General features: G+C 41.6%; 2 protein-coding genes across 3 annotated transcripts; both read right to left on the minus strand.

Moving 5' to 3' along the window:
* Nucleotides 1–3,031: 3,031 nt before the first annotated feature.
* Nucleotides 3,032–97,183, minus strand: LOC125129319 (uncharacterized). 2 transcript variants are annotated; one of them, XM_047783913.1, is made up of 18 exons: nt 97,142–97,183; nt 87,968–88,588; nt 87,032–87,203; nt 63,478–63,641; nt 59,559–59,645; nt 56,002–56,134; nt 43,139–43,290; nt 35,308–35,386; nt 32,672–32,747; nt 31,529–31,605; nt 31,402–31,433; nt 31,118–31,247; nt 23,001–23,107; nt 21,799–21,975; nt 18,945–19,157; nt 11,450–11,627; nt 5,002–5,130; nt 3,032–4,283 (listed from the first exon to the last, which is right to left on the minus strand). In XM_047783913.1, the coding sequence occupies exons 1-18, from the start codon at nt 97,142–97,144 to the stop codon at nt 4,267–4,269; spliced, it is 2,547 nt and encodes an 848-aa protein (XP_047639869.1). In that variant the 5' UTR covers nt 97,145–97,183; the 3' UTR covers nt 3,032–4,266. The 2 variants fall into 2 exon arrangements, with proteins under 2 accessions (XP_047639869.1, XP_047639868.1); XM_047783912.1 differs by having other exon boundaries at nt 35,308–35,404.
* Nucleotides 78,178–85,529, minus strand: LOC125130025 (oxygen-regulated protein 1-like). The gene is made up of 2 exons (XM_047785384.1): nt 85,526–85,529; nt 78,178–84,217 (listed from the first exon to the last, which is right to left on the minus strand). Exons 1-2 carry the CDS (start codon nt 85,527–85,529, stop codon nt 78,603–78,605), a joined length of 5,619 nt encoding a protein of 1,872 aa, XP_047641340.1. The 3' UTR covers nt 78,178–78,602.
* Nucleotides 97,184–144,179: the final 46,996 nt, after the last annotated feature.

Genomic DNA, 144,179 nt, shown 5'->3' on the forward strand with positions numbered 1-144,179 from the left:
AGCTGCATAAATCTTTGTGCACTTTTTCAAGACAGGGCTTGAGAAAGCTGATCTATCCTAAAATGTAAAGCAGAAATTGAAAACAAATGCGCCGTAATATTTGATAGCACAACATCAGGAAAATGGTTATTAGCCCCTAATATTTAAAAATATAAAATCACTGGAAAAAAAATAAGTTAAAGTTTTTTCTCTATAGGTATCTTTCCATGTAAAAATATCTACGTCTATAAAATTAACATGAATAATCTTGTTTTAGTCACAAATTTACATGTTTCTTGATTTAAGGGATAGTAGGCTTTTATACAAAACACATGAAGCACAAAGCTGGCAGGGTAGGTAACAACCAGAAAAGAAGATCAAGCAACCAAAGCTACCACAACACTCGAAAATGTTAGACTGACACTAAGAAGAGAGAAAACTCACTGGTGTCAAGGTGAAGTCTGCATTTTGGTTCAAAAAATAAGCTATGTATTTTTCAGTGAAAGGATATTATTAGCTCAGTATCCCAATGGTCCCCAAATAGATGGAGAATATAATAAAGATGCTTAAAACATGTCTTCCAAGCTGAGACTATGGTAACAGCTGTATGGGAACCACATTAAAGGAATGCCATTATTCTAATTGTCCCAATTATGTAAGAAGACAGACACCTATTTGGAGAATCACCATTTAAAAGAAATAGTCACAAAGGTAAAGAACTTAAAAAATAAACATTCAGAGGAACCATAAAAATATATATGAAATAGAAGAAAATATTTTTTAAAAAGACACTAATTATCCACTTTTTAGTATATTTATATACAAGAAGGATGTATTAAGAAATGAGGGTAGGAGTTCCCGTCGTGGCGCAGTGGTTAACGAATCCGACTAGGAACCATGAGGTTGCGGGTTCCGTCCCTGCCCTTGCTCAGTGGGTTAAGGATCCAGCGTTGCCGTGAGCTGTGGTGTAGGTTGCAGACACGGCTCGGATCCCACGTTGCTGTGGCTCTGGCGTAGGCCGGTGGCTACAGCTCCGATTCAACCCCTGGCCTGGGAACCTCCATATGCCGCGGGAGCAGCCCAAGAAATAGCAACAACAACAACAACAACAACAAAAAAGACAAAAGACAAAAAAAAAAAGAAATGAGGGTAAACTAAGAAAAACCAAAAAGTTTATTTTATAGGAAAGGATATTGACTTTTTACAGGCTGAAAGATTTTATAAGGAGTAAGTTTTCTACTCAACATAGAGCAGTACTTTAAGTGACGAGGATTGCTTGAAATGGAATGGCTTAGGTTTGCACTCTTCATGGAACGTCTATGTTGCTTTTGCAACACAGGTCAAAGGTCCCCTCAAGTCCCAGAGTTCCCATTGTGGCTCAGCCAAAATGAACCTGACTAGCATCCATGAGGATTCAGGTTCAATTCCTGGCCTCACTCAGTGAGTTAAGGATCTGGCGTTGCCATGAGCTGTGGTGTAGATCGCAGACACGGCTCGGATCTGGCGTTGCTGTGGCTGTGGTGTAGACTAGCAACTCTATCTCCGATTTGCCCCCTAGCCTGGGAACTTCCATATGCCATGGGTGCAGCCCTAAAAAAAAAGCAAAAAAATTTTAAAAACGATTTTTAAAAAGGTCCCCTCAAGTCCCTGATCTATGATAAGGAAAACTTATACCACCTTCACACTGAAACTTACTGCAACAGCTTTGAACACACACACACACACACACACACACAATAAACCTGCACTTCATTCTAGATGCTGAGTGCTATTTTTTAAATATTAATGGGTAACAAACACCAAGATCACAACAAGAAGAACAATTAATAGAACTCATTACCTGGTAACTCCGTTTGTCTCCCTTTGATGTAGATGAGGAAAGTTCCACGTTCCATTTTTGATAAATGAGTATTTGGAGGACAGGTTTGTTTCCTCATTAACACCCAACGCCCTGAGGATGAACATCATGCCTCAACCTGAATGACAATCTTATTCTTCGGAAACTGACAGTTGTTCTGATGTCTTTGAAAGCATAAGTAAGTTTTCTGAAGTATTTTTCAATGAACATTATTTTAACATGAATGGCTGATATAACCCAAATCTATCTAGCATGACAGCTAAATTACAAAACCAAGAAGAAGGTACTTCTTGTGAGAAACACCTTTTAACTACTGTTTGATAGAGGTGGAAAGAAGACAACGAGAGTCATGACCTAATTCCTCAGTAACAAGTGAGAGTCTTTCAGGTCTTGGTCACAGGTAAAGGCACTTTCCCCACTTAAGTCATGAGTGCTGATAAAGCATTTCTACCACAACCAGAGAAGGCAGAGTTGCAGCAAGTCAAGGGCGTTTCGAGGACGGCATTTGTATAGGAGAACTCTATCATCTGAACTTCCAGGATTTTATGTCCAAATCCAAAGCCTGCACCATGTCAATGCTTTGAATGGCTTCGTAGACTAAGCTCAGCCTCTTTTTTCAATTTCTGGCACACGCTCCACTTCTACTGCACTGTCATTAACTAGAATAAAGACCTTATGAGGCTTTGTGCAATGAATTAATGATTTAAATTGTATTTTGTGTCTAGCCTGCCCTAGATAGTTTCTTCATCTCAATTGTCCATTTTTAACCTTATATTTTTGTGTACATGTTTAATGCTTATCTGGCTCACCAGACTAAACTTCTAGAGGTCAGAGATCAAGTCTGCTGTGCCCATCACTGTGTTTCCTCACAGCTGACATTTAGTAGACATAAAACACATATTTGATGATTTATTAAATGAAAGGATTATTTGAAAGATGTATATTTATCATGATGCCTAATTTTATTATTTTTGAAAATTACTTGGTCTTCCCTGCTTCAATATAAAACTTATACTTTCCAATCCTAAAAAAATTAACAATCATATCAGACAAGGGATTAATATCCAAAACATATAAAGAACAACTCAATAACAAAAAAATCAATTTTAAAAAGGATAAAAGAACTAAATAGACATTTTCCAAAGAATACATCCAAATAGCCAAAGGTCACATGCAAAGATGTTCCACATCACTAATCAGCAGGAAACTGCAAGATAAAACCACAATGAGATATCACCTCACACCGGTTAGAATGACTATTATCCAAAAGACAAGAAACAGCACGTGTTGGTGAGGCTATAGAGAAAAGGGGACCCTGTGTGCTGCTGGTGGGAATGTAAGCTGGTGCAGCTACTATAGAAAACAGTATGGAGGGTCCTCCAAAGGTTAAAAACAGAGCTACCATTTGATCCAGCAATTCCTCTTCTGAGGATGAGATGAAAAACAGGATGTCAAGGAGCTATCTGTGCTCCTGTATTTCCTGCAGCATTATTCACAGTAACCAACATGCAGAAAAAACCTAAGTGCCTCTAAACAGATGAATGGAGAAAGAAAATGATATATAGATATAGATAACATTATTCACCCATGAGAAAAAAGGCAATCCTGCTACTTGCAACAACATGGATGGAACTCAAGGACATTATGCTGAGAAAGATAGCTCAGACAGAGACAAATATGATATCACTTGTTGTGTAGAACCTAACAAAAGCTGAATTTGTGAAAACAGAAAGTAAAATGGTGGTTACTAAGGACAAAGGTAGGTGTGTAAGGGGGAGAAATAGGAGAGATGTTTATGGTGCCAACTTGCAAATAAGACCTGATGTAATGCATAGTGATTATAGACAATGATATTATATTATAATCAAACTTACTAAGGGACTAGCTCTTAATTATTCCCATCATGAAGAAGAAATAAATATATGATGTGATAGAGCTGCTAGCTAGCGCTACAACAGCAATCATCCTGCAATACATAAATGCATCAATATGTTGTGCACTTTAACCTTAAAAAATATTTTTAGTAATGGTAACATTTTTTAATGTTTTTGCTAGGACAAAATTTAACCAAATTAGAAATTTTCTTAAAATATGTGGAAGATTTTTCTCTTTAAGCATTTTGCTACTCCTACAAAAATATTCCTAGAAGTTTCAGCTGGCATGCTATTTTCAACCAAGGAAAATGTTACTTGAGGTGGCCACCCCAGATTTAGATGCCATTACTTCCTGACATGAGATTAACTTCTCCTCTGTGAAAAAATCTAGTTTAGCACATGTTTCTCCGGCAGTATGATGTGTCACGTTGCTCCGTGGATTCATGATGTGGCGTGGAAACGAAAAGCTGGGCCTGGACCAGTGCAACAGGACTCAGAGGGCTAAGCTCTCCCCAAGGCTGATGTGACAGCATCAGAGGGTTGTCAGCAAGACATCTATTTGCTGCTATTCTCTGAAAGAAAAAGGAGCACACCCAATAAGTCATCTTCAAAAAGGACTTTCTCAAAAGATAACAGTACATCTGTCTCTCAAGATGGGTTTTTTTAAACAAATGGTTCAGAGACAGTGGTCACTATTTCACTTTGCCCAAAGATGACGAGATTCTGATGCAGAGAATTTGACAGATAGCATTCATTTTACCTCTCAGTCAGACGGAAGGTAATACTTTTTTTTTTTTTTTTTGGAAGGTAATACATTTAAAAGCAAGAAAAATAATCAAACATAGTGAGAGAGAGAAACGAATAAAACTTCTGAGGCCTAGAGTGCTTTATTCATGCTTCGGTTACTGTGTCAGGGACATAGAGATTATTTTTGTTGTTGCTTAGACATTGGTGAGAATTTGCTGTTATTCATAAAATATATCCATAAAGTATCTCATAGGTGATAGGCCAAGACGATGTCATAATTTAATACTACCTTCCTGTCAAGTCTTGTTCTGGAGTGAACAGTGAATTCAAGAGAAAGAAATAAACACATTTTAAAATACACATATTCTTTGCAATATAAAAACCAAAGCATCAAAAAGCAAGACAACATCTTAAAAGCACATTCATGTGGTATAATGTAACCTATATTATAAAAATAATTTGCTTTTCTTCCTGAGGAAGCCACACAAAAAAACAGCAGTGCAGACAAACAAACCAAAAGAAGAAGAACCAGCTGTGCCTTACTTGCAGCTGAAGAAAGCAAGGCAAGGCCAGACTCAGGTCCCGGTGGCGTTTCTTGCTGGCTTTCTGACTCAAGGATCTTCTCCTCTTGGCTGGGTGTTGCAGACATTCCCATCGGGTTTTCTCTGCCAACTGAAATTAAGATTTTAAAAGATGCTATCCTCTCAAAAATCACTTGTTTCTTCTCAGAAAACTCACCCTATGTTCAGCTCTGCAAGTTTAAGTTTTGATGTTGTTTCCACTTCAATGCCAGGCAAATCATTTTACTCTGCATTACGGAGTTATCAGAAAATGCTTTTTATTCTTAGCAGCGAGTCACACATGAATGGCATTCCTATTGCAACTATTCACTGCTTTGTAAATCAAGCAATAATTTAACGCCAGCGTATGAATCAAAGGACTTATGCAAGATGTTTTTCTTACAGATTCTAAATGGGAATTCCTTTGATAATCTGGTACATTGCCTTCACTGAAAGGGAAAACTGACTAAAATGTCATTCAAATAATACTTTATGTGACTTTACTGAAATCTGTGAATCAAAGAAGTATACATATATCTATAAATGAAGAAAAATTAGCTATTTTCCTGTCTTGTATTTCGAAGCAAATTGTTTTAGTGTTGTCTTATTCAGAAATAGATATTCCCACCCTAGCTGAATAATGATGCCAGTTCTACAGTATATGTTCACAAGTGCTATTTGTATTTAGGATTTCAAAGCTGAAGTTGTCTGTGTTTCACTTTTCAGGATCAGGCAGAGTATAGCCATTTTTTTCTGGCTGCACCCATGGCATGCTGTGGCCAGGGATCAAACCCCCGCCACAGTAGCAACAGGAACACAGCAGTGACCATGCCGTATCCTTAACCTGCTAGGCCACCAGGGAACTCCAATGGAGCCATTTTTAAATGGTAGTAATTCACACTATGTCAGATTTTAGAGACCTCCTAAATAACAAAAAATTCTATAGATGTCTTATTCTACATAATAATAAATAATAGCAGCTACTTCTTAATGCCACGATTTCAGTCAATAATTTAAGATGACCCATGAAATATGCCTTAGCATGAGAAGGCATAGCAACCTCACAGGCATGGCTCAGGGGAATCAGTGACACTGGGTCATGCGGAATGCTGGCACAGACTGTACAATACCACTGTCTGAAGAACCGCCTGTGACCACACTGTCATTGATATCCTTTAGTACTATATCACCACAGACAATAATAAGCTTTTCAACATCAAACCTATAAAACTTAAGTTTTTACATATGGTTTATTTACAATGCAACACATAGACAGTGGACCTTGAGGCTAATAAAGGAACTATAAAAATGATCAGAAATAACTAGAAATATGTCCACAGAGGGAAAAGAACACTTGGAGAGGAAAACAATCAAAAAGATTCCTAAATATAATATAGGATTCCTTTTATTATTGTCCAGTGAAGGAATTCATAATTGTCTACATTATTAATGTGACATAATTGTCATATTTATAAATAATGTAGAAGCCCAGGATTTACAAAGGTAAGATAAATCCTTCCAGTCTCTGCCATAAGCATAAGAATAAACTAATGCACAAGACGTGGCTTTGACACTGGCAGGGTTGCCACTGAGGAGAAGACATGAACAATGACCTCTAGGATATTCTGATGAGCTACAACAGGCACATGCAGAGTGCCAAGGGACCACAGGGGAGAAAACAGCCAACCTGCCCATCTAGAAGTGAGAACCAGGTGCACAAAGGGCTGTACCGCAGAGTCCACCTCAGCAGACTATGAAATGGAATGAGCATCTCTCATTTCTCTATACCGGCCCCTGCACTGGCTTCTCAAGATCCTACCTCATCCTCAAAAGCAGTGTCAATATTTTATTATAAACACAACAGCAGCCTTAATGGAGGGAAATTCAGGGCCTGGAAGAGATTTTCTGGGAAGGTCATTTGGGGTGCCCCTGCCCCTCTGTATGTGTACCCTGACGCTGGGCCAGGTGGGTCACGGATAGAGGTCCAAACCCAAGGACCAAGTGGCCCTCCAGTGGATTCAGAGCTGACTCTGAACCGGAGCAACTCTTTTCAGTGTGCTTTGTTTCACTTTTACAATTTAAAAAGCAATGTGAAAATACATCAACCACAGCTTAAAAGAAAACCTGTGATGAAGGTCAAAAAAACCAGAACTGTCTAGCTGAAAATATATCAAAAGGTATGTATTACACAGATAGCTGGAAATAAATGATCAATCTATTCACTTCAGCTCATGTCTCAGTATATCCAAAAGTTTAGGATCCACCAGACAGAAGGGTTGCAACCCTATAATGTGAACTAGTTAAAAAAGAAACAAAAACACTTTTATTTTATTGAATACCAGCTATTTAAAAATCAAAACAGCTAAAGCTTACAAAATAGCAATGTGTCATGTTATTACAGCATGTACGTTTTAAATCCATAAAGTCTATTTTATTATCCGAAACATATTTTTCTAAATAAGAACATAATATACATACTCAAGATCCGATTAACTGAATATATGACAGAATTTCATTTAGATTTTAAAACTTGAATGATCTTAGGAGACTAGCATGAAGTAAAAACGAATCTTCCAAACATTATTTTAATAAAAGTTTCCTTAAGTCTTGAACCTAAAAGAAATCCTTCTTAGTGTAATAAAAAATGTAACATCTGAATGTTATCTTTGTGCTGCATTTTTTCAGATTATTAATACTCAGAGCTTCACAGTTTGTATACAGAGGGTAGCTAATACCATAAGACTGAGCTGGAATTAGAGCAAGAAGATTATTGTGCGTAATTATTGTGCACAATTTGTCTCTGTTATGATGATTATAAAACTTGGATATGTTCACTATTGCCTAGATGGTCTAAAAAATGTCAGAGAACATTAGAGTTAACGAAGTCACAAGTTACACTGATTTCTTTAAATAATACCTGTCATAGTGTGGTCTTACTATAAGGAAGTAAAAGGATGGACTTATTATCTGGAACAATAAGAATGAACAGAACTTTCAAATCTTCCGTCCATGCAGGAAACCCTTTGAGAACCTTCTCCTTGTGGGCAGTGTAATTACTGATCATGTAAGCACTGACGTCAGACCTCGTCACATCTTCTCCTGTATCTCAGGTTCCTGGTATTACAAGTGCAAATTCATGAAAGATCAAATGAAGACAGTCTGCTGCACAAGCTAGCCAGCTCAGCTGAAGAGTAGTGGGAAAGTACCTTTCATTATAAATTCTCAATACACGATTAATTAATTACATCAAATCCTAACCATATTGTAGATGATGAAACTAGGTCAGAGAGAAGGTGAGTGGTATGTCAAGAAGAGATTAAAAGAAGGAATGAGAGGTATCTCTTGTCTTGAAGAACCTATCAATTCTATTTAAGCTGTAAAAGGTACACCACAATGAAGGAGAGCAGAAACCAATGCAAACTGAAAACAGAAAGTCAACAGAGCCAATCAATGGGGCCAAAAGCAGGCTCTTGCAAAAGATGAATAAGATCAATAAACCTCTGGTCAGGCTAACTAAGAAAAAAGTGAAAAAACACAAATTCCTAACATCAGAAATGAAAGAGGGAGCATCACTACATATCCAATAAGGATATGAAAGGATAATAAAGGAAGATCATGAACAACTCCATGCCCACAAATTTGATAACCTAGATGAAACGGGCTGGTGCCTTGAAAAACACAATTTGCTAAAATTCCACAATGTGAATAGGCCTCTATCTAGTAAAGCAATTGAACCAATACTTAATAATCTTCCAAAACAGAAAGCACCAAGGCCCCGATGGTTCACTGGAGAATTCTGTCAAACATTTAAGGAAGAAATGACACCAATTCCAATTATCCAAAATTTCTTTCAGAGGATAAAGGCATAACTCGTTCTATGAAGGCAAGATTACCCCAACACCAAAACCAGACAAAGACTTCACAAGGAAATAAAACTACAGACCAATACTTCCGATGAACACAGATGTAAAAGTCCTCAACAAAATATTAGGAAGTTGAATCCAACAATCTATAAAAATATTAATACATCAAGTGGGATTTATCCCAGGTATGCAAGACTGATTTAACATTCAAAAATCAATTAATATAAGGATTCCTAGATCAGTGAAAACATTCTGTAATATCACAATGACTGAGGCAGGGAATTATACATTTGTCCAAATCCATAGGATGTTCAACCCCAAGAGTGAACCAGAGTGTTAACTATGGGCTCTGAGTGATGATAATGTGTGCTGTCCACTGGTGGAGGCTGACGGAAAGGCTGTGCACACGAGGGGCTGGAAGTGCACCAGAAATCTCTGTACCCTCCCTAAATATTTCTGTGAATCCTAAACTGTTCTAAAAAAATCCAGGCATACCTCACTTTGTTGCACTTCGCTTTATCGCACTTCAAAGATACTGCATTTTTAAATTTTATTTATTTTTATTTTTTTATTTTTATTTTTTTGTCTTTTTGTCTTTTGAGGACCGCATCCGCAGCATATGGAGGTTCCCAGGCTAGGAGTCCAATCAGAACTACAGCTACCAGCCTACACCACAGCCACAGCAACGCCAGATCTGAGCCACGTCTGTGACCTACACCACAGCTCATGGCAAGGCCAGATCCTTAACCCACTGATCGAAGCCAGAGATTGAACCCACAACCTCATGGTTCCTAGTTGGATTCGTTTCCACTGCGCCACAACGGGAACTCCACCGCATTTTTTAAAAAAGCTGCGGCCCCTGCATTGAGAAGCTCTGTTGGTGCCATTTTCCCAAGAGTATCTGCTCACTTCCTATCTCTGTGGAACGTTTTGGTCGTTCTCACAAACATTTCAAACTTTTTCGTTATTATGATGTTAGTTATGGTGATCTGAGATCAGTGATCTTTTGATGTTCCTATGTAATTGTCTGGGGCATCACAAACTATGCCCGTAAAAGACCTAATAACTTAAATGATAAATGGTGTACATGTTCCAGCTGCTCCACGGACCCGTTCCCCAGTCTCTCTCTGTTCTCCTTATTCCTCAAGACACAGCAATATTGACATTACAACAATAACCCTACATTGGCCTCTACTTGTTCAAGTGAAAAGAAGAGTTGTAGGCCTCTCACTTTAAATTAAAAGCGAGGCAGGACTGTGCTTAGGGAGGAAGCTACTTCCCTCCACTGTCCTTTTCCAAAGTGCTGCTATCATCTCTTCTTTCTCACCTCTCCCCACTCCCCGCCTCTGTGCCGGTTCTCCTTCCCCCATGCTCTTCCCACATGGTTGCTGTTCCCTGCTGGCTATTTCTCGCTGCTTTTCCCTCTCCTCCACCCTGTGTCTTTCTGTTTTCTCTCAAGTCATCTATTTCCTTTCGGAGCTCCAGAGGCAGATGGCCAGCCCATTTTGTTGAGTAGGCGTGCCACTTGGAGTGCCAGCCTGGGGAGAACAGAGCAGGGAGGAGTGGGGGGACGGACAGCGGTAAGTGAAGATGCACTAGCCCAGCAACCTGCAAAGCTTTCAATACGCACCTCAAGCTGAGAAGGAAGCGGTGTAGACAGCAAAATCAGGGCCAGATACAGCATCATGTCAAAGCAAGCTCATTATGTTCTTATTCCAAACTGTCTTCTATATTACAGAGATAAAGCTGTATTACGCTAAAGATATATCATATTTATATGTGTCACAATCCTATAGGATATATATTTTAAAACCTGCAGAATTGTATATATATCTCCATATAAAGCATAAGTAGACCTCGTTAAGAAAGGAGAAGTTAAATAAGAGTCAGACTGACTAAGAAAATCATCCAGAGTTTGATTAAACCAAAAATCCATAAGACTAAAAGAGGTGAAAATTAGACCGCAAACTAAATTTTGAGATAGTTTCAGGACACAGTAGAATTCCCTCACTAACCTTTGTTCAAACAAATATATTCTAAGCTTACATTATTTAAATAAAGTCCTCAGATTCTAATGTCAATTTGCTAGAGAACCTCAACCTAAATATGAGAGAAACTAGTTTCAAAATATTCACATTTCTGTCCTATCCTTAGCCTTTTTTCCCCCAAATTCTATTTTTAATTCAAACCTCATTGGTGTTGGTCTTTTTAATTTCCTTTTATATTGTGAACATTAAAAATTAATAGCAATGAAGCTGAGCATGTTTCTAACAGCCCATCCCCTCCATGCATGTGGAGACAGCCTTAACAAAATACAAGTGCATGTGCGCACATGCACACACGCACACACACGTGCACATGCATACTCAATTTTAAACGCTGTAAAGGAGCTTAATGTAGCAAAAACTCCACAGCTAACATTAAATATCTGAGCAGTTGAGGTAAGTGTCTTCATTATGGTTTCTTTCACTGCTTCTGGAATCACAAATAGGAAAACACGAGATTATGAGACACTGTACACAAACCATCCAAAGCAAAACCAAAATGGAACATCCAGGGTAAACGTACATTTGATGACTTGCGGATAGAAGAAAACGTTGCCATTTTTGGTATAAACAACTGGTTCTGCCTGTCCATCTGGCTGAAGTCCAACAAACAACCCTGGGCTCTTCACAGATTCCAGGCTTATACATGCATTTTCCAAATTCTTCTTAATTTTGAAATGACAGTCAGTATCTCCTGTACCCTACAATCAACAAAATATTATTTCATAAATATGAGCAAACACCGACAGACTTTAAAACCAGTCATTTCACAAGAATACAATTTTGTTTCATTTCCAAGTCCTCCTGACAAATCTAGAAGCTTTTTGCGTTAATTGCACCATGCGCTTCCCCCTTTATTCCCTAAGATCCAAAAACAGAGACCATGTGACCGGCTGAGCAAGTGGACCAAGGGCCCTGAGCCACAAAGCCAAGTGCGTGTGTGCTGAGTGCTCTCTGAGCCGCCCTCCTCTGTAAGTGAAAAGGGACTAGGCTGAAGCAGGAAAACACACTGAAAGAGTAATGGAGAAGAGGGCGATTCTTACGAGTCCCTTTACATTCAAACAGAAACCAATTTTCGGTAGTAAACAGAGTCTACATAAATTACTCAAAGATAATGAAACAAAACATTCAAGAACTAGATGCCCAGGAGAAACCTACTACACCTTTCAGATCAGCAAAATCACCTTTTTTTTATGGCATTTATAATCTCAGAGAACATTTCACTATTCTCACCTTTTGTTTGCTTTAAAAAGTGTTCTTATAAGATTTAGGAGTTTCAGAAAATAAGTTTAATGAGAATGAATTAAAATTTCCAATAGCATCCACTACTTGATTTGTAAAAGATAATTTATCTCTGCCCTCTACTATGAGCTTCTTGTAGATAAGGACCAATTGTCTGTTGCCTATCTCTCTTTGGTAATATAAATATGAATTAAGTAACTTCTACCTTTTTTTCTTGTTATGGATGCACTAAAGCTCTGGTTTTGGTTTGTTCATGGCCCAGTAGAGAACACAACCACATACAAATAATCATACAGTTTTAAGGCCAGCAGGATAGAGCTAATTTCCTTGGGTTGGGAGAGAGAGAAGGCCCTAAACTCAGGAGAATCAGGAAGGGCTTCCTGGAGGAGGTGAAGCTGAGTTAAGTGTCAAATGACCATTAAGCTAAGCAGAGGGAAGTGGGGGTGGGAGGTAGGGAGTTGTGGGCAGAGGGCAGCATGAAGAAAGGCAGAGAAGCAAAGGCAGCCTGGTGTGTGGACCAACATGCGTCTTGATGTGGTTGAACAGCAGAGAGAAGAAGGTCAGACGGAAAGAGAGGGTCAGCCCGTTTGCCACCTGGGGGCCTGGCCTGATCTCAGACCATGGGAGCCACTGAAGGATCTGAATCAGAAGTGTGATGTGGACAGACCTCAAATTGTCTTCATGAAGTTTCCTCAATGCCCCCAGTACCTACAGGAAACAAACAGCTCACTATCCAGCCCGTTATGCATCTCTTTACGGTTTTCTAATAACAGTCCAGAGAGTCTCAGTTCTCTCTTGCTCTTCAGGTATGTAGCACTGGAGTGCCCTCTTATTTTTTTTCAAATAGGCTTAATTTTTGAACAGTTTTAGATCTACAGAAAACCTGAGAATAGAGTACAGCGTTCCATACACCCACACCACTTCCTCCTGTTATTCACACATCATGTTAGTGTAACGTGTCACCATTAACAGACCAGTGCTGACATGTTGGGATCAACTAGCACTTTATTGAGATGTCCTGACCTTGCATCCCACATCCTTGGTATACTGGTCACTCTTCAGCTGTCTTTCTACAAATCCTACACCTTTTTCTCCTTCATACCTATGTTCAGTGACGAGTTCCACCCACGTTGTTGGGAGGCTCATTTTCCTTCTTTAAACCTTACCGTTGTCCCTAGAGAGCTGCATGCGGTTTGCATCCATGCTACCTGGAATCGCTACTGCATCCAAACCTATTAAAGGGAGTTACTCCAGGGCATAACAATTTTATAGTAATAGAAATAGAAACATTTGTGACAGGATCAGCATCATTTGGTTTAAACATAAGCATGTTTGCCTATAAAAGGGTTTTCAAATACGCCATGGCAGACACACCACAAACACTAATCACAACGGGCATTGGCTGAGTACTGCCAGGACAAAGGCAGGTAGGCATGTAAGGGACAGCGACAAGGGAGGCGTCTGCAATCCCTCTGCAGATCACCAACACGCCTCATCACAGCCTCTGCTCAAACAAGGGTAACTAAGATCCTTGTGACCGTTCCGTTTTCAAATGTAAAGCCATTCTAGCCCATTGATTTCTGGCCAGATACCATGAAAGTGAAAAATGACATGCCTCATTGTTAGGCATCAACACTATCTCTTAAGGGCCGAAAAGGACATTTTGACTAAAAAGACCCACTACCAAAATTTCAGATGGAGAATTTTCATCAGACAATCATGTCAGTGAGTCACTAAACAAGTTATAAACATAAAAAATCACTGCAGTGGAAGCAGCAGAAGTAAAATGAAAACAATGAGGACTCTGTGGAGGCTCTTCTCTAGAAGGAAGACCAACAGAAAACCAACTGAGTACATCATAAAGATCTAACTGGCTTTATTGAATGATTCAAGAATCAGGCCACATCCCGTGTGGCAAGCAGAGGGGAGCCCCAAAGGGCTGCAGCGGCAGTGGGGGCAGGGGGGTGTTTCAAAGGCAAGACAAAGGAGTCATCAACAAACAAACAGATTCTTTCAGATTAAGTCGGCTCCCTTAGGGGACAAAAAGGTCTTCTTAGGTGGGTTACCTCATCTTCCTCCGGGTTGGGGTGGAGCCCAGGCAACAGATTAGTCACTAGTTCTGAGACAGACCAGAGAAGCCTACATTTCTGTGGGAGGGTAAAACTTCGTTCCATTAGGCAGGGTTTGGTGACATGGCCCAGCACACGTGACTATTTTGGGCCCATGGTCTTTTTTTCAATAACATCAAAATAAAGGTTAAACACTAATGCTGTTTAAATGGTTGACACCATCATGAGGAGCCACAGAGCCCTCCAGGCCTACGCTGATTACACAGGTCTGTGTGTACAAAACAAGAGACCTCACGGGCTCCACAGGATGTGCCCTCACCAGCCTCACTGTCCCATGGCAGCACCTGGGAGCCACAACCAGGGGCCAACCCCAGTGAGAAGCTAGGGACTCATCCAGACTGTGCCTGGAGAGTACAGCATTAAATTTGGAACAGAAGCTCTGCAACCCTGGCTAGCCTTTTCATAGCCATTAGGTTATTTACATGTGGCAGTTTTAGGTAAAGACATTTTGGAGAACGTAAATTGGTACAACCATTATGGAAAAAAGTATGGAGGTTCCTCAAAAAACTAAAAGACTTTGAAAACTTAAGGTTACCAAAGGGGACAGGTAGGGGGAAGGACGGAATGGGGGGGGTGGGATTGGCAATATGCACACTGAGGTATATGGCATAACTGGCCAATGGGGACCTGCTGTAGAGCACGGAGAACTCTACCCCATATTCTGTGATCATCTATGTGGGAAAAGAACCTGAAAGAGAATGGATGTGTGTACATGTGTAACTGAATCACTCTGTTGTACAGCAGAAATGATGACGACCTTGTAAAACAACTCGACTTCAATAAAACTTTTTTTTTTGTCTTTTGTCTTTTGTCTTTTCAGGGCCCCACCCGTGGTATATGGAGGTTCCCAGGCTAGGGGGTCTAATCAGAGCTACAGCTACCAGCCTACACCAGAGCCACAGCAACACCAGATCAATAAAACTTGTTTAAAAAGACACGCTACTATTGCTTGCTTGCCTGACTGTTCTTCTGTGGGAGCTCCAGGGTTAGGGGATGTCCAATTACAAACACAAGGAAGCTAGTTCGGCCTCTTCCACACTCTAGACGCCCAAACATATTAGCCCGCCTCCTCTCCTAGCTTTCCTCGCCGATCTTGTTACAAAATCAGGAAATTCACCTTTGGCCAAAATAACATCACATTTTCCTATGATTTACAAAGTATTTATGGCTTCCTGGAAACGCTCTTTAAAATTTCAAATCTTTTAGCAATAACTTCCCAATGCAGTAATTTTTCCAAGACTAGACTTTGAATTTTTAACAGAAACACCAAAAAGCTAGAGATGTCTATAAAATGTTTGAGCCTCTGATCTTAGGAGGCAGGCGGACAAAAGTAACTGACCTTTAAGTATGCCATAAGCCAGGAAGCCCTCTAAAACCGTACTTCAGGAGTTCCCATCATGGCGCAGAGGAAACAAATCTGACTAGGACCATAAGGTTGCGGGTTCGATCCCTGGCCTCGCTCAGTGGGTTAAGGATCCGGCGTTGTTGGGAGCTGTGGTGTAGGTCGCAGATGCGGCTCGGATCCTGCATTGCTGTGGTTCTGGTGTAGGCCGGCGGCTACAGCTCCGATTAGACCTCTAGCCTGGGAACCTCCATATGCCGCAGATGAGGCCCTAAAAAGAAAAAAAAGACAAACAAACAAAAACCATACTTTAAACTGAAGATTTCTTTTTTTTTGTTTTTTTGTTTTTTTTTTTTGCTATTTCGTGGGCCGCTCTCGCGGCATATGGAGGTTCCCATATGGACAGCTTGTTAGGTTTGTGACTGCGCCACGACAGGAACTCCTAAACTGAAGATTTCTACCGATGTTTAAAGATTTTCTGTGCGGTCCTCCAGTAGTGCAGCTGCTTGACCTTGGGTAGGGGGCTGATGTTGAACAGCAATGCTTCCATTTTAAAGGGTACGTAGCTGAAGTCTGCCCCCCTACACCTAGCACGCTGGCTGCTCCAGCCTGGGACAGCCTCTGGAGGTCACAGCCCATGGCTGGTGGGAGGTGGGGACTGAAATCCAGCAGGAAAAATCAGAACCCTGATAACAGGGGGCCAGTGTTTCCTCCCATATCAGACCCCAGCCTCCTGTGCTCCTTGCTCGGCCCCTCAGCTGTATTGGTAGGAGGTGCTGTGGACTGAACTTATGTTCAATGCGGGAGTCTGCTTACAAGGGTCACAGCACCATTTACTGTCCAAAGAAAGGACCCACATCTGAGGGTGGCTCCCCACTTGGGAAAGACAATGACAGGCAAGACTCTGCCTGACTTATTTCTGCTTTGCCCTTTGAGTCTCTATACCACCCCTCCACACATACACCTGTCCCTCACAGGCCTCAAAAGAAAGGCCTCAGCCCTCAGGACAAACCACAGGCAGTGGTCAGGTGGCAGGTCCATTTCCAAAAGGCCCACGGAACCCTGCATGGGCCCTGGGATGGCCGGATGCCTATTTTAATGCTCTAAATATCATATGCCATGCAGTCAAAGCTGTATCATTAGATCTCACTGGATTCTCCACTTCGGCTCTCTCTGTCCAAAAGCAAACTGAACAGATGCCTCTGTTTTTTCCAACATATTAAAAATCTTGATACTTGAGAAGTGATACCTGAATATGAAACTCCAATACATGTCTGCAGGCCTCCGTGCCAGCCTGTGGAGGAAATCCTCAACCTGGCTTCTCACTCTGAGAGGTCCATCCAGAAGGGAAGGAAGAAGGAGGTGGGGGCAGGGCAGGGTTCCTAGTGTTGGGTGAAGCACGGCACAGGCCCAGGAAACGTGATTTCAGACCCAGTCACACACCTAACAAGCTGTCCACATGACTGGTTCTAGGAAACTGTGGAAGTGGAAACTGTTTTGGAATCACCTCCCTGCTGGGAGTCCTGCCCTGGCCACTGAAGTCGGCCCAGCCGCCCCATCCTGTTTTCAGGTGCCCTCCACAACAGTGCTTGGGGTGGCCTGGTGACCCTGCCTCTGGGCCGTGATGCCACACAGGCTCTGGGCAATCCCTCGGCCAGGTTCACACTTGGCTTCCTCCACCACAGAGCCAGCGGGACAGCACTGGCATGTACCCAGTGGGGTGTTTCTACTCATCTTCCCGTGCTCAGCACTCCTGGGTGAACGCCAAGGACTTCCTTCCACTTCTCAGCCAGTCCCCATAGAGCCAAGGAAGGAGGCGAGCACGAAAGTTCAATATGGCCCCAACACCCAAGAGTCTGCCACACGCTCACAGAGGACACACATGTCCTCGCTCAGGGGGGACAAAGTGAACATCACACTGAGAAAGAAATGGAAGTGACAGAGAGACCCCATGCACTAGAAGGAGAACGTGGGACAGAAGGACCATGAAAATTCCCCACTGGACCTGAGGATGCAGCAGCCCAGTGGACAGTGGGTGACTGAGCACTGAGCGGCCTGTGGCTGCTGTCAACGGCAGGTGCAGCTTCCAGTGTCGTCCCACCCCCGAGCTGAAGCGACACATCCAGGCCGCACAAGCTCTCCCCAAAACAGGTGTCATGTAGCAACACCCCCTGGTTTGGAGCAGGCCTGCGAGCCCCAGAAGGAAAGCTGGGCAGGCTTTGGGCCGCTGGGGAAGGGAGGCAGATTCCGGGGGCTCCTCCTGACACTGGGCCTCGTGCCGTCACTCTCTCAGCCTGGCAGCAACATCACCTGTTCTCATCTCAATTAGCCCACTTAACCAGTTTCCAGGCCATAAATGTGGCGCTCTGTCCCAAAACACGGCTTCCTCTTCTGTGAAGTGGGATGTTACTGCCTTCACAAGGCTCCTTCCAGTGGGTCAAGAATGGCCCTTCTCCTCTGCACAGCGCACAAGTGCAGCCCACCACACAGACCAGCCGTTTGCAGCCCCGTCAGGGGCACAGGGACCCCAGGACGAGGCCTTCCCTCCTCCCACCCCAGCATCTCCCCAAAGGGCCGATACCACCGTGGTAAGGAGAAAGGGGAGGGGAGTGCCTCCGAGTTTATCCCAAAGGGATGGTTCAAACCAAAGTCTTCCAAGCACGAAGAGCTGAGCAGAGCACTCAGAGGCAAGCCAATGTGGCCTCGCCCACCCCCCACCCCCACCCAGGAGAATCAGGAACACACACACACAAGGTTATGCTGTCCCTTCCGTGCCCCTCCCAAGTCTCAGACGTTAAAGAAGAGCTCCCAGTACTTAGAATCTGAAAGCACTTCCTTACTCAAGGAACAGGGTTTCCATCAGTGGAAATTCAGGCACCAAAGGAAGCAGTTAAGGAAATACTGTTGACCTGGGACTTTCCAGAGCCTTGGTTTTCAGAGTGTAGTTTGCGGACCAACTCAGCACAACAGCTGGGTGCTTCCTAGAAACACAGACACAGGGTCCCACCGCAGTCTCCCTGGGTCAGAATCTGATTTCTAACACAGTGGCCAGGTGGTGTGTACGCACGTCACATTTCAGAAGCAGTGTTTGAAGGGTCAGGATCCTCCTCTGACCTTACCAAGCCTTCAGCTGCCCTCCCCACTTACTAAAAACCAGTCAAGGGGGCCACCATATACAACATCCAATTTCCAGAATGGTCATAGGTTAAAACGAAAAAACAGAACACTGAGCGAGTATCATGCTCATATCTATTAATGGCAAATGTCTTAAACATTTGCTGAGAAAAAGACGAGCAGATGCTTACTATTCCGTCACAGCGGCCATCCTTAATCCTCAGAAACATCCGTGCGTTTCTCATGCTTTCAAACATGCAAATCCCAGAAGTGATTTTATGCACTCTCCAGTAGGATTTTTCAGACAGTTTGCCCACGCCAGTGCAGCTCCCATCCGGCTGGAGACACAGGGCCTGGCACAGGCTGGTAGCCAGTAGTACCACAGCACTGTGGAGGAACACACCCTTCGGAGCAACAAATAGGACAGAAAGGCAGTGAATGACAAGCTCATGTTTTGCTACAAAAAGAAGGCAATAGGGCCCATTCTCCTAGAGAAGCTACGGTGATCGTGATCTTACCAGAAGCTTGGTGGGAAAAAAGTGAGCAAAGAAAGGAAATAATTGAACTGCTATGCAAATTAAACAAAACTAAAGAAGGTTGTCTGGTTGACTCATGAGAATTTACATTAATCAATATTCATTGAGAGTGTAAGAGTCTGCATCAGATGCTACAGAGATTTTTAAAAGATATAAAAACACAAACACTTCTTTTAAGAAATTTACAATCACTCCAAGCAAATAGTTTTAACACAAACACGAAACAGAATAAAGATAGTGTACTATAAGAGGCCTGAATTTTGAAATGTAATCTATGGATATTAGTTAAATGTATACACATAAGAATAAATGATTCAATGAAAAAAAGAATGTACCAAACACAACTAAGGCATATTTAAGAAAATCCTTTATAATCAATAGCTTAAGAAAGATGATATAAAAAGTTCTTGAAGGTTAATTTCTTAAGGAAATATACTAACACTGTAGGGAAATGAATAAAAGACACAGATACACAAGTCACAAAAGACAAATGATGAATACACATAAGGAAAAGTAATCTATACTAGTAATAAAAAATAATAATAAAGCTAAAATTAGATATTTACTTCTCCAGAAAATTGTCAAAAGTTTCTTTTAAGGACCATACTTAATACCAAGATCAATGAAATAAATATCCTCTTAGGCTGTCTGCCAAAGGGACCTTATAGTAAGGAATGTGATTTTTGTGTTTTGTTTTAGGGCCACACCTATAGCATATGGAAGTTCTCAGGCTAGGGGTCAAATCAGATCTGTAGCTGCCGGCCTACACCACAGCCACAGACACAGCCAGAGCAATAGCAGATCCTTAGCCCACTGAGTGGGGCCAGGGATCAAACTCAAATCCTCATGGATACTAGTCAAGTTCATTACCGCTGAGCCACGATGGGAACTCCAAGAATGTGATTTTACCCAGAGAGGTACAGCCTTTGCCCAGCCTAGGGCAAACGTAACCCAGCCTTTGAGGTAACCTCTAAACCCTTGGAATGCCATGTCTAATAGGAGTATCATTGTTTCCTGGGGACCTTGGGCCAGCCAGATAGTGAAACTGTGATTTAGGCTGGGAACTTGGCCTAGTAAGCTGCCAGCTGGCCTCTGAGAGGCTGGAGACAAGGTTGGCCCAGGGACCCCCTACATGAGGGAATCCCAGTAAAGGCTCTGTCCCCAAAGCCCGGGTGGGCTTCCCTGGTAGGCGAGACCCCACGCATATTGTCACACATTAATGCTGAGAAAGCAGCACTGTCCTGGCGCCTGGGGAGAGGACAGCCACAGTTTCCACACTGGGTGCTACTCCTAGACTCTGCCCTTTGTGTCCCTCCCCTGAGCTAAATTTCATCTGTATCCTTTCTCAATAATAAACCATGACCGTTAGTGTAAGAGCACTAAGTGAGTTCTGAGTCATTCTAGTGCATTATCAAAACTTGATGGTGACCCCAAGGACCCTTGACCCTGAAGATTGTGTCAGAAGTGAGGGTGGTCAGGTCAACCATTCCTCTAACCGCACAGCTGGTTTAACTGTCCCAGGATTAAATACTGGGACATTCTGGAAAGAACTCTGTCAGTATGTTCTAAGTCTTAAAGTTTTCATATTCCGACCTTTCAATTCAATTTTGAATTATCTAAGCTAAGAAAATAATAAAATATGTTGTCAAAGATATAAATCAAAGTATATTTTTTGCAGTAACTTCTGTAGAGGCGGTAAAATAAAGATTTTAAGATTAAATATCCAATAATAAATATACATATTTGTAAATATATATACACATACATATTTATTCCTAATGTTTCGATATTATGCAACCCATTAAAAACCACATTTGGAATAAAATAATGTGATGAAGTATTTATTACATAGTAGATATAAAAGTTTTGAAGACAAATTGACCTTGATTTGCTCCCTAATTTATCATTTACTAGCTATGCTATACTAGTCAAGAGGCAACTTCTCTGAAAATCTTTTCTTCACATTTAAAATATAGATAACAATATCTGTCAGAATTTTCATGATGATTAATTTCATCTTAGAGGGGGTAACACTCTCAGTAAAGTGTGTGGCACAAAACAGGCAATCTCATAAAAGATAGCTCTTATATTAATACAATAATATTATTTTTAAGATACACTCACAAACACATACTATAAAGAAAGAAGCATAAAGCATTATGAAATGACAACACACACACAACACTCAAAGGGCATAAATACACCAATTGTTAAGAAAGTTATATATATATTTGTTTGGCTCCCTAATGTAAGATTCTCTAAGTTTTTATTTAAAATCCCCATTGTCATAGTTTGAACCTGAAGCTTCAGCTGGGCCAGCTTAGTGCTGCTGAGGCTGGGCCCCTGTGGCTTTCAAAGTTGGGTAAACAGAACAGCAACCGGCCTCAACAACACCTCGTGGGAAGAGAGCCCATTACTTGTCATGACCCAATTCAAGAGTTTTCCTCAACATGGGAAAGGAAATATAATTTAGCAACATAAACTTTTTAACTACTTTCCTCCACTTTACCTTAACAAAAACCACAAACTCTTTTGAAAGGTCTGCGTAGCCTGCTGACGATTCACTAGTTACTTTGCCATGACGATCAAAAATAACTGCATGTCCGGGAACCAGAGCTGACTCCAGAAGTGCACAGCGGTTGGGCTGATAAAGCACCCTCATCTCAGTGGAGGTTCCACCACCAGCCTAAAGGAAAGAGGGAAAACAGAACAAAGCCAAGCCTCTGAATGGGCAAGACAAAATAATTAAACTGAACATGTGTGGGCGTTTACGCGTGCACAGGTCCACACTCTGCAGAACCACCGTGTCAGGCAGGCTTCTGTGACTCAGTGCCTATGATTCCCAGGCCTGATTGATACCCCAGTGTCCGGCTCCGAGGTGATTTCCCAGAAGCCGTGTGGAGGGTGGTAACAGTAAAAATAACCCTAAGGGCAGGGCAGTTTAATGAGGTGGTAATGTATTTATCAGTTTTTTTTTCATTTCTTCATTTGTGTCTTTCTAACTCAAGACTATTTGGGACCAAAAGCTGAAATTAACAGATGTGCATTTTACTAGGTTTTGCTTTCAAAACACTAAACAAACCTTTACTAACCAATACAAAACATAATTATGTAAAATTCTTGTTTTTTTCCTAACAATATGGTCCCTGAAGGGGCCTTTGAGAAGTCAAGAGTATCCCCTTTCAGAGGCTCATTAGAATTTTGGATGTTATCAGATAAGTGGTCTACTTCTCCTTATCTAAATTCTATTTTTATTTTATTTATTTATTTATGCTTTTTAGGGTTGAATCCGCAGCACATGAAGTTTCTGGGCTAGGGGTCGAATCAGAGCTGCAGCTGCCAGCCTACACCACAGCTACAACAACACCAGATCCAAGCCACATCCGTGACCTACACCACAGCTCACGGCAACACCAGATCCTTAATCCACTGAGTGAGGCCAGGGATCAAACCCAAGTCCTCATGGCTCCTTGTCGGAATTGTTTCAGCTGAGCTGTGACGAGAACTCCTCGTCTAAATTTTAATTGCTTAAATTTAGGACCATTTACTCATCAGAATCTCAAAAATTAGTGAGAAAAACAGAACAGTGAAAAAGTGAAAGTAAAAGCCAGAGGAAAATATGATTTGGTAATCTTATAAAAGTCCCTTACGTAAAAACATATTACATATGGATACGACTGACATATGGCAAAAAGAAAAATTACCACATACCATTCCCATGACAGAGCCATCGTCATCAAGAGCCAGAGAAAGATGCCGTAGTTCCTGACTTTGGAAAATGCATATATTTCCTTTATTGAAAATAACATCAAATAGACCTATAAAACATTTTAAGTATTAGCAAGTAATTCATGCTTTTAAAGCTTTTTTCTTATTCAATTATACATTGAAACCTTCTACTAATATACTTTATGATATCTCTTAGTTAAATGTTTTTCATCAGTCAAAAGGTAGAATGCCAGTAACCTTTGATAACCAGTAACCAGTAACCAAAACTACACGTTGCTTGGCAATTTGGTGGAATTTCCATGGAAAACCTCTAATGCCTTCCCATGCTAATCAGTAAGCCCCTGAGACAACACCCCTCCCCCCAAATAACACTCAATAGAATTAATTCCAGGAAGATAAATTATCCTAGTGTGAAAGCCCATTTCCATTCTATAAATCTCAGATACTTTGGTAAAATAAAGTGATGCATTATAAAATTAAATATATACCATTTGGGTATGAGTGACTAGTTTGTGTGATTATGATGATAAAGATTTTGTCATCATGTACTTGTTTTCAGTTTTCAGTGTACTTTTACAGGTCACTTTATCTTAGAATTCACGCTTCTGGAGGGCAGGAATTTTTGTCTACTTTATGCATAGCCATATAATAGCAACTTAGAATAGGGCCTAGAGCATAGCAGATGATCGGGAAACAGTCTAGATGAGATCACTAATTAGATCCTCAAATACGAATACAAATACTTCATGATCTCAATTCTAAGGGAAATCTAAAAAGACAAACAAAACAAAATAGAAAAAAACTCATAGATACAGAAAATAAAATGGGTGGCTTCCAGGAGGGAGGGAGTGGAAAAATAGGTGAAGGGAATTAAGAGGTACAGACCTCCAGGTACATGATGATTAAGTTAGAGGGATATCATATACAGCATAAGGAATATGGTCAATAACTACTGTAATAACTGTGTGTGGTGACAGATGATGACCAGACTTCTCACGTTATCACTACATAATGTTTGCAAATGTCAGCTAACGTAATACTGAATGTCAACTTGATTTCAATATAAAAAATTTTAAAATAGACATGTTTAAAACTTGTTGAAAACCAAAAAAAAAAAAAATCAGAAATCTCATTTAAATTACAGAGTTAGGATTTCCCGTCGTGGCGCAGTGGTTAACGAATCCAACTAGGAACCATGAGGTTGCGGATTCGGTCTCTGCCCTTGCTCAGTGGGTTCAATCCGGCGTTGCCGTGAGCTGTGGTGTAGGTCGCAGACGCGGCTCAGATCCTGCATTGCTGTGGCTCTGGCGTAGGCCGGTGGCTGCAGCTCTGATTCAATCCCTAGCCTGGGAACCGCCATATGCCGCGGGAGCAGCCCAAAGAAATAGCAAAAAGACAAAATAAATAAATAAATAAGTAAATAAATAAAGTACAGAGTTAATGAGTTATCCACCATAAGAAGGCAGTTCAAAACAAGAAAAAGATTATTTCATTTTAAGAAAATATATGTATTCAAATAATATAACTCTAAGTTCAACATGAAAATACACTATTATGAATCCAATAGATGCCAAAGAGGAATGTCTTAACATTTAACAGTCATTTTCCATTTTTAAATCATTTTAATAGGGTTCTTAGTAAAATTAGAAAGAGATTACTTTCTTCTCACCCTACAGGGCAAGTATTTAAAAATCAACAAGTACATCATATATAACACAAGGGGAAACCTCCTTTCCCCACGCCACCCACAGCCCCTCCCACAGCAACCAGGACAGGGTGCAGCCCCGAGACTGGTGACTCTGCAAGGAGCCAGGTGTTCCCACCTGGGCCCTGCTTATCCCCAGAGGAGCCACCTTCACAGAGGTCCTCTCTCTTGTGTCCTCTGTCCCTGGGAAGGGCAGCCTCCACGGGAAGCCTGTGATTGCCAACAATGCCTCTGCTCTGGCAGGTCATCTCGTCTCATTCTGGGAGAGTCAGCAGGTCCTGTGAGCTCATAGATAGAGCCAGGACCCAACTTGACCCCATCAGTAATAAAGCTGAGATTTTGATTTCCATTTGTCTGTGTTCTGTACCTTATTTCTTAATTGATTCTGTACTCAGAAGCAGAAGAACATGGTATTATTTATCGACACCTTTTCAAAGACCCACCTCTTAAAAAACAATAAAGACATCCCATTAAAATTAATTACAAAATGAGAATGCCAATATCATCAACATTATTTCACTTTCTGAAGGATGTTCTTGCCAATGGAAAAGTGCTTGAAACCAAATCAATAGGTAGAACTACTGGGAAGTAGTAAATTTATTATGTTTGTAAAACCTGAAAAAACTCTTTAAATTAATTAGAAGAAAAGAGTGGTACAGTTCAAGATAATATGTATCTAGAACAGTGCCTGTCATATAATAGGCATTTAATAAATACTGAATAAATAAAACATAAAACTACAGATTTCCATATATTTATACATATGTTAAAATGGGAAAAGACTTTATTCGCAATAGGAACAAAAAGCCTTGGAATAACACTAACAAGATAATGTACTACCTATATGGGGAGAGAAGAAAAATGCACACACACACACACACACCCACGCAGCCCTGAGTTAACAGAGAACAAAATCCTCAAATAAAAGACTGATTACTGTGAAAACAATTCCTCCCAACTTAATATATAGATTTAACGCAATTTTAGCAAAATTTCCTTCAGGATTTCTTTGGAACAGTGAAATAATTTAAAGTCGGTTGGAAAGAAAAACCATAAACTCTCTGATAAAGGCTCTGTGCTGTAATTGAGGATTAAACCCGCCTCCGTGTCTGAAATGTCAAAGCACCTTCCACCCTCAGTTTAGGCGCAGCTGTGAGAAGCAGATAGGAGGGGACAGCGCGCCCTGCCTGCCTTCCCTTTTCCCTGCCCCTCACCTTCATCACCTTCCTCTACCAGGTGAGCTTGGCAAGTGATTCACTGCTCCTGGGAGAGACCACGGAGGCAGCACTGCAGCCCCTCAGGGGTCACTGCCACTCCTCATCAACTCTTCTAAGCCATCAGCAGTCTCCCGATACCGTGGATCCCATCAAGGCAGGTTGCTTTTGCCCTGGCCGCCGTTTGGCGTGGCCAGATTCACCTGCTTACCAGCTCTGTCTGTGCTTGGTCTACACTCACGGGAAACCCAGGAAGCCAAGCCTCAGGTTCAGGAGAATTAGGAGCTCAAGTCAATCTCCAACCCCCACACGCTTACTTGCTCTGCCTTCCCGCCATCCTTCCTGGAGCCCTAGCAGTCCTAGGTCCACACTTCTCTTGCCATCCAGCAACAGCTGGCTCGAGAGAAGACGCCTGGGTACCACAAAGACAAGCAGTCCCTAAGTAGCGCTCAGCTAGCCACACTTTCCTAAACTGCGTCAGGAAGGACACAGCAAGCCCAGCTGGAGTTAGAATCCATTAGAGCCAGGGGGGGAAGGCAGCAGGCGCTGCCAGTTGTATCAGGCCCTGACCCCGAGCCCCATGTGGCAATGCAGCTGGGTCACAGCTGAGGACATTCAGTTTTAGAAACTCCCCATCTTATTGGGGGCTGCTAGCAAACCTGCCCAGTCTTTGCACACAGGGAGATATTATCTTTGTCACCTTAATTAGACAACAAATGTTCTCTGGGGAGAAGACAGACTTCACTCTCCTTGCAGGTCTTTAGGGAGGAAGAAGTGCTTTACCTTGCGATGTCTCCTTATTTGGCCATTTAAAAGTAGCTGTAGATATAGCTCTGCGCAGGAGACCCAAATCATGGAGAAATTCGAGAGCTACAGAAAGAACTGTGTCCTGGCAACCACTCTCTCCAAGTGCACAGCCCAGACTCCCTGGGAACGCCGCGCCTGCCTTCCACTCCGCAGGGAAACGGGAAAGGACCGAGTGGCAGTCCTATTCCCCAGTCCTCAGTCCCTTCATATAGAACCAGTTCAAGTCGGGATGAAAACAGTGGATTCAGGGCAGGAAGGGCTCAGCTTACTACTTTATTTACATATTCCTGTTATACGCATTTATCTGTTTGTCTGTTTGTATCAAGTACTACGCAACCAAGTAAAATAATGAGAACTGGAAAGACCTGTACCTTCCTCAAAACCTGTCACTGCCTTTTTGTTAAAAAATGTTCACATATAAAATCCATAACAATTACAAATGTGAGCTGCACCCCTGCTGCAGTACATACTCAATGGCTTATGATGCTATTTTTTAAAATCATGGTAAATTAACATAACAGAAAATTCACCATTTTAACCACTGTAAATTGTAAAATTCTGTGCCATGTGATACATTCAAAATGCTGTACAATATCACCTCTATCTAGTTCCACAGCATTTCAATCACCCCCAAAGAAATACTGTGCCTATTAAGCACTCAATCCCTATTCCCTCCTCCCTTCTCTGCCAGCAACCAGGAATCTACTTCCCGTCTCCATGAGTCTGCTGCTTCTCAATATTTCCATAAAAATGGAACCATACAATATCATCTGATATTTCATGAGAATGGAATCATCTAATATGCGGCTTTTTGTGTTGGCTTTTTTCACTCAGCATAATGTTTCCATGGTTCACTTATGTCATAGCCTGTGTCAGTACTTCACTCCGTTTTGTGCTGAGTAGTATTCCATTGTGTAGACAGCTATCACATCTGTTTATCCATTCACCAGCTGATGGACATTTGGGTTGTTTTCATTTTTGGCTGTTGTGAAGAGTGATACAGACATTCATATACAAGTTTTTATTTTCATTTCTCTTGGGTATATACCTCAGAGTAAAACTGCTAGGTCACATGATAATTCTGTGTTTAACTTCTTCATGAATTCCAAATTGCTTTCCAAAGCAGGTGAACCACTTTAAATTCCCACTAGCAATGTATGAAGGTTCTAATTTCTCCACATCCTCACCAACACTTGTTATTTCCTATTTTTTTTACTATAGCCATCCTAATGGGTGTGAAGTGGTATCTCACTGTGGTTCTGATTTGCATTTTCTTAATACTAATGACACTGAACAACTTCTCGTGTACTTATTTGTTGATGATTTGTATATCTTCTCTGGATAAATGTCTATTCAAGTTATTTGCCCATTTTAAACTGGGTTGTTTATCTTTTGTTGTTGAATTTTAAGGGCTTTTTATACATTCTAGATACTAGATCCTTATCAGATATTCGATTTTCAAATATTTTCTTCCATTTTGTGGGTTACCTTGTCACATATTGATAGTGTCCTTTGATGCACAAAAGTTTCTAATTGGATAATGTCCAATTTATCTACTTCTTTGTTGCTGTGCTTTTGATACCATATCTAAGAAATCTTTGACTATTCTAAGGATGCACAGAATTACACCTCTGTTTTCCTCTAAGAGTTTGATAGCTTTAGCTCTTATACCTAGGTCTTTGGTCCATCTGGAGTTAAATTTTATATACAATGTGTACATTCTTTTGCATCTGGATATCCAGTTGCCTTAGCACCATTTATTAAAGAGACTATTCTTTCCCCAACTGACTGGTCCTCACATCATTAATTATTAGAAAAATGCAAATCAAAACTACAATGAGGTATCATCTCACATCAGTTAGAATGGCCATCGTCAGAAAGTCAGATACAGCACTTCTCTAATAATTAGTGATGTTAAGCATCTTTCCATGTGCTTTTTGGCATCTGGAGAAGACTTGTTTTTGACTGTCATTGTCAATGTTGGCACATTGTTGTTTTTAATACCTAAGAGCTTATGATCATAAAATGAAGCTCCCTGTGGTATTTCAAAGATCATCTCATGCTGTGTATCTGCTTTTAGGTCCATTTTTGGCAAGAAATGGTTCGGCAGCTCTCAGAGAAATGAGCATTCGAATTCTCTGAGTATGGAAATAGATAAATTCACAACCAGCTTGATAACGAAATAGAAGGATTGGTGCATGGTGATAAAACATTTTTTTGTGTGTGTGTGTGTGTGGAGTGAAAATTGTAAGCCAATATATCTGAGACATATTCTTAAAATATTTTCTTGGAAAGATGTTCATGGGTCAGCAGTGTACATCATAACACTTTCCAGGCATGTGAATACGGATTCTCAAGTGTGAATTTATGGGACACTGTGCATAACATCAGGAAATAATCTGCAAGTAATTATCACACATAAAAGACCTCTTATTGCAAAAGTGCCAGTTACACAGAGGAGAATTACTCATACTATCCTGCAACTGCCCACTCCACTCTCTATGTTAGAGAACTGGCACTCAGATGCTGGGAACATTTAAGAGCAAAAGTTTCTCTACTTTCTTCATCTACCAGTTATTGTGGTCTGTACAGGCTCAGATGCCTGACAGTCGGTGCTGGCTGATGTCAGAACAACACTTCGTTCCTGCGAAGCCTCTATGCTCAATTCCTGGGGTGTGTGCGCATCATGAAGCTGGCTTCCAAGGATTAATTCAAGAAGTGGAGGCTGGGATGCAGACAGTTCCAGTGTGGCCCCCTCTGCATTCTGTTAGTCTAAACATGTGGAAAGGGCTGACCCAGCAAGGTGTAAGGAAGTCACTGCCTTTCTTGGTGGGGGTGTGGCCAGTTCTCTTATAAACCAGCTTGTTGGAATGGGTGTTAGAAGGTAATTCTCCCTGCATTTGCCATTGTCTGCATGGTCCAGTCCTTCTGAATCAAGGCATTTACAAAATGTTTGTATAAGGAAATGGGCCAGCACAGTCAGGCCTAGCTAGTCATCTATTTCTCTCTCTGTGTCCCAGGAAGTAAAGATAAAGACCTTTCCTCCCCTTCCCTGGAGAAGACCTGCTTACATTCCAGAATAATGATGGCTTCTCTCTGTCTGTCTCTCGCTGTTTTTCTTCCTCTGGAAGGAAGAATGGGCAACCCTATACAAGTCCAGAGTTTCCTAACTTGGGGGTTTCTTTCCCTTAGCACCCCCACCCACATGTGTAGGTGCTGGGCCTTGGGGAACCAAGGCAGGATGCTGCTCTGGCTGCTGCGTCTGCTCTGAGCAGTAACAGGCTTGGTCCTGGACTGTGCTCTCATGTTCCTGCAGGTGGAGTAAAATGAGGTCCTTCAGTGTCTCACTTAACAGTGGGATGCCTTTGAGGCCACACTTGGAAACACAACCTGCTATATTCACTAAGGGAACAGAGCTCCAGCCTTGGCAGCAGGGGCCCCAGAGAGCAGGATATGAGGTAACTTTTGGCTGATCTAAGTAGAAAGTGATCCCAAACGGGAACCAATAGGTAAGAGCAATGTCTATGGAACAGACTAATTTTGGAAAAAGAAGCTTCTAGAACTTATTCTTAGACTCCCACATATTTTCCCAGATGAGAAAGGTGGATTATCCTGTGACCTCACATTCTTAGGAAATGCGATGGGTTAGTATCTCCAGTAAAGTTAAATTCATAGATGAAACGGGCAAATTTTGTTTAAATAGCAAAGGTCAAAATTTCAAGACGAGCTGGATGTTTGGGTTTATAGTCAAAAGTCTACCATTATCAGTTTATTCCTTCTTCACTAATTCTTATGGTCATGGCTTCATGACACACTGATGTTAAATATCAAAGCCAGTTTTTCTTTGCCTTGTTTTTCCTTTGTGCTTTTATTACGACACTAGTTGCAAAAAAACATTATTAGAATTGCTATATGCGTTTGTCTTCGTTATCAGATTATGAATCTCTGGAATTCAGAATAAGGTCTCAGTTATTTCTATGGCCCTCACATTATTTAACGTGGTGTTTTGACATAACAGGCACCTGGTGTTTAGTAGAACCAACCTAATTCCTTAAATAGTGATACCATTCAAAGCTATAGTTCTTTGAAACAGTTTATGTTAATTGCCTATATTTTACTCTTTAAGTAAGTAATACCAAATAGAAGGTTTTTTTGTGGTGTACTGTCTGCGTAATTGCATTGTCTGCCCAAATTTAAAGCCTGTCATTTATTGATCATTTGTATTAATGTGGATCATGAATTATTTAAATGGTCAAATACTGATATAAAGCCATCTGAAAAATAAGAAGCAAAACTTAAACTGGGTCTAAAAGTCTGCTTTCCTCTAGCTCCCAAAAGTGCCACAGAACCACATTTTGCCCAATGATTTTTACCGTATTTGTCTGTCTTCTTTCCAACTGCATCAACTGTGCCATCTGGATGCAGACGGACAAATCCACCAGTCAGCCTGTTGTAGAACTGAAGCGTGTTTCCTTTCACAAACTTCCAGCTTTCTGCAGCCCACTAAATATAAATACACAAAGAAAAATGAGAAAAATACACCAGCAATATGAGAAGATAAAGAGAAGAAATTACTAAACATCATTTTTAACATATCAAACAGATATTTGAAAGCTGTTTTGTATCAAGTAATTTAAAGCCACAAGTAAAGTCTTACTGTTTCATTTCTCTTAACTTCCAGCTTCTGCCCTGAGGATATAAATGAAAGAAGACGGTTACTTTCAGCAGTGTCATGCCTTCCTCAATCATAAAACGGAATTTTCCAGGAAATGCGGAGCACTCACTTGCAGAGGTGATACTGTTAGCCCTGCCATACAGCTCTCTGACAATGCTGCCATCGTCTTCCCCTTGATCCAGCCATCTGTGGGAAGAAAAGTGCACCAAGGAGTTCCCGCTGTGGTGCAGTGGAAATGAACCCGACTCGTATCCATGAGGACACAAATTCGATCCCTTGTCTTGCTTAGTGGGTCAAGGATCCAGCATTGCTGTGGCTGTGGTGTAGGCCGGAGCTGTTACTCTGATTCGACCCCTAGCCTGGAAACTTCCATATGATGCAGATGCGGCCCTACAAAGAAAAAAAAGAAAAAGAAAAGTGTATCAAGTATGTTCTGAATTTATACTTACACTAACCACTGGCAATTATCTAGCCAAGTCAGAAATAATGAATAATGGGAATTAGAAAGAGCCATAGATACTTAATTGGTAAAAGTAGACTAGAAATTAGAAAAGGAAATGAAAAAGATGATCATGAGCGTGCAAGGGAGGTGGGAGAAGCTGTTATCAAGTAAGGATGAAATGTGTTTTTCCTTATTCTCAAGTGAATCACTCAATCAGCCTGCCAAGGTCAGAGATTTTATATCCACTGAATTAATCATTTTATCCACCAACTACAGTTCAACCTATAGTCAATTGTTTCACAAATGACAATTATTGGTTCCATGGGAAAAGAGGCAGGAGAGTGTTGAAAGAAAGAGAAAATCTATCACTAGCATTGGGAAGAGAACCCAAAAATCAAGTCCTAGTGACAGTGGGTCAGCAATGTCGCAATCATATAAAAAGGCACATACAACATTTATTTTGTACAATTACTATTTTTGAAGCTATTTGGGACTCAGTCCAAAGGGAATAAGTTTTCTTGCCAGAGGCTTTCAATCTCCTTATTGATGTATAAGGAGAAGTTATACTTTTTAAATCTACATTAGTTTATGAAAAAAAATTTTAATTTGTATCATCAGGAATGATGATGAACATAATGGATATCTTTCTAAATAGAAGAAGCAATCCCTAAAATTAATGTTTAAAAAGTTACCCAATAAAGTATTAATGACCAGGAATAATGGAATAAGCCATCTATTTCTCCAAAATATATGAACTTAGAACTGACTAATATGAAACCAATTTGTTCAATGCAAAGCACATCTACAAACCTGTGGCAGAAAAAGGTGTATTCGTGGCTCACTATGGGATCCTTGATTACAACTTCATCAAGAAACCATCCATTTCCTAAACACAAATCACAAAAAGAAAAGCATGATGTGTATATGCATAGGCCAGGTATTACTGGAAGTTTTGGAAAAAGAGTCTCTGGATTCCAAATCTTTAAAGGCCTCATGCACCTTTAGGCTTTAAAACTTCAAATAAAGCAAAATACAAGAAAAGTAAACTGTAAGAGGCATTTAAAAATATTTCTTATACATGGAACAAAAGTATAGCATATTCAAGGCTTTGTGTATTATATCATACACTTGAACATGATTATCCAAACAGTGAAAAGAGAAAAATTTTGCAATTGCTCCATTTTATAAACTGCATTTATAATCCTAGATCTGAGGTCTTCTGAAGAATATATATCTGATGAGTTAGTATCACTGTTGGTTTCCAAAACACATCCACATAGAACATTATTAATGCCAAATTTGGACCAAGTCTATATTAATATATAGATGGATCGATAGATACACACACACACACACACACACACACACACACTTATACAAGCTAGAAGAACAGTCATTCAGAAACTCTGTCCAAGCACACAGAAAATGAGCTGGTTGACATGAAGCTAATAATCTCTTTTAAGTATTTAATTTTATTAAGTTGCAAACTGGAGTTAGTTAAAATACAATTTAATTTTATTTATAGATAAAGTGGAATCTTTTAACTAGTCATCATAGTTTTATCTACATAAAGAGCCAGATCGAAATATATCCTCCTTTAATTAAAGGTGCCAACTTGATGGTTAATACTTACCAGTTACAAGCTCTAACAGACCCCACAAGCGCCGTTACTGCCAGGTCTCTGCTTGCTCTTGGACTTGGTCCCTCACCACACTCCCATCATGAGCCAAGCCAACCTCCTCGCACCTGCCCTGGACCCTCAGCTCTCCAGCCTTAGCACCCATCAGAACTGGGCCCTATACCAAGTTCCTGACTCAGGAGGCCTGGCCTAGGCACCCAAGGTGACCAGCTGGTGCCAGCTTGCCCCAGAGAGAGGAGCTTCCCAGAGTGCAGGGTTTCCAGCACTAAAACCAGGACAGCCTCGGGCAAACCAGAGTGCCTGGTCATCCTAGAAGAGCCCCCAGGAATTACCTGTTTAACCAGATCCCAGGCAATGCCGGGATACCTTTGAGTACCTGCACGCACATTTATCAGTTCTCCTGGAGAAGTCAGACTCCATGGAATATGCATTGTGCCAGCAACTGCAAGAATTCTCAGAAGTAATGCAAATTCTTTTTTATTTGAACATTTAGGGTAGGGCAAAATGAGAAACGTTAACTGTCAAATTTAAATATTGTCTTAGTCCACTTGGGCTGCTCTAACAAAATACCACACACTGAGTAGCTGATAAACAATAGAAAACTATTTCCATATTTACCACAGAAAATACCCAGTACAGCACTTTATACACAGTAGGTCCACCAAAAATATTTACAAAATTGAACAAGTTGGCATGTGCGTGTTAGCTGGGCACATTAACACGTGCTTTCAGTGTTGTACCAGAGCATTCGCTATCTAGCAAGCCTGCCTGAGAGCCATCTGACTCCCTGCAGAAGCAGACAATACCTGACTTAGCATTTACCGTAGATCATAAGCTGACTCTCAAAAGTAGTTGTCAACTGACAGACAACGAAGATGCAAAAGATTTGGGTCTGATCAAAATAGAAATGAATTTTGTCCAAGAGAGAAAATAACCTCAAAGGTACATTTTTATTATCTTAGGATATTAGCTGTATTTTTTAATTTAACTCTTCAATCTTATTTATCATTCTTTTTGTTTTCACTGATTATAAGTATATATTTTTCACTTGTGTGTAACCTCCTTTGAAGTAGCTTTGTCACTCAGCTAATTCCTCACTAATTATTTAAACACAAATCCGCTTTCTCTTGGTTTGAGAACTTTGTTCTTAACACTGTGAAAGTTACATGTTGACACTTTTACATAAAAGAGTTTGTCATGTCTGATGCTTTTTAAAAATGTTTCGTGGTATGTGCACTTTACTTCTCCTGTCTTGTATTAAAGGATTTTATCTTTTGGCGATTAATCTTATGGTGATCTTACACAGTGGCAGAAAATGAAGATCTCACAAAAATGATGGGAAAACTGAGGAAGAAGCAGCAACAAGATGGCAGCAGAAAACTCAGCTGAGCCAGGACACGGCAGAAAACATAGCAAGGCTGCCAGAAGAGTTCCTAAGGTGCCACTATTGGCATCATTAACACTTCATGGATGGTCACTACCACTGGGCACTGCCACCGTGTCCACCAGCAGGATGCTGGAACACTGCCACATGCCACCGAATATAAATTCCAAATCTCTCCAATTTTTATGCCTACATAATTTTGAAGAAAAAATACATCTAGTTAAAATTTAAAGGTTATTTGGGACAATATTTTAATTTTGTTAAATTATTAGATATTTATCTAATACGTAAATTAATTAGACAGTTAATACTCAGAGATCAGTTTATCACAAGTTTTCCACAATGATTTTCTAGATTTGTACAGGGTTTTACATGAACAGAGTGGAATGAGCCCTTGCATGTCTCCCTACAGAAGACTCTTACCTGGTCCAAGCCCATCATGTCCTATGACAATCTTGTATAAGCCCCCAAGGTACACGGCTTCAAGAGAGAAGGTGTCGGTCTGTAACAGATCAAAGAACTATTACCAGTTCCAGACTATGCGTCTGATTTCTAATAAGGTATAAACAAAGATAAGCTAAAAATGACTGTGAAAGGAATTATGTTCATTCAATAAATACACAATCTGTATATAAAAATTAATTTATAGAACATAATAACAAGTTCTCTAACTCTTCTTGCTTTTGAATTTTTCATTATGAAAGCTTTTAAGTTTGACTCTCCAAAAATGTTTTCAAATAATGATATTATAAATGTAATCAGTATAAAATACACTAGAAGTTTCTATTCATTTGAATACAACAAATTCTTATCTGTCCTGAATGGAATTTTTTAGCAATTTTTGCCGGCCATTCACAAAAATGTTTCTAAGTTAACTGTAGAATACTGATGCAAAAACTAGTGAAAATTTATATCATTTATCTGAGATCTGATGCACTGCTATAATCAAAATTCTGCATGTTTGTGCTCTAATAGTTTGTGTATTCAGAATATGGGTAAAAGTGAGGAGCCCAGAATTCTTTGATAAAATTTATGAAAATGATACAAGTTAAAGTTCAAGAAAAATATACACTGTAGCATAGCAGTTGAAAAAATAATTTAAAAACAAAAAATAACTTTTGCATTTATGCAGAATCATAATTCTGAAATATTTTCATATATTTTATCCTTAAAAGTCACTCACTGAGAAAAAAACATATCCACTCCACAGATAAGAACAGTGAGGCACAGAACCAATATTTGAGCTCAGTCCCTCTGATATGTAATAGCAGTACCTTCTTTTGCAATCACTCTGCCTCTGCACAAGTGGACTATAAAATTATAAACAACATAAAAAGCCATTAGCATTTATTTACAAAAATTAAAAATACTGTCAATGTCTGGTAAAGGTTAATGAATAACACTGCTGTCCCTTTATTCTTGGAAGAGATCGAGAAAAGGTGAACTTTCTACACAGTAGCAGAAACTACTAGCAAAGAAAATTATGAGTTGTAATATTAATGATGATTGATGTAGAGAATGCTAAGAAAAAGAGAGGAAACATATAATGAAAATATGCTGACATAGTCACTTAAAGACTATTTGGGTCATCAAAAAAAGCTGAGGTAACTAAAATATAACAAGTCCTATATGATTTATTAGGTTTTTAAAGTTAAGTATTACATATTAATGTCTGCAATAGTAAAAATGATGTAATACAGTCAGTTTCTACATTCAACAACGAAAGCTGTTATACAGCCAAGCCTTGAACAATACAGGTTTGAACTTCAGGGTCCATTACACACGGATTTTTTTTCCAATAAACACATACTATAGGGCTACACAATCCGTGTAGTTGGATGAATCCTCAGATGCAGAACCATGGAGATGGGGGACCAACTGTAAAGCTAAATTCAGATTTTCAACTGTATGGGGTCAATGCCCTTAACCTGTTAGTTGTTCCTGGTTAACTGTTCTCATTTAACAATATAAAGGTAGGTGTAAAAGTCAGACAACTGGGAACAACTTCAGTAAGAGGGTGGATAGGGAGAACTGAGCCCTGGCTTCCTCATGGAGATTATCATTTTAACTACAGCACATGGACTGTGAAAACTCTACACACCAGATAAGAAGCTTCAACACCCAGTCCAGTGCCTAATGAAAATGGAACTCCACCAAAAGAGGTAAGAGAGTGTGATTTTTTTCCATGCCCGTGCCTCTCCCCCTACTTGGCTACTGCAGCACAGTGGGGAGGAAACATACCACACCTTGATCATCTCTTGGGACACAAACAAAAAGGAGACCAGGCATACACAGTTCTGAGTCCTCTGGTGACCACCCAGGGGACTGATTTCTCCCTCACATAACTCAGAGTACTGATAGTCATGGCAGCATAGTTGGAAACCAACAAAAACAGAAGACAGTTCTGTGCATGTTACAGCTACAGTGATTCTGCAGTACAGCAGGCAGACATGATGGGGCGGCAGGGGAGCAACGTGCAAGAGATTATGGGAACTGCAGAAGGAACAGGAATGAGCAATTTATGGAAATTGAAACACTTAAAAGCACATATAAAAGCTCAGAGAAGACACATAGCCAGAAACAGTTTGAGAGACCCCAGAAACTCTAACCAGGCTCACTGAGTCAGTCCTTTAAGACTGGGTGAGACAGTCATTTTTTCAAATGCCCAAATCTCAACAAAAGATCATAAGGCATATAAAGAAAGACTGAAACATCAAAGGAATAAAATAAAATTCCAGAAGCCACGCTAAAGAAATGTAGACATCTGAACTTTGTGATAAAAAAAAATTTAAATAACTGTATTAAAGTATGTTTAATAAGCTGAAATATAAGACAGAAAGTAAACTAAACAAAATCAGGAAACTGATGCAAGAATGAAATGAGAATATCAACAAAAAGAAATAATGGGAAAAACACTAAACAGAAATTATGGAGCTGACTAATTACAGTAACTGAATTGAAAAATTCAGTAGATGGCTGTAGAAGGCAAAAGGAATAAAGGAAACTTGAAAACAGCTCATCTTAAATCATCAAAAATTGGAGGAAAAAAACAAAATGAAGAAAAATAAAGAGACCCTAAGGGACTTATGGAATACCCTCAAATGGATCAGCACTGTGGTAGTCACAGAAAGAAGAGAGAACAGAGTTTTTAATGGTCATAACAAATTCAAGATCAATGAACTTGAACTAAGATAAACCTAAAGAGCCCCAAACCAAGACACATTATAATCAAACTGTCAAAAGTCAAAGACAGAGAGAATCTTGAAAGCAGCAAGGGAAAAGTGACTTATCATCTACCAGTGAGCTTCTATGAGTTTATAAGTGGATTGCTGAGCAGAAATAATGCAAGGCTATAAGGTAATGGGATAATATATTCAAACCACTAGAAGAAAAGCCTGTTAACCATGAATTCTATATCAGATGTAAATGTCCTTCAAAAATGAAGGAGAGGAGTTCCCATCGCGGCACAGCAGAAACAAATCCGACTAGGAACCATGAGATTTCGGGTTTGATCCCTGGCCTTGGTCAGGGAGTGAAGGATCTGGCATTGCTTTGAGCTATGGTGTAGATTGCAGATGTGGCTTGGATCTGGCATTGCTGTGGCTGTGGCACAGACCAGCAGCTACATCTCTGATTAGACCCCCAGCTTGGGAACCTCCATGTGCCACAGGTGAGGCCCTAAAAGGACCAAAAAAAAATTTTTTTTTAAAGAAGAAGAAGGAGAAATTAAGAACTTTCCCAGATAGAGTTCCTGTCATGGCTCAGTGGTTAACGAATCCAACTAGGAACCATAAGGTTGCAGGTTTGATCCCTGGCCTCATTCAGTGAGTTAAGGATCCTGCGTTGCCATGAGCTGTTGTGTAGGTTGCAGACTTGGCTTGGATCCTGCATTGCTGTGGCTCTGGCATAGGCTGGTGGCTACAGCTCCAATTGGACCCCTAGCTTGGGAACCTCCATATGCTGTGAGTGCAGCCCTAGAAAAGACACACACACACACACATACACACACACACACACACACAAACTTTCCCAGATAAAACAAAAGCTGAGGGAGTTCATTACTAGTAGATTGCCCCATAAGGTGTGCCAAAGGGAGTCCATCAACTTGAAAAAAAAAAAAAAAGATAGTAAATAGCAACACAAAGCTGCATGAATTGGAGAAAATATTTGCAAACCAAATATGTGATGAGATTAATATCTACAATATGTAAAGAACTCCTACAACTCAACAACAAGTAAACAAAGTTGATTTTAAAATAGCAAAAGATGGAGATGGGATTAAGATAGTGGAATAGAAGGACTGGAGCTCAACTTCTCTCCTAAAAACAACAAAATTCACAACTAAAGACTGAGCAATCTCCACCCAAATGGACTGGAAACCCATACCCTACTCCAGAAGAAAAAGAGGAGGCCACATCAAGACGTAGGAGGGGTGATTTTGTGATATAAACAACCCCATACCTCCCGGGTGGGAAGCTCCACAGACTGAAAACTAACTGGTTCACAGAGACTCACCTACAGGAGTGAGAGTTCTGAGCCCCACATAAAACCCTCACATGCTGGGATCTGTCACTGGGAGAAAGAGCCCCTGGAGCATCTGGCATTGAAGGCCAGCGGGGTTGTGCGCAGGAGCTCCACGGGACTGGGGGAAATGGAGACCCCATTCTTAAAAGGCACACACAGACTTTCACATGCACTAGGTCCCAGGGCAGAGCGAGGTCTCCACAGGAACCTAGGTCAAACCTGACTGGAGTTCTTGGAGGACATCCTGGGAAAACAGGGGTGAATGTAGCTTGCTGGGAGGGAAGGACTTTGAAGGCAAAGCTCTCGGGAATATTCAGCAGTTTCCTTTCTCTGGAGGTGGCCATTTTGGGAAAATCTGGCCCCACCTGTCAGCGCTGAGAAGCCCCAGGGCAAACAACAATCCAGGTGGGATCACAGCTCCACCCCTCAGTAAAGAGCCTCAGGCACACAGCTGCCCCTAACCCCATCCAGAGACTAAGCCCCACCCACCAGAGGGATTAGAATCGGCTCCACCTACCAGTGGGCAGGCATCAGTCCCTCCCATCAGGAAGCCTAAAGCAAGCCCCCATACCGACTTCAGCCACAAGGGGGGGCAGACACCAGAAGTAAGAGAGACTACAGCTCTATTATCTGTAAAACGTCACCACACCAAAAACCTATAAAAATGAAAAGACAGAGGACTATAACTCAGATGAGGGGGAAAGGAAAAACCCCAGAAAATCAGCTAAGCAATGACGAAACTCTCAGTCTCCAGGAAAAAGACTTTAGACTGTTGATGCTGAAGATGATGCAAGACATTGGAAATAAACTGGAGGCAAAGATGGATAACTTACAGGAAACACTGACCAAAGAGATACAAGATATAAAACTTAAATAAGAAGAGATGCAAAATACAATAACGGAAATAAAAAATGCACTAGAAGCAGCTAACAGCAGAATACAGGAGGCAGAAGAACAAATAAGCAAGGTGGAGGACAGATTAGAAGAAATTACAGATGCAGAACAGAAAAGAGAAAAAAGATTAAAAAAAAATGAAGAGAGTCTCAGAGAATTCTGGGACAATGTTAAAGGCACCAACATCCGTATTATAGGGGTGCCAGAAGGAGAAGAGGGCGGGAGGGGACAGAAAAAGTATTCCAAGAGATAATAGCTGAAAACTTCCCTAACATGGGAAAGGAACCACTCACTCAAAACCAGGAAGCACAACGAGTACCATATAAAATAAACCCAAAGAGGAATACACTGAGACACATATTAATCAAACTGACCAAAATTAAAGACAAAGAGAAAATCTTGAAAGCAGCTAGGGAAAAGAAACAAGTAACATACAAGGGAACCCCAATAAGGTTATCAGCAGATTTTTCAGCAGAAACTCTGCAGGCCAGAAGGGAATGGCATGATATACTTAACACAATGAAAGGAAAAAACCTCCAACCAAGATTACTCTACCCAGCAAGGCTCTCATTCAGATTTGAAGGAGAAATAAAAACCTTCTCAGATAAGCAAAAGCTGAGAGAATTCAGCAACACTAAACCAGCCTTACAACAAATACTAAAGGAACTTCTCTAGGCAAGAAAGAAAAGACAGCAACAGGAAACAAAAATTCCACAAATGACAAGGCTCACCAGTAAAGGTATATATACAGTAAAGATATGAAATCATCCATGCACAATTATACCATCAAAATCAGAAATCATGAGAAGAGGTGGGTACAAATGCGGGACACTGGAGATGAACTTGCAATTAAGAGAACAACAACTTAAAACAATCTCATATACATATAGACTCTTACATCAAAACTTCAGAATAACTGCAAACCAAAAATCTACAATTGATGCACAAACAAGGAATCTCTGGAGAAGAAATATATCTCATAGTAAATAAGTGCATAATCCACCATGAAGGGGGTCATTTGACATCATTCTTGGAATGCTGAAGTCTTACATCTGATTCTGATTTCCTCTCCATCAAAGAATTTATGATAATTATAATTAAACAATGCCACTGTACAATTAAATAATACAGTTCTACAATTGTATTATTAATAACCATTTCTCTCCATGGTACAATGTAAGGTCTATAATGTTTTGTTTATCACATCACCTACAATGGTGTAATTCCTATACTGAAGAATCAATAAGATGTAACAAATTGTGAGGACATATTTATACAGTTACATCATTTTTTAACCAATTTATCCATTTTATATTTTACTTATTTTCAGAGGGCATATTATTTTTGTTATTCTTACCAGTTAAGTTATTCTTTTCATTATGCTATATAAAATATTTAATGGTATATAAGGCTTTCTTCTTTATAAATTTTAGATGCATAATATAACAATTTTAATATAATGCCAATTTTTAAAGAAAAATTGAAATGCAATAGATAAAACTAAGTAGTAAAGATGAAAGTCATAAAAATAGATAAAGTATAGAATAAATTTCCTATTTGTCTCAGCATATTTTCCATTCCACTTCTCCAGAGGGAGTCACTTAATCTGTTTCTTAAGATCCATGATATAATAATCTGTGTGAATTTAATTGTGTTTAAAAGTATGTATTTTATTCTGTAAAATAAAAATAAAATTTCAAAAAAAAGTAAAATAGCAAAAGACTTGACTAAACATTTCTACAAAAACTGTATACAAATGGCCACAAATATATGAAATGATGTCAACATAATTTAACATTAGAGAAATGTAAATCAAAACCATAATGAGAAATTGATGCAACACTGTAAATCAAGTATACTTTAACTTTTAAAAATAAATAAATAAAATTTTTAAAAAACACAATGAGATATCACCTCATACCCATTAGGATCCTAAAAAGAGAAAACAAGTGTTTCCAAAGATATGAGAAAATTGGAACCCTTGTGCACTGTTGGTGGGACTGTAAAACAGTGCAATCACTATGGAAAATAGTATACTAGTTTCTTGAAATATTAAAAATAGAACTTCCCTATGATCCAGCATTCCTGCCTCTGAGTATATATTCAAAAGGATTGAATGGAGGGTACCAAGATATTTGTACATCCACTGCATTATTCACAACAGTCAAAATTTTGAAACAACAAACTATCCATTAATGGGTGAATGAATAAAGAAAACATGGTATATACACACAATGGAAGGTTATTCAGTCTTATAAAGGAAGGAAATCCTGTAATATTCCACAACATGAATTAACCTTGAGGCATTATGCTAAGTGAAGTAAGTCAGCTCACAAAAAGACAATCATTGCATGATTTCAATTATATATCTAAAGGAGTCAAATTCAGAGAGACAGAAAGTAGAATGGTTGTTATTAGGGGAAGAAAGGAATGAGGAGCTGTTGTTTAATGAGTACAGAGTTTCAGTTTTACGAGGTAAAAATTTTATGGAGATCTGTTGCACAACAAAGTGAATATACTTAACACAACTGAACCATACACTTAAAAGGACAGCTGACCCTTGAACGACATGGGTTTGAACTGCACAGGTGCTTATATTCAGACCTTTTTCAATAGTAAATACTACATTACTCCACAATTCACAGTTAGTTAAATCTCTGGATGTGGATCTGTGGATATGGAGAGATGACTCTAAATTATATGTGGATTTTTGACTGTGGAGGACCAGTGCCTCTAACCCCTAGTTTGTTCAATGACAAGCTATAGTTAAGACGGAAATTTTCTTTTTTACCACCAACTTTTAAAAATCAGACAAAGAATTTTTTTGGTCACTTACTTGTCCCCTTAAGAAATTGAGGGAACTCTTCGATCGAAACAACTGTCTGGATCCTGTATCTCCCTTTTCCCCATAGACAGAAATGTAGACATTTGCTGCTGTTCCAGCATTCCAAAGCTCACCTGTTGCCACATGCACTTCATATACTGTCACTGAAAACAAAAGAAAAATAAGCTTTATATTTCAAGTACTACTCATATGATAGAAAAGTTACAGATATCTAATCCAGAGCTCCTGGTCCAGGTAAGAGGAGGCACACACTCCACTTGGTCTCTCTAACTGAATATAACTATAAAACCTTGACAGGCTGCATGGAGCAGCTCTATATGAAGGCTCTGAAAAGTAAATAGTAGCAGAATTCAGGAATAATATCAAAATGTAAAGGACCAACAAGTGTGAGTGAGCTTACCATTTTTCATCCCCTGGTATCTTGCTGCATGAGCTCAGTGCACGAGGAACCTGGAAGTAGGCACTGTAGCCCAAACAGGGAGCTTAGGAGAAGCCCTCTTTCTTTGTTTTAAGAAGCAGGAAAGGACAGAGTTCCCATCATGGAGCAGTGGTTAATGAATCTGACTAGGAACCAGGGGGTTGCGGGTTCGATCCCTGGCCTTGCTCAGTGGGTTAAGGATCCGGTGTTGCTGTGAGCTGTGGTGTAGGTTGCAGACGTGGCTCGGATCCTGCGTTGCTCTGGTGTAGGCCGGCGGCTACAGCTCCAATTCAACTCCTAGCCTGGGAACCTCCATATGCCATGGGAGCGGCCCTAGAAAAGGCAAAAAAAAAAAAAAAAGCAGGAAAGGAAACTGCTAACACAAGATAACGTGCAGATATTCTGCATCTCTTTCATTTCTCCATTCTCTCACATCCCATGCCAGGGCACAGAAGCAAACAGGAGCCGATATTCTGAGGGAGAAGATCTTTTGTTCTGTTTAGAGGAGCTGGGCTTCAATAAAATAGGGCCAATCTCCACTGCCTTCATTCCTCCCTCTGTCCCACCACTGCTTAGCCCTGGATACAGCAAGACTGAGGAAGTGCACAACAAAACAGAAAAACCAAAGGACCAGTTAACCCGCCAAACACAGGAGCCAGGGAACTGAAAAGAACCAAAGACCTTACAAGAGGGAAGAAAAAGAGATCCATAAATTTGTTTATGAACTCCTGGGCTCACTCCTAAACCGAAGACACATGATCTGATCCCATTCAGAATACCAAAGACTGAGATCTAAAATAGCAGACATACATGGGACAGATCTGAATAGCACTGCATAAGCTTTTTAAGTTGAACTGATATGAGAACCACAGCTCAGAGATAACAGGTTGGAATTTGTGCCCTGAAATTAATCAGTGGTCAACTACCTGTTAAAACAAAAATATGAACATTCTCCATAAAATATGAATAGCATCCAATGTCTCAAATAAGAATACACAAATATGTAGGACATAATTCAAAATTATTCAGAAAATGAAGAACCAGGAAAATTTCAATTTATATGGGAAAAGACAATGAAGAGACACCAACTTTGAGATGATATTGAAATGATCTGACAAATCCTTTAGAGTAACTATGATATAAATGTTACCTTAGAAGTTCCCATTGTGGCTCAGTGGGTAACAAATCCTACTAGGAACCACGAGGTTGCAGGTTCGATCCCTGGCCTTGCTCAATGGGTTAGGGATCTAGCATTGCCATGAGCTGTGGTGTAGGTTGCAGACACAGCTCGGATCTGGCATTGCTGTGGCTCTGGCATAGGCCAGCAGCTGCAGCTCCAACTGGACCCCTAGCCTGGGAACCTCCATATGCCACGGGTGCAGCCCTAGAAAAAGACAAAAAAAGACAAATAAATAAATAAATAAATAAATGTTACCTTAAACAATCAAGAACACTCATGAAACGGAAAAATATAAAGTCTCAGCAAAAAAAGAAAGAAAGAAAGCTTAAAGAAGAAGCTAATGGAAATTTTTTACCTAAAAAAACACCATAAGCAAATTTTAAAACCATTGAATAGGATCAGGAGAAAAATAAAGAAGATAGAAGACAGAAGAAAGTATTAGCAAACTTGAAGATAAATAGAAATTACCCAATTTATGGAGTTCCTTGGTGGCTCAGTGGTTTAAAGATCTGGTGTTGTCACTGCCATGGTTCTAGTTACTGCTATAGTATGGGTTTGATCCCCAGCCTGGAAGCTTCCATATACCACAAACCTGGTCAAAAGAAAAAAGAAAAAGAAATTACCCAATCTAACAAGAGAGTATTTTTAATGAACAGAGCCTCAGGGACCAATTAGGCAATAGTTAAAAATCTAATATTCATATTATGCAGTAACTGAAAGAGAAGAGGAAAAGTGGGAAGCTGAAAAAATATTTTAAGAAATAATGACTAAAAACTTCCCAAATTTGGCAAAGACATATGCACACAGATTCAAAAAGCTCAGTAAAGCCTAAACAAAATGAATCCAAAGCAATTCATGTCCAGAGACATCATATTCAAACTTCCAAAAAAAAGTAAAAATATTAAAAAGAGCCAAAGAAAATGGTACCTTACTATAAGGGAATAATGATTCTAATGATAGCGAATTTCTCATTAGAAACCATAGAGACCCAAAAGAAGTGGCACAACAGTTTTTTGGGGGGTTTTTTGTCTTTTGCTTTTTTTTTTGCCTTTTCTAGGGCTGCTCCCACGGCATATGGAGGTTCCTGGGCTAGGGGTCCAATCAGAGCTGCAGCCACCGGCCTACACCACAGCCACAGCAATGCCAGATCCTTTAACCCACTGAGCAAGGCCAGGGATCAAACCTGCAACCTCATAGTTCCTAGTCAGATTCATTAACCACTGAGCCACGACAGGAACTCTGGCACAACAGTTTTAAAGGGCTGAAAGCAAAGAGCTGCCAAGGCAGAATTCTATATCCAGCAAAAACATCCCTCGGGAATAAAGGAAACATAAAAACATTCCGAGGTGAAGGGAAACTAAGGGAATTCCTTGCCAGAAGACCTGCCATAAAAGAATTATTGAATGAAATTTTTCAGAGAGAAGGAAAATGAAACCAGAAGGAAACCTGGAACTCCAAGAATGAAGGAAGAGAACAAAAATGAATATGCAGAGAAACAAATGGAACAAACTGAAACTGGGTTTAGCCATCTCATGGGGCATGGATATGTTAAAGGAGGAGGAGTGATGCCAGCAAAATATCAAACTCCAGTCCACTCCAACCATCCTGTCCAACCTAGAAAGGGAGGAAAAAAACCTGAGAAACAGTTGTAAAGTTTACAATTTAGAGGCAGAGGCTCGCTAAAAGACTGATGCCTAATCATGGGACTATGGAACACTTCCCTGCCCCCCCTCATAGCTCACCACCACATACTAAAGGCTTATTAAGTACAGTCCCTCTTAGCTGGTACATAATGTCCAGCATCTAGAAAAAATTTCCATGTACACCAAAAGACAACAGTTTGAAGAGACAAAGCATCAGCATCAGAAGCAGAAAAAAATGGCAGGGGTGTTGAAATGATAACACTAGGAGTTTAAGACAATTATGATTAATATGCTAAGAACACTAATAGATAATACAGACAAAATGCAAGAAGAGATAGGCAATGTAAACAGAGATATGGAAATCTTAAGAAATAACCAAAAATAAATATGAGATCAAAAACATTGCAACAGAAGCAAAAACTGCCTTTGATGGGCTTATTGGTAGATGCTTCACTGCTAAGCTTTGACAATCCATCAACAGACCCCTCCAAAACTGAAAAGCAAAAGAAGAAAACTAAAAACCAAGGACACTGAACAAGCATAAAAGGTGTAACATACACACAACTGGAAGAGAAAGGAACGAAAGAAATATTTGAAACAGTAATAACTGAAATCTTTCCAAATTAATGTCAGACATCAAACCACAGATTCAGGAAGCTCAGAGAACATCAAGCAGGATAAACATCAAATAAAATGAAAAAAAATCTACATTAGTCATATCATTTCCAAACTAAATAAAATCAAAGATAAATTAAAAATTCTGAAGGAATATGGAAGAAAAAAAAAGTTACCTAGAGAGGAACAAAGACAAGAATTACATCTGACCTCTCAAAAACCATGTCAGCAAGAAGAGTGGAGTGAAATGTTAAATGTATTGAGAGAAAAAAAAAACCCCACCAACCTAGAAGTCTGTACCCTGCAAAATTACCCATCGAAAGTGAAGGAGAAATAAAAATTTTCTTAGACAAACAAAAATTGAGGGAATCTGCTGCCAGTAGACCTGCCTTATAGGAAACATTAAAAGAAGTTCATCAGGGAGAAAGAAAATTATAAATAGGTCAGAAACTCATATCTATAGAAAGAAAGGAAGAGTATCAAAGATACAATAAGTGAAGATACAATTAAAACTTAACCTTTCTTGTTCTTTTTTTTTTTTTTTTTTTTTTGCTTTTAAGGGCCACACCTTGAGCATACGGAAGTTTCAAGGCCAGGGGCCAAATAGGAGCTACAGCTGCCAGCCACAGCCATAGCCACAGCAATGCCAGGTCTGAACTGTGTCTGTGACCTACACCACAGCTCACCAGCTCGCAACAATGCTGGATCCATTACCCACTGAGCAGGGCCAGGGATTGAATCCACATTCTCATAGATACCAGGAGGGTTCATTACCACTGAGCCACAAAGGGAACTCACCTTTCTTGTTCTTAACTGTTTTAACAGTTAAGTTGGTTCAAAAATAATAATAGCAACAATGTATTTGATTATGTATGTTTATGTATATAAGATATATGCTTATATATAAAAGAACTTAATTACAGCAATGATACAAGAAATAAGAGGGGAAGAATAGATGATTTTGTTATAAGGTACTCACATTACTCATAAAGAGGTATAGTATAATTTGAAAGTGGTCTTGGATTAGCTGTAAATGTATATTTTCAAACTCTAGGGCAACCGCTAAATAAAGTTTAAAAAAAAAAAAGGTGCAACCGATATGCTAAAAGAGGAGAGAAATAGAATGATTTTGTCTTTTCTCAAGTGAAAGCACAAAAGGCAGAAAAAGAGTAAAATATAAATATAGGCATAAACAATAAGAGCAATGAAAAGAAAACAGTAGCAAATACAGTATATATTAATCCAACTATATCAATAATCACTTTGAACATCACTGGTCTAAATGAACCAATTAAAAGACAGAGATTGTGAGAGTGGATCAAAAAATAAGACCCAAAGGGAGGAAAAAGAAAAAAAAAAAGAGGAAGAACTAGGATTGAGGAAACCACAATCAGAGAGCAGTCACTCAAATAAGCCAGCATACAGATTTAATCATGAGCATGTTTCAAACAAAATAAAATTAAAAAGAAGAAAAAAGAGTCATCAAAATCATAAAATGTGGTCAAGGGATGTTAGGAAATAAATAGACCATTTTTGTTTGTTTGTTTGTTTCTCTTCTTAATTTTAATATAGTAATGAAGTGTTTGAACCTACAGGACCATCAGGCTAAAACACACAATTATAGGAAGGGGTTAGCATACTTAAAGCACAGGGCAACCACAAGCCAAAACCAAACATTGCATTCGCAAAAAATGAAAAAAAAAAAACAAAAAACACTCAAGCAGATAATAACCAGAGACCATCCAACCAAAAAAAGGAAGGAAGAATGGAGAACCATAGAATCAACTGGAACAGGAGGTTCAAAATGGCAATAAATAATCATCTATCAAAATGGCAATAAATAATCATCTATCAATTATCACCTTAAATGTCAATGGACTGAATGCTCCAATCAAAAGACACAGAGTGGCTGAGTAGATAAAAAGACAAAAACCTTCAATATGCTGCCTACAAGAAACTCACCTTAGGACAAAGGATACATATAGGTTGAAAGTGAAGGGGTGGGAAAAAATACTTCATGCCAATAGACATGACAGGAAAGCAGGAGTTTCAATACTCATATAAGACAAAATTAACTTTAAAACAAAAGACATAAAGACAAAGAAGGACACTATTTAATGATTAAGGGATCCATCCAAGGAGAGGATGTTACTATCATCAAAATATATGCCCCAAATACAGGAGCACCCAAATATATACAACAAATATTAACAGACATAAAGGGAGAAATTGATGGGAATACAATCATAGTAGGAGACTTTAATACCCCACCCACACCAATGGACAGATCCTCTAGAAAGAAAACCAATAAAGCAACAGAGATCCTAAAGGAAACAACAGAAAGGTTAGACTTAATTGATATCTTCAGGACACTACATCCAAAAAAATCAGAATACACATTCTTCTCAAATGCACATGGAACATTCTCAAGAATCGACCACATATTGGGACACAAAGCTAACCTCAACAAATTTAGGAGCATAGAAATTATTTCAAGTATCTTCTCTGACCACAATGCCATTAAACTAGAAATCAACCACAGGAAAAGAAATGAGAAAAAACCTACTACATGGAGACTAATCAACATGCTACTAAAAAACCAATGGGTCAATGAGGAAATCAAGAATGAAATTAAAAAATACCTTGAAACAAATGATAATGAAGACACAACCTCTCAAAAATCTATGGGATGCTGCAAAAGCAGTGCTCAGAGGGAAATTTATAGCAATACAGGCCTTTCTCAAAAAAGAAGAAAGATCCCAAATTGACAACTTAGCCCTCCACCTAAATGAATTAGAAAAAGAACAAAAAAGACCTAAAGTCAGCAGAAGGAAGGAAATTATAAAGATCAAAGAAGAAATCAATAAAATAGAGACTCAAAAAACAATAGAGAAAATTAATAAAACCAAGAGCTGGTTCTTTGAAAAGGTAAACAAAATTGACAAACCCCTGGCCAGACTCACTAAAAAGAGGAGAGAAAGAACTCAAATAACCAAAATTATAAATGAAAAAGGAGAAATCACAACGGATACTGCAGAAATATAAAAAAACATAAGAGAATACTATGAACAACTATATGCCAACAAATTTGACAACCTGGAAGAAATGGACAATTTTCTAGAATCTTACAGCCTGCCAAAATTGAATCAAGAAGAAACAGACCAACTGAACAGGCCAATCACTAGAAATGAAATTGAAGAAGTCATGAAAACACTTCCTACAAATAAAAGTCCAGGACCAGATGGCTTCACAGGCGAATTCTACCAAACATATAAAGAGGAACTGGTGCCCATCCTCCTTAAACTCTTTCAAAAGGTTGAAGAAGGAGGAATACTCCCAAAGACATTCTATGATGCCACCATCACCCTCATTCCAAAACCAGACAGAGATACCACCAAAAAAGAAAACTATCAGCCAAAATCTTTGATGAATATAGATGCAAAAATCCTCAACAAAAGCTTAGCCAACCGAATCCAACAACATATCAAAAAAATCATACAACATGACCAGGAAGAGTTCATCCTGGGTTCACAAGGATGGTTCAACATATGCAAATCAATCAATGTCACACACCACATTAACAAAAGAAAAGTCAAAAATCATATGATCATCTCAATAGATGCAGAAAAAGCATTTGACAAAGTCCAACATCCATTCATGATCAAGACCCTCACCAAAGTGGGTATAGAGGGAACATTCCTGAACATAATCAAAGCCATTTATGACAAACCCATAGCAAATATAATACTCAATGGAGAAAAACTGAAAGCCTTCTCACTCAAATCTGGAACAAGACAGGGATGCCCACTCTCACCACTGCCATTCAACATAGTTTTGGAAGTCCTAGCCACAGCAATTAGGCAAACAAAAGAAATAAAAGGCATCCATATAGGAAGGAGAGATCAAACCGTCACTGTATGCAGATGACATGATACTATATATAGAAAACCCTAAGGACTCAACCCAAAAATTACTTGAACTGATTAATAAATTCAGCAAAGTAGCAGGATATAAGATTAACATTCAGAAATCAGTCACATTTCTGTATACCAGCAATGAAATATTAGAAAAGGAATACAAAAATACGATACCTTTTAAAATTGCGCCTCACAAAATCAAATACCTTGGAATACACCTGACCAAGGAGGTAAAGGACTTATGTGTTGAGAACTATAAAACTTTAATCAAAGAAATCAAAGAAGATGTAAAGAAATGGAAAGATATTCTATGTTCCTGGATTGGAAAAATCAATATTGTAAAAATGGCCATACTACCCAAAGCAATCTACAGATTCAATGCAATACCTATCAAATTACCTACGACATTTTTCACAAAACTAGAACAAACAATCCAAAAATTTATATGGAACCACAAAAGACCCAGAATAGCCTGAGAAACAAAAATCAAGCAGGAGGCATAACTTTCCCAGACTTCAATGACAAAGCCACAGTCATCAAAACAGTGTGGTACTGGTATCAAAACAGACAGACAGACCAATGGAACAGAATAGAGAACCCAAAAATTAACCCTGACACCTATGGTCAATTAATCTTTGACAAGGGAGGCAAGAACATCAAATGGGAAAAAGAAAGTCTATTCAGCAAGCATTGCTGGGAAACCTGGACAGCTGCATGCAAAGCAATGAAACTAGAACACACCCTCACACCATGCACAAAAGTAAACTTCAAATGGCTGAAAGACTTAAATATAAGACAGGACACCATCCAACTCCTAGAAGAAAACATAGGCAAAACACTCTCTGACATCAACATCATGAATATTTTCTCAGGTCAGTCTCCCAAAGCAATAGAAATTAGAGCAAAAATAAACCCATGGGACCTCATCAAACTGAAAAGCTTTTGCACAGCAAAGGAAACCCAAAAGAAAACAAAAAGACAACTTACAGAATGGGAGAAAATAGTTTCAAATGATGCAACCGACAAGGGCTTAATCTCTAGAATATATAAGCAACTTATACAACCCAACAGCAAAAAAATCAATCAACCAATGGAAAAATGGGCAAAAGACCTGAAAAGACATTTCTCCAAAGATATACAGATGGCCAGCAAACACATGAAAAAATGCTCAACATCGCTGATTATAAGAGAAATGCAAATCAAAACTACCATGAGATACCACCTCACACCAGTCAGAATGGCCATCATCAATAAATCCACAAATAACAAGTACTGGAGGGGGTGTGGAGAAAAGGGAACCCTCCTACACTGTTGGTGGGAATGTAAACTGCTACAGCCACTATGGAGAACAGTTTGGAGATACCTTAGAAATCTATACATAGAACTTCCATATGACCCCACAATCCCACTCTTGGGCATCTATCCGGACAAAACTCTACTTAAAAGAGACACAGGCACCCACATGTTCATTGCAGCACTATTCACAATAGCCAGGACATGGAAACAACCCAAATGTCCATCGACAGATGATTGGATTCGGAAGATGTGGTATATATACATAATGGAATACTACTCAGCCATAAAAAAGAATGACATAATGCCATTTTCAGCAACATGGATGGAACTAGAGACTCTCATCCTGAGTGAAATGAGTCAGAGAGACAAAGACAAATACCATATGATATCACTTATAACTGGAATCTAATATACAGCACAAATGAACATCTCCTCAGAAAAGAAAATCATGGACTTGGAGAATAGACTTGTGGCTGCCTGACGGGAGAGGGAGGGAGTGGGAGGGATTGGGAGCTTGGGCTTATCAGATACAACTTAGAATAGATTTACAAGGAGATCCTGCTGAGTAGCATTGAGAACTATGTCTAGATACTCATATTGCAACAGAACAAAGGGTGGGGGAGAAAAATGTATACATGTAAGAATAACTTGATCCCCATGCTGTACAGTGGGAAAAAATAAAATAAAAAAAATAAGACCCAACTATATGTTGTCTACAAAAACCCAGTTTAAAAATAAATATACAGATAGATTAAAAGTAAATTTATGGAGAAAAATATAACCCACTAATACCAATCAAAAGAAAGCAGAAATAGCTATATAAATTTCAGACTGAGCAGATGTCAAACAAGAAAAGATATCAGGAATAAAGAGACCCATTACATAATAATAAAAGGGTCAATTCAAGAAGACATAATAATCCTTAATGTGTGTGTACCTAACAGAGCACCAGACTACATGAGGCAAAACTGACAGAACTGCAGGGAGAAACAGAAGAATCCACTGTCATAGTAGAGGTGTCAAATGGACAGATCCAGTAGGCAGAAAACTAATAAGGACTTAGGTGAATTCAATAGCACTATTGATCAACCGTTTATAATATACATCAATAGATTACTTCATCCAACAACAGCAGAATACACATTCTTCCCAAGCTCACTTGGGATAGTCAGCAAGACAGACCAGAGTCTGAGCCATAAAATACACCTTAATAAATTTAAAAGAACAGAAATCATACCATGTCTGCTCTCAGACCATAGTGGAATTAAACTAGAAATCAATAACAGAAAGATCAATGGAAAATCCCCTAACACATGGAGAGTAAATAACATACTTCTAAATAACACATGGATCAAAGAAGAAATCTCAAGAGAAATTTTAAAATATTTTGGACTAAATGAAAATACAACTTAGCAAAATTTGTGGATTGCAGAAAAAAACAATGCTTAGAAAATTTATCGCAGTGAATACATACATCAGAAAAGAAAAAGATTTAAAATCAGTTATCTAAGTTTCTACCTTAGGAAACCAGAAAAAAGAGAGCAAATTAAATCCAAAGTAAGTAAGAATAAAAGAAATAAGATTTAGAACAGAAATCAATGAAACTGAAAAGAGGAGATCAACAGAGAAAAACCAATGAAACCTAAAGCTAGTTCTTTGAAAAAAAATCAATAAAATTGATAAGCCTATAGCCAGGCTAAATAAGAAAAAAGAGAGAGGACACAAATTACTAATATCAGAAATGAAACAGGAAAAACCACTCCCGACCCCATGGGAAATTTAAATGATAATAAAAGAATACCATGAAAAACCCTGTGTCCACAAATCTGACAACCTAGATGAAGTGTATCAATTGACTGAAAGACACAATCTGCTAAAACTCACATAAGAAGAAAAGAATTTCAGCTTTGTAAGATGGAGAAAGTTCTAGAGATCTGTTGTACAACAGTGTGAATATACTTAAATGAAATGTACACTTAAAATTTTTAAGGCAGTAAATTTAATGTTTTGTATTTATTACCACAATTGAAAATTAAAATTAAATATACACATATCTCACACAGACTGAGAAAGTTCACTTTTGCTCTGGTTTTCTTAGCAACCTTTATCCTATGTAGAAAAACAGTTCTATAATTAAAAAACGTATTTTTTTCAGGTACATATGATTGTAGGCTGGTTAACCAGGCAAACACTTTTTGACTTCTTTTTGCCTTAAATGACCAATACCACCCTAATTCTTTATGACCTGAGAGGTATGCAATATAGTAAAAAAGACACTAATCCAACCTCCCTTGTTTATACCACCTGGAACTGATGTCTTTATCTCTGGTCAAAGCTGTTGCTTGTCTGCAATGACATCATTCCACATATAGCATCAATCTTCATTAGTAAATTAGGCAAAACATTGCTGAAGTCAGGTATCTTTTGCTATATCTACCACTGACCTAGATAACTAAAGGCTTGCCCAAGTTTACAAATAGCACATGAGAGGGTACATAGAGCACATGAGAAATACACAAGAGCAGCTTCTCCATCCTTGTTGAAACTGAAAATGAAAGTTTCTATTAATAAACCACCAGTACCAACTACCGCAGGGAAGACAAGTAAAAATCAGTACGTATTTGCAGAATATGCCTCCTTTGAGCAAATTTTACAATTAAAATGAGAGATGAAGAAGCAAAACTGCATCATTACTAACTGGGTAGGAACAGAACACGTCTGCCGTGAAGGGAACAGGCTAATGAGGGAGAGTGTTGAGGACACTTAAAAATGCTGAGGAACCTGACAACAATGTTTATACAAGCCTTCACTTTTCAGTAAGTGGAACTATTCATAGCTTTTCAAAAATAGTTTAACTTAAAAATTTAAGAGTTTACTACACCTTGTTTAACAACCACAACAAAGGAATCATCCATCTCCGCAATTGTTTCAGCAAATTTAAGTTCCCTGTTAAGTTACACAAGTTATCATGAACCTAGTACTACAGTATATGACATTGCAGAGATCTTCTTAATCTTCCCATAATATTTAATATTATTCATCTCTTTAGAAAACTAAAATATCACATATTTAATAGAAAAAGTGCTGAACTGGAGAAAATTTATTTTTTATCAATTTCCCATTTAATAATTTTCATACACCCTTTTCCTAGTCTCTTCCAACGCAGAAACCAGCAGACACAGGAGCAGACAGCTCTTCTGGACAGAGTCACCCTGAATTTTCGTGGCTGTGAGCAGTGACTATATAACTCTGAGCACAGCCTAGCTCTCGGCCACACTCACGAATGTCTTGAACAGATCTCTGCTCTTGCCAAAATGCTTAGAAAGTCATAAAGCGGTTCTGTTTATGTTTCCTAAAACTGCATCATTACTAACTGGGTAGGAACAGGACACCTCCCCCGTGAAGGGGACGGGCTGATGAGATACATTTTCAAAACTAAAGCTGAGCCTGATAAGAAAAGCTTACATCGACTTGCGTTTTTTAGCCCAGGAATAATTTCATTGGACATTCAATTTTCTCATGACCTTCTAAGAATTCATTCTCTTTTTCATTAAGAGCATTCTGGCTAACCTCCTTACAGGGTTAACTGTTGACAAGGACATATTCCAGAATGCCAGTGCAGAAAACAACTAAAAATTATTTAGATGTAGCTGTCACATCGGCAGAGGCAACTGGTAAGAACTGAGCGGTTCCTTGAGCACTCATTCGCTCATTTATTCACTTACTTGACACTACTGAACTCCCCGTCCTTCTGCTTTTAGGCAAACAAGTTTTATGTGTGCTACCTGGAAGGATGGGTTGCCCCTTGTTTAAAACAGGAAATTCTCGACAGATTTCCCCATCCTCTTGATCTCGTGCCAGCCATCGTTGAACAGGTATATAAAACTGCCTTCCAGATTTCATGTTCCACAATCGTATCTACAATAGCAACATTGTTACTTGTAAAAAAGGTAAGAAGACTTTATCAAAGAGTCAAATAAAAGATTTTACCCAACCCTGACACTTAAGAACTTTTACTATTTTTCAGTAAAAGAAGTTGTTGAATACTCAATAAGAAAAGTGCTAATTTCTTCAGTTAGCACTATCTTGAGTACAATGGCGTTTCTTTTCTCTATTTTGAAATTCTTCTCTTTCTAATTCCTCTAGGTTGAAATGTTAAGCCTGCCAATTTCCTCTCAAATTTTCTAAGTTTCAATATTTCCCACCTAGAAAGAAATATTTATAATTTTTTAAAAATATAATTACTTCCCTGTTGCAACTTCTTAGTAATTAATTTTTTTATTTGAAAGTGATGTTGGAGTTCCTGTTGTGGCTCAAAGGTTGACAAATCCAACTAGGAACCATGAGGTTGCAGGTTCCATCCTTGGCCTCACTCAGTGGGTTAAGGATCCAGCATTGCTGTGAGCTATGATGTAGGTCGAAGATGCAGTTCAGATCCTTCGATGCTGTGGCTGTGGTGTAGGCCAGCAGCTACAGCTCCGATTAGACCCCTAGCCTGGGAACCTCCATCTGCCGCCGGTGTGGCCCTAGAAAAGACAAAAAAAAAAAAGTGATGTTACAAAATATCAGCATGAGCTTAGATTTCATTCACTACAGATTCAAACTCATAAGAGTTTTCTTCGTAGGCCCTTGGCAATGAACGGCATTCAAGCAGTGATTTTGGGGGGAGTACCTGTTATACCATATTATATAAATCCATTCATCCTTGAGTTAAACAAAGATGCTAAATTCTGGTAGGAGTTTCGGTCATGGCTCAGGAGTTAACAAACCCGACTAGCATCCATGAGGATGTAGGTTCACTCCCTTGCCTCCATCAGTGGGTTAAGGATCAGGCGTTGCCATGAGCTGTGGTGTAGGTCGAAGACACCGCTCAGATCTGGCATTGCTATGGCTGTAGCCTAGGCTGGCAGCTGCAGCTCCAATTTGACCCCTAGCCTGGGAACCTCCATATGCCACTGGAGGTGTGGCCCTAAAAAATAAATAAATAAATAAATAAATAAATTCTGGTGGGATCAGTTGAATGCCAAAAATCATCAAAAACTAGCAATGCATCGTCTGATTCTAAAATACAGCCTTTCATGGGTAGGGCACTATTACTCTTTTAAAAGTTTCAGTGAGGTGTTGCTTTATCTGTTAAATTAATCTTACTGTCTTTATAATGCCTTAAATCAGAGATTTTCAACTTTTGTGTGAGTCATGTTGTTATAATGGTAGATTTTCAATCCCTAAATGTACTACGTCTGTGAAGTGTGGTAAGGTCCAGAAATTTTCATTCATCAATTCACATCACGTGCACTCTGGAGCAATCACACTTTTAGAAAGGCTCCCTGAGAACCACAGAGAATTATCACTGGTTTGCAAGACTGCCATTGCTTCCACCATTTGACCTGGTTTTTTAATTACAGTCCAAGGCAGATCATTTGAGAAATACAAAGTAAATCATCACTTGAAGTGGGTTTTTTTTTTTTTTTTGTAATCTTCCTTAACTAAACTTAAAGAATCAAGTTTAAGTTCACAAAAACAGTCTGATTATTTTACAGGCTGTGGAAATGCTGTATCATTAGTGCTATAATAGACTCAGTGTTTTAATTCAAATCCCTTCACATTATAGGCACAAGTTGGCCTACTTAAGTTTGAAATTTTAAATTTCAAATTTCTAAGCTGTATTATAGGAATTCACCAGAAAATCCTCAACCCATTATCTAGCATCTTAATTTGGCCAAATGGGTAAATCATATAAAGGGTGTTATAAACGCAGAAAAAAACTCTGAAGCAAGAGCATCTCTTCCTCACTGGTTCTAAAGGGCAGGTGAGGTAAACCTCAGGCAAACTCACTGCCTTGCATGGAGAGAGGACTGGCCATGGACAGACAGTCACTAAGAACTTTCAGCCTGATTTTTTTTTTCTTTCCTCTGCAATATTATATATTTTCAGATCATTTAACCATTGTCTCAGCATCTCAGCTCCACAGTGAATGTAACATTGCCTACTAGTTACCAATCAAATGAGATTAGTAATTAGTGGTAATTTCCTTTTTCCATTTCTTTCTTTCTTTTCTCTTTTTCTTTTTTTTTCTTTTTTTTTTTTTTTTTTTTTTTTTGCTTTTTAGGGCTGCACCTATGTGGGTCAAATCGAAGCTGCAGCTGCCGGCCACAGTCACACTGGATCCGAGCCACACCTGTGACCTACACCACAGCTCACAGCAATGCTAGATCCTTAACCCACTGATTGAGGCCAGGGATAGAACCCACATCCTCATGGATACTAGTTAGGTTCATTACTGGTGAGCCACAATGAGAATTCCCAAGGATAATTTTCATAAATTAGTTTAGCTTACTAGGAGAGAAAAAGTAAAAGATGTCATTATTATCATACATGATCATTTACATATCAATCTGAAGACCATATTTCAAAAGCTCTATATAGCATAAAAGAGGAAATTATTTCACATAGAAGCCAGGCAGTAACCTTGAACTTTGAAATCTAACTTCTATGTTCCGTATTTTCATAAAGTGAATTTCATTTTCTCATTCTGCTTCAATATCTTTTGTGACTTTAATGTAAAGATGGGATTATTAACAACTATATGTTTCTTCTAATAAAATAAAATATGTTTTTAAGGGATTGCTCATCTTCTATGAATTTTTCATTAATTTTCTCGTGTATTAAAAAACTGTAGAACAATTTTTCCAAGAATATGAGGAGTTTGACTAGGTGTTCTTTGCATTTTGAGAACTTGTTCAGTTAAAGATCATTTATCCTGGAAATATGCCATACACGAAAATGAATAACACTGGGTGATTTCCAATATTCAAGATGTGCATTTATTGGCAATCATGATAATAAGTAAAAAATTTTTAATTCTGAGCAATATAGAAAACATAAGCCTCTCATTTCTCCTGCAATTACTCAGGGGATGTCCTCTTGCTTAGCATGAATAGCCTAAATTTGATGGCTGGTGCTCAAATCTAGTAGATGATTATTTTACCAATGCAAATGGACTATTTTCACAACCTTCTGAAGCTGATAACACCCCCCTGGTCATCTTTTCTTCTGCAACTATATCAAGAAGCAATGAGAGTTTATGCAGAGTCCGAAGTATTTTCTTTTCTTTGCAAAGAGGTGAGAGGATTGTTTGGTTGAGGTGCTTCCCTCAGTTAATTAGGAATTAAATTATTATTAAGGGCATATGATACTGCTGCCCTGAGGAAAGCTCTGACTAAAAGGTCCAGGTTTTACTCCATCAACTCACAGCAGGTGTGAAATGCCCCTCTGAGGTTTGATTCCTAAACAGAATTGGCAGAAGACCTTACAAAGGATGGGAGTGTTGATATGCTTTTACCTCTTTACAGTGCCAGGAGGGGGAAAGTCCAGAGTTAGTATGACCAATACGAATCTTAAAGAGTGTGCCAAGGTCTCCAACTGTGATCTATAAAAAAAACCAAGAGAACTTCTTTCAATGTAATTTCACAAAATCGATTGTTAAAACCTTATATACTAGGGCATTGTATGTTAATAAAGTGATCAATCCATTAACAAGATTTTATATTTATAAAAATGTACACACCTAATGACAGAGTGCCAAAATACATGAAGCAAAAATGTACATAATTGAATAGAGAAATAGTCTGCAATAGTCATTGGAGACTTCAGTAGAACAACTAAACAGAAGATCAGTAAGGAAATAGAGGAACTGAACAACATCATATACCAACTAGAGCCATTTATAAAGCATTCCACTCAACAGCAGCAAAATATAGTTTTCTCAAATGTACTTAGAACATTCTCAAGGATAGAATATATGCTATGTCACAAAACAGGTTTTGAAAATTGAATAGGTGTGAAGTCATACTGAGTATCTTTTCTAGCTACAATGGAATGGGAAAATAGAAATAAATACAAGAAAGAAAACTGAAAAATCTACAAATATGTGTAAATTAAATTATATACACTTAAGTAGTGAATGAGTCAAAGAAACTGAAAGGGAAACTTTAAAATACCTTGAGAAGAATAAAAAACATATGAAAAACTAGTGATTCACATAAGTATGGACTCATACTAGAGTTCAGAGGGAAATTTTAGCTGTAATTCTATAAAATATGTGAAATATGAAATACTTAAAAGGAAGAAATCACGTCAGCTGAACATTCATCGACTAGACTGGCAAGCTGGCTGTGAGAGAAAACTTCCTTAGAGATTCTGATCTAATAAATTCAGAGACTCTGTGGAGAGGGAGAAGGGGGAGGAGATAGGAGGGAGAGAATGAAGGAAGGGGGAGGAGATAGGAGGGAGAGAATGAAGGAAGAAGAAGGGGAGGGGAGTAGGAAGAAAGTGGGAAGAGGAGGAAGAAGGAGGTTCTCAAATAAATAACCTAGCTTTGCAACTTACAGAACTAGGATAAAAGAGGAGTAAGCTAAGTGCAAAGCTAGCAGAAGAAAGGAAATAACAGATTAGAATGGAGATGAAGCAGAATAGAAAAACAATACAATCTACTAAACCAAACACTGGTTCTTTGAAAAGGAGAACCAAATTAACAAACATTTAGCTAGCCTAAGGAAAAAAAGAAGGCAAACTCACATTACCAAAAGCATAAGTGAAAATACGGACATTACTACTAACCTTATTCAAACAAAAAGAATTATAAAGGAATATCATGAACAATTGTGTGCCAGCAAATTAGATAACCTAGATGAAATGGACAAATCTTTAGAATCACACAAACTATCAAAATGGACTCAAAAAGCAGAGCAAGGACTAGGTATCACAAAAAAGAATGGAATTGGAATTTTACCTCATAGACCATGTATAAAATTTAACTCAAAATGGATCAAAGAACTAATACAGAAGAAAACAAAGGGCTAAGTGTTCATGACCTTGGCTTTGGCAATAATTTCTTAGATATGACAGCAAAAACACAGGGAACAAAAGAAAAAAATAGATAAACTGGACATTAACAAAACTAAAAATTCCTGTACATTAAAAGATACTATCAAAAGAGTGAAAAGATAACCCACAAAATAGGAGAAAATATCTGCAATTCATATTTTTTTTCCCATTTTTGGCCACCCTGCAACATATGGAGTTCCTGAGCCAGGGATCAGATCCAAGCCGCGAGTGCGGCAACGCTTCATCCTGAGCCCACTGTGCCAGGCTGGGTGTCCCAGTGCTCCCAAGACACTGCTGATCCTGTTGCACCACAACAGGAACTCCTGCAAATCATATTTCTGGTAAGGGTCTAGTATTTACAACGTATAAAGTAGCCTTACAATGCAATAACAAAAAGAAAAACAACCCAATTAAAAAATAGGCCAAACCTGAGTTCCCATCACGGCTCAGTAGTTAACAAACCAGACTAGCATCCATGAGGATGCGGCTTTGATACCTGGCCTTGTTCCATGGGTAAAGCATTGGTGTAAGCTGTGGTGTAGGTCTCAGACATGGCTCAGATCCTGCGTTGACGTGGCTGTGGCACAGGCCAGCGGCTGCAGCTCCAATTGGACCCCCAGCCTGGGAACCTCCACATGCCTCAGGTGCAGCCCTAAAAAGACAAAAAGACCAAAAAAAAAAAAAAATAGGCCAAACCAACAAAAAGAGCTGAAATGTAGGTAACAGTGCTCAGAAAAAAAAGCAACAAATTTAAAACAGTTTCCTGTGAGAGAAGGAAAAGTGACTGGGAGGGTATAGGTGCTCCTCTCTTATAAAGAATATTCAAAATATATTCACTGTGTGAAAGTATAATTGAATTTAAAAGTAAATTTGAAACAATAAAATAGCAAAACAGCAACAAAAACAGTTCAGACTCTTGTAGTACATTCATCTCTAAAATTATTTCCTACACATGCAAAATATCAAAATCTTTGTTGTTAATTTTTATATATTATTGGCCATCAACAAAAGAGTTTCTTTAAATACTGACTCACAGAAGTTCCCGTCGTGGCTCAGTGGTTAACAGATCCGACTAGGAACCATGAGGTTGCGGGTTCAATCCCTGGCCTTGCCCAGCGGGTTAAGGACCCAGCATTGCCGTGAGCTGTGGTGTAGGTTGCAGACGCAGCTTGGATCCCATGTTGCTGTGGCTCTGGTGTACACCGGTGGCTACAGCTCCGATTCAACCCCTAGCCTGGGAACCTCCATATGCCGCAGGAGCGGCCCTAGAAAAGGCAAAAAGACAAATACATACATACATACATACTGACTCACATAGAAAGCATGGAAAGGATAGTTCAAATTAAACTATTAGTTTGGTACCAAACAGTTCAGCCTCTCCTGTGATATACATGGGCTGAGTACACAGGCTATAGTAAACCACACACCCGGGATCACATGTAAGGGTATCCTGCAAAGATTTCGGATACTTATGGACACTTCTTTCTTCTTTTTTTCATTTTTTAAAGTTTTATTGAAGTATAGTTGATGTACAAGCAGATAATTTCTGCTGTACAATACAGTGATTCAGCTATACATGTACACACATCCATTCTCTTTCTGATTCTTCTCCCATATAGATGATCACAGAATATTGGGTAGAGTTCCCTGTGCTGTACAGCAGGACCCCATTGGCCAATTATTCCATAGACCTCAGTGTGAATGTGCTGATCCCAACCCCCAGTCCATCCCTCACTGCCACAAAGGACACTTTTTTCTGATTGTGATTTTATTTTCTGTCTCTATCCAGTTCAAAACAATCCCTCTGTGCATCCAGTCATTGGTTCAAAAGACATTACTAAGCACCTGTGGTGCCTGATGCTGACTCGTTCCAAACCTCGCCTTTGACTGCTGATCTTCCTGACTCAGGTTTAACAACACGACACTGGAGCATCTTGGCTACCTCTATTTCTCCCCAGGTCTCGATCTTGATCTCAATGGATCATCTCATGTGTCATGACCCAATAACTCGATGAAAGCTTCTTTGCCTTCCTTTATTTGATCATTTATTTTCCCTTTTTGACCTTGACTTTGAGACTAATCTGTTAGAGCCTCAGACAGAAAGGCACAGCCCTTGCTCCTGACAGCCCTTGCTCCTGACAGCCACAAGTACAGAAACAACAAATGTTGTCATCTAGTGTTTCTCTCTAGCTGTTGTCTCTTATTGTACTGCAGCTTTGCTTGTGCCTGAGCATAGTCCTCTATGAATCACTTTTGATTGATCTTCTACAGGACACATGTTGTTATAATAGGATGTGCCCAATTTGATAGACTACATCCATTGCAAAGTATCTACCAGCTTACATTACCAGGTTTTACTCAGTTTTACTACTTACAGTAAATACGTCTTCCTGGCCATCCTGAAATCGAGCTCCATCTGTTCCATACAGATATATGGGAGCTGAACTCCTAAGTCGTCCATAGAGTATAATATAAACCTGTGAGCTGGTCCCTGCATTTGGCAAGTCACTGGTGATTATGGAAACCTTCCAGTTACCACCTATAGAAACAAAAATGACACACAGCATTGCAGCAACTCATAACAGTGGAAGACTCAGAAGAACAGATCATCATAGAGCCAGGAGAGGTCAGGATGGACATAACTTACTCTTCTCCATCTCCTCTGGCAAAGGGCTATAACCCAAGATTTAGATTTGGGTTTTAAAACACTTAATAAAATGATCATGTCCTACAATGTAACCATGAGAATATATCCAGAAGATCTTTAATAAGGTTAGAGAGATACCATTATTCTGTAATAGTTGGTCCTGCCTGGACTCAGAGAGAATCGCTATAATAATTACCTTAAGTTCCTAGCATTTTGACAAAACACTCCAATTTCTTAGCTCTGACATATAACATGTACATTCAGAATTATACCTTTCAATATCCTTTAAGCTTAGATGTTTATTTTCCAAAATAAAAAATGTGTAATTATTTATATAAATGTAAAAATTGTAATCAGATAAGTTAGAAGGAATTTCAAAAGTATTCTGGTATATTTGCTTAAACTATTGTTTTAAATATTCCAAATTAATAAAGTAACTGAGTTCCACAAATGTTAAGCAAATGTGGTATCACCCAGAAGCAAATAAAAACAGCACTATAAAGTATATGGTTCCTGGTAAATATAACTGAGATTAACTAAATATCGTAACACACTGATAGTGGTGTGACATTACTTCCTAGGATGTCAATTTAATTTTGCCAGCTTGCTTTGGAGTAAACATCAATAGTTGATCAATAATAAAATTGAAGTAATGAGAAATTAGAGAAACAAACTCAAGGTTTTTTTAAAGAATGAAGAAATGGGAGTTCCCATCGTGGCGCAGTGGTTAACGAATCTGACTAGGAACCATGAGGTTGCGGGTTCGGTCCCTGCCCTTGCTCAGTGGGTTAACGATCCAGCGTTGCCGTGAGCTGTGGTGTAGGTTGCAGACGCGGCTCGGATTCCGCGTTGCTGTGGCTCTGGCGTAGGCCGGTGGCTACAGCTCTGATTCGACCCCTAGCCTGGGAACCTCCATATGCCGCGGGAGTGGCCCAAGAAATAGCCACAACAACAACAAAAGACAAAAAAATAAGTAAATAAAAATAAAATAAAATAAAATAAAATAAAATAAAATAAAATAAAATAAAATAAAATAAAAAGAATGAAGAAATGAGGCAATATAATTCAGAACTACAGCCTTAAATAACATTCTACTCTTTAGGCTGATTTTTCTCTCTCCCATATTTGAACTAAATATTATTCAAATTCTAGGTGTAAATTTTACTTATATGGTACAATAAACACATGTTAAATGAATGTCCATTTTTTAATCTACTTTAAAACAGGAAACTGTACTTTATCTTTCCAACACATGGCAAAAGCCACAATAAGTTTCATCTTGGTAGACAACCAGTTAGTAAATAAAAACATCATTTTTAAAAATTGAAACAGATGGATAGGCTATCTTTAACAATGGCAGAAGGCGCTAAATTGCAGTTACAAACTATAGAGCTGGGAAAATCCTAGACTCTGTAGAATAACTGGTATGTTAGTGCTTGTTTGAATAAAATGAAATAAAGCTTTTAAGCTTTTGCTTTCTTAGAAATGTAGCAAAAGAGTTCAGGGGAGAATCAATACTTACTAAATGTACAAGGACCAAATCAATAGAGAAAGAAATTGCATTTTCTAACAACTACTATGGAAAAGGATGAAAAGTACAAGAATAGAAATAAAATGAAAATAATGAAATATGATGTCTGTTTACCATAGGTTTTGCACCTCTTTAAATCATTAAAACTTTAATCTTGGAAGAGAGTGTTGTAAAAACTGGAGCAGATTCTAAAGATCCTGAACCAAGATTCATCTTTTAGTTTATAACTTAGATCAATTGACAGCCAGTAAGTCACTGAGTCATTGCTGGGTGTCCAGTGCCATGGGGAGGAGTGGCTGGAGGTCACAGAGTGACATTTTTGTCCTCCATTGGCCTGTAATCTATGAGGTCGGAAGGCCAACACACCAAAAGGGAAGAAAAATCAGAACATTCTTAATGTAAGATTTGGGGGAAGTGAGGCCAGGTCACAGAAAAGTTAACAAAATAAATTTTTCTTTATATTTTAACTTTTAAAAAAAGAACTGGCTAAAAAAAAACAATAAAAATTAAAGACTGTACAAAACTTTGTGCCATCATCTTTGTAAAACAGAAGCCAAGAAAAGAATGAGACAGATGATTTCAGAAATTTATAGGGCACCTAACCCAGCTTGCTCAGCAACATTATAGGAGAATGGAGGTGGGTAGATAAAATTCTAAAAGTCTTTCTTTTCTTTCTTTTTTGGCCTCACTGCAGCATGTGCAAGTTCCTGGGCCAGGGATCAAAACTATACCACAGCAACAACCCAAACCATCGGATCCTTAATCTGCTGCACCACCAGGGAACTCCCTAAAAGCATTCTTAACATTCATACTGTATTAGGTCCCAATTTGAATGAGTGTGTTGAAGAGCTGAATCAATGGACTAGAAAAAAGCAGGATGCAGGGAGTGGACGAATAGCTTGATGAAAGATTCAAATTACCATAACCTACACAAAATAACTAAGAAATCTGAATAGCTCTTTATCTTTAAAAAAAAAATCAGGAGTTCCCGTCATGGCGCAGTGGTTAACGAATCCGACTAGGAACCATGAGGTTGCAGGTTCGATCCCTGGCCTTGCTCAGTGGGTTAACGATCCGGTGTTGCCGTGAGCTGTGGTGTGGGTTGCAGACACAGCTCGGATCCTGCGTTGCTGTGGCTCTGGCATAGGCTGGCAGCTAGAGCTCCGATTAGACCCCTAGCCTGGGAACCTCCATATGCCGCAGCAGAGGCCCAAGAAATAGCAAAAAAAGACAAAAAAATAAAAATAAATAAATAAAAATCATATAGTTCACTCTTTTTCACAAAGAACTGCAGACCCAGATGGTGAATTTTCTACCAAACCTCTAAGAAACAACCAATGCCAATCCTACACAAACCCTTCAGAATAATTCCCAATTCATCATGTAAGACGAGCACACTCTGATGTCAAAATGAAAATACTCTCAGCAAAAATACTACCAAATCAAGTCAACCACAACCTTCAGGCTCATCCCAAGAACAGTGTCTGATCCAAAAAAAGCACATTTGGCAAAATTAAATACACATTCATGATAGAAACTCATTATTGGAAACGATAAAAATGAGAAATACCCTTAGCTGAAACTGGAGTAAAAGCTATTCCTGTTACAAAATGGAAGAGAACTTGGCTGAACTGTGCACCATTACTTGGTGGTGGAAATAAAACTTACAGGTGGCGAACTTAGATGTCTGCTTAATGAGATTCCCAGTCAAAGTGTGGAAGGTGTGTCCTGTTTTTTCTGCTTATGGTAAACACTCAAGAGGAAGGGGTTCCCATGAGGCATAGCAGGTTAAGGATCTGGCATTATGTTGATACCGTGGCGTGTGGCGTGGGTTCCACCCCTGGTCCAGGAAATTCCACATGCCATGGATACGGCCAAATAGAAAAAAAAAAAAAAAACAACAAGAGTCAAGAGTAGATTGAGGAAGGAATTAAGTAAAAAGGAACCAGTGCATGATGATTTGGAATATTCTCAGTCTCCCCAGATGCCTTGATCTGGCAAAGAGCCAAGGGCACATGACTGAGGCATCCACTCGCCATCCAGCAGAAGCCAGAAGCAGAGGTGGAGTCAGCCAGGACAGCCCCGTGGAGAACTGTGCATCTGATGACTGGACCCCCACATCATCCACAGAAGACTAGTGAGCTTTTCAAGAATTTTTTTCCAGTAGATGATATGGATGGAGAAGGGATGAAATGAAGGAAGAAGGATTCCAAGGCTCAGAGACAGTGGAGTCCCTGCTGTGGTGGGCAGTAGGGCGGGGGCTACAGCTGCCCCGCCAAGGCTGGAGAACAAAGCAGGGAACAACAGATGCGTTCTCAGGCCCTGAAATGGAATGGAATTGCCCTGTGGGGTTTCAGACATGCTTGGGACATGTGACTCCTTTTTTCCTTCTAGTTTCTCCCTTCTGGAAAGGGAACACCTGTCCCAGCACTGTGTTGTGGAAGCAGGTAACCTGTGTTCGGGCTGCACAGGTCTGTGGACGGAGAGGAATCTGGGCCCAGGATGGATTATAACTAGTGTCTCACCCACACCTGATTTAGAGGATACCAAATATGGGATTCCAAACTTTTTGAGATGATTATGTTTAAATGATATTTTAGACTTAAAGTTGATGCTGGAATGATGAAGACTTTGGAGAATGTTGGGATGTGATAAATGCATTTCACACACGAGAAGGGCATGCATTTTCTGGGGCCAGAAGAACAGTGGTGGGTTGTCCCCTCCTTCGTGAATATGACCTTATCTAGAAACAGGACCTCTAGAAATGTCATTAGTTAGGATGAAGTCACACCTGAGTAGGCTGGGCTTAGTCAACCATGACTGGTATCTTATTTTATTTTACTTTATTTTATTTTATTTTGTTTTATCTCATTTTATTTTATTTATTTAATTTGCTTTTTAGGAATACAGGTGCAGCATATGGAAGTTCCCAGGCTAGGGCTCTGCCATCCTACACCATAGCCACAGCAACGTGGAATCTGAGCTTGTCTTCGACCTACACCACAGCTCACAACAATGCTGGATCCTTAATCCACTGAGCAAAGCCAGGGATCGAAACCATGGTCTCATGGATCCTAGTCAGGTTCGCTACCACTGAGCCACGAGGGGTACTCCCAATGACTGGTGTCTTTTAAAAAGAGAAGAGATGGGGAGACAGAGGAAAGAATGCTGACCAGAGATAGGAAATACACAGCTGCAAGCCAAAGAGCTCAGACTTCCAGCATCCAAAATTATGACAGAAGAAATTCTTTTGTTTCAAGCCGCTCTATGTTAATTTGTTATAGCAGTCCTCAGAAACTGATACAAAAGGTGACTATATAAGCAAACTTTGTAATGTAAATGAATGCACCTCAGAAAAATAGAAAATTTCCAGTATATCCAGCTCAATGCAAATCAAAATCCTAGTCCACGAAGGAGTGTGTACCTTATGATGCCATACATGATGTCCTAAGAAATGCAAATACATATGTAGAAACAAAAAGCAAAAACTTCTTTCCTAGGGCCAGGGATGGTGGGATTTTCTCCAAAACACGTGAGGCAACTTTTAGAATGATAAAAGCAATCTATGTCTTGATCAAAGTGGTAGTCATACAGGTAAACACACTGCAAACTTCTAATGTATGCATTTTGTTTATGTGAATTATACCTCAATACAATGGACTGTTTTAAACATCAAATTATCAAAAATCTGTAAAAGCCATAACTAAACTGGTTAAGTTGAACTGCCATACAAATGAAAAGGACTAATTGCTTTCATTTGCAAATAGCTCATACAATCAATGAAACATAACTAAACAGGGATTTCACAATAGAAAAATGAGCAAGAATATGAATAAGCAATTCATGAAAACACATACACACACATACTCAACCTCTTATAACTAAAGAAAGGCAAATCAAAACAAGACATTGCTTTTCATATATCAGATTGGCAAAATCTTTAGTTTTAGAATATCTAGTGCTGTGAGAGTGGACCTTCTCAAACACTGTTTGGTATCAGGGTAGTTTCCTGTACCCTTTTTGGAGGGCAATTTGGCAATGAAAATTTATACACCCTTTGATCTAACAGTCTTATTCCTCTAATTTACTGTACAAGTATACTCACAAAGACGCCAAACTATGTGTACTTAGAACATTCTTCAAAAGACTCCCTAGAATAGTGAATAGTTGGACCTAGCCATATATCTTTTACTACAAAGTGAGTCAAAGAAATAATGAAACAGCCATGATGAAATGCTACACAACAATTTTTAAAGAATGACTTAGACAAGATATAATGCAATTTTAATGCTATACTCTCAAGTTTTTAAATAAAAGGAATATCCATAGATATATCTACACATGCTGATAAATGCATTTTAAATTCAGGGAAAAACTGAAACTATCTGAGTAGAATTTAGAAGTTGGAGCTGAAGAAAAGTTAACTTTTCATCTTATTTTTGTCTACTCTATTTGATTTTTATCATGTGTTATATTACTTTTACCATCTTAAATAGGCAAACATGTAAAAGGAAAAATAGTAAAACTTTAAATGGATAATTGTATATTATAGATGAGGAGCTCTTTCAGAGGATCAGGATATAGGGAAATTGTGCCTGAATTCTTCCAAAACAAAATGTTTTCATGTTGCGGCTATAATAATCCTCTCTAGAATTATCACCCTTTATACTTCCAGAGTTCCTTATAATCACTTGCCAATTGTTCTTCCCAGTAAACTATTAGCAACTCATAGACCAAAAATACATACATACATACACACATTTATACATACATACATTTGAAGACCTATAAGAAATGTTAAACAGGAAGAACAGAGGCATTCCTAGGAGTCGATATGTTGGGACTTGAAGCCCCACAATAAATTGTGCATCACTGGCCATAGAATGACACTTTTCGATTAATTTATTGTGAGGAGAAGAAAGCAGTAGAATGAGATCTCTGAGGTCCACAGAGAAGCTTCCTGAGATCTACACTTTGAACCTATGTTTCAGATAAGGTAACAACCTCTCTATAGCAGTTTCTTCATTCAGAAGATGGAAATTATACACATGGCTTTTATAAGGGCTATACAAGATAAACCTAATCAAGTACATAGTACAATGTCCGGTATATAAGAATCACTTAACGAAGGAAAGTTATTACTGCCATTGCAACTGTTACAGAATTACCTCTTTTCTACCAAGTAGACCGCACATTCTCAACAAGGGCAACAGCACTCCCAAAGGAGGAAATTGGTTCTTGGAGGGCAAAAGGCTTAAACATTACAATGGTTCATGGCTCTTCTAAACTCAACACTATCCAACAAAATATCATTCCTCAGTACTTAATTTCTCTCATTAGTAGACGGCAATGATGAAAAATGTTGAGGAAGAATGAATTAGGCTAATAACTCACTTAAGGATTACATGAAAATGCTGTTATCAATTTTGCAAATTTCATGAATGGAAACTGATCTCCCAAGGTACAAAATTAGAGAAATGGTGCCTGTTCTTATCTACACACCTGAATGGTGGCAATCCATGCACAAGAGAAAGGGAATCAGCCTCAGGACGTAGTTATGCAGCCACTGATGACAGTAGTGCCTATGAGGAAATTTATACTGGTGGGTGTCGGCCCAATATAAATCACAAACATTTGGGAGTAAACCACTGGAAATCTTATTTCAAGCAGGGCAACCAGCAAAGGCTGCTGCATCGCAGCTACTACTGTGTGAAGAAGATGGATTGTGTGAAATCAGAAGTAGCCATAAAATAACTGAGTGGTAGAGACACGGAACTAATGGAAGAGAACGGCTTCTCTAATCTTGCCAGAAAAGCCTTTCTTTTTGCTTTCTGTCCCCTGCAGTAGCAAAATACCAAAGTGAGACTCAAGATGATGCTGGAGTGATGGATGGCAGGGCCGCTGCGCATGTCTCTGTGGCACTCTCTGCTCTCTACCTCTGAGCACTAAGCTGAATCTCGACGCCTGCATCTTTCATGGTTCTCTTTACACACAGGAGTACAAGCCCCAAGGCTACTTCCCTGGCTGCATGCTCCATAATGGTGGAAAGTGGAAAATTCCAAGCGAGGCACTCAGAGTTTTGGTCTCCGGCTGGTTGAGCAGAGTTTGAAGAAGAGGAGGAAAAAGAACTTAGACTAACCAGAGCAATTTTGAAAAAGAACAAAGCTGGAAGATCTGGTACTTTCTGGTTTCAAGGCTTATTATGAAGCTACAGTAATCAAGACAGTGTGTTTGGCATACAAATAGACACAGAGGTCGATGAAAGAAAATAGAGAGTGCAGAAATACTCCCACACATATATGATTGAATGATTTTCAACAAAAGTCTAGCCTTTTCAATTCAAAGTATTTCAATGGGAAAAGGGTAGACTTTCAACAAAGGGTGATGGAATAATTGGCTATCCATACAAAGTGAACTTTAGCTGTTACCTACTACCATACACCAAAAATAACTTTATATATGTCAAATAGACCCAAGGTAAGAACTAAAACTATAAGCTCCTAAAAGAAAACATAAAAAGTCTTATCACTGGGCTAGGCAGAGATTTCTTAGATAGCACTTGAAATATATGTCATAAAAAGAAAAATAGAACTTCATCAAATTAAAAATTTCTGCCTGTTGAAAGTCTCACCATTAAGAAAACGAAAAGGCAAGCTACAGACTGGGAGGAAATATATATATGAATACATTATGCCCAGGATATATACAAAAAAAACTCCTATCATTCTAGGACTGCAAACACCCAATAGAAAATGAGATTTGAAAAGACACCATGCCGCAAAAGATATATGAATGGAAAATATCAATAGTCATTAGGGAAATGAAAACTAAAACCACAAAGAAAGATCACTACACACACCAGAAGGGTAAAATTTAAAAGGCTGATAACGCCAAGTGTAAACAAGAAAACAGAGTAACTAGAATTCCTACACATTGCTCATGGGGATGTGAAATGGCACAGCTGCTGGCGAAAGCAGCCAGCAATTACACAATCGCCACACAACCTGGCAATTTCACTCCTAGGTGTTTATCAAGGAGAAATAAAAACATATATCCTGTAAAAGACTTGTACATGACTGTTTATATAACTTACATTCATAACAGTCAAAAACCAGAAATGACTCAAATGTCCCTTAATTGGTGAATGAATAAACAAATTGTGGTACGCCCATACAATGCCATACTACTCAACAAAGAAGAAAAACCAACTGCTGATTCAGGCAACAACATTAATGAATCCCAAAAGCATTTTGCTAAGTGATAGAAGCAAACATCAAAGATGATGTACCATATGATGATTTACATGAATTCCAAGGAAAATACTGGAGCAACAGAAAGCAAATCAGTGATTTCCAAGGGCCAAGGAAAGGGGGAAGGGGATTGACTGCAAAAGGGCACAAAAGAGTGACAGACACATACCATATCTTGATAATAATGATAGTTACATAGCGCATATATTTGTCAAAACCTATTAAACTGTAGACTTGAAATTGAGCATTTTATTGAATGTAAATTATATCTGAATAAGGTTTTTTGAGAGATTAAAGAGGAAATACAAAGGAAAATTAATGGAATAATTCAGAGATTCATCATCTTCAAAGGATTTCATTTAGGATTTTTAAAATGAAAGAATAAAGAAACAAGGAGGGAAAATCAAAGAAATAATATAAAATAAATTTCCAGAACTAAAGAATATGCGTATTAAGTGCATAGTATAACAAATGAAAAAAAAATGTCTAAATGAATGTTGCTTTTATGTCTTTTTTTGTTGTTTTGGTTTTTTTCTGGCCGTGTCTGCAGTAGGAGGAAGTTCCCAGGCCAGAGACTGAACCTGACCCATAACAGTGGCAGCACCAAATACTTAACCTGCTAGGCCACTGGGGAACTCCCAATGTGCTTAGCACTTGTCACACTGGGGTTAGAAAATTAAAGACAAATGAAGGGAGCTTTTAAAATATTATGTTCAACATATAATGCTATGCCATTTTTATCAGTTAAGAAGGAGCGTAGAATAAAGGCAATTTCAAACATTTAAGATACCAAAAAGTTTTCTTCCATGCACTCTTCAACTATCAGAAATTTTGTTCCAACAAAACTAAGACCTAGGAGTTTCCTTTGTGGTTCAGTGGTAACAAACCCAACTAGTATTCATGAAAATGCAGGTTTGATCCCTGGCCTCACTCAGTGGGTTAAGGATCCGGTGTGGCCATGAGCTGTGATTTGGGTTGCCAACACGGCTCGGATCCGTGTTGCTGTGGCTGTGGTGTAGGCCAGCAGCTGCAGCTCCAATTCGACCCATAAACTGGGAACCTCCATATGACTGAGTATGGCCCTAAAGAGAAAAAACAAACAAACAAACAAAAAAAACTGATATTTTTAAAAATACATAAATAGAATAAAGAGCTAAAAATTCTAAAGGTAAATGTCCCCGTGAAATGAAAATTACAGATGTAAAGGGTCAGAGAGTGGTCTAAAATTTTTTTTATTTTGAACCTTGTACGTCTGACTTTTTTAAACTATTTATACACGTATAATACTAATGAAAAACATTAAAAGGCAAGGAGAAGTATTCACCATCTGAAGAAAGTAAAACTTCTAACCAGCTACCCACCACTGCAGGCCCACTCCCCGGTTTCAGTTCTTAATCCCCCAGCCAGCATTCCGCACTGTCTGCAAAGGGGCCATCACCATGGACCCCGTTCCCACTCTGCTCAAGACCACCCCAGACTTAAGTCCATCCTATCAACACATTCCACACACTTCAGATCAGCTTAACCCAATTTCTTGATGCAGGTCAGGGTCTGTATTATAATAACGCCTGAACTAAGGCATAATCAGGCTAAGTTCAAAACTAACCTCCAGAAGGAAGGGAGCACTGCCCTGAATCCCCATAGCCCCACACTAGGCCACAGTTTGTGCAAGGGGGGGACAGGGAGCATACATTCTCTGAAACCCAGGGCAGGGCACATGTGCCCATTGGCGCTCAGTAACGGTGGATGAAGAGAAAGCAGGTACAGGCACAAGATGACACATCCAGAGGGCTTCCTGTTGGTCCAAGTCATGCTTCACATAATAGCTTTACCTTTTAGACTGAGAATCTCCACTTATAGTCCTATGTTTAAATGGGACTCTAAGAGAATTCCCCAAATCATACAAAGATGTGGAATTAGGGTTTCAGACCAAGGCAGCAGAGCCCATGTCCTCCCACAGACTCACCAAAACTAAAACTACACACACAGTGACCTCTGAGGAAGACATAAAGACTGGAGAACCGATTTGCTGCAACTGAGGGTATGAGAAAAAGCCACCTGAAGCCGGGAAGGAGGGGCAGGGGTGCAGGCTAGTTGGATCCGAAGGAGGGGATCACAGCCACAGGGTCCCCTGAGGGCATGGGGACCCATGTCCAGCCCCCAGCCCAGAGCGGCCACTGGAAGATGAGCTCTCATGATGCATGAGAGCCAGGCGAGCACATGACTCTGCTCTTGAAGAGCTTGTGCACAAACCCACCTGCTCAAGGCCCAGCACCTGGGTCCCCAGCCAGGGTCCCGGTGCATGCCAGACAGACAGAGTAGGGACAGTTAGCGGGGTGGATTGTGTCCAGGGACAGCTAAACCACACTCAGCACTGAGGGCCAAGCTCCAAGTACAAGATCTAGCATGCCCCTCCCCTAGGAAGCCCTCATAACCCCAAAAGGAAGCTCCTCAGGAGGACTTTACAATAGCGGCCCTGTCTCAGGGATGAGCAAAGTGGCAAAATGCTTCAACACCTCAGTTTCAATCTTGAAAATGGGACACGTGTTTTTGCGTCACTGCAAGGTGAAGAGGTAAACATCTGATAGCTTCATGTGAAAAATACCCCTACCCGCGAGGCCAAGAACTCACTTACTTCCAACACGAATCGGATTGTGGGTTGCTCCCCCACTCCCCAGTCTTGCCTTGGGACCAGCTCTGATGATCTTGGCAGCTGGCATTTTCCTTCATACACCCTGGACCTGTGACCGTAAGCTCCTTGCTCTAACAGTGAATTTCCTTTCACTCTGAACACTGCCTACCTCCGGGGTTGACCTGCACCCAGGTCCTCAGCTTTCTTGAAGCAGAAGGAAGACAGTTCCAGGGCTCCAGGCACCCCTGCTGGTCAGACGGGCCTCCTGCGGGGCAGCACGTAGCTCTGCTGCCACCTGGTGGCATAAAGAGTAACTGCATCACCTAGCTTCAGGTCTATTCCTGGGAACCTGGCAGCTGGATTCATTTCTCTGCCCTCCAGCACTTCATCTCTAAGGCAAGAGCCAGGTCTGTGCAGTGTTCTTAAATGTCCTCTGCTTCATTCAGTCTCCTAAAGTTCACAGTGGTTCAATACTTTTTTTAATGTAAGCCTTAGGAAAATTTTTTAAAAATCCTTTGAATGTTTAAAAAAAAAACATTTTCACAGATGTTTTCAAAGATGATTGAAATATTGCTTAATAAAATACAAGAAACTTAATTCTGGGAGTTCCCATCGTGGCTCAGTGGTTAATGAATCTAACTAGGAACCATGAGGTTGCGGGTTCGATCCCTGGCCTTGCTCAGTGGGTTAAGGATCTGGTATTGCCATGAGCTGTGGTGTAGGTTGCAGACGCGGCTCCGATCTCGCGTTGCTATGGCTCTGGCGTAGGCCGGCAGCTACAGCTCCGATTAGACCCCTAGCCTGGAAACCTCCATATGCTGTGGGAGCAGCCCTAGAAAAGGAAAAAAGACACACACACACAAAAAAAAGAAATTTAATTCTATCCCTCAGCATCTTTGCATATCCTTCTACATGCATGGATTCGAAGTGAATAAAGAGTGAGCACTCAAAAGCACTTCTCATCCATCCAGACACACGTCCTACATGTTACCACACCCCAGGTAATGAGCTAGGTGTGGGATGTAACAGGAGTAAGACATGGCTCCAAACCTCAGAATTCAACACATCTGAACTGCCCACATCTGTACGTTGCACAGTCGTGCCTTACTCATTCGTGTATGCCACTCCCAATTTCTTTCTCCCAGGGTCGTGGGCCACCTACAACACTGATGTACTATTACTAAAAACCATATGCTGCGTGCCACATTTTTCTAAAAACTCCTGGTTAGGAGTTATTTCTCCAGTCTTCTTGGAACTTCTAAATATCACTCCCTCCAAATTAAAAAAATAATAATTTCCTTGTCTCTCTGCCCTACAGAGAGTGCTAATAACTTTTACAACATTTCACTCCTCCTTCCTCATGTGAAAAGAGTAAGAATGTAATAAAAGTGGCACTGATTTTTCAAGCACAAAGGATGGGATTCCAGTACTGCCACGACACCTGCTGTGCACCACTGACTGATTAGAGTACTTGACTTCCCAGCTTCTAGGTCCTCTCATCAACAAAAAGGGAGGAGCAAAGCTAAACCTGCCATGTCTCTGAGGAAGGATTACATATAGTTCCTCCCTGGTAAACAGAAGGCACAAAATTAATGTTAATTCTTCTCCCCCTTCTATTACAGGCATACCTAGAAGATACTGCAGGATCGGTTCTAGACCACCGCAATAAAGCGAATATCACAATAAAGTGAATCACAGACATTTTTTGGTTTCTCAGAGCACAATCAGAGTTATATTTACACCATAGTCTATTAAGTACGTAATAGATTTACGTCTTTTTTTAAAAATGTACATGCCATAATTTTAAAATATAAACAAAAAAACCTACTTCAATAGTAACATCAAAGATCACTGATCACAAATTACCATAACAAACACTAATAATGAAAAAGTTTGAAACATTGGCCAAGAATTACCTAAATAGGACACAGAGAAACAAAGTGAGCAAATGAGTTGGGAAAATGTGGCTGAGAGACTTTGCCATAAACCTGAAATTTGGGGAAAATGCATTATCTGTAAAGTGCAACAAAGTTAAACACGTGTATTTCTCTACAATTTTGACCCTTTTCTTTCACAAAAACTGCTCATTCCAGAAGCTTATATAACATTTTCCAGACTTTCATTAGAAGAGTGTACCGCTTAATGTAGAAAAACCATACTCTATGCAGAGGTCGTCTTCCACTGGGTAAAGAACAACTCACGATTTTTTATGGATTTATGACTCAGGCTGAAATGAAACCAAAGGTATTCTTGATGTAATTACTTTTAGTTCCCCAATGCCAAATTTATATTATTTTACCACCTCAACGTGTGGCTCCGAAAACATTAATTTTTCTACTTTGAGCCAGTTCCAGACAAGAGACATAGATTTCAATGTTTTATAAGACTTGTTTCTGCACCATCATATAGTTGTGAAGAACAAGGAATCTTAAAAGATTCCCTGGTGAAGTCCCAGGCAAAATACAAGTATTCAAGAGACAATTTATGGTTCATAGTCTAATTGAATTTATTTATCCTTCTAAGCAGTATGTTTTTATTTACATCTAATTAAATTTGTATTAATGCAGGTGAACACAGAAAGAAATCTGCCAAGTTCCTCTTCAGAGTCCTTTTTCAATTTTAAGAATATTACAGTCCCCTCGTCCTTTTCTTGTCCAAGTTAAATCACTCCAGTTCCTTTCATTTTTCTTCACAGAGCATGCCTTAAACTTTTCCATTTTTTTCTGACCTATCTCAATTTCTTGATATTCTACTAATGTTTAAGACTAATTTCTAGGCAAAATACTGGAGAGCCAGCCTAGTAGCAGAGCATCTTTTTCTAGCTATGAGGGAAAATGGTGATCCTGCCTCAGGGAAATGCTTGCAAGTTCATTAGACAGATGTTCTGAGGAAACTGGATTCAACACATTTGGCACACACACAAAAACAACTTGTTATATTGCTGTGTAGATCTTATAATCATATTTTTATCAAAGAGCAGTTAAATTAATACATGAAATAATTTGAGGCCATATCTATTCCACTAATTCACCAATCATTTAATATACATTTTGCACTAAGCTGACAACATTTTTAAAGGGGGGGGGATATAACTCCTGTCCTCAGGACATTTATGAGGCCCCAGGAGAAAAATAACAGAAACAGAAAGTTATACATGTTCAAGAAAAAAACACAGAAACGTCAAAAATAATAGACTAGAAACCGAGTCTGCATTTGTTGAAAAAATAAAGAACACAGGAAGGGTGAAAGTCAAACTGGATTACCCAGTGGCAAGATTTCTAGGGTTAGCTTATTTAGAAGAAGCGGGAAATTCTTTGAGGTTATCTAATACACATCCATCCCACATGCTCCACTTTCTCGTAAGGAAAAAACACTGATGAAGAAATGTTGTGCTGACACTGAAATCACAAATGGCGTTCATCACAGCTTTCAGGATCACTTCAATTTAACTGGTTCGCTTCCTCCCAAATGAAAAGATTCTCATCTTTAAAAATATAAAATATTCCTAATATATTTCTGTTGCTGGTATCTGAGGATGTCTTAACTTGGCAAAATAGGCAAGTTTGGCCAAGCATTTCAAAGGAGAAATGATAGCTATTTTCTCTTACTACTTGATTGAGATTTGTTCTTGAGCTCTGGAATCTGTTGTTTAAAAAGTTGTTATTCTCATCAACTACTTCAAAGATTTCCTTTGTCTGATTACTGAGGTCTTGTGTATTTGAATTCACATCACCCACGACTAACAATAATGTGTGCAAGAAATTCCCTAAATATGATTGAAATTCATTTAAATTAGTGTCTTCCTCTAAGTCCACGAAGTTAGATCTTTTTCTTCTTTTATCCATTAAGTCAAATGTGTTACTGAAATAAAGCCAATCAAATACACTGCTAATGGTATTATCAATAAATGCTTCTCTATTACTTGCTTTATTGTCCTCATCTCTGAACATGCTTTTGTTTGACCGTAGTAAATATGGGTGTATTTTCATCCATAATTTGAGACTCAATGAATTTTCAATATCAGAATCTTTGCAATATGCAAATCCTCGGTGTTCCTCATTTAGAGGCTCAATCATCACAGTTAGGATTGGGCAGTGTTGACCACAAATAGTATAGAGTTTATCCAAAGAGTCGCCTTCCTGAAGTACACCATGAAATCCACTGTTACCAGGCAGTGGCTGGTTTTTAATAGTATCATCAGGGACAGGATGGACTTTGTTATCAGCAGATGTAAAGACATGAGTGACAGATGCACATACTCTTCCTGACCTATTATTATCTTTCTCTGCATGGTGATTTGGTATTCTCTCCTTAGCGCAAGTTTTATTATCAACATCTAGGAAATCCTCACAAAAAGGCTCAGAGTCACTACAATGAGGCATGTGAAAATAATTGCATCTCAGTTCAGGGGGTTGAGTCAGTTCCTCCAATTCTGAAGAGGACAGTTCAGCCATGTTTGAGCCTGGGGCCAAATTTCCAAAATGTGAATATGGTGCCTCATTGCTGTTATTATCAAGTAGAGTATCCACTGATGTGGTGTCCCCACTGCCACATGTGCCAGAATTTTCAAAAGATGATACTCTTAGCAAATGATTTTCTCTCAGGAGCCACTTGCCTTTGTCAATCAGTACTCCCTCTTCTCTGTCCCTGAGGACTCTGTTTTGATCATTTTGTTCTGTGCAATGCTCCACAATGTCTTCTCCATGACAACTGGCCCTCACATCAAAATCGCATTTATTTTGCCTTTCCTCCTGAAATTTCTGCAACACAGATGAATTACTGGATGCCTGTTCAGAAGAGCCAAATGACTGACTTTGAGAATCATAAAGACCTCCTTTCCCAGCGCACTGAAATTCCACAGAATTAGAAGGACAGACCTGAGATGTACGTGCAGACCCAGGAAAAAAAGACGGTTTTATCAGCTCTGCTTTACCATAGAGTTTTTCTATTGTTCTTTTAACAAATCCTTTGTTATATTCTTTCTCTTGGGCAATCTCCTGACCACTGTCACTGGGGCCACCACTGGATGTTTTATATGACTGTTCATTCTCACTGTCTTGTCTATAATCTGACCAATCAGAAGTCACTGAACTTCTGAAGCAGTTTTTAAAATGAAGAGGGGACTCTGCAAAACTTCCAGTATCCATGCGTTCCACCATATTTTTTTCTCTCATTTTAGCTTCTCCTTCACTGACTTCCTTTTCAGTATTTTGCTTAGAATCATAGCAAAATACTAAAGATGATGGTGTTGCCAGCCTCCTACCGATTGTCTCACAAATTACACCATTCCATCTTCCTTCTTCTGTAAGGCTCTTGCTATAGACTTTGATCAAATCCAGATTTTTACTAGTCTCTAATTCCTTTTGGATTGATTCTTCAGTAGTTTGCTCTCCTGAATTTATCTTTGTATTAAAGATATCAGTGTTCTGGTTTTCTAATTCTTCAAAAGATTCCAATTCTGAAATATTTCTTTCATTTGATGTCATGCTGTTGGTTATTGAGCCTGGTTCTTCAGAAGTCTTTGATTCTTCATTATCAAAAGATGTATATGCATTTTTATCCTGAAATTTCTTTAAAGAACAATTTTTAAATTCATCTAGAGAACTATGCTCCCTATTGAGTTCTGGTTCAGTTGCATTTTGGAAAAAGTCACAATGGCTTAACTTACTGATATTTTGGTCTGATATCCATGGATTAAAGCCATGTTTACACCCATGGTCTGCCAAAATATTTAGGTCTTTCTGAACTTCATCAATACGTTCTAACTTTTCAGTTAATTCTAAATTATCAGTATATGTGTTTTCTTTGGAATTTAAAAAGTCACTGGTGTTGCAGACTTTGATGGGAATGTAGGGCTCATCAACTGGGCAAGCTGTCTCACAGGGATGCTCTTCCTCATAAGCACAAGCCTTATGAGACGACATGGCATCACTAAGTGAACAGACCTCTCCTAGAAAACAAGCCTTACGCATGGAGGCCTCATCCATGGTACAGCCATCACTAGGGAAAGAATCATCACTGAGGGGACAAGCCTCTTTTGGGGGAGAGGTCTCATTCACAGTGCACATCTTACATGGAGAGCAAGTCACCTCTGAAACAGAGACTTTAGAGACACAGTCTCCACTGGCAGAACAGTCTCCATCTAAAGAGGAGATTTTCTGTGTTTTCTCATTTTCAACGCACTTAGGAACTAGCTGAACGCTGGGTGTAGAACAACTTGCAGAAAGACCTATTGGAACCATGTCCTGTTCTTTCTCAGTGAATCCAAAATCACTTGTGGTTGACTCCACTAAACTGGCAACAGCAGCCTTCAAGTCATCAGCTTCCTCTGTGACAGCAATATGCTTCAGAACCTCCAGCAGTGCCAGTGTTTCTGAAGTTCTACTGGTAGTCTTGTGAGCATCACCTTGACAGAAGGTATTCATACCTCCCTTTAGGTTTAGCACCAGGAGCCAAGCTAGAAGAACATTAGTGGAGGAATTACATATTGGAGAAGGGAAGGGAACATCTGTAAGTAGACCTGACACTGGAACAACTCCATTCTGAGTCTTGTGAATACCAAGAACTGAAGCTTGCAGTTGGCGAAGCAACCGGACTGGTAAGAGGTCTTTTGGAGTGTCCTCTTCCATAAGATCAACTTGAATGGCAGCCTCTACACTTTGCCCTTTTGTAGCTAAGCTTACGTCTCTGTAAACAAGGCTTACCTCTGGTCCTAACTTTTCAGCAGAAGCCTGACTTTTAGTATTATGACCACCAAGAGTTGACTGTGACAGAGGACAACATCCATTAAAGGAAAGCAAGTAAGCATCACGCAGAGATTCAACCTGGTTCTCATAAAGAACATTTGTAAGTTCTTCACTGTTACCTTTGTCAAAAGATGTACCTAACTCTTTATCTAGATTATGTCCCGTCAAACTGGCATTTTTAGTTATGTGCCTATTACTTTCAAAATTACTTCCTTTTCCAGAACTTATATGGGAATTATTTCCTGGAAGACCACTGTTGTTACAGTTTAACACACTCCTTTCATTTCTGCAGATTGGAGCTGATGTCCTAGGTTGCAAAGCTGAATGTGGATTTATGTTCTGCAACCATTTCTGTACATAATTTTGGACTGAATGATGGGTAATATCCTCAGGAAAAACAGCTTTTTTCCAGGAAGTTAAGGAATTTGCCCTTGTTGTGACATGTTGCTTACTTACAATAGCATCAGATTTCAACTTATCCCCTTTTTGTTTTTTCTGGCTTCTTAAAGTTATGGGTGAATTATTAACCTTTGAAACTAAGCTCTTTTTTGCTGTTCCTCTCAAATACCAAGATGCTACTTCTGCTTGAGCCTGTGGTCCACAAAAAGCATTGGGGTTTTGCTCAAGGAAATTAAATACATGAAATAAATTTTGATTTTCAAAAGTATTTTTGCAATATCTAAATTCATTATGGGAAAATATTTCTTCTCCTTGATTCCTTTCTCTTTTTGTAGATCTTCCTAAGCTTGCTTTGTTTAGTGGTCTGAATTTTCTTTTGGTTAAAAGTCCCTGAACCTTAGGATTATGAATAGTATTTAATTTATTTCTATGGACACTCTTAGAATTCACAGGATTATTACTTTGGGAAGAAAAATAATTTGATTCAATTACCATATCACTTGCATGGAGGTCTTTCTCACAAAGTATCTGTCCTTGAAGGGGACGATGTGACTCTTTCAGTACAGCTTCCTGTGCACTTCTACCTCTTGTATTTATTCTCTTACCCTTACTGGGGATTCCTTTAGATGCAATCTCATCCTGAGGCCTGGAATTTCTCACATGCTGCTGAGATTTCATCCTCTTTTTGTTGACAACAGGTGATGAAATTTGCTTTTCCTTTTCTGGAAGTTGTGTTAAACCACACTGAGCAAATTCACTAATTAGTTTGTCAATTCCTGTGGCGACAGGGGAGTATCCTACTGAAGCTGGGGTCTCTGAAATGGTTTTGTCAGGTCCAGAGTTGTCACTTGAAGAATGAGTTGTATCTGCTAAAAAAGGACTGAATCTATCACTAGTGTTACCATAAGCGCTTAAATTCTTGACCCTAATTTTATTGTCTGCTGTTACACTATCAACTATATCTTCCTCTACAATTGAGTTTTCTGATGTAATCTGTGGCAAGCCATTATTATGAGACATCTCTAACATCTTCTGACTTGTAATTTCTACAACACCAGCACTTATTGCACTTGACTTGAGCAGTCTGCTTTCTTTTTTTCTTTCTAAAGATGACTCTACCGGTTCATTGTTATCAACCTGAACAAGTACTGGTCTGTTAGATACTGATGACATTTTACTGCAAGCATGTGTGAACATGTGATACTGAGATTTGTTCTCACCATCTTTCCTTTCTTCACTATAGGAAAACTGTCCAATCATTTTCTCTTGAACTTCAGTCTCAGACACTAAAGTCACACTCCCTATCACAGATTTCTTTTGTCTCACTCTCCTTGGTCCAGGTGTAGGGGGCCTATAAAAATGGTGCTTCGCTTGATCCTGAGTTCCCTGAATGGTGTTTGTGTTCATAAGAGCATTCTCCCAACTAGCAGTACTGCAAGCTTCAGACTCTTGGTCTGTCATTTGAGGGTTTATCTCCTCTGCCAAACTGCTCTCTTGATTATTGTCTTTCTCCAGAGGTGAGACATCTGCAGACAATGAACATGCTGTAAGCTTTAAACCAGATGATCGATCATCTGTTCTTCCTGGAAAACTGCTTATCGCACTCTTTTCATCATTATTAGAAAGACCAGCTCTACAGACAGTGGTTGTCCATTTTATGGTTTCCTCCTCTTTTATCTTGAATCGAACTTTCATCTCAACTGTCATAGTGCCATCTTGATTAAAAATAATTGATTTCTCAACATCATCTTCAGAAGGATGTATCAATAAATTCTGAGAATCATTTTTTTCTAAGGCTAAGTAGTTTTCAGAAGGAAAAAAATGGTCTGAGTAGCAATCATTACTCTGCATTTTGTCAGAAGAAACAGAATAAATCTGGGACCTTGGGCTTGAAGGCGCATGTGTGCTCACTTTCAGATTTTAAAAGTAAAAGAATGCCCCACATCAAAATATAAATGTGGAAGATAGAGAAGTTATAAATATCCAATAGAAGAGGCAGCAAAGAGAGAAAAGAAAAAAATAATTAATATAAAAATATCATATTTTTCTAATTTTCACAGTAAGATGTTGGTAAGTTTCTCACCTCTACATACTCATTGATTATTTTAGTTCACTATAAAATCTGGTACATTTCTACAAACTACTCTTAATTTTTTTATTGAAAAACAATGTAATAAACACTTATTTTTTTGAGAGTGAAGTATGTTTATTTTTTTCAGTTACAAATTTCAATTTTATACCATATAATTGACTTTCTCTAATGCTACATATGGAGCAAATACATTTTCACTTCTCACCTCAAACTACTCTTTAAAAGAGAACTTATAATTCTACTTCAGTGAGGAAATTCACAGAACTTTTTTTAACGAGTTTAATAAGATATTTTTTTTTCTTTTTTTTTTTGTCTTTTTGACTTTTCCTAGGGCCGCATTTGCAGCATATGGAGGTTTCCAGGCTAGGGGTATTGAATTGGAGCTGCAGCTGCCAGCCTACACCACAGCCACAGCAACATGGGATCTAAGCCGCATTTGCGACCTACACCACAGCTCACGACAAGACCGGATCCTTAACCCACTGAGCAAGGCCAGGGACTGAACCTGAAACCTCATGGTTCCTAGTCAGATTCATTAACCACCGAGCCACGATGAGAACTCCAATAAGACACTTTTAATAAGGAAAGTATAAAAATTACTATGGATTGTAGCAAAAATGAAGAGATTTTTGTGGGGTTTTGTTGTTGTTTTACTTTGTTTACCATTACTGAAATTAGGGTCTAACCAAGTGCTGCTTATCTAGTCAAACAAGCAAGTAAGAATTTATAGTGCTATTCATTTTCCTGTGTATATCGAAGAGGTATCTATAGCATTATAAAAGTTAAAACATTTTAAGAGTTTATTTTAAAAGCTAATAATCTAGCAATAATTATTAATTTAACATTCACTTTGTAGAAATCAGTATATTTGATTTAACATAAGTCACAAAAGAGAACAGAGCTATAGACCAAGGTATCTAGGTATTTTTTTTAATGTCTATCTCTAGAGTTAACTTGGCACTCATACTACCTAAGCTCAATCAAATTCCTATTAGTAGTAATTTGTATAGATGTATACATGCTTACCATCAATTAAATAACTTTAAAGTTTCAGGGTATAAGCCTAAAGATACTCTCTCTTATTTCTAGTCAACTTTCACCAAAATTATAAATGAAACTGACTCACTCATAACTTTTTAAAGTAAATCTTAACAAAGCCCTTGGATTTCCTGAAGCCATTAAAAATCATACTCAGGAGTTCCCTCGTGGCTCAGTTGTTAACGAATCCAACTAGGAACCATGAGGTTTCGGGTTCCATCCCTGGTCTTGCTCAGTGGGTTAAGGATCTAGTGTTGCCGTGAGCTGTGGTGTAGGTCGCAGACTCAGCTCAGATCCAGTGTTGCTATGGCTCTGGCGTAGGCCAGCGGCTACAGCTCTGATTAGACCCCTAGCCTGGGAACCTCCATATGCCACGGGTGCGGCCCTAGAAAAGACAAAAAAAAAAAAAAAAAACATACTCAGCATCCCACATGAGGTAGAAGATAATAAAACCATTTTAATAAAATGACCAAGGTTAAACAGTATTACTCTATGCATAACAGATATTTACCACTTAATTTCTACAAAAAGAAATACTAATTCTTTATTAAAAATATCCATAAAATAACTAAAGTAACTATAAATTATAATTGTTTCACCCTTTTTAGCAATAAGTAGCAAAACTAATACTATTTAAAATGTGTATTTTTCCATGTTTAAATAAAATTTAAACTAAAATTTAAGTATAAATGGCAATCAATATTTTAGCATAGAACTAAAATACTGTGAACAATGAAGAATGAGATTAAAATACAGAGCACAATGAAGAAGGAGATTAGCTATGCCTGCAAAGTGAATTTACAGCCTATCCTACAGCCTTGGGTGGCAAGAGGCTCTTCTCCTCCCTATGCAAAGAATAATGTCACACTGTATGACATTTCCTAAGGAATCATCAACCTAGAGAGCTGTTAGCCAGCACAAATTGGCTGTATGAACCCTTTTTAAAAAATAAATAAATAAAAGTAGATCTTGGGGCCTGTGAGTTTTACTGGAATAACTTCAGAAAGTGGAGCATGTATGCAGTTGTAGATTTCTTTTAATATATAAAACAACTAGCCTGAGCTCAGTTGAGATATCGCATGGCACTACTTAGAGAAATCTCTGCAACTACCAGTATCACTCACACTTATTCCGCAGAATTTAGAATTCTGCCCTAAATCAAGAAACGATGGGAGTACCTCAGCAGGTTAAGAATATGCCCTTGTCACTACAGTGGCTCAGGTCGCTGCTGTAGCGCAGGTTCAATCCCTGGCCTGGGGAACTTCTGCATGCCACAGGTATGGCACTCCCTCCAAAAAAAAAGAAATGATGGCATCTTAATATTTTTATCTAGGTATTACATGCAAAAACAAAAAAAAATCTTATCAATTTAAAGACACATCACTGATTGATTTGGAAAAAAATTTTAATTATTAGATAGTCTATGACTCTTTCCAGCTATAAATGCGACCAATTTCAGTTTTCAATATTTTGATTCTCTCCTTTTCTGTGATGAAGGAAATTGGTTATTTAAGATGAATTTTTGTTGTTGTAATCAGGGTAAAAAAAAAAATCTCAGGACTAAAAATAAGGGCTATATATTTAAGTGACTTACTTTTTCTGCTTTCTGACCTAGCACTTCCCTTGGGGTACACACGATGAGAGATCCCTGGTAATCTAGCAGGAAGCAAGTACTTTTGGATGTCATAATTTCCTGGTTTAAATGGCTCCCTTCCTGCTGCCACCACAGCTCCAGAGCTCAGGATCACAGCCTGGATACTGGGAACCTAGAAAAAAATCAAAGAGTTACAGTCCTTACATGCACAATATGAAGTTTTGTCCTTTTCCACATGGTGAGTTTTAAACTGATTGAATTAATTCGACAACCTCCTGGGTTTGAAAGAGATAATCACCAACTATTTGTTAGGCGCCAATGATGTCTACAAAATAAAGTACGAAAGTGTCAAAGTGCGGGGAGAGGGGGCTATTAGACCAACAGTCTTACTCAGGCTGCAGCAGGCAGACAGACCGGTCTACTGCCACCGTAACTTTATAAATCTTTAAAGGGTACGCAGTACCGCCTCTGTTCTCCCACCCAAGGATCCCCCGGGAAAGGGCCTGCGGGACACGCCAGGGAAGGGAAGATGAGCCAGTGTGCACCAGTCAGCTGCAGGGGACCCTCTCCCTGCCCATGAGGACGTCCCAGGAAAATGCTTTCTGCCCCCAACAGAGTATCACTCAGCCACGTCTTTTCAGCAAATACTAAGATCAGATTCGGCGCCCACACATCCTATGACTCGGGACTCTGGGGACGAAGCGGATAAGAAATAAGCTCCCCTCGCGGACCACGCCTGGTGAGATTCCCGCCCGGAAATGAACAGAACATCCACCCAGGTGAGCGAGCGCCCTCTCTCGAGCGTGGACGCGCGCACGCACGGACACGTACGGGCACGCAGGTACGTCCAAACCCTTCCTTGTTGGGGCTGCCGTTTTGTCCCACGCTACGGGAGGTCAGACGGGAGGAAACCCCCTCTGCTCCCCAAACGCTCACCTTTCTTCCATCCGTGGCGTACAGCTTGGTCACCGGGCGCTGCATGACCTCTGACAGGTGCTGCAGAAAGACCTCGAAGCTCTGCGTGACCCTCCTATTCAGGACCACCGCGCGCCTCGTCTTGGGGTCGCCGTTCCTGAAGACCACGAGCCGCCGCTGCGAGCGCAGCATGGCGGAAGCAGGGGCAGTGGGGGAGCGATGCGCGTGCGCGCTGAGGGCGCGGCTGCTGAGCCAGGGCCGCGGGGGCCGGCGGGCCTTGTCCAGGTCCACAGGCTGCACCTTCCGGCCGTGGGAGCACAAGTACGACTGGCCGTCCTCCAGCTCCTCCAGACGCGTGATGCTGTGCCTTCCGCGAGGAGTGCTGATGTTCCTCACCCCGAAGGGTAGGGGCACCTTCCCTGACAAGTTATCCAGTAGAGCATCAAATGTCTTGAAAGAACGAGGGTTCAGCACCACCCGGACCCCGCCGAATTGAGGGTCTCCGCTCTTATAGAAGCTGATCCTTTTGGCCACCACAGGCTGCATGACGCCCAGCTGGCGAGAGGAAGGAACCTCTTGGGAAGAAGTCCGGCGGATCACGGAAAAACTGGTGGAAGCAGTTTCGACCATTTTGGTCGATACCTAGCGAGGGAAGCAAATCATTCATCTTCACAGTAGCAGAATCATGAAGAATACAGACTAATGCAAATGCCAGCTACTTAGAGCTGTAGGCACTCAGGCTGTTCTAGGACTTCATTCATTCATTTATTCACTCATTGTACCTACCGATTTTGAAAGATAATTTTCAGGAGCTTACAATACAAAGACATAAAAGAAAGTTACATAAGAGTGTTTTGTTTTCTTTTGGTCTTTTCTAGAGCCGCACCCGCGGCATATGGAGGTTCCCAGGCTAGGGGTTTAATCGGAACTGTAGCCGCGGGCCTAAGCCAGAGCCACAGTAATTCCGGATCCGAGCCGCATCTGCGACCTACACCGCAGCTTGCAGCAATGCTGGATCCTTAACCCAGTGAGGGAGGCCAGGGATCAAACCCGCAACCTCATGATTCCTAGTCAGATTTGTTAACCACTGAGCCACTGCAGGAGCTCCACCCTAGGAGTGTTTATAATTGAAAGATTAAAGACAATCTAAAGACACTGCTAAGGGCCTAGATAGATAAACTATAATATATAAACCCTTGACAAATTATGCAACCATTATAAATGGCTTTATAAATAGGTATTTATTGGCATAGAAAAGTGATCATGACCTATTAGTAAACGGAAAAGCAGCTTATAGAATACACATGCTATGCCACTGCCAATGTATCTGGTATTTATCATACTAGCAGATGAAAGTCCAAAGTATATACAGCCGGGTGTTGGTGGTTATCCCTGATGGCAGATCTGGAGATAATATTTGTGTTTTTTATACATTGCCAAGTTTTGCGAATCTTTAAAATTAACAGGTATTACTGAACAATAAAAAGATTACAAAAGGGACACAAATCAGAAACCAGTTAGAAAAGAGTTCTACAGTTGATCGATTTAGTTCTACATGGCCTGGCAGTCAAGGAAAATGGAGAAAAGCAGGAAAAGTTTATAAAGTTCAATATTGTCTGTTGGATGGAATCAAATGAACTCATCTAGAGGAAACTGTTTCCTAACATTAAATTTTAGAAGGGGGAGTTCCTCTCATGGCTCAGCAGTAATGAACCTGACTAGTAGCCATGCGGACATAGGTTCAACCCCTGGCCTTGCTCAGTGGGTTAAGGATCTGGTGTTGCCATGAGCTGCAGTGTAGGTCGCAGAAGCAGCTCAAATCTGGCATTGCTGTTTCTGTGGTGTAGGCTGGTAGCTGTAGCTCCAATTTCACCCCTAGCCTGGGAACTTCCATATGCCACCGGTGGGGCCCTTAAAAAAAAATAAAAAAAAATAAAAAATTCTGCAAGGAATGTGTCGCATATGTCCTTTAAATAAGGGACATGTTGAGGTAGTGTAAGATGTTTCTGTTACAGATGGTAGAAAATGCAAGCAAATTATTTAATACACTGCTAATCCTACTTTAGGTAACACTGCACTAACCAGATATTTTCAGAATGAATGACAACATTGCCATGGGCTAAAAGTAGTGCAACCTAATACTGCTCCCCCTAGTGGTTCTAAAGTGAAAACTTCACGAGGAAATTTAAGAGCCATTTCAACCAAATCATGGAGGTTTTCCTCTTTCACTTTCCAGGTGAAGCCAGAGTCTGACTGACAGGTGAACAGCTTGTAGGAGGGTTTATCTGATTCTGTGCTGTATTTCATTTGTAGCATATTGTAACTATTTTCTTTTGTTTTAAATCAATGTAATTATTAGTGTCTTTTGACAGAGTAAGAATGCCCTGCAGCCTTGAAGACAAACTGAACAAACTAAATAAATGTGATCGGTTTTATAGAGATGAAAAAGGCATTATTTCTCATTATAAATCAGCTATAAATCTGGCCCAAATCACCTACTTAAATGTTTGCAAGCTGTTATCTAAGACTCTTCATTATATCTCCAATACAATTTGCAAATCCTATTTATATGTAACCTAGGAAAATGCATTCAGGGATCAGCCTAGAAATCAGCTGTGCCTCCCCCTCTCTCCTCCAGCAGTTTGAAGCAAGTATAATACTTAGGACAGAGGTAGCTGTAGCAGGCATGCGCATAGGGGCTGGGCAGCCCCACTCTACAGTGGAATTAGCAAAACCTCCGTCACTTCTCATCCTTGGCTGATAAGCCCTGTTCTGACCTAGGGCACACACGGAATCTCCTGCCCACACCAGCTGTAGGAGGGTGGATTCCTTCAGTGTTTAAACAAAAAACTTCAGAACTCTGTGCCTCCAGTTACTTTTTAGGTTGGTTTACTTACGTATTTATTTGAAAAGATTTTACACCAATAGTGTTTGAGACTCATTTCTCACCTGATTTTGGAAAATTTATCTACATGGAAGTGCATGGTAAGGCTTTTTTTTTTTTTTTTTGGTCCTTTTAGGGCTGCACCTGCAGCATATGGAGGTTCCCAGGCTAGGGGTCTAATCAGAGCTGTAGCCACTGGCCTACGTCACAGACACAGCAACACGAGATCCTTAACCTAATAAGCAAGGCCAGGGATCAAACCTGTGTCCTCATGAATCCTATTCAGATTCGTTTCCACTGAGCCACGATGGGAATTCCCATAGTGAGGCTTTTAATTCCAGTAGTTTTCATTCTGGATCTCAATATTTGGAGAGCTGTGGACCTGGTAGTCATGTGGGGAACACACTTATGTGGGCTGATGTGCTAAGGGTTTTGTTTGAGGTTTTTAGGGTGTGTGTGTGTGTGTGTGTGTGTGTTTGGGGCTAAAATAAGAGGAGATTTTGTGTTAGTAACAAAAAAGAGAGAGAGAGAGACCATGGTAGACTGGGACAGCTGGAGGGAGGAATGGCCCATTGCCCCTAGCCCACCGCTGCCACACTCCGATCAATGGTTTTGAGCCTAATGGCCTGATGCAGGAGAGGAAGACGCTGAGGTTACCACATCCTGGGGACGTGCCCAGCAGCAGAGGGGCATTTGCAGAGCAGGGTGGTTGTTGCCAGGCACCGTGGTGAGGAGGCTGTAGCAAAAACAAAAAATGCCAGTCCCCATGGTCTTAGCTGCATACAAAGCAGATCTCTGGGATCCTGGACATCCCTGGGGGACGTTTTGGAGAGAATGTGGAGTTTTTGCATACATGTGGGAGAGGTTTAAGAGCCTCTGGGAAGAAGGCAGGGCTTAGCATAGCATCTGCCAGCACGTGTGAACAGACCAGGGACGTGTCAGTCCTGACTGCAGTGTGCCCTTTTGTGAAACAGCTTTCAGCCCTCCATGGCTTTTAGCCACCCTGCCTTAGTTGGGCAATTTCTTAATCAACTTTAAAGACTAATCAGAATTTGGAGGGAAATTTTGTTACTGTTTCTTTACATAAATTTTAGATAATAAGGTTTATTCTATGCCCTCTAAAGCTGGGGTAAGGCAGTAGTATACTCAGGCTGTCTAGGGAACAAAGTACCTAAAGTGGTCTCACTCTTCTCCCAGCAGGTCATGGAGGTAGATCCAGGAAACGAGTGCCCCTCCAGGGAGTTCCCTTTATGCTCAGTGGTTAATGAACCCGACTAGGATCCATGAGGATGCAGGTTCAATCCCTGGCCTTGCTCAGTGGGTTAAGGACCCCGAGTTGCCATGAGCTACAGTGTAGGTCACAGATGTGGCTCAGATCCCACATTGCCAAGGCTATGGCAGAGGCCGGCAGCTGTAGCTCTGACTGGACCCCTAGCCCTAGCCTGGGAATTTCTGAAGCCACCTTCCTCACCACTGACTTCCCCAGGTAGCAAATGACCCAGTTAACAAAATCTCTTGCCTCCAGCCTGTATTATATTGAAATCTACGTCTAAAGACTTGACCATTTGCCATCAATATCTTCCCCTCTTCTTGCCATGCTCTTCATTGCCTAGAGGCAGACCAGAGAACTGTCATCAATATTTGTATTGCTTTTTAAGATTAAGCAGATTTGTTTTACCATCCTTGGTTTCCCTAGGTTCAACCACAGTTGTGCTTAATCTGCACCATCACTGGTCTCAACTGTCTGTGCTGCTCAGAGCAAAACACTTGCCTTTTCCTAGAGCGCTGTGCCTTCTCTCCACCACGCACTGGACCAAACGTGACAGATTTACAAGACGCAAGCACATCATCTCACTGATGATATTTTTAATTTACCACATAATAGGAATTCAAGCAATGCAGAAAGGAAAATGAAATAGAAAAAACCTGGTATATTCATAATATCCTGTAGCAGTTCAGAGATCTGATATTGCAGGAAAAATCAGTTCATTTCACAGATCATAACTCTATGGGGTAGGGCTGGGGGTGGGCGTTCAGAAAGGAAATACAACAGTTATTCCTATGGCAGTCACAGCACTGTGGAATCCAGCAGCTCCCTCCTTCTGTAATGTACAGCCCAAATTTCTCAAATAGTGTTTTTGTAATCAGAAAAAGAAATTTTACTCCTATTTGAATACACTAGAATTTCTTGACTTCCTGATACTGAAGTTCCTTTCTACCTCAATATCAGCATATTTGGGTAAAGAGAGTATTGGCAATATTTCCTCCTTTCCGAATGGTTACAGATAGAACACAAATATGTAGTCTAGATATAAAACAAAGTGCAAGTAGCTAAAACAGATTATTTTCAAAATAAAGATTTGTACTTACCACAACTTGAAACTTCTCTTATAAAGAAAACGATGGTTTGAGTTGTTTGAGCAATTGGATGTGTAACCTGCTCATTTCGTGCAAAGAAAACTAATGTCACTGGATTTATTCTTAGTGTATCTACTCAGGGACTGGTACAGCCAATTAGTTTAATCCGAGGTGATGCTAATCACCAGACAGAATTCACCTTATGGGGGCCACTGCCGGAAACAAGCCAGTTCCCGGCATGCTCCACAGCTCCGAAATCTTCCTAATGAGCGTCTCCCTTGCATCATCTTGCTTTCCTAGTAGCATCAGCAGAAGATACTTCACCAATTCATAACTGTTTCCCTTCTAGGCAGCCTTCAGTCCTCATTTATTTGCATTAAAGAGAAAAGGTTGTAATCCTGCTAAAAATGAAATAGGTCAACATTTTGTCATTCTTTTACAAGAACCCCTGAGTCAGTATTTCCTCATGGCAGTCACTCAAAAAGAAAAGGGCCTAAGCCTTTTGTTTTTTATTTAAGCGCTCCTGCTTATTATGGCATCATAATAAGCAACGTGAGGAGACATATGAGACGGGTGCCACACAAGTGAGGTGGTTCTTCTGCACACACAGCCCTCCCCGCTTCTTTGCTTAATCATGATGGGGTTTGCACACGTTCAGGATTTTGTCACACACGCAGTCCCTGGATGACACGCGCTGCCTCTGATGGGCACCTGCCGTCTAATCTGATGCGACAGTCCCTCACCCGATGGGATTTACCAGGCTTCCCGCCTCAGCTCTGAACCACAGGAGGGGAGGGGCCCCCTCTGGGGAGGAAGGAGCTGTTTCACAGCCGTGCTCCCGAAGGTGGCCTCCAAGCAGGTCACAAAAGGAAAAGCAGTGAAGCTGCAGAATTTGCCTGTAAATACTGACTCGTAACAAGTGACAGTTAAAAAGTAAAAAGGATAAGAAAAGGAGGGAGGAGGGGGAGACAGAAACACTGGATGAGAAGGAATAACAGAGGGATATGCGGAGGGGAGGCATAGATTAGAGAAACCACAGCGTTTAACTTGACCCAAACCTCCTTCATAACCATGCCATCCACACAAAGACACAGCAACGGAATCAATAAAGAAACGTATGCTTACAGGGCGGCAGGAGGCAGGAACGGCGTCATCACCGTTTGAAATTGAAGTGTAAATTTTAATAAGTTTGGAGTTACATGTAAGCGGCTCTTAATAGCTAAGGGCGCCTGAGGCATTTCTGTTGATTTTATCTTGGATCCTCTAATCCAAGCCTGATAAACAATTCACATCCATTGGGTCTATTTCAACACCGAAGGAATTTCAACTGAAGGAATTCCTTTGGGGCACTTGTACGAAAAGCAAGGTTTCAAATATGTGTGTGATAAATATATCCGCATGAAGAGCTCTGCCCTTCTAAACATCGCCCTGAACATGTGGTCCACTCCCATGACTCCAGTCAGGAACGGAGACCCGTGGTGCCACCATGCCGTCTTCCTGGCATCACTGTCTCTGGCAGATGCCATTGTAGGAAGTCTAAGCCACAGTTACCATTTCTCAAGCTTGAACTTGCACACAGATCACCTGGTCATCTCTATTCAATTCTGTCTGGTCACCACTGACCAGGGAGCCAGACCACCGGAGCCAGCACACAGAGGTGAAGTGCTTTGAAGTCAGACCTCAGTTCAAATCCCGTCCCCTCCTCCCACTTGGCCATGTGGTCTCAGGCCATTCACTTAATTTTTCTATGACTGTCTCCTGGGCAGTAGAACATCAGAGAACATCTAGCTTAAAGGTGCATTGTAAATACCAAATAAGACAATATACATGTTTGATGACATGCCTTAATGTCCTAATAAGTGTTCAATAAATGGAAATTATTATTTTAGCCGTGTTAATCTTCCTTTAAAACACCTTCCTGGGAGTTCCCGTCGTGGCTCAGTGGTTAGCAAATCCGACTAGAAACCATGAGGTTGCGGGTTCGATCCCTGGCCTTGCTCAGCGGGTTAAGGATCCAGCGTTGCCGTGAGCTGTGGTGTAGGTCACAGACGCAGCTCAGATCCTGCATTGCTGTGGCTCTGGCGTAGGCCGGCGGCTACAGCTCTGATTGGACCCCTAGCCTGGGAACCTCCATATGCCCTGGGAGCGGCCCTAGAAAAGGCAAAAAGACAAAAAAACAAAACAAAAAAAAAACATGGGTTGGGGGGTGGGGGGATGTGCTTGGGTTGTGGGATGGAAATCCTGTGAAAATGGACTGTGATGATCATTATACAACTATAGACGTGATAAATTCATGTGAGTAATAAATTTTAAAAAAGATAAAAATTTAAAAAAACAAAGAAAAGAAAACACCTTCCTGGTTCTCACCAGCTTTGGTGAACGTCCTCACCCCCTGCTGTGCCACACCACTTATGCTCCGATTCCAGCTGACTTGTGCCATTTCATCTCAACCTGTGTTTTCCTACTCTTCAGCTTGAATTCCGTGACATTTCTTGGCTGTGGCTCCGTGCTTGTGCACGCCCTGTGGCTTTCACCTGGATGGCCCTCTCTCAGCCCTGACGCCCTGCCCTCCGTCACGCTCCACCCTTCCACGCGTCCTTCAGGACGCAGGGCCTCCCAGAACCCTTCCTCAAACCCCCACCTCCCCACTACTCATTCTCTGCTGAAGTAGAGACCCTCCGCTCTGCTCGCTCATCCGGACAGGTGTATGCTCTCTCACACGGCTTACCACGCTGCCATCCGTGGCTGCTTCATGAATAAACACATTAAGCACCAGATGTATAACTAATTTATTCCTTCAGAATTTCCAGAAACAGCTCAGTGCCCTGTCCACAGCAGATCCTCGTTCAGTATCTGCTAGAGGAATGAGGCTCCGCTTGTGTTTAATATAGTTAAACACTATAATATAATATAATTATATTTAATATATTATATGTTTAATATATTAATGTGTCTAATATATTAATATGTTTAATATATTGATATGTCTAATATATTAATATGTTTAATATATTGATATGTCTAATATATTGATATGTTTAATACATTAATTTTTTAATATATTAATATGTTTAATACATTAATATGTTTAATATAGCACAGAGACACAGCCCTGCCTCATTTAACTGCTAGAATTTACCTCTCCAGGCATATCCAAGGGAGTAGGGCAGAGATCAGACTTCATCAGGAAGCATAATCATTTGGAGCCATTAGTACCCAGCATGCCCTCTGTCATTTCCAACCAACCACATGGAATTCTGTGGACGGTCCATTCCGACTGAGTGAAATTACTGGGTATTACACCTGGATGATCTCTGCTTTGGAAACAATTTCTCACATTACAGATCTCCTGGACTTGAAAACTGATATCTGTCTTTGCTCAGGCTCTTTCAATGCCCTAGACTATGTGGTTTCGACAGGGAAAAAAAATTTTTTTTTTATTCCAGAACCTCAGGGACCTCTAGGCCTTATAACAGAAGAGCTAACATTTGGGTCATCAAATTTGCAGAACAAAAAGAGAAAGTACTGTGGGGCTGAAATGGTCCCAGAAATAATAGCTGAAAATTTCCCAAATCTTGAAACAGACAAACTGATTCAAGAAGCTGACTGAATCCCAAAGACAATAAACTCAAAGAAATTCACACAAAGACACATCATAATCAAACTTCAGAAAATTAAAGACCACCAAAAATGTATAAAAGCAACCAGAGATGACACATTACAAATAAGGACACTTTGAATAATAGTAGATTTCTCATCAGAAACCACAGAGGCCAAAAGGGCATTATAACCATTTTTCAAGTGCTAAAATAAAAGAGCTGTCCGCTAGAGTCTCTACCCAGAGAAAATATCCTTGAGGAATGAAGAGTAACACAGACGTGCTCAGATGAAGGAAAGCTAAGCAAATTTGTCACCAGTAGATTTGTTCTAAAAGAATTTATAGGAGTTCTCACCATGGTACAGCGGGTTAAGGATCCAGCATTGCCACAGCTGTGGCTCAGCTTCAATCCCTGACCAGGAACTTCCATGCGATTCGGGTGCAGCTGGAAAATAATAAATAAATAAAAGAATTTATAAAGAATGTTAACTAATAGGAAGGAAATTATAAAAGAAGAAAACTTGGAATATCAGGAAGGAAGAAAGAAGAACAGAAAAACCGAACATATGAATAAACAACAAAGACTCGGCTTCTCTGGAATTTTCTAAATTACATTTGACAGTTAAGGCAAAAAGTGTAGTACTGTCTTACATGGTTCTCAGTGTATGTAGAGGAAACATTTAATATAAATGGAGGATGTTAAGGGAATCTAAGTTTTTTACACTTAAACTGGTAAAATGTCTACATCCGTAAACTGATAATTTTCTGTATGTACAATATAATACCTAAAGTTACCCCAACATACACAAAGAGATGCTCAAAAACAAGATAGAAAAACTAAAATGAAACTCTAAAAACTATTCACATATCCCACAGGAAGACATGAAAGAAAGAAAACAGGAAAATGAAAAAAACAAAGAGAAAAAATTAAAAGTAACAAGGCAGACTTAAGCCCTAAGAGATCAATAATTACATTAAACATAAACAGTCTCACATATTGTATGATTTGTTTATATAAAATTCTTTAGGGAATTTCCATTGTGACTTGGTTTACGAGCCTGACTAGTATCCATGAGGATATGGGTTCGATCCCTGGCCTCACTCACTGGGTTAAGGATCCAACATTGCTGTGAGCTATAGTGTAGGCCAAAGATGTGGCTTGGATCCGGAATTGCTGTTGCTGTGGTGTAGGCCTGCAGCTTGCAGCTCCAATTGGACCCCTAGCCTGGGAACGTCCATATGCCGCAGGTGCAGCCCTAAAAGAGAAAAAAAAAAAAAACAACTTTCTTTAAATGACAAAATGATAGAGATGGAGAAGAGACTGGTGGGTCCACTGGGGCTGGTGGCGGGGAGCGGGGAGTGTGGCCCCACAGGGTAGAATGATGGAGATCTTTGTGGTGATGCGACAGTTGTGTATCTCGATTGTATGAGTGGTTACACATATGATGAAATAACAGAACCACACACACACATTTCCATCAACCCCAAAGGACCCTTTGTCCCCTTTTGCAGTCACTTCTCATTTCCACCCATGGCACAAAACAGCCACTAATCTACCTTCAGTCTCTACAGATTTGCCAGTTCTGGATATTTCATACCCATTGACAGAATCATACAATACGGAGTCTTTCGCATCTGGCTTCATTTATTTAGCATAATGTTTTCGAGGTTCAACTATGTTTTGGCATATATTAGCACCTCATTCCTTTCTGTTGCTGAGTAGTGTTGTGGTATATGACTGTACCATATTTTGCTTATTCACCAGTTTGGGTTTTATGACTAATCCTGTAAAGGCAAGTGGTCACAGCAATTTTAAATGGGCTCAAGACAATGCAACAGGCATAGCCCTTCATCTGGAAATAACTGCTAATGAGAAATACATGGAAACCAAATGACACACGAGCTGTAATTCCCAGTGCTGTAGCAGACGCAGTGTTCCCACTTCTAAAACTTCTAGAGGAGACCTGAACGGATACCAAGTCTCATGAATAAATCGCATGTATTTATGTGCCCACCTCATAGTGCTGTAATAATGATAAAATGTATCAATTACTGACTTTATGCCCAGCACCTTGCTTAATGCTTTAATTATTTCATGTAATCCCCACAAGAACTCTATGAGGTACGTGCAATTATTAAGCCTACTTTGGGCTAGGAGTACGGGGGTCGAGGAAGGAAGGACACACAATTAGCAGCAAGTGGAACCTCTCAACCACGCTGCAGTGATGTTCTCCATCTCCTGCTTGAAGTCTGTGTGTGGAGAGGGCAGGGTCTGGAGGATCCAGACCACCTGGCTGCAGAGATCTGAGCTATTCCTCTTTTTTTTTTTAATTAAATTTTTTTATTACTCAAATGACTTTATCACATCTATAGTTGTATAATGATCATCAGAGATCTGAGCTATTCTATAGGACACGGAAATGCGCTGTTTCCAAGCAGGAAAATGACAACATCAGAGCCGAACGTGTCACTGACATCTATGTCAGGTGACTTGGAGGGAGGAGACTGTGGTGACAGAAACTGGTGAGGTGGCCCTAAAAATAGTTAAATCAAGTACTCCTGAGGGCCTGACATAAAGTAATAAGAATAGAAATAGAGAGGAAGGAAACGGTTCCCAAAGAATGTCAGAGGTAGACCCGAAATAACATAACAATAGGTGGATTGTGGAAGGCAGGGAGAGAGGTAATTTATTATTTAATCCTTCAAATGCATAATCGACTGTAGCCGAAGCAGCCCGCACAGAGCATAGTTCATGAAGAGCTGCGGCGTGAAGCAGGCGGAACAAAGATGACCAGAGAAACTGGCTTTTGTTAAGTACTTGCTATGTCCTCCTTTAAATGGGTAACTTGAGTTTTTCCAGCCTGGGAAAATCGTAGTGTCATTAACAACAATTAGGAGATACAGTTAAGTCAGGAACTGTTTAAATCCATTCCATTTTGAACATACTTAGTTTGAGGTCACAAAAGACATCCAGGTAGTGATGCCCAAAAAGCAGCTGTTAATGACATTGAAGATTGAGAGAGACATGAGAATAAGAGGTTGAAGAGGCATTCACATAGGGGCTGTAATGTGGGTCTTGGAATCACTGAGAGAATTTGTGAAAGCAGTGAATATTACTGTTCACGTAATGAAACGAGCCGACTCTAGAAGTTGTATAGTATTTACAGTTGTGACATGGATAGAGCCTAAAGTGGACCTGATAGTTTAAGATGAGATAACATAAAGACCCCAAGTTCACAGTGGAATTTTGAATTTCCATCATAGGCTGGTCAGATGAAACTGTTCTGATGTACCATGAATTCAAATTCAAAATGATCCTGCTTAAAACACCCTGAGGTCAAGTATAGTCTTATGGAGAAATAGTCTTATTGAAGCAGAACTTTATGTATCTCAAGAATGTCTTAAACTGAAATTTATCATTTCTGTGACTAATATTTATTTTTAATTCAGGACAAAGTAATGAGCTGTAATCACTTGGTCAGAATTTGATAAGTACTATCTACTAAATGAAAGACTGAAAAAAAAATGGATTACTCTAAAAAATTTACCTGCAAGGATAAATCACATTTTCCATAAAGTCTTCAAGAGGGTTCAAAATACTGTAAAGGAGTATATTTTACTCTACCCAAAAAAGGAATAACTTCACTATTCGTGAAAGAAAACGCAGCTACCTTCGAACTAGATATAACCAAGCTAAGTTTAGAGATAAGTCCATTCAAAAAATTATTCCTCATATCTTGACAGAACGATAAAGCAAAGTTTCTGCTTAGAGAAATCAGGTAAGTAGATCCTCAGTTTATTCTTCTCTCTCAGTTGATAAGAGGCTCTGGCAATTTCACACTATTGGACACAGCCAGTAGGGAAAAAAAAAAAAGTGATTTTTGGTAAATCTCCCCTGGTGTGTTCTTAGCACACTGCCACCAGGAAATATTTAGATGCTCAAAGAGTCCAACTTGCTGTGAAGAGATGACAGGAGAAATTTCATTCCGTCCATGCAACTAGATTAAGTTATTTTTAAATGTTTGGACGATCTTTGTTGCCTAGAGGAAATCGACATTCCTGAATAAAATCGCACTATGCAGAAGCATTTACTTATTTTAAGACAGATGTTGGTTATTTTTAAAAAGTGAGGAAAATACCTTGAAATTCTTTTAGACTGACTTGATATTTTTACATTAAAAAAGAAGCCAATGGGCACTTCTCCTCAAAGAGCAGTTTAGTCTAATCCTTACCACTAATGCTGTCATCGAGAGCTTTCCTTTCCTGTTAAGGGTATTTTTAAAAATTTCAAGCACTTTTAATTCATCCTGAAAGTGGAAATTTCTGAATTCTACTTAAAATTCTTAGCACAGGTATTATTTATTTATTTATTTGCTTGTGTATTTATTTATTTTTTTATGTCCACACCTGAGACATACGGAGTTCCTGGGCCAGGGATTAAATCCAAGCTGTAGGGACGACCCACCTACACCACAGCTACAGCAGCTCTGGATCCTTTAACCCACTGCACTGGCCCAGGGATTGAACCTGAGCCTCCTCAGTGACCCAAGCCACTGTCATTGGATTCCTAACCCATGGCACCACAGCAGGAACTCAAGAACGTGTAATTTTTTAATCGGAGTATAGTTGACTTACAATATTATACCAGTTTCAGATGTACCATGTAGTGGTTCAGTATTTTATAGACCACCCACCATGCAAAGTTACTGTAGATTATTGATGACATTCCCTGCCCCATACCTCATCTCCCTGTGACTTATTTTATAACCAAGAGTCGGTGCCTTCCTCTACTTCATCCCTCCGCCGACCCCTCTCCCCTTTGCAGCCACTAGATTGTTCTCTGTATCTGTGAGTCTGTTATATTTGTTTTGTTATATTTGTTTGTTTTGCTTCTTCAATGCCATATACAAGTGAAAACATACATCTGTAACTAACAACTTTCATAATTACGGTGCCTCTGGTGGCCCCTATTTGCTTAAAACTGTGTTTCTCCATCCTTTCCATCCTACTGCCTCTAAGGAAAGATGAAAATGAGTACATACTCCTAGACTGGAGTTTAAACCAAAGCTTGAAATGGAAGCATCAGTTTGGGGCCTGAAAAATAGCAGGCCAGTTTTATATATGCCTATCCTGTTTCGTTGTAAAAAGGGTTCATATTTTGGGTTTTTTATCAAATAAATAGAGCTGTATCATAATTGTCCCTCGTGGCTTTTCAAAGTCTCCCTCGAAGCGCACCAGTAAAGAATGTGTTTCTGACTAGTGGAACACGTGCAAAAGTCGAGAGAAGAAGGCACGCCGCTGGGCTGTCAGTCCCCCCCAACCCTACGTGGTCTGGCCACCAGCCCTGAGGTCCTGCAGAGGGCAGACTCCGCCTCCTCAGGCTGACTGTCCTGGGTCCCATCCTCTGCAGAGGTTTAAGGATGGCTAATGGCCCTGAACTTCAGCCTTCCCTGTGGGCCAGACTAGGTTTCAGTCTGCTGTTCTCATTAATGCTCCCCTTCTCGGTGGAAAGACCGTGGTGGACCCTACTGACTGCACTGAGATTGGACCCATACCCGCTCCAGCCCAGTCAGATCCCTGGCTGATTGGAGTTCTACCAATAAGACTGCAGACTGAACACAAGGTCACAGTGGATGGTGACTGCCCCACCTTTTTCATTTCTTTTCCTTTTTTTTTTTTTTTTTTTGTCTTTTTAGGGCTGCACCTGTGGCACATGGAGGTTCCCAGGCTAGGGGTCCAAACAGAGCTGCAGCTGCTGGCCTACACCACATCCATAGCAACACGGGATCCGAGCCAGGTCTGGGACCTATAGCACAGCTCATGGCAATGCCGGATCCTTGACGCACTGAACGAGGCCAGGGACCAAACCTGTGTCCTCATGGATACCAGTCAGATTCGTTTCCGCTGAGCCATGACAGGAACTCCTACCCCACCCTTTCCAATGGGGCAGCCTGGCAGCCCACTCTCCACTGAGGGTCTTCCCTAAATCTGATCTCATTTATTCCCTTCCCAGTACAGACTTCTGCCTGTCCCAGTGAGCCCAACCGGCTGCCCTCTGCACACGCCAGCTATTGCAGGGTGCGCCAGATGGCCGTGAGATTAGCTGGATTTGTGAGTGATTACCAGCCAAGTGCTGATGTGAGAAGTAGCAGCCCATGCCCAGAGCTCAATCCCAGGCTGAGACATGGAGATTGGCTAGGACAGAACTAATACAGATTTTTGAGGAAGGAAAGGCTGAGGCAAAAATGGTATGTTCAAGATGACACTCTAGAGGCAGAAGATAACACATCGAGAGGATGGGCAAGACTGGAAAGAGAAAATATAGCAAAGGAAACACGTCTTTAAGGAAGAAATCGTTAATAACTGCCCTGGGACAGAAGTGGTTCTGTAATGAAAGCAAAAGAGAAGACAAATTTTAAAGAAAATCTCCAACTGTTTAAAAATCAGTCAGTCCTTGTGGCTCAGCAGAAACAAACCCAACACAGTCTCCAGGAGGGCTCGGGTTCAATCCCTGGCCTCATTCAGTGGGTCAAGGATCCAGCGTTGCCATGAGCTGTGGTGTAGGTCACAGATGCGGCTCCGATCCCTAGTTGCTGTGACTGTGGTGTAGGCCGGCAGCTGCAGCTCCAATTCAACCCCTAGCCCTGGGAACTTCCATATGCCTGCCGCAGGGACGGCCCTAAAAAGCAAACAAAACAAAACAAAACAAAACAAAATCACTCCGTCAACGAATTTTGAGGCTCCGTGTTTGCCAAGCTTTGTTCTAAGCATGGACGAGAGCAATGAACAAGTTCAACCCTTGCCTGCCAGGAACCACCCTTCTAAAGAGGGAATCCAACGCACAGTAGCCAATGGCCTTCGTCGTATTCAGCATACTTACCGAGCTCACCCTGGCACGCCTTCTTCATGGAGGGCAGAAAGCCAAACCCTCACTCCCCAGCCCTCATGGGGCTCCTCTAGGTGACCTCATTTAGGCCAAGACAGTGTAATCAAAGAGCTGTGGCAGCATTTCTGCAAACTTTTGCTTTCTCTGTTTTGTTTTTTTTTTTTCTTTTTACTGCTGCACGTGTGACGTATGGATGGAAGTTCCCTGACCAGGGGTCCAAGAAGAGCTGCAGCTAAGGCCAACGCCACAGCCATGGCAACACCAGATCCAAGCCACATCTGTGACCTGAGCAGCAGCTTGCTGCAATGCAGGATCCTTAACCACTGAGTGAGGCCAGGGGTCGAAACTGCATCCTCACAGGAACCTGCTAAGCCTCACTGGGAACTCCGAAACTTCTGCTTTCTTGATAAAAGAAACAGACGTGGCTGGTGCCACACAGCCTTTTCCCTCTTCCCGGCCGGCCGGAACTGGGGAGTCAGACAAGAAAACACTGAGAGGCAACCCATGAGATGATATTAACACCCTGAGGATGGCCAAGGAGGCAGGGGGTCCAGGGTAGGCAGCTGGGCTAGGCTGCTACCCACCCCCCAACCCTTCTCATCCTATGAGAAAGACTAACCCTGTTCCTGACACCAGCTGCCCAAACAGACCTCTCGGTGACAAACAATCAAATCTGACCCTGGGCTTACACAGAAAAGGAATCTACTGAAAGAATATTGAGTGGCTCACAGAATCTTCGAGAGCTCTAAAGAATAAGGCTCAACCTTAAGATTTTAGGAGCAAATACACAAAACCTCTCGTAGCACTGGCCTGATAAAGAGACCAGCTGGACGCCACAGGGCCCAAGATGCCAGGGTCTGCACCTTTGCCACTTTCCCATCAGGAACACAGTCATACTGCAAGGGAGACCAACCTAGGACAGGCACCTCTGCTGTCACCTTAGTCAGAAAGTCAGGTCCCCAGCGAGCGTGCTGTCCCACCTTTCTCACTTCCCACCTGCACAAGTACCTCTGCCTTTAATGCACAAAACAGAAAACACACAGCTCCTTCGGCTCCTACAGGAAGAAACATTCTTTTCCCTAAGAGGATTTGTAAGGTGGGTCATCTCCAAAACTCAGAAGAGGTGCAGATGCAAATAATCTGAATTGAACTGCAGGAGTTCCCTGGTGGCTCAGTGGGCTAAGGAGCTGGCATTGTCACTGCTGTGGCTCAGCTCACTGCTGTGTGGCGGGTTGAAACCCAAACCCAGGAATTTTTGCATGCTATGGGCATGGCCAAAAATAATAATAAAAATTTTTAATAAAATAAAATGAATACACATACACTCTTACAGCAGATTGTGTGCAACACTGAGTATATTTATAGCCATAGTCCTGTGCCTACACCCCTTTACAGTGTCATCTTCCATCAAGAGACAGTGCCTGTTTCCTCACGCCTTGAACTTAGGCTTCTTTGACCAATAGAATGAAGCCGAGGGACATCATGGCAGCAGCAAAACTAATGCCCTCAGCTCTCCTGAGAATTCTGTGTTATCCATATGAATAAGCCTTGCCGGGCAGTGAGAGAAGCCTAGGCCAGGTGCCCCAGTTACTGTAGCCAACGACCAGCTGGCTCTCGGAACCAGAACCACCGCCCTGACGTCAGACACATAACTGAGCCCTTTCTAACCCAGAGACCCCTGGCCCAGCCCAGTCCACCTAGCTCAGCCAAAGAACTGTAAAATCAACCAATGCTTGTTTTAGCCACTAAGTTTGGAGTGATTTTTTTTTTCTTTTTTTTTTTGGCCACAAAAGTTGATGGAACTACAGACAGAACAAAAGGGGGGGAGGAAAAAATATTAAGTGAAATAATGTCAGATACAGAAGAGATTTGAAAAATATAAAGTAGGGTAATTTGGCAGAAAGTGATAAAGGCCAGTTGATTTCCCAGAGAAGTCCTCTCTGAGAAGGGAACACCTCAGGTGAAACTAAATCTCAAGAAGAAAAAACTATTCCAAGGTGTAGAAGAAACATATTCCAAACAGAAGGGACAGGCCGTGCAAAGGCCCTGAGACAGGAGTGAGGCCGGAGAGGCTGGAAAACGTGAGCCAAGCAGAGAGCAAAGATAGGTAACATCGGAGGAGTGAGAGGTACCCAGGCTGCTTGGGGTGGTGGGGCTGGGGTTTTGTTCTGGTGAGAAGTCCCATTTGCACGTGGAGAGACCACCCTGGCTGCCATGAGAACGATGCTGAAATAGCACAGCAGAGGCCGGAAACTCACTGGGGAGGTACTGGAACAGGAGTGAGAAGTCTCTGTTCCTCTGCTCAACTGTACCGTGGACGTGAACCCGCTCTGAAAAATAAAGTCTATTTTATAGAGAACAGATGTGTGGTTGCCAAGGCAGGAGGAAAGTGGATGGACAGGAAATTGGGGTTAGTAGATGCAAACTATGACATTTAGAATGGAAAAGAATTGAGGTCCTGCTGGACAGCACAGGGAACTATGACCAGTCTCTTGGGATAGACCATGATGGAAGATAATACAAGAAAGAATGTGTATGTATGTATGGCTGGGTCACTATGCTGTACAGCAGAAATTGGCACTTTGAAAATCAACTATAATTTTAAAAAATAAATAATTTTTTTTAGGGCCACACCTGCAGCACACGGAAGTTCCCAGGCTAGGAGTTGAATCAGAGCTGCAGCAGCCGGCCTACACCACAGCCACAGCAACTTGGTATCTGAGCTGAGTCTGCTACCTACACTGCAGCTCAGGGCAATGCCAGATCCTTAACCCACTGGGCAAGACTAAGGATCAAACCGGCATCCTCATGGATACTAGTCACATTCGTAACCCGCTGAGCTACAATGGGAACTCCAAAAAAGTCTAATTGCAAAACATGGATTTTTAGAGATTAACTGGGGAAAGAGGTGCAGGGGGGCAGGAGGTCCACAGCAAGGATGCTGAGTGAGAACTGCTGTGTGGGGGCATCACTGGGCTGAGGGACAGGGATGGTGAGAAGAGTGGAGGCTTTAGAATCACATGGACCTGGTGGTGAGTCCAAGGCCACCACTGACTGCTGGCGTGCACTGTGGTGACTCACTCACCTACCTGAGCCTCTGCATCTTCTATGAAGTACAGGTAAAAATAGGTATCTCACAGGCTGCTATAACAGTTCCATGAGGAGCACCTGCAAAATGCAGCCAGGTTTTGTGGGGAAGGGTTTGCCCCTCCTACAGCATGTGGAAGTCCCCAGGCCAGGGATTGAACCTGCACCGAAGCAGTGATCTGAGCTATAGCATTGATAACGCCAGATCCTTAACCTGCTAAGCCACCAGGGAACTCCCTGAAGCCAACTACATTCCAGCGAGTTTTACCTCATTCCCTTTTCACTGTCCTTCCCAGAGAGAAGAGCCAGTACCCAAATTAAAGGTACCAAAAATTAAGGGATACTGAAATCAAGGTACACCTACCCCTGGAGATGCTGTCAGAGAAGCACCTGTCTCTCTCCTGTAAGTCTCCCTCCAGGACATTTCCTCAGTGGTCTCACCTTCCAGCTTCCACACCAGCTTCAGACCTAATACCCATCATAAAGCTTCGGGCTAAACTGAAATGTCAGTTTAGCAGCCAAGGCCATTTCTGTTGCCAAAGCCTGCTGTCCAGCTCCTTCTTGGGCCCTGCTTCCTACATTGGTGAGACCCTAATACTGTAAACACTTTCCCAGATTCCAGCCCACCTGTCTGCTCGAGCCTTCCAAACGTGCTTCCTGGGAGTTCCCTGGTGGCCTATGGTGTAGGGCTTGGCATTGCAGCCCAGGTTCAATCCCTGGTCTGGGAACTGAGATCTCATATCAAGCTGCATGCATATCATGCCATGGTCCTAAAACAAAAACCCCGCTTCCTGCACCACCTAGGTTCTGAGCCTGACCCTGACCACAACTGGCTTCCTCTGGGCCCCTCTCCATGCCCTCTGGCCTCTCCTATTGCTCCTCTGATCCTGTCCTTGCTCATTGACACCCCGCCTCCTTCCACACGCTCACAGGCAGCCTCTCCTGGGACACACCATCCCGAAGGCATGCTCCCCTATGGGAACCGCGTTCCTAGAAAAGCGCTTCTTGAATCCTTAGACCACAAGAGGATTCTTCTGCCTGTGGACTGGCTTTCCAACCCGGGGCATAACTTAAATGGAAAGAGGTGCCATAATTCGGAACTATGTTCACAAGATAAAGTCACAAGGAATTTAATACCTTTGATAAGGTATTAAATACCTTATCAAAGGTGGATGAACTCTTCTGAAAATGTAATTCAAAAATAGTAACAGACATAAGGCAACAGGATGGGACAGCTTTGCTTTGTAGGAGGAGAAATTTGCAAGACAGGATTTAAAATGGACTAAACATGCTGTACGAAATGGCATTTTTGTTGTAATTTTAAGCTTTGTAAGTAGAATCTATAAATATATGTGAGGGGGAGAAAAGTGCCAAGAAGGCTAAAAGAAAAAAATCTACATGTATTAGAAAATACAAAAAAGAAAGAGCTTTTTGCAAAGACTCACAGAAATTTGAAGTGGAGAAAGTCCCCCGGCCACCTTGTTCATTTCCCCACCGGTAGAGTTCACTCACGAGTGTTTGTCCGGTCTAATTTTATTTTATTTTTTTTATTTGCTTATTTATTTATTTATTTATTTTTGCTTTTTAAGGCCACACCACAGTATATGGAAGTTCCCACGCTAGGGGTCGACCTAATGGAGCAGGGGAATGCCCCAGAAGCCCACCCACCTCTGTTAACGCAGGGACACATAGGAGCAGGTCTGCAGGAAGGTGAGCCGGGGCCACCTCCCTGCTCCCCAGCCTCCAGAACTGAGCCTATTTTCCAGCTTCTGGAATCTTTATGGGGTTTTGTGGGGGGGGTTGTTTGGCTTTTTAGGGTCACACCCGCAGCATATGTACGTTCCCAGGTCAAATCAGAGCTGTAGCCACTGACCTACACCACAGCTCACGGCAACGCCGGATCCCTGACCCACGGATCAAGGCCAGGGATTGAACCCGCAAAGTCATGGTTCCTAGTAGGATTCCCTTCCATTGTGCCATGACGGGAACTCCAATCTTTCGGGTTAAACCTGCTCACCAGACTGGGTGGGCGAGGGGTGAGGTGGGGAGAGGTTGACAATCATCAGAGGAGCCTGCCTGGAGCCACTGACCAGCGGCTGCATGTTGACCAGGATAATGCAGTGGAAATCTGGACACCCCAGTCCCTGGTTTCAGTTTCCTAGACCAAAGCCATGCTGATTAGATCGGAAGTTCTTGAAACAACACACGACACAGCTTTGCAGATTTCGATATGGAAACCGCGTTGACCCTATAACCCGACCGCAGCAATGAAGCACTGAAACAGAGAGTTGGGAGGTTCATTAAGAATCCGCTTATTGGGGGACATACTTGTTTTTCCCTCACTTTGCAAGGGACAATAAATCTGTTAAGCAGGACGTGTGGCCAGCTTGGGTCGGGATCCCCGGCCCGTGGCTTACAGTACACACAACTTCTCTTAAGGCACTTAGGCCTCCTGAGACTTGCCGCAGCTGAAACACCGCCATGCTCAGACCCAGCCCACGCAGCCACACATGAGAATGACAGGATCACTTCCAGCACTGTGTCTCGTGCTTCCCAAACTGGAGTCCTCCTTTGATGAACTGGGCTTACGTGAAGCATAGATGAAGCCATGAATTGAAAGGTACAGCATCATTCCAGGACCCTTGTTAGGAATTCCAAAATATTTCACTTTCAGAGCAGAAGTCAATGGTAAAAAGAAAGGGCATATGGAATTGCTTCTGTCAAATTTCAACTAATTTCTGTCAACTCATATGCCTTAAGGAATTAGTTGATTCCCCTGAGTCATTTCTCACTCTATGATTAGAAAATGCTGGCATCTTCTCTTTTCCGGAAATTTCTACCGAGCTCCTCATCAGTGGAATTCATCCAAGTCTGAGGTCACCCGGGCACCGGGTGTACAGCTGGTACATGTTGATTAAAGGCATGGTTTGACAACGCCCACGCCTGCTCTTGGGCCCCTGTACACCTTCCAGCAGGCAGTGTGACCTAGGGAATTACACAGTGTAAGCCTCCGTTTCCTCATCTACAATATGGACAGGTCATCGTGGTAGATGTATTATAGTGCCTTTTCTTTCTTTCTTTTTTTTTTTTTTGTCTTTTTAGGGCCACACCTACAGCATATGGACGTCCCCAGACTAGGGGTCCAAAGGGAGCTGTAGCCACTGGTCTATACCACAGCTCACGGCAACGCCGGATCCTTAACCCACTGAGTGAGGCCAGGGATTGAACCTGCATCCTCATGGATACTAGTTGGTTCATTACTTCTGAGTCACGACGGGAACTCCATATAGTATCATTTTGAGATGAAATGAGTTAAAGCAGCATGGTAGCTAGGAAGAAATCATGTCAACCATAATTATTATTTTTTCGTGTGCCTTTTTTTTTTTTTCGCCTTTTCTAGGGCCACGCTTGAGGCATATGGAGGTTCCCAGGCTAGGGGTCCAATCAGAGCTGCAGCTGCCAGCCTACACCAGAGCCACAGCAATGCAGGATCTGAGCCATGTCTGCAACCTACACCACAGCCCAAGGCAACACCGGATCCTTAACCCACCAAGCAAGGCCAGGGATCGAACCTGCAACTCCACGGTTCCTAGTTAGATTCGTTAACCACTGAGCCCAGATGGGAACTCCAGCCATAATTATTATTAATAAGCAATTTATAACATATGTAACTGCCCCATAACATACATACTAGGTAAGATGTGAACATGAATTTAATGATACACTATTCTCAGCATTGCGCAAGCAAAAAAGTATTTTTTTCATATAGGGAAAACCACAAGGACTATAAATTTTGAAAGCAGATTCACTGCTAGCATTTATATTTTAGTTAATGTAATGACAGTGACATTTTCCCCTTTCCACGGAAATCACATATAAATGTTTTTTACAATAAAAATGACAATTTCTTCCCATCCAGTCAGCCTTTTCTTATTTAAAGAAGTTTTCATTTCATATTTAAAATTGTAGAAGAGTAAATAGAGCAACTAGAAACTACAGCATGACAAAAAAATCTAAAACGTGTTCTGATCACTTTAATGAAGCCAGGCTTGCAGAGCAGTGCATCGCGTGTAACCTGGGGCTGTGGATAACAGTGCCCCCACCTAAGACTGCCTCAGCATCACATCCCTGTTGGCCAGTGCTGCAGGGAGTCTTATCAAAGAGACAAAGCCCATGAATTTCCGGACTCAAGTGGGAAGAGATTAACTCTTGCTCTGAAATAACTCACTTTCCAGTGTTTTTTCATGTCCAGCCGTCTAACGTTTTCCCTGCACTTTTGGGTATGACCAGAACTGTTACATGTCAATCACAAAGATAATCAACCACACTCTGATCTGAAATAAAAATGTGAGCCTTGGAGTCCCATCATGGCGCAAAGCAGAAACTAATCCAACTAGGAACCATGAGGTTGCGGGTTCGATCCCTGTCCTCATTCAGTGGGTTAAGGATCCGGCATTGCCGTGAGCTGTGGTGTAGGTCCCAGGTGCGGCCCGGATCTGGCATGGCTGTGGCTGTGGTGTAGGCCAGCAGCTGCAGCTCTGATTGGACCCCCTAGGCTGGGAACCTCCATATGCCGCAGGTGCGGCCCTAAAAAGACAACATAAAAAATAAAATAAATAAATTTTTAAAAAATGGGAGCCTCTAGGTTAGAATGCTCTGCATCGATACCCATGTGGCATCATTTTCTCACCATAGCTGACAATGACTTTTCTGTTATCTAACATACCTTTGAAGAATGTCTTTGAAGCATGAGGAGAGGCCCATGGTAAATTAGGCTGCCACTAAGCAATGCAAGAAACACGGAAACGTAGACTCCCACGGCAGCTGATGAAGGTGCTAAGCAAGCAGCTATTGTGGGCTGAGCACCAGCATTGATCGGGGTGAGCGTCTGACAGTTATTCACTCTTTTTCTCCTTAGGACATGTAAATAGCACACAGGCTGGGAACTTTCCACTGCAGCAAAGAGTGACTGAGAAAGTGGTGTCTTCTCGCTCTCTGTTCATACCCTCGGGCTAGAAAGAACTCCGCTCTCACCCATCACAGCGCCATGGATGTGGACACCTCCCTCGCTTCCAGTTATCAAGCACACTTCTCTCTCCTGTCACCTACTGGCTTTTCTCCATCTCCATAGCTTTTGTCCATTAAGGGACAACTGATCCAGGACCCTTAGATTCCAAGTCATCAGCAAACCTTCGTCGAATGGAATCGAGTTTTGGAATGAAAGAACTGGAGTTTGCAGAATCCCTGTGTCACAGAATCGGCTACTTCAATTCGTCTCAAAGTGGAGGAGTGTCCACTTAGGACAAAGCCCACGATCAGACAGCGCCAGATATAAGAAAGTACTTCCTGATGTTGAGTCAAACTGGTCCTTGAGATGCTCATGCTTTGCTCTAGCTCCTGTGCTGGACAGAAGAGCGTTTCTATATGAGTGGTGGAAATACCCCCAAAGGCAGCCTTGGATGGGGAACCTCCTGATGAGTTTGTTACTTCAAAGTCTCCGCAGGGAGTGACAGGGCCCCAAACACCAGCCTGGCGTTCAAGGGCACACTTCTAGTTCTGGGCTGAGTAATCTCAGATCACAAAATCAGAGGAAACAAAGAGCTGTTGCTGTCTTAAGTCAGTGTTTTAGTTAGCTTTGAGCAATAAATAACCAAACATGAGCATGTACTCAAAGTTTCAATAGAACCTCATAACCTCATAGACGAACTGAAGTCCATTCCTAGGCTTCTTAGTGAGTGGGGAGCCCAAGCTGGAAACCCCTGGACGCCAGCACTCTCAGGCCCAGAGCTTACAAGCACGAGGCTGCCTTCCCAACTCTTGTCCCAAGCGATGCGTCTCTACAGAAAAGGCTCCCACATTCATGCCTCTCGCTGTCGTCCTTCCACATGGAATGTCATCTCCCACCCAAATTCCTTCTCACCAAAACCCTAAGCGTCCTTCAGGCCCCGCTGGTGCCCCTTCTCCTAACAGTCTTTCCTCCCCCTCTCCCCCAGATACAGCCCCCCTTCAATCAACAGTCATCTGTGGATGTGAGCTCAGAACGGCTTGACACCAGCATCTCTCCCCCATTAGGCCCCCAGGAGCAGTGTTTCATAAAATGTCTTATCATCATGACTGTGTATTATCCTCCTACAGGGACTCAGGACCTGTGCTTCCCTCACCCTCCACGCCCTGAGCACCTGCCTTCATCCCTCCTCCAACTCATGGATACTAGTTGGGTTTGTCACCACTGAGCCACAACGGGAACTCCAAGTCTTAATTTTATTTTTATTTTTTTGTCTTTTTGCCTTTTCTAGGGCCGCTTCCTGCAGCACATGGAGGTTCCCAGGGTAGAGGTCTAATCACAGCTGTAGCCGCCAGCCTACACCACAGCCACAGCAACACCAGATCCGAGCCATATCTGTGACCTACACCACAGCTCACAGCAACGCTGGATCCTTAACCCACTGAGCAAGGCCAGGGGTCGAACCCGCAACCTCATGGTTCCTAGTCAGATTCGTTAACCACCATGCCACTTCAGGAACTCCTCCAAGTCTCAATTTTAAATGAGAAGAAACCCCGACAGCATGGCCTCTCGCTCTTTTCACAACAACGATGGTCACATCCTTAAACCTGAGTCCCTGTGACTGACCCAGCACAGGCAGCCGACACCTGCATCTTGGTGCTGTTTGCTTTGGAAAGACTGGGTGGAAAGCAGAGTCTCCGCCTCACTCAGGCTGCCGTGCCTCATTCTTCTTGGAAAACGAAGGTGATGACTGATTTATCCCAGCACAGTTAAGACATCTGGTCTATTGTGTCTCCTCCCCACAATCAAGGTCACCGATTTATGACAAAAGAAAGAACAAGTGTTAAGATCCATTGAGCATTCTAGGAGGCAGCACAATGGAAGGAGAGGGTGTCTAAAACCCTCTATTTATAGGAGAGTTGCTATTATTAGCAGGAGTTGTTACGCCAAGATTATCAAGAGTGAGCTCGGACACCCTGAAGGTCCTGTTGTTTATACATGAAAACTCCGTACAAGGAAAAACTCAGCTTGGGTTCCTGAACCTGTTATCAGGTCCTCACAGAAAGAACTCTGAAAAGTTGGTGATTGTGAGGATGGAAATGATACCTTCAACCCCTGTGAATTCTGCCACTGCAAACCTTCCAGAGCGGGGGACCTGCAGAGGCTGTGCGTTAGCAAAGGCCAGGTGTCCCTTGGGCTGCGTGGTCCCCTGCAGGGAGTAAGGGTGGAGCCCACAGAAGGAGCCAAAGGAAGGCACCAAGGCTCTGCCCTCTGAGGGTGGAACCCGCTCCTGTGCACTGTTGAACATGGCTAGGAAAGGGGCTCGGCAGACTCCCTCTGATGCTCACACAGCCCTGTTCTCCCAGAACAAAGGAGGTTCCAGCCAGAGGGGTCCTCAGAGGTCACCTAATCCAGGGCCAGAACTTTCCAGATGGTGCGCTGATGTCCAGGCAATTAAAAGACTTGCCAGGGGCTCACAGCTAATATGTGGCAAAACTTGAATCGCTTCTAATTTCAAAGGTTGGGCAACTTTCATTAAGTTGTTGACAAAGTCACTTTTTCTAAATAATTGTTTATTGATCCATGAGGATGAATGAACTCCCGTGGCTGCCCTTCTTGGTGGATACGCATCCACATGGGTCTGAGGCCAGTCGAGAGCCTGATCTAAAGACAACTTTCCCAACTTTGCAAACAGGCTCCACTCCCTGAGCAAACCAAGCTCTTAACTTATAACCCAAGTTTTTCTCTGCCTTCTGGTTCTTGCTCACACACACACACAAAATGCAACAAATTAGACTAAACCTAAGGAAATAACATAAGCCCAGTGTCCTAAAAACAGTGGGTAAAGGACATCATCCTTCAATAATGTGTGATGAGCTTAGTCACTGTTATGGGCTGAACTGTGTCCCCCCGAAAGACATGGGTCCTGACCCCCAGTGCCTGTGGAGGGCACCTGCTTGGGAAGCAGGGTCTTTGCAGAGGATCCAGTTAAAATGAGGTCACCAGGGTGGGCCCTACCCCAGTATGACTGGTGACCCCATACAAGGGAAATGTGGACACTGACAGGCCCTCAAGGAGGACACCTCGTGAAGATGAGGGCAGGGTTCGGGTGATGCTTCTACCGTCAAGGAGCCCCAGAGATGCCAGCAAACCCCAGAAGCCAGGAGAGAGACGGGGGACAGATCCTGCTCGGAGCCTCAGGAGGAAGGAGATGCCCCCACAACCCTGTGGCCTTGGACTTCTAGTGGCCATGAACCCTGAGACAATAGACTTCTGTTGTCTAAACCACCCAGCTCACAGGACCCTACTTTTTCAGATGTGACCTTCGCCTCATCTGAAAAATGACAGTGAACCAATCGCTGTCCTCAGTACTTCTGTCCAAACCCCCGTGTTCCCTGCGGCTGGGCTGTGCAGAGGCCAAGTCCACGCCTGGGGCTGGAACCTGCCTGTGGCCACGGGAGGGCACACCAGGCATGGGACACAGCTGTGAACAAGACACAGTCCCTGGGACGCACTTCACGCCTCCCAGGCAAGATCCGCCGCAAACAAGTCATTACAAGTTCAGGGTGGGCTTCGTAGACACAGAGGAGGCCCCAGGAAAATGGACTAGTCCTTGGGGCAGAGGAGGCTCACAGGAAAGGATGCTCGGGGGCGACAGGAATGGAGTCAGAAACTCAGCACAGCCAGTCAGGAGTGGGGGTCCCGTTCCAGCAGGACCAGCACAAGCGTGTCCAGGGAGGGGACAGCCCAGCCGAGCAGAAAGGGAAGATGGAGAGCTCCCGCGACACAGCCCTGCAAGGGCCACACGAGGCGGCAGAGGCAGTGTCTCTGCTCCAAGACTCCCAGGGGGAGTCCCTGCAAACCTCGGTTCTCTCTGGACTCCTGTTGGGCCTAATTGCATCCTCTCTGTTTGCTATTTCAAGAGGAGCCCAGCGGGCCAAAGAGAAACGACGACTCAGCCAGGACTATTTCCTCTCCTCCGCGAAGCCGGTTTTCCTTTTGCACAAGCTTGGTCCTGGGTGCCTGTGAGGAAGCGTGTGTTCTGTGTTTGCTTATTTGAAAATAGCTAAGGACAGTTTGACAAATGCTGCAAGCTGTACAGAAGGAAAGAGACACAAAACATTGAAAACCCATTAAACTGGTTTCTGAAAAAGGGTGACCACAGGGCGAGGTTAATATTTTGACGCTAGCCGCTCTCTGTCCAGGCTTCACTCACCACCCAGGCAGGAACAAAGGCACTAGGGCCGCAGGATTTTCCATGAAACTCTTAAGATTTGGGTTCTGCTCGCTGCATTACTAAAAATTATAATTAATATATATCGAGTACTTCCTCCTACATGCCGGATGCTGAGCAGAGCTCTTTAGATTCCATTTTTTTTCCTTGAATACACCAGCCCAGGAAAGTAAGGACTTACACATTATCTTCATTTTAAAGATGTAGAAACTGAGGCTTAGCCCTGTTAAATAACTTATCCTCGGTTACACAGACACTAAGTGATGGAGCCACTTGTGAAATGAACAGTTTCTGGAGTTCCCCGGTGACTCAGCAGGTTAAGGATCCCACATTGTCACTGCAGTGGCGAGGGTTCAATCCTTGGCCAAGGAATTTCCACCTGCTATGGGTGCAGCCAAAAAAATAAGTAAATAAAAGATAAAGTGAGCTGTTTCTGAATTCATGAGGACCCTGGAGTCCTCCCGAGATGCTGCCCTGAGTATAGACGTGTGTTGAGAATGGGAATAGTCCTCAGAGGGTCCTGAGCATTTGATCAGAGCATTTGATTTGCGTTTTATGGTGCTTGAAAGCATTAGTCTCCCACTTCCATGTTCACACCCGCTTCCTGAAGAACGGAGGAGCCCCATGGTTTTAACATCCTTGCCCCCAGGAGTCAGTCCTCGGAGATGTGTCCAGAACCAGCATCCTCTCTCCCAAGTCCCCAGTGGTCACACCGTGAGGTCTGGAAGCTTCCCTGTTTCTCAGGCAAGAAGACCAATCCCCAAACAGCCTGCATACACCTGTGGTGGCCAGTGGATCCAATTCAAGGCAACAAGTGGTTTCTGAACTTATAGCAGGATCGCTTTGCTAGCCATTATCTCAAATCCTTTATTTCCTCTTTTTTTTTTTTTTTTGCCAAACCCATGTAAGTTTCAGGGCCAAGGATCAAACCTGAGCCAAAGGCAGGATCCTTAACTCACTGAGCCACCAGGGAACTCCCATTTTTCTCTCTTTTTAATAAAAGGATTCTAACTTTTTCTAAGCCAAGCACATAACCCAGTGTCTGTCACAGCTACTTGCAACCATGTCACTGTTCTAACCCCTCAGCTGGAAGCAGTGGTGTTGTACGGTTCTTTCAGAAAGACCCCTGAATAGGGAGGGGCTCGTTTTCCCATCCTTCTTCCTCCTTTTTGCTCTAGAATGTAGTTCAATGGCTGGAGCTCCAGCAGCCACCTTGGATCACGAGGTGACCTTGGGAATGGTAGCAAGTCACAATAGAATGAAGAGATAGAGGAATCCTCAGCTTCACAGTGTCGACCCACCACACTGGCCCTGAACTGTAGATTCAGGTGCTTTAATCAGAAAGAAATTGATTTCTGTCTACTTGTCCTGTTTCATTTATGTGCAGCCAGAATTATATGAGATAAGCTGTGTGCCAGGCATTAGGCTTGAAACAAATCTCCCAGCACCTCACCCACCCCAGTACACACACTCAGATGGTAAAATAAGTAGTTTGGATGTGTGGGCAATGCCTGATCTAACGCAGTCATCACAAATACGTCACACCAACCACAAGCGGTACTCCTAAAGCTTTTACAGAAATGCTTCGGAGGACCCTGAATTTGTGTGAAACATTCCCAAATCCATGACTCGATAATAGATTCTTCTCCCACACAGTGTGATTTTTTTTCCTGAATCTGCAAAGTGAGGTCATTTTGCTTCCCGTGGCTTACTGCATTCAAAGAGCCTTACACTGAAAACAATTACCTCGAACCAGTAGGAACAGTTTTCCTTCTCCATCCCACCTGTTCAAAAGTGAAGTTCTGGAACCTACATGCCTATATTTTTACTCCACTTTTCCTCAGGAAGCCTCCTGATAATAAGTGAAATGCCTGTGACCTTGATAAGCTTTGAATTAAGCTGTAAAAATAAAGGCTTTTGTGGTTTCCTGAAAGGTATTTGGATCTGAGACTGTAAAAATAATTGCTTAGATACTGATGCCCATATTAAATTGGCCCTTTTACCAGAATATAATCAAGTTCTCTACTCACTTTGCCAAGAATAGGCATCTCTCTGTTTGTCTAAAAACCTTAACTGATGAATAACAACAGTACCTTCTGTGACTAAAGGGAAGTTGGACAAAATATGTCAAACGGGCGCGTAGATGTAAGGAGACAAATAATAGTCTATGTCGATGAGTTTCCCTTTAAGACGTGTCTTTGGGAAAGCAGAAGTCAGACTGTCTTTTGAGCTACAGGGATTTAAGTATTCAGATCAACTGTAAGAAAATCAGGGAACACCGGGGCTTGCAGGGAACCGGGCAGCTCTCTGCTGTCCCCCACCCCAGGAGGACGGGGCTGAGCCTCAGAGCTTCTGTCCATGGGACTCGGCACTGTTCCCCCAGCCCTCAGACCCGAGGACCCTCCTTCTCCATTACTTCCACCCCCTCAGCACTTTCCTGGTCCTGTGAGGTTTTGTGCTTCTTGCATTGCTGGTTGGAGCCCTGTGTAAATAACTTGTTGGCACCTAATCTCTTAACTTTTCCCTTTCACTTTGGAACAAGGGGTGGAGGGTAGGGTCTGGGGTGATGGAAGGCTCTCAGGGATGACTCTTTCTACCGCGCGGCCACTGCAGCTCTCCTGGGCCAGCCTAGGTCACAAAACCACAGCTCAGATGGGGAAAGTATCCGACTGAACAATGGCAGCTCTTAGGAAGGAAGGCGGGCACAAGCAGCAGCCCAGCGGAGATGCTCCAAAGGACCCGCTTTGGAGTTCCTGTCGTGGCTCGGTGGAAGTGAACCTGACTAGCAACCATGAGGACACAGGTTCGATCCCTGGCCTCATTCAGTGGGTTAAGAATCCAGCACTGCTATGGCTGTGGCAAAGGCCAGCAGCTACAGCTCTGATTCAATCCCTAGCCTGGGAACTTCCATATGCTACAGGTGTGGCCCTAAAAAGAGGAAAAAAAAAAAAAAAAAAGACCAAAAAAAAGTGGCCTACTTTAATCTGAGTTTCTGCTCGGGCCAGTCCTTCCTGGGATCAGGACTCCTTTCCCGGGGAGGTGCTCTGCCGTCTTCAGGGGGCCCAGCGGAAAGGTGCACCTTCCTCTGATGAGGATGGAGGTGGGCGGGGGGCCTGTGATGCCATTGGCCCCACTGCACCAACCACAAAACCAGCTCATAAATATACGAAATACTTTCTCAAAGAAAAACAAAGATTGTTTTCATTTATATCTGAAAGTATTTTCATCATTTGAGTATAATTATTATATATATAACATCGTGGTATTAATTCAGATATTATCAGGAAGTATAAACAATTGGAATATGGCATTACTTGTAAAATGTTCTAGCAGTGATAGTTGTTGCTGATCTTTTTCCTGCTTGATAATTGTTAAAATTATTTTGTGATTAAGTAATTTAACCTGAAATAAGCTCATCCAAGGGCCAGAGTCTACACACTCTGCCGACAAACTTCCTGAAAAGCCACAACTTATTTTGCTGAAACTGACCATCCACCTGTGCCATTCCCTTTCCAGGTACCTTCTCTTCCAGGTAACTTCTCTTCCTTGTCCTGAGGGATCCTTCAACTGCAGCAATGCCCAGGCCTTCACCGTGTTTACAAGTTTCTAAGGGCACCGTTTGGCCTTTGTGTTATGTTGCTATTAAGCGATTCTAAGAGACTAAATAAAGGAAGTGTAAACAGAAACTAAGCACCTACTGCTGTGGTGCTGATGGCAGGTGCCCTGAAGAACCACGCTGAGCTTGCTCTGCATCCACCCTTACAAACTTGCAGTGCAGAAATTCTGGTTGGCCAGAGGAAGGAAGAAAGGTCATGGTGTATCCTTGTGAAAGTCTAAGCCATTCGTTCCAAAGGTACCAAATGAAATAAGGAGGCTGGGGATGCATGAGGAAGTTTAGAAGAAGGAGCTTTTGCTCTGTTCCAAGGCCCATTTGGCAAAACTGTCTTCCGAGGACTCAGGTCCTGGGGTAATGGGCCTGGTTTCCCTGCAGGGCGCTCCCCGAGGCAGCTCTGGTCTCTCCAGCATCCAGATCCCGCCTCACACCTGAGGCAGCAGAGTGGCCCTGTCCCCAGGGTTGAGAGGGTACCAGAGCCACATGCCTGCAGCCTCACGAGACAGCCCACCTAAAGCCACCTGGTGCTAGTCCCACAGCGATGGCACCAAAGGTGCCATGGGCCGTGCAGGTTTCCATGCTTGGAAAACCTCAGCACGTCAGACCCAGAAAAAACGAGATGGATTGGTCTCTGCACCTGCGGGAAGCACTGTGCGTGGTGCGCTATGTAACCTACATACCCTTGCCCAAGCGACGGGTCTGGAAAAGGCGGAGGAGGAGGATTAAGCCACACGGGGTCAGGGCTGGGCAAACATTCTGGACCATGTTGCGTTGCTGCCCCATGAGAAACCGCACCAGCCACATCCTCTCTTGGGTCCATGTCCTGTGAACTCAGCCCCAGCGGGGGGTGGGGGGGGATGCTTCTTGCCAGCATCCTGTGGCCAGAACTCTGGCCTGTTCACATCTGAAATGAGCCAGGTGGATGGGGAAGTGAGGGTAGAGAGCTGGGGGAGGGGGGCACTCATGCTCCTTCTAGAGGGCTAGCAGCTTAATCCAAATAAAAACAAACTTCCTGGGGTTCCCGTCGTGACTCAGGGGAAACAAATCTGATTGGCATCCATGAGGATGCCAGTTTGATCCCTGGCCCTGCTCAGTGGGTTAAGGATCCAGCGTTGCCATGAGCTGTGGTGTAGGTCGAAGACATGGCTCAGATCTGGCATTGCCGTGGCTGTGGTGTAGGCTGGCTGCTGCAGCTCTGATTCCACCCCTAGCCTGGGAACTTCCATATGGCATGGGTGCGGCCCAAAAAAGACAAAAACAAAAAGAAACTTCCACTGAGGACCGCCATTCACGTGTCTCCTTGGTTTATGGTGTGAGGATTCAGTTGCCTGCAGGTGCTCATCCGAGAGGACTCAGTGCCCCCCACTACACACCCCTGTTCTTGTCATGATGCCCTCAAAGCTTCTCCTCTCAACCTACCTCTTCTGCAGATCGGAAATAGGCTTTGCTGCTTGAATGTTATGAATTGAACACCTGGCGAGGTTATGAGAGCTGAATGTCATCCAGGTTAGAGGCCAAGAGAGCGCTGTTCAACTCCCCTTTTCCCACTGGAAGTCCCTACACACACCCCACACCGTGATCTGAACGTTCTTTTCACATTCTCCCATCTGGCCCTTCTAAGCCCTGGTGGTCACCCCCTTCAGACGGTCCTCTGGCCACCTCACTGGTCTTCAGGCATCACCTGGCCTCGACCACTGTGACTTACTCTCCTGTCTGCCTCCAGAGTTTAAAAAAATGTCAGGAGTTCCTATTGTGGTTCAGTGGGTAAGAACCCAGCATACTGTTCGTGAGGATGCAGGTTCGATCCCTCATCTCGTTCAGTGGGTTAAGGATCTGGCATTGCCGTGAGCTGTAGTATTGGCTGCAGACTCAGCTCGGATCTGGCATTGCTGTGGCTGTGGTGTAGACCAGCAGCTGCTGTTCAGATTCGACCCCTGGCCTGGGAACTTCCATGTGCCTCAGGTGCGGCTGTAAAAAGAAAAATAAAATAAAAAATTAAAAATGTTAAAATGTCAGTTATCCTTTCTAAAACCTAAGACTTACCATAGTATTCCTCTGCCAAACACCCTCCAGTCGTGGTACCTGAGAGACTTCAGGATCCATCCCAAGTCCTGTGCATGGCCCACAGGCTCTTGAACTTGAGGGCAGTTGTCCAAACCAGCTCTGAAAGCTAGAATAGCTGAGAAACATCTGCAAAAATGCCCCACAGGAAAAATAAGTTCACTCACCTTTCCCATAGCAACCAACACTAAAAATGGTTTCGCTCAGGCCTTTCCTGCGTTCTGTACCGTCTTGGGCATAGTTTCCATACCATCCAGCAATTTTCCACCTTTAAATAAAAGTGTAAGACATCCTCCCTTTTAAAAACCTAATTACAAAACTTAAATTTTTCATTACCATTTCCTATTTTTAAAAAAAGGCAAGGAGGTAAAAAGCATATATCTTACCAGTAATTTCCAAAATGAAATTCCTCAGCTGCTTCCAGAATGTCTGTCTTATCAGGATGGCTGGAGTTGGGAGGAATCAGCGCTTGGGGCCCAGCAGCCCAGGGGCCTGTGGCTCAGACTCTGCTTGGGAGCAAAGTGGCTGGTCTGGGCTGGTCTGAGGGAACAGCACCGTTTGCATAGTCACCTGATGGCCTGTAGCAACAGCAAACACAGCATGTAACTCACAAACCACACGCTAGCAAAGGACAGAGCTGTGACTGTTAGGCTATATCCATGAGCACCTCCTTTTTATTCGAATAAAGAAACATCCACACCACAGCACAGACAACTGCCTGTCCTCGTCTTTCCAGTTGCCTGTAAAGCAAAATAACCAGCAAAATAACCTACTTGAAATAAAACTTCATTAAGTGGCCAACCGAATAATCTAGTTTATTCACTAGATCTTTTGTGGAATATAGATATAATGGCATGGGAACATGTGAGCTTTTCACCTTATTTTGCAGTTGATGTTTTGAATATTTATATTGAAAAGTATTTTTCAAAAAAAAAAAAAAAGGAGTTCCCGTCGTGGCGCAGTGGTTAACGAACCCTACTAGGAATCATGAGGTTGCGGGTTCGATCCCTACCCTTGCTCAGTGGGTTAACGATCCGGCGTTGCCGTGAGCTGTGGTGTAGGTTGCAGACGCAGCTCGGATCCAGCGTTGCTGTGGCTCTGGAGTAGGCTGGTGGCTACAGCTCCGATTCGACCCCTATCCTGGGAACCTCCATATGCCACGAGAGCGGCCCAAGAAAATGGCAAAAAGACAAAAAAAAAAAGTATTTTTATTTAGTAAGACATCACAAAGTGAGGTCAAGTCCCTGTCGCAAGTAAATTGGTTAAATTCAACCAACATTCCAACATTTGCTAGTCCATGCTCTAGTTAAGATGTGGGCCTGCTTAAAAAAAAAAAAAAATCTGATTTCTTTTTTTTTTTTTCTTTTTTTTCAGGCCCACACCTGTGGAGGTTCCCAGGCTACAGGATGAATCAGAGCTGCAGCTGCCAGCCAGCCTATACCACAGCTCACGGCAAAGTGGGATCCTTAACCCACTGAGTGAGGCCAGGGATCGAACCTACAGCCTCGAGGATACTAGTTGGGTTACTAACCCACTGAGCCACAACGGGAACTCCACAACTCTGACTTCTAATGATTCACAAGTCAGTCATCTTCTGTGCTAGACTAACACGACGCAAGTATTATCTTTTCACTTCTGCTCTCAACACCCACGTAGGTACCTTCTTGGGCCAGGCTGAGAGTGGGCGGCTGGATCAATCGGTGGTTGTAGTTGTAACTTTTTGAGGAGTCTCCACACTATTTTCCACAGCAAGCTCCCCAGTTTACATCCACAGGGGGTACAAGGGTCGGAACGTCTCCACAACCTCACCTATACTCTTTAAAGAAAGAATAGCCATCCTAACATGGGTGCAGTGATGTCTCGCAGCTTCTATTTGCATCTCCTTGATGACTCACGATGGGAGCATCTCTTCATAGCCTGACTGGTCCCTGTACCTCTTTTTCAGGGAAGGGTCTGTTCAAGTCCTTTACCCGCTTTATGGTCGGGGTGTTTGGCTATTGAGTTGTAGTCTCATATTCGCTTTCACGGTCAAAGCAAAGGCGCAAGCTGTCTGCTTTTCTCCTGGATCAGAAAATATCACTTTTATGAAGTGGAACAAACAAGAAGCAAAGGTCCTTTGAATGTGACTTAGAATGTCAGTTCCATGGAGTGAGAAATTCTGTCCAGAACCTGGGCCCTTAGAAACACTGACCGTTTTTGACAAGTTGAGCAGCAGGGGGCAGGGTGGTGCGGGGGAGTCAGAGGCTGCCAGCCCTGCAGGCTTGACCCAAGGAAGGCAGTGGGGAGGGACAGAGGGGTCTCTACCAAGGGAGGTTATGAATCCACAACTATAAAGCAGGTCTGCAGGGGGGGCGAGGGGAGACTCTCAGAATCCCCGCCTCCCCACTTCTACCCTGGGGGGCAGATGGATGGTGGGGGCACCGGCTTAATTTAGGAAGGGAAACAAGTCACTAATTTATTACTTTGATTTGACTGGTTAAAATAATGTACATAATTTGAACTTTTTTAAAAAACTAACCTAGAGTTTAACTAGTTGCTAAAGATAAATTTTGTTGGAGGGATTCTTCTCTTTCCTGGGGGAAATACCCTGGAAGCAGCCTTCCCAGACCTGACACGTAAGGCTTTGGAAACGACGTCCAAACCTCTCTGAGTGAGTTTTCTCGCCTTCCTCCGTGCCTCTGATCTCTCATTCCACATCCTTCCTCCTCCCCTTCCACCCTGGACCAGTTTCCTCCTCCTGCCTACTTCTGTGAGTCACACGCAGGAAGGAAAACTTGATACAGGCGATTATGAAGTACTGTAACCTAAAGGAACCGGTCAACTAAAGTGCCTCTTTGAATCTTAGAGAACATCTAGGGGAAAAAAAAGTCTATCATGATAACAGGTGTTAAAATTCAGGTAGAAAAATGTTAAATGTTTCACTTTTCCAAGGTTCTAAATGAATTGGCCAGAACTCCAGAGGGTCTGAGCTCTTCCTGTGCGCGAGCCAGCCTGCATCAGTTTCACAGCTGCTGGTAAAAATCACGACACTCCTGGGTCAGACACGAAAAGCAGCTTACCACTGACTCACTCATGAAATGGCCAGAGGGTGTGCATTTTTATGTCAGTTCCCTGGGCCCCCATCCCACAGAGTGATGCCAAGAGGCCAGGCAATTCCTGTACATGCTGTGTGTTATGTCATCAAAAAGGAACCCTGGGTTTAGGAAATTCAAGTCTTTTTTTTTTTTTTCCCTGAACCCAAGGAATATAGAGGTCCCCAGGCCAGGGATCAAATCCATGCCACAGCTGCAACATACATCACAGCCACAGCAATGCTGGGTCCTTAACCCACTGCACCACAGTGGGAACTTCTAGGAAACCCAAGGCTTTCTTGTCTGTTTGTTTTTTAGGCCCAAACCTGCAGCATATGGAGGTTCCCAGGCTAGGGGTCGAATGCGATCTGGAGCTGCCGGCCCACACCCTAGCCACAGCAGCGCCAGATCAGAGCCGAGTCTGTGACCTACACCACAGCTCATTGCAATGCCAGATCCTTAACCCACTGAGTGAGGCCTGAGATCGAACCCAAATCCTCATGGATACTCGTCGAGTTCTTAACCCACTGAGCCACAACAGGAATTCTCCCAAGTCTTTCTAACAAACATTGAACATGCCTGCCTTGTACTCTGTAGGGAGACACAGATCTCTCTTCCTAGGCTGTTCACCATATAAACATCCTTGGAAAGAGTCAGAACAGTTGTCAACCAATGTCTTTTTTTTTTTTTTTTTTTTTTAGGGCTGCACCTGAAGCATATGGAGATTCCCAGGCTAGGGGTTGAATCGAATGGGAGCTGTAGCTGCTGGCCACAGCCACAGCCACTGCCACGCCAGATTCGTGCTGCATCTGCAGGCTACACCACATCTTTAACCCACTGAGCGAGGCCAGGGATCAAACCTGCATCCTCATGGATGCTAGTTGGGTTCATTTCTGCTGTGCCACGACAGGAACTCCGGAAGCCGATGTCTTGATGGCAAGATGTTCAGCAAAGCAACAGATCCATGGAGGGCTGTCTCCGGGGGGGCACAGCTGGATGAAAAGCTGTTCTACCCTTTCACTAGCTGAGCTCTGTTCAGTCCCGTACCGAAGCTCCATTCTGGCACTAACCACCAGGAGTTGGCACAAACCCCACAAATCAAAGGGAACAGCGCCCAACAAGGCTGCCATCATGTCGGATGCCAGGGGCACTTCAGAGTTCCTAGGGCCCCCCACTTCTTACCAACTGGTGGTAAATTCAGGGGTTGTGATGACCCCTTGCAGTTCAGCAATTTACTAGAAAAATTCACAGACCCCAGGAAAGCTCTATAGTTATAACTAGAGTTTTATTATAAAAGGATAGTAGCCAGGAGGACTGACTAAATGATGAGACACACAAGGCGAGGTCCAGGAGGGAGAACAAGGCCTCCCTGCGGGTCAGGGCCTGCCATCCTCCCTGTCATCCACAGTCACCAACCAGGACGCCCGCTGAGCTTGGCGTCCAGAGTGTTCACTGGGGTTTTGTGGTGTGGGCACAAGTGATTAAATGATTGGCCATGGGATGCAAGGCAATCTCCAGCCTCCTCCCCACTCTCTGGAGGTCAGGAAGCTGACAGTCCCAACCCTCTAATCATGGTGTGTCCCCTGGTGACCAGTCCCCAGCCCAGTTAGCATCACCTCATCAGCACAACAAAGGCGTCCCGACCAGCTTGAAACCAGGACAAGACCAATCAAACGCTGTTCTACCACAGTTCTTTTCACAGGAAATACTGCATCTGCCTTTACCAACAAGGCCACGGTTGGGTTTGAATGGCTCTAAGAAAGGGTGTCCTTGAGGCTTTTTGGAGGTCATGTTCCACCTGCAAGGGGGCAGGCTTAAAACAGATCCTAACACATACATTTGTTCCAAAGATGGCAACCGTATCCATGACAACCAGTACCTTTCATACTGCTACCTTCCTATATTTTGCTAGAAACTTGTAAGCAACAAGAAAGCAAAGTTTGCTTGAAAGAAAAAGTTTAAGAGAGGAATACCAGAGGCTCTTTTGGACAGTTCCGGTTTTGCAAGATGAGAAGCATCTCGTGTATGGACAGGGGTGACAGTGTCACAATGGTGGGAATGGACTTAATGGCACTGGACTCTAAAAAATGGTTAAGATGGTTCATTTTATCATTTTATGCTATATATAATTTACCACAATTTTTTACAAGATGCTCACTTGAGTCACTTCTGGACGAATTTAATCTGAGCTCAAGGAGAGAATCTTTTCCAGTCGATTAAATCGATGGGTGTCTCTTCTCCACTCCTTCCTTTGGGACCTCAGACAGCTGCCAGCAATGCGGAGTGGGAGGTTAAGGACCTGGCCGCCTCCCCTAGGCCAAGACAGGCCTCCTCCACCTGCAGCACCTTCCAAAGATGCTTTGCTGTTGGGGGAAGGGGCAGGGGAGGCAGGTCTCAAGAGTGGCCACTCCAGCTTAGCCAGGGGCCCCAGGCAAATGCTGGATGGCACCTGGCCAATAACAAAACACGATGAGTAGCTACTGTGTTGGAGCTGGGAGATCCTAGTTAATTGATTTTTTTCCCCCATAAATTAGAATTTTTGATGAAGGCTGTAAAATCTGAATTCTCTCCCAAGGATATTTCTTTGCAGAATTTGAATATGCTGTTGCTTCTCTTCCCCTTCTTGTGGCTTTAAGTTTTGTGTCTCGTCTCTATTTGCTCTTTTTATTACAGAGACTGAATCTTTCATCTTTATGTAATAACTGCTTGCTGGGTTACTGTCAGATGCTTCATATTTGCATTTCCTCCTGCAGCATCTGAGAAGCATCAGGGAAGAGCCCTACATCTGCCCCCTAAAAACCGGACATCCATATTCCTCTCACCTGTGAAATGCTCAGGCTGATGGATACCGGTTGAGCGTCTATTCCATGCCATTGACTTTGGGCACACAGGGGTGGCCAAGAAACAGACTCTAAAGAGTCCCTGCCCCTCCCAAAGCACAACAACTAACTAAGGTGAGCGTATTTTCCTGATAGAAATGCCCTTCCTTTGCATTTTGGAACAGGTTCTGGGAACTTACAGAGTAGAACTGAATAAAGACTTGTTTTTAGGAGTTCCCTTTGTGGCTCAGCAGTTAACAAACCCAACTAGGATCCATGAGAATGTGGGTTTGATCCCTGGCCCCGCTCAGTGGGTTAAGGATCCAGCGTTGCCCTGAGCTGTGGTGTAGGTCCAAGATGTGGCTTGGATCCCAAGTTGTGGCTATGGCCTGGGAGGCAGCTACAGCTCCAATTCAACTTCTAGCGTGGGAACTTCCATATGCTGCAAATGTGGCCCTAAAAAAGCCAGAAAAAAAAGACTTGTTTTTAGAGTGGGCAGTTTTCTTTCCTTCAGCCATCACGTCTCCAGACCTCACCTGCCCATGGCCAGCTAAGGAGGTGTCCCTTGAGCTGCTGCAGAGCCTTGCCCTTAGCCAGCTTCTCAATGCCCTCGCCCTGCCTCCTCCCGCCCTCTCCCTGAGGAGGGCCCTAGGCAGGGCTACACTGGCTGAATCCGTCCATGCATCTTCCCCACGGAAATCCATGGCCCTGAGCAAGTGTGGAGCAGGGGAGCCACAGCCTTCGGAAAATGAGTGGAGCAGTGCATTTTCCCCCAGATCGGGTCACCTTTACACCTGGGCCCTCGAAACACCACAGTCACTAGAGAACAGTCTCTGCCGCTCAGGCCTCTACTCCAGCCAGGCGAGGGCGGTACCTCGCTGGGAAGCGTTCCCGCTGCGGCTGGGTGGTCAGGACCGCCCAGCTCCACAACCTTGAGCAAATCCACCACCCTCTCTGTGCTTCAGAGCCTTCAATTATCAAAGAAGGGTATTGATAGCCATCATTTCATTGGATTGCTTACATCATATGAGATCATTCCATGCTGCTCTTAGAACCCCGCTCGGCGCACAGCGCACACTGGCAAGAGTTAACCAATGCTTTAACCATCAACCCTCCGACTCCGCCCACGAGGCGCCTGTGCAACTCCCTCCACCTCAGCAGCCCCTCCTTTCACTTCACCTCCAACAACCAGGAGCCCTGGAGAGATCAGAGCAAAAATATAAGCAAATATTTTCAGACGGCACTTCATTAACCTGTTCAGTATAAGTCTCCTGAAAGAACGGCCAAAAAAAATGAATGTGTTAATTCTATTCTAAAAGTGTAGCTCAATCAGGGAAGCCAGCTCATGAATGAACCAACGAGGATGTCATCCAGGACAACAGCCCGATTCTAACGTTCTTAAGGCCCACTCGACTTTCAACGATGACATTTCACCCCAAGGATCAGGATTGAACCTTGGATGGTAGACGGCTGGGCAGCAAGGTCAATGCACCTCAACCACTTTCATGGACCTGGACTTTTTCGCAAACACTGACTCTAAGCCACAACCGCGGCGCCACCCCACGTTTCACTCTCTGTCCCCATGATTCGTGCCACTTAAGCCTCGGGTGGCCCGATTTTGCACCGAGATTTCCCACCCACATGGCCTTTGAGTCACTCCTGAGTCCTCTCCCGTTTCCTTCCTGAAGTTAATACATTCCCGCCAAATCCGCGGTTACTTCTTCAAGGGGCACGTCCTGCCGGCGGCGGCGGCGGCGGCGCAGCGCGAGCCTCCTTCCAGGGGGGTTTCCAGCCCCCGGCGATCCCGAGGCCCCGCGAAGCCCGGGAGGGACCCCTTGGCCCCTCACTCCCTCCTTTCCTGACTCCCGGGGGAGAATCGGAGGACTCGGAATCGGCTCCGAGCTGGAGCCCAGAGGACGGGAAACCAACGGGCACACGCTTCCCATCACCCAGAGCATCAGGAGCAGGGGGCTTTCCCACCGGGCGGCGGCGGCTCCAGGCCAGGACTGTCTGCGTCCCAGGGCGCAGCCGGGGCGGGAGTCGGTCACCGCCCTTCGAAACCCCTTTGAAGCCGGGCAAAGGTCTCCCCAAGGCAAGCTTGAGAGCTCCTCCACTTAGCCTGGGAGGGGCAGTTTCCTGGCGGCCTCTCACAGGACGGAAGTGCAGGAACAATCACAGTGCAGGATTCTCACTTTAGACACCAAAATCTAAAAACCCAATAAAAATAAGCTGCGTGTGGGAGAGGGCATCAGACAGGCCAAGACGTAATCCATTACCCTCCAGACCTAGTATCATAATGCGCTTATTGTTTTTAAGGGCGTACAGGCTGTCCCATCAAAATCAGATTAAACACGCCCGGCTCCTTGAGCAGTTTCAGAGCCTGCCCCCCTCAGTCCTTCTCACAACGTGGTCAGGGGCTGATTTCTCTTACAACATGGCTCCCCAGACGGATGTGGCTGGCACTGCTTCCCCTTGCTGTGGCTAAAATTCTCACTCTCTTCCACATGAGCTGTTCCCACGCCCAGGCCTTCTGTTCTGGGTTGAAGGAATTGAGTTTGCAGGCTTTTGTTTGCATTTGTATTCTTTAGGAGAATTAGAGACAATGAGAACTGAAGAATTCCTAGAAATTGCTATGCCAGTGTTTTCACCATGAGGGTTTAAGCCCATTTGTGGGCCATGAAATCAATTCAACAGGTCACCACCAGCTTTTTCTTTAGAAATGAAATAAAATGGAGTAGAAGATATCAAAGTGCACTGCATTTATGAAGGGCAAGTATTAACTTTTGCATGAGCATACAAGTGTGTGAGTGGGAGGGACGGGTGGGTGTGTACTAGGTTATGATCACAATGGAACTCTGGTCAAAAAATGTAAAAGCCAGAGTTCCCTTTGTGGCTCAGTGGTTAACGAATCCGACTAGGAACCATGAGGTTGCGGGTTTGATCCCTGGCCTTGCTCAGTGGGTTAAGGATCCGGCGTTGCCACGAGCTGTGGTGTAGGTTGCAGACGTGGCTCAGATCCTGAGTTGCTGTGGCTCTGGCATAGGCCAGCAGCTATAGCTCCGATTAGACCCCCTAGCCTGGGAACTTCTATATGCCACAGGAGCAGCCCTAGAAAAGGCAAAAAGACAAAAAAAAAAAGAGTAAAAACCACTGGCCTAGTCCAGCCCTGGGCTAGCAGTGTGCTACGATGGATAAGCACCTGAGTGAAATGGAGTCAAAAAAGCTTTGGCTTCAGGACATGGAAGCAGCCTCAACAGAGGAATGGATAAAGAAGATGTGATCATATACACAATGGAATATTACACAGCATAAAAAAGAATGAATTAATGCCTTTTGCAGCAACATGGATGGACCTAGAGATTCTCATACTAAATGAAGAAAGTCAGACAGAGAAAGACAAATATCATGTGAGAACACTAATATCTGGAATCTAATAAAAATAATTCAAGAGCACTTATTCACAAAACAGAAACAGACTCAAAGGTTTGGAAACCAAACTTACTGACCAAAGGGGAAACGTTCTGGGGAGGGATATATGAGGAGGTTGGGATTAACATATACACAATACTAAATATAAAACAGATAAGGAACAAGGGTCTACTGTATAACACAGGGAACTCTACTCAATACTGTGTCATAACCTATATGGGAAAAGAATCTGAAAAGGAATGGATGCATGTATGTGTATAACTGAGTCACTTGGCTGTACACCTAAAACTAGCACAACTTCTTTAGTCAAACCTATACCAATAAAATTTTTTAAAAATTAAAAAAAGAAAAGCCCTGGCTTTAAGCCTGAGCCCTGACACGTAGGAACTGCATGACCACAGGACACTAGGTAGCTTCTTTGAAACTCAGCTCATTCCCTCATCTATGAAACGGGGTAACAACAGTCTATTTCTATTCCTCCAAGAGGTGTTAAGGAGAAGCACCCCCCGTGGAGAAAGCACATTTGTACCACATGCCGAGAACCCCAATGTGAACCCGATTGTACTTCTGTCCTTCCCCAGACAGCCCTTCCATCAGAACTTATGTCTATGTTCCATCAGATGAGGAAAGTGAGGCAGTCGGGTCCAGGCTTCCCTACTGACACAGACCACCACCCCCGTCCTCAGTCCACTCTGCTTCTATCCAAGTGCAATGGTGCATATAAAGTACTTAGCACCAGCAGTACTAAGTACTCAGTGCTGACACCAAGGAGCCTTTACACTCAGTGCTCCTCAAACCTCCCAAGATGAAGAGTCATGCTGGAGGCAGGTTGATGCCCTGCTTCCTTCACCAGGGAAGTGTTACCCGTTTGGCCCTCCTGAGCAATGTGCTTTGTGACAAGCCTCACTGACACCTGGCCAGCGCTCCCGCCCTGGTCCAGGACTGAAGCCCGTGGCCCAAACTCTGAGCAAAATACATGATCAGCCATGGCACCGTTATCAGCACCACAGCTGCCAGGATTGTGGTTAGTGTCATCCCACACACATATTCAGATGTTCCCTTTCACCGCCCAAAGCTCTTTCTGCTGCTCCACCGAAGGCGAACTTGCACGTTTGTCCCCGTCTCAGCCCCTAAAAAGCCCTTGGAATCTTGACGTCCAAAGGCACCCAGGCTCCTCTCTGGCTTTGCGTCACCCGCACCCCTGCTAAGCTTGTCTTGTGTGTCTTCGCGCAAGATGCTGATAAGGCTGTTCATCGAGATAAGGCCAAGGACAGATCTGCTCTCAGGAACAATGACGAGAACAGGCTCTAATCCACTCCAGGCCTGTGCGCGTGCTGGCTTCAGGTTGCCCAGTGGGAAGCAGAGGAAGCCCCGGGAGATAAACCGCTGTGAAGGCTCCATCTTGTGGCGAAGGCGCGTAGGTGCACCTCGAGCGCTGAGATGTGGAACCGGAGGAAGACTGGACGGACAGGTAAGGCAGGTCCCAGCGCCTGGGAGCTGAGGGCATCTGCACCTCTCTTTGGATCTGAACAGCGAATTCTTTTTTTCTCACAATGTCTCAGAGTAAATCCGACGGGCCCTATTCCTTTTGCTCACTACTGTGAATTCAATACATGTAACACCACTATTCAATGAAAGGCCCAGAAAAAAAAAAAAGTTTAAAAAGCCACTTAGGTAAAGAGACAAAATTTACCTTCCATCCACAGCTCTGAATTTGAAATGTAAGTTCTCTTTTCCTTCGCTCATGATTTGGAAATTATCTTTAAGGAATCCTACATTTAACGTGGGCAACTCTAGAGGAAGGCAGTGCTGTCCTAGCCAGGCAGTTTCCTCATGATGCCAGGACTGACACCAGCACTGACGTCACAGTCACTCTGGCCTGCTGTACCTGGATCTCACTCCTTCAGGTGTGAGTGATGCTGCCTTCCCCAAGCTACTCAGATTTCTATTTCCTTCCAGAATATGGGACAGCCAGGATGAAGGAGGTGTTTCAAAACACATAATCAGACTTGTCTTCTTTTTTTTTTCTTTTTTTTTTTTTTTGGTCTTTTTAGAGCCACACCCACAGCATGTGGAAGTTCCCAGGCTAGAGGTCGACTCAGAGCTACAGCTGCTGGCCTACAGCTCCAGATCTGAGCTGCGTCTCTGACCTACACCACAGCTCACGACAACACCAGATCCTTAACCCACTGAGCGAGACCAGGGATGGAACCTGCATCCTCATGGATACTAGTTGAATTCATAAACCACTGAGCCACATCAGGAACTCCCTACGATCAGGCATGAGTCTTCAGTGTGCGTTTAAACATCCCGACTAAATCTGAGTTGGAGGGGGATCCCACTGGGGTGCACCCGTAGGGCCTGTCAGGGTTGAAGATGGTAAGACAGGGCTGAAAGCTGCAATAAGAAAAATGAGGAGCAGTCGTCACCTGGGATCGCGATGTCAGGAGGGTGTCTCCAAACCCAACTCAGACCTCAAAACCTGGAAGGAGCAGCTCCTGTTGTGGCTCACTGGGTTAAGAACCCAGCTAGTATCCACGAGGATGTAGGTTCAATCCCTGGCCCCGCTCAGCGGGTTAAGGATCCGATGTTACCATGAGCTGCAGCGTGGGTCACAGACGAGGCTCAGATCCTGTGTTGCTGTGGTTGTGGTGTAGGCTGGCACCTGCAGCTCCAATTCGACCCCTACCCTGGGAACTTCCATATGCCATGGGTGCGGGCCTAAAAAGACACACCAAAAAAAAAAAAAAAAAACAAACCCAAAAGGGCAATACAGGAAAACAATGCTGTTGTTTATTCAAGTCAACACACATGCAGCAGTGGTATGTTTACAAAACAGTGAGAACAGAATCCTGCCCAGAGATTCTCTGTCTGGGAAGAAGGCTGATGTGTGAATAGGTAACTGTACAGGTTCCTGAAATGCTTTGGAAGAAGAGCAGGCAGAAGCGAGACCTGTCAAACTCCCTCTGGTGTGACCTCCTCTCAGGAACCAAGGAGAAGCATTTTTTTTTTTTTTTAATCCAAATGCTTTTTTTTTTTTTTTCCCCCACTGTACAGCAAGGGGGTCAGGTTATCCTTACATGTATCCATTACAATTACATTTTTCCCCCAGCCTTTCTTCTGTTGCAACATGCGTATCTAGACAAAGTTCTCAATGCTATTCAGCAGGATCTCCTTGTAAATCTATTCTAAGTTGTGTCTGATAAACCCAAGCTCCCGATCCCTCCCACTCCCTCCCCCTCCCATCAGGCAGCCACAAGTCTAGGAGAAGCATTTTTATCTGATAGTTCTCTTTGCTCTCAATTTATAACCTCGCAGATTGAAGCATCCTAACCCCATCACACCTCTGGAATTTTGAGGACAGTTCTTTCATCACAGCGTCAGCCCTAATTTAAGAGAGCACCATAAATGTACAGATGAGAAAAAGACTGGCCGATAAAACAGCGCCTTCATGCAAAGTCTTCCCACCTCTTACACCAGCAGGCTGTGATGCTCCACCGAACTGCTCCAAAGGGACGTAGAAATACACTATGAAGTCCAAATAAAGCATGTCTTGCATGTTCAAGACAGGCTGCTTTCGCTGGTAAATGCCTTTTGGAGGTCTGCCCTTTCCCAGAGGAAAGTTATTCAAGTAAAAAGTGTGCATACAGTCAGTATCTTAGTAATTGATGAAATAACAAGAAAAGCAATCCCTACTATGGAGAACGTTTTCACTGAACACACCGCTTTTTATTTCACTGGGAAACAAACGTTAGTGATCTAGGAATAGCTTAAGACTCTCACCCATTTCATCTTCCACTGGTGATCCCTACCAAGGACTTCATCTAGGGCTAGAAGGGTTCTTCATGAAAGTCAGACCAAGTGCAGAAGCTTGAGATGCTTAATTCAGAGAGTTCCGCTATGGTGGCTATTTGGGAATTTGCAAATAATTGCTTCTGGTATTGAGAAAGTGACGTGTATAAGTAGCAAGCTAGTTGGTGTTCCTATCATGGCACAGTGGAAACAAATCCAACTAGGAACCATGAGTTGTGGGTTTGATTCCTGGCCTCGGTTGGTGGGTTAAGGATCCGGTGTTGCCATGAGCTGTAGTGTAGGTCACAGATGTGGTTCCGATTAGACCCCTAGCCTGGGAACCTCCATATGTCATGGGTGCAGCCCTGAAAAGACAAAAGACAAAAATAAAATAAGTAGCAAGCTAGTTGATTTTGAGCAGTACAAACAACAAGGGACCGAACCTGAATTTCCTGGGTCTAAAACAAAATGCCTTAGCTTCACTGTCATAAAGACAATAAAAATCACAGGTAGCCCTCAGATTTACAAATCATTCAAGTGGTCAAGAAGGGAAATAAGATATCACTTAATCCTACAGTCCCAAGGACTAAGGAGGATGGGGATTCAGATGGACTTGGACCTGAATCTCTCTTTCTTAAGGAAGCTGGGGAAGACACTACATTCTGGCTTCACCCAGATTCTACTCACATGAGATGTGCTCAGTCCACTTCCAGCCACGGGGCTGACCAAGGCACAGCTGGGGTTGATGGGGAGAAGGCCCCTCCAGAAACAAACTAATAGAAATGTCTGGTATGATATCACATTCCATTAACATTGTCCTTGGATGGTGGAAATTCCTGGACTCAAGAAATGAAGAGACAACTCAGAACAAAGTGCAGAAGCTGTTACCATGGATTTCAGGATTTCAGACTTAGCCAGAAGGCTGCAGTTTTAATTCCAAGGGGAAGGCTGGAGAAGAAGGAGGGAGCTGGGCCTGAACCACCTGCTCAAGACCCATTATGTGCCAAAGGCTGGCCAGACTGCAGAGCAGACAGAAATTCCTGTGCACGTGGCTGGGGAAGCAGCAATGAAACTTTCAGTCTACTGGTATCTTGTATTAAAAAAAAAAAAAATGACTTGCAGAGTTCCCCAGTGGCCTGGCAGTTAAGAATCCGGCATTGTCACTGCTGTAGCATGGGTTCAATCCCTGGCCTGGGAACTTCCACATGCCACAGGCATGGCCAAAAAAATAAATAAATAAAAAATAAAAAATGACTTGCAAGAAATCAAAACCTCTGACTATAGCCTATGTAGACATGAATTTATACCACTTAAACCCAAGATTTAAACATGAAGACTAGAGAATCTTTGCAAACGAAGTGACGGACAAGGGATTAACCTCCAAAATATACAAACATCTCATACAGCTTTATATCAAAAAAGACAAGCAACCCAATTAAAAAAATTGTTAGAAGATCTAAATAGACATTTCTCCAAAGAAGATAGACAGATGGCCAAAAAGCATATGAAAAGATGCTCAACATCGCTCATTATTACAAAAAAGCAAATCAAAACTACGAGATATCACCTCATATCAGTCAGAATTGCCATCATCAAAAAGTCTACAACAATAAATGTTGGAGTGGCTGTGAAGAAAAGGAAACCCTCCTACACTGTTGGTGGGAATATAAATTGGTGCAACCACTATGGGAAACAGTATGGAGGTTCCTTAAGAAAATAAATATGGAACTACTGTATGATCCAGCAGTCCCTCTCCTGGGCATATATCTGGATAAAACCATGACTCGAAAAGACACATGCACCCCAACGTTCATTGCAGCACTATATACAATAGCCAAGACATGGAAGCAACCTAAATGTCCATTGACAGAAGAGTGGATAAAAAAGATGTGGTCATATATTCAATGGAATATTACTCAGCCATAAAAAAGAATGAATTAATGCCTTTTGCAGCAATATGGTTAGGGTTAGGGTTAGGGACCTAGTGCTTCTCATACTAAATGAAGAAAGTCAGACAGAGAAAGACAAATATCATGTGAGAACACTAATATCTGGAATCTAATAAAAATAATTCAAGAGCACTTATTCATAAATGAATAATGAAATTATTATAAATGAATAATGAATTCATCAATGAAACAGACTCAAAGATTTGGAAACCAAACTTACTGTTACCAAAGAGGAAATGTTCTGGGGAGGAATATATGAGGAGGTTGGGATTAACATATACACAATACTAAATATAAAACAGATAAGGAACAAGGGTCTACTGTATAACACAGGGAACTCTACTCAATACTGTGTCATAACCTATATGGGAAAAGAATCTGAAAAGGAATGGATGCATGTATGTGTATAACTGAGTCACTAGGCTGTACACCTGAAACTAAATAACTCTGTAAGCCAATATATTCCAACAAAATTTAATTTAGAAAAAAGAAAGATAGGAGTTCCTGTCATGGCTCAGTGGTTAACGAACCCGACTAATATCCTTGAGGACACGGGTTCGATCCCTGGGCTCACTCAGTGGGTTAAGGATCCACATTGCCATGAGCTATGGTGTATGTCACAAACACGGCTCAGATCCCATGTTGCTGTGGCTGTGGTGTAGGCTGGGGCTGCAGCTCCAATTTAACCCCTAGCCTGGGAACTTCCATATGCCACAGGTATGGCCGTAAAAAAGAAAAAGGAAAATTAAAAAATTAAACAAAATTTAAGGGAGTTTCTGTTGTGGCTCAGCAGGTTAAAACCCAACTAGTATCCATGAGGATGCAGGTTCCATCCCTGACCTCTTTCAGTGGGTTAAGGATCCGGCATTGCCGTGAGCTGTGGTGTAGGTCACAGATGCAGCTCGGATCATGCATTGCTGTGCCTGTGGTGTAGGCTGGCAGCTGTAGCTCCTATTTGAACGCTAGCCTGGGAACTTCCATACGCACAGGTGCACCCCTTAAAAAAAAAAAAAGCAAAATTTTAAAAAGAAAGAAAAGGAAATTCATTAATTAACTTGAAGATGGGTTCCAGGAGAGTGAAATCCCGGCAAAAACAAATAGAAAGGGAAACACACATGCCACATAGCATTGTGACCTTCCGTGGAAAGGATAGCCCTCGCTGACAAGTCAAAATGCCAAGTGACACAGTCAAAACTACACATGCCAATGCCACTGAAAGTGTGTGAGGAGCCACCACGAAGGAGAGGTGGCAGGGAGGCGGACAGAATTGACACAGGAAGAATTAGTCCTCAGGAATGAGAGGAAATGGAAAAACCCAAAAGACACCATTAAAATAGACATTTAAGCTTACAGAGATTAACAAAAGAATGCAAACAATAACAAAAGGCAGAGCAGCATTTTAAAAGATCGAGAATATTTGAAAAAAATAAGGAACACGGGAATTCAAAAAATGGTTCTTTGGATTTCTAGACTCAGGACAGCCATGGAGAGAGCTGGAAAGAGTGTAACTCCCACCCGGACGATGAAAAAGCTGTTGGACAAACTGACAATTACTTTTCTCACAACCCTCAGAAAACGAAGGTCACAGGAGAAAATAACTAACAGGAAATCTTCAAAGAGATAGGTGTCTGCAGAGAGAAATGCAGCCCATACTCTTCCTCACCTGGGGCAGATGTTGTCAGGTGCCAGAGAGCCAATAAGAAGATTCAGCTAGATTTTTATTGGGGTGGGGGGAGGTGTGTGCACCCACAGCATGTGGAAGTTCCCAGCCGGGGATCAAACCCATGCCACAGAAGGGACCAGAGCCACAGTAATGACAATGCCAGATCCTTAACCTGCTGAGCCACCAGGGAACTCCCAAAGCTAGATATTTTCAATGAAGGGCTAAAGGCTGAGTGTGGGTATGGGGGAGAGTCTGAAACTATGTAGGCAGCAGACGGAGGGGGCTTGGCAGCTGTCCAACTCTCCCCAAAAGGGTAAAAGAAGTTCTTCAGTCAGAAGTAATATAATATAGGCCAGAAACTTGGATCTACATGAAGAAATGAAGAGCATTAGAAATGGAAAATATGAATTTAAAATAAAATATTTTTCTTATTTTAATTGCCCTTAAAGATGATTGCATGCTTAAGAAAATAGTAACAGCGTATTCTGCATTGATAGTTTAAGTTAAAAAAAAAAAAAACTAGACTATGACAACAGCACAAAGGCTGGTTGAGATTGTATTGTTATGAGAGGAACTGAGATTATATTGCCATAAGCCCCTTACACAACATATAAGTGCTACAGCATTATATGAGGAGAGACCCAAATTATTTGAAAATGTATATTCTAAACCCTAGGGCAACAACTAAATGAAATTTTTAGAGATATAAGTGACTTTGATAAAAAAGATAAAAATGGAATAATTTAAAAATGCTCAAACAAACCCAGAGAGGCATAAAAAGGAGGTAGGGGATAAGCAACTTATAAATGAAACAAATAGGAAATAGATAAGAAGATGGTAAATGCTGACTCTAATTCAAATGTGATCTCAACAAATCAGTTTAGAGAAATAGACTGTCCTGTGGTAAAAAATTAAGGCCCTACTTTATGCTGATTACAAGAATCCTACTTTAAATAGTAAGACATAGATATGTTAAAAGTGAAAGTATGGAAGGAGTTCCCGCTGTGGCTCAGTGGAAAGGAACCTGACTAGGAACCATGAGAATGTGGGTTTGGTCCCTGGCCTCGCTTAGTGGGTTAAGGATCTGGTGTTGCCATGAGCTGTGGTGTAGGTTGCAGACACAGCTCAAGTCCTGCGTTGCTGTAGCTATGGTGTAGGCCAGCAGCTATATAGCTCCTATTAGATCCCTAGCCTGGGAACTTCCATATGCCGTGGATGCGGCCCTAAAAAGAAAAAAAAAAAAAAAGGAAAGTAGGGAAAATATATATATCATGCAAAACTAACAAAAAGAAAGCTAGAGTGATACTGACTGCAGACAAAGTAGACTTCAGAACAAGGAGTATTATTGGAAAAGTGGAATATCAATTCATGATAAAAGTATGAAGCTTCTAAGGAAATTTTCCAAGACAAATAACAATCCTAAATGAGTATGTACCTAACCACAGAGCTTCAAAATAAATGGAAGAACCCGATGGGTCTGAAGGGAGAAATAGGCAAGTCCACGAACATAGTTGGAGAAACCAAGACTTGTCTTTAGTGACTGACAAAGCGAATGGACAGAAAATGACTAAGAGTAAAAAGATATTCGAACAGCTGTTAACCTCGCTGACCTAGTGGACATTTAGGAAACACCTGGCCCAATAATAGCAGAATACGCATTCTTCACCATAGCACATGTAGACATTCACCAGGATGGACCATATTCTGGGCCATAAAATAAACCCTGACAAATTTGAAAGGACAGAAATTACAGAAAGTATGTTTTCAGAGCATCACAAAATGAAATTAATAACAAATAAATTGGGGCAATACTCCAAATATCTAGGGCAAATGGGTCTAAGAGGAAGCCTCAACCAACTGAACAGTATTTTGAATGAAAACTAAAACACATCAAAATTTGTGAGATGCAGCTAAAACAGGGCTCAGAGGAAAGTTATAGCATCAAATGCTTATATTAAGGAAGAATAAAGATCTGACCTAAATTTTCACCTTAAGAAATTTGAAAAAGTGAATTAAACCCAAAACAAGCAGAAGGAATAAAAGAACAATGATGAAAACAGAAATCGATAAAATTAAAAACAGAAGACCAAATAGAGAAAACCAAGGAAACCAAAAGGTGATTCTTCAAAAAAGTCAGTAAAATTAGTAAGCCTCTCGGATGAGCCTGACCAAGAAAAAAAAGAAGACAGAGATGATAAAGCCAGTAGTGAAAAAGGGAACGTCACTCTCGAGATTCCAATGACAATAAAGAATTGGAGAATAAAACATACAACTGTAAACCCCATAAGTTTGGCAACTTAGATGAAATAGACCAGTTCCTTGAAAGACAAACTACCAAAATTCACTGAAAAAGTAGCGGCTCTGAACAGTATCACATTTATTAAGGAAATTGAATTTGTCATTGAAAATCTTCCCCCACAGAAAACACTAAGCATAGATGTCTTGCTTGATAAATTCTACTATCATTTAGAGAAAAATAGTACCAAGTGCACAATCTCCTCCAGAAAATAAAAGAGGAGCAAACAATGTTCGACTCATTTTATGAGGCCAGAATTGACCGATATTAAAACCACAGACATTATAAGAAAAGAAAATTGCAAACCCATATTCATTGTCAACACAGATGTAAATCTTTTCAAGAAAACATCAGAAAAATTGAATCCAGAAATGTATTTGAAAAAAAAAGATTACACATGCCAATCAATTTATCCCAGGAATACAAGGCTGGTTCAACATTTTTAAATCAATTAATGTAATTCATGTTATTAAGACACTGAAAATGAAAAACCTTATGAATATCTCAGTAGATTCCAAAAACAGTATTGGACAAAATTCGCCCTAAAGTCATGATAAAAACTAGAAATAGGAAAAAAACTTCCTTAAACTTATGAAAAGCATTTACATAGCTACATAAAACTTACAACTAACCCCAAAGGTTTAAAAAAAAGAAAAGAAAAGAAAACCTGAGTTTTTTTCTCGCTAAGATGGGAACAAAGGCAGGATATCTTCCTTTACCACTCTTGTTAAAGATAAATCTTGTTCAAAGGCTAGAAGTTCTAGACTTTACAATAGGCAAGAAAAAGGAAAGGCATACAAATAGGAAAGAAAGAAGGAAAACTGCCTCTATTCTCAGATGACATGCTGGTCTATAAGGAAAATCCCATCAATCCTCAAAATCATGACTTAGAACTAAAAAGTGAATTTAACAAGGTCATAGGATACATGCCAATATATAAAAGTCAATCTTCTTCCTATATATAATAAAGAATTGGAATTTAAAATTCCCCAAACAGGAGTTCCAGTCATGGCTCAGCAGAAATGAATCTGACTAGCATCCATGAGGATACAGTTCTGGTCCCTGGCCTTGCTCAGTGGGTTAAGGATCTGGTGTTGTCATGAGCTGTGGTATAGGTCACAGACGTAGCTTGGACCTGGTGTTGCTGTGGCTATGGTGTAGACTGGTATCTGCAGCTCTGATTTGACCCCTAGCCTGGGAACCTACATATGCCTTAGATGTGGCCCTTAAAAAAGTGAAATAAAATAAAATAAAATTCCCCAAACAGTACCATTTAAAATCACACCAAAAATGAAATACTTAGGTATAAATCTTTTTTTTTTTTTGTATTTTTTTAGAGCCACACCTGTGGCATGTGGAGGTTCCAAGGCTAGGGGTCGAATCAGAGCTGCAGCTGCCAGTCTACACCACAGCCACAATGTAGTATCTGAGCCATATCTGCGCCCTACACCACAGCTCATGGCAACGCCAGATCCTTAACCCACTGAGCAAGACCAGGGATCAAACCTGCATCGCATGGATATTAGTTCGTTAACCGCCCAGCCACAACGGGAACTTCACTTAGGTATAAATCTAACGAATCTGTATGCTAAAAATTATGAACACTAATGAAAGAAATTAGAGAAGCACTAAATAAACAAAGAGATCTACCATGTTCATGGATTAGAAAACTCAATACTTTAAGATATCCATCTGGAGTTCCCGTCCTGGCACAGTGGAAACGAATCTGACGAGGACCCATGAGGTTGAGGGTTTGACCCCTGGCCTTGCTCAGTGGATTAAGGATCTGGCATTGCCATGAGCTGTGGTGTAGGTCGCAGATGCGGATCGGATCTGGCATTGCTGAGGCTCTGGTATAGGCCGGCAGCAACAGCTCCGATTAGACCCCTAGCCTGGGAACCTCCATATGCCTCGAGTGTGGCCCTAAAAAGACAAAAGACAAAATAATAATAATAATAAGATATCCATCTTGTCAATTGTTAGATTTGGTACAATCCAAATCAAAATTTCAGGAAGATGTTTTGTAAATATAGGCAAGTTAACTTGCACATGCATATGGAAAGACAAAGGAAAAAGGAACTCCAAATCAACTCTGAAAAAGAAAAACAAAGCTGGAGGACTTACTCTACCTGACTTTGCATGTCATGATAAAGCTACAGTTATCTAGGCAGTGTCATACTGGTGACAGAGTGTGTGCACTTAACAATGGAATAGAATAAAGAGCCCAGAAATAGACCCACACAAACATAGTCTATTCATTTTTGGCAAAGGTACAAAGATAATTCAATGAAGAAAGTTTTATCTTTTCAACAAACGTTCCTGGAACAACTGAATATCCATGTGCAAAAAAAGGGGGGAAAAAAAGAACCTTGACACATACCTCATACCATGTACAAAAATTAACCTAATGAATCATTGACATGATTCTAAATCTAAAACTTGAAAAGTGCTAAAAGAAACAGAGGAGAAAATCTATGTGAACTTGGGTGTGGTGATGTTTTTAGATGTACACTAAAAGCATGAGTCATAATAGAAAATTTGATAAATTGTACTCTTAAACAATTTTACGCTTTTGCTCTGTAAAAGACACTGTTAAAAGAACGAAAAGTCAAGCCACAGACTTGGAGAAAAATATTTATATATCCTATATCTGATTTAAAAAAAAAAACCTCCATGTAGATTTAAAAAAAACCGCGTAGAATATATAAGGAACTCTTAAAGCTCAACAATATGAAACAACAACCAAAAAAAAAAACCTTTAAAATGAGAAAAATATATGAAAAGATGCTTCTCCAGAGATAATATACAGATGGCAAATAAGGATGTGAAATGATGCATTAATAAATTGAAATTAAAACCACAAATTGGGACGGCTACAATTTAAAAACTAACCAACATAGAGCAAGAGGAACCTCACTCAGCAAGGGTCACTGAAGGGATCCCTCGGTTAGGGAACACAAATGACACAGCCATTTTGGAAAACAGTTTCACACTTTCTTACAGGGTTAAATATGCTTAACACGTGACCCAGAAATCCCAGCCTTGGGTATTTTCACCCAAGTGACCTGGAGACAAGTGTCCACCTCAAGCAGATGTTTGTATCAGCTTTATCATATCCCCAAATTGGAGACAACCCAAATGTGCTTTAACCGGTGGCTGCATAAGCAAACACAACAGCACACCACTCAGCAACACAAAGGACAAACTGTGGTCCTGGCCCACGACAGGGATCCACCTTAACTGAATTTTTCTCAGTGAAAGAAGCTGGACCCATAAGACTTCACCCAGTAGGATTCCGTAGCTGTGCCATTCTGGCAAAACTGTGAGACAGACATCATGTGATTGGTTTCCAGGAGTTAAAGGTAGAAGGAGTGGCTGCCTGACAGGCTCACAGGGACCCTAGGGGTCACTGAACACAGGTCTCCTGGAAAATGGCCCATCAAGACGACAGAACTTCAGGAAAGCGCTTTTCCCACTGATAGGCTTGA

This window comes from Phacochoerus africanus, chromosome 6 (assembly GCF_016906955.1).
Source record: "Phacochoerus africanus isolate WHEZ1 chromosome 6, ROS_Pafr_v1, whole genome shotgun sequence".
Lineage (NCBI taxonomy): Eukaryota > Metazoa > Chordata > Mammalia > Artiodactyla > Suidae > Phacochoerus > Phacochoerus africanus.

Coding starts and splice junctions, on each gene's coding strand:
- LOC125129319 (XM_047783912.1), bottom strand. Junction 23,108..31,117: donor AAAGAAGACAGACAAATACG/GTAAAAATCATT, acceptor AATGTTTTATAG/GTCTATTTGATGTTATTTTC. Junction 5,131..11,449: donor CTATCCGCAAGTCATCAAAT/GTACGTTTACCC, acceptor TCTTAATTTCAG/TTGGCAGAGAAAACCCGATG.